General features: G+C 39.6%; 1 protein-coding gene across 1 annotated transcript; it reads right to left on the reverse strand.

Annotated features, from left to right (window-relative positions):
* Positions 1 to 20258: 20258 nt before the first annotated feature.
* On the reverse strand, positions 20259 to 92196 carry TSHZ3 (teashirt zinc finger homeobox 3). The gene is made up of 3 exons (XM_075282071.1): positions 90577 to 92196; positions 88131 to 88308; positions 20259 to 25256 (listed from the first exon to the last, which is right to left on the reverse strand). The coding sequence occupies exons 2-3, from the start codon at positions 88168 to 88170 to the stop codon at positions 22066 to 22068; spliced, it is 3231 nt and encodes a 1076-aa protein (XP_075138172.1). The 5' UTR covers positions 88171 to 88308; positions 90577 to 92196; the 3' UTR covers positions 20259 to 22065.
* Positions 92197 to 144179: the final 51983 nt, after the last annotated feature.

Raw genomic sequence — 144179 nt, forward strand, 5'->3', positions numbered from 1 at the left:
GGTCTAAATTTTGCCCCTATGAGTAACTTCAATTTACTAGAGACAATTATGGATGTGAATAAATTTGTACGGACTATTACAATTAAGAAATATTTTTTTGATGAAGCTGATACCAGTGTTAGGGATAGAGGTTTGGGAAATAATATTATTGTAGATAATATGAATTCTATGCCTCTCAGTAGCACAGTCAGGAAACATACAGTTACTAATGACTTAATTGAGAGGGATTATGAGAAAAAACACGCACGTAAAAACTGAGGATATGATACCTGTTAAAAGAATGAATCCCAAATTCTATCCCCTCAAGTCTAGGGCTAATAATTTCTTGCTATTTCAAAATAAAATGGAGGAGGATCTGAAAAAATTAGAAAAAGAAATAAAAAATGTGATAAAAGAACCTATAACATGTCCCATCGTGAAACACTAGCATTGAGAGAACTTAAAAACAATAAAGAATTAATTATTAAAAAATCAGATAAGGGTGGTAAGACGGTAGTGTTAAAAAGAAGTGATTATGAAGACAGCTGTTATCAAATTTTGAGGAATACTAAAACTTATAAAAAACTCAGTTATAAACTCACATCTGAGTACAGTACCATCTTAAAATCTCTCATTGAAGAGAGCGTTGCATTAGGGGTATTTGGCAAATTGGAAGGAGATTATTTATTGAATTTAACACAAATGGTCCCCATATTCTATGGGCTCCCGAAACTACATAAAAATATACTAACCTTACCTCTCCGCCCCAATTATATCTAGCAACAACTCGCTGAATGAGAGATTAGGGGTATGGTTGGATGGAGTCCTTCAACCATTAGTACCTAGGACTGCAGGATATATCAAGGACAGTAGATAAATTCTCAGGTGTTTTGATGATTTTTCCTGGGATAAGAACTACAGCTGGCTATCTTGTGATGTGTGCGCGTTGTACCCAAGCATCCCACATTCTGATGCGTTGGATGCGCTAGCATTTCATCTTTATAAGTATAGCACCTTAATAGCGCCAGTCTGTGAATATGTCATCCCAGTTACCTCTTACCTTCTCCGACATAATTTTTTTCTTATTTTGTGATTCAGCCAGAGTATCCTCCGTGTGAAGGGGCCCTAAGCATCCAAGAACACATGAGAGATAGTGGAAAAAGCGAGTCAGAACATATGTCGGGTGCCTCAAGCCATTTTTCTAACATATATGGAGGAAGCATTCACACCATGCATTTTTTTGGAATAGAAAGAGTGCAGCAATCAATTCGGGGAGGTGACCAGAGAGAAAAATTCTTAAAGAGGGAAGCCTTCTATATTCTAAACTTTAATTGTAGAATGCCGCAAGGTCTAAATGTCAGAACGGACCTAACTTATATTTATTAGGAGTATAGTCGGTAAGGGGTAAATGGTTAGGATTTCCTCTTTTGTTCAATACTTACAATATTATTATTGTCATCTTATTCAAGATTGATACAATATAGTACGATGTATTGTTACATGCACTCTGATTTAGTTGCCATCCAGTATAACTTGTTTGAATGACATGAACATCTTGACGCTGTGGTTATAATTCTGCAGTAACTGAAGACTATATATATGTGGTGAGTTAGATCTCTGTTTAGCATTCTGATTGCTCACGATGGATCATGTGACCCAGCCTTCAGCCCTGAATGAGGTTTCGGAATATGCAGGTTGTAAATGGCGGAAGTTGTATAGTAAACAAATAGGTGAATTATGTATAAGTCCTTAGAAATATATAACATCATTGCACTTTCCTCAGGTGATATGAACTATAATATTCTGGTTATATGATTGTTGGCAATTTATATGTTTAAGGAATAAAAAAAATAGTCATCGCGCACGTGAGAACACAGGTGTTCTAATTACTGAAGATGTATATTAGGAAGCAGATCTCAATCCTAAAACATGCCATGACTAAGAGGTAACGCAACCTCGAAACGCGTCAGCGTTTTTTTAACCACTATGTGCATTTATTGTCTTTCCTAACTTTCCACTTTTGATGGTTATATTGTATTATTTGTTTTGGAATCTGGGAACTTTTTAATGAGCCATTAAAAGTTTAATTTTATTGAGCCTGGAGGACTGCGGATCAACTTTATTTCTACATATACTTCTGCTCAGAAAAATGCCTCTATAAGTCTGGAGGAAGAAGGGTCGTGCACCCTTTCAGGACTCATGCGTTTATGGTGAGTTACAGTGTTATTCAGTTATATTGATTGATGTCAGTAAGGGGTTAAAGAACATGTTTCCTTAAAATTAAAAAGTGCTTGAGTAAATATTCTATTGAGCTGCTGTTTCTTTTTTTCTGGGAATGCTTGGAAATAACCATATTAACCCACTAGATTATTTCATTGAAAATGAGCTTTGGCATAAACATGTAGAAATATTTAGAGTCCACAAACCTTGGCAGTGATAGTATCCATGTGGCTGCCACCCAGCTTTCCCAAAGTAGATATGGCTAAAAAAAATTCTATATAATAATTGACAGTGTTTAAATGTACTGGGAATTTTCAGAATCGGTAAATTGCTTTTCCACCATTAAACCTTTCCTATCAGCATTATATATTCTCATCCCCTAATCCCCTGCTCCATTCTTCCGCTCTGTCACCTTTTGACCTCCAAACACAAAACTTGGTGTCGAATTGCAGCAAACCAAATTTTTAATCCAGTTATTCAAAGTCAAGGGTGAAGAGGAAAAAAAAAAAGGGCCATAAGGAATTTGTAGTTGAATTATGAAACCTACTTCATTCAGCAACCCTGGTGGCAAATGCATCTCAGGATTTCAGCTGAAACGCTTTGTAAATTGTGTTATTCTGTGCTGATAATAAATCATTATAGCCTTAAACACTTCTCCAGTGCGGAGCCTCAGTCACAAATTATCTTGTCATTCTGACCAAAACATTCTCCAAAAAGGCTTGACAAGTGCTAAAGCCCAGACCATGAAACCATGTGTTGTTGTAAAAGCAAGATTCAGAAATGTCAATTAATTAGATTAAGAGGATACTTTTAGTTTTATTTTTTTGTTGCCAAATAACCCTTAAAATATTCAGAGAGGGGAAAGTCTGGGAGATGTGGTCGCTGGCCTGTGCACAATAACAGCAGTAGCAGAAGTGCCAGTGTCTATATATACCGCAGGTGGTGTGTGGTTATCCCGCATAACATCACTACTGCCCCACATCTCCTGTCCATTTAATACTAGAGCAGTTTGCGATCTTGTACATCTTGCCATCAAAATTCTTCCATCATCTTCTAATAGGGACGAATGTAAAGTGTACCTAGCAAAATAGATTAGAATTGTTTCAATAGGAATAACCTAATATTATAATATCAGATCCCCCATCAGTCCTGCCAAGATGAGGTATGGCAGGGAATCTCCAACTCACAACCAGTGGCTTGTTAATCTGTCAGTAGGCACTGCAACCAGTACTCTGTAATAGACTACATGGTGTAGCCTGCTAATGGAGTCACATGGAAATTTGCATTTTATTATTGAAACATTGTTCTTGCTATGGGGGCATGTGCTAACATTATGGGGCATATTTGTCACTACTGTCACTACTGTCTAAAACCACAAATGGAGTATGTAGTTTAAGCCTGCATTCATACGATCAAGTTTCAGTCCGCGTGTTGGCCGAATTTACAGTATAGTTATATACTAATATAGCATTGTTAGGAATCCTCCAAATGACTACAATCGGTATGGTATATACCGAGAAGAGAAAAAACCAAACACGGCGTCAAGCGCTAATAGCATAATGCTTTGGTTGAAATGGTGAACAGTCAAAGACAAAGGTAAAAGGCTCACCTTATTTGTTTGTGACAATTAGTTCACAACCACTAAGTAGACATGTAACAGAATAAAATTCTGTAAATGGGTGGACCTTGGTGGCCAGCAGCCGGCTTCAGGAACGCTTCAAACCTTGGTTGGTTGCCTGGAACATCCAATGTATAGAAAAAGGAGGCAATGGGCGCGGTGGTCCAAACGAATAATCTTTTTTCAACACACGACGCGTTTCAGGAATACAAGTCTCTTTGTCAACTGCGTCTCAAGGTACACACCAGGGACCAGCGCGCCCATTGCCTCCTGTTTCTATACTTTGGATATAATTGGTACGGGACAGTGTGTCGCTGAGAGGCAGGGACACCCATCTATATATATCAACTGCTTTTACAATATTGTGTAGGTATGTACAGAGAGGTGTCCTATCTAAATATGCTTCTGAAAGGTTACATCCTGTACACCCTCAAGTCCCTAATTGGTATTTTATACCTAAATTTCATAAATCTCTGAATTTACCACCAATTCTGGCTTTGATTGGCTCTGTTACGGAGCCTCTCTCTCAATACCTCAACTGGCTTCTACAATTGTTTTTGGTAAATATCCTCTTGTATGTTAAAGACATTGATGTCTTTTTAGCTATAATTTGGGAAACTACCTGGCAGTAGGACTTTCAGTTGGTATCTATTGACATATACAAACTTTGTATGCAAGGGTTTGCACTTTATACTGAAGCATAATGCTTTTATGTTAGGGATAAGTGGCATGGCCAAAGGTTGGTACCGCAATATTTATGCTGTACCCTGGCCAACATCTATGTAGCCATGTTTGAAGCCACCTTAGGTAATGTGTACATCAAGTACATCCATACATTTTCACAATATGTGGATGATGTCTTAATTATATGGAAGGGTTTGCAATCTTTGTTTAATGATTTTGTTGATTATCTCAATATTTTCAACAATATGAATGTTCATTTTATATTTCAGGAATTTTTAGATGTTCTGGTAAAGGTAGAAGAGAGTAATTTAGTTACTACTGTAAAATGCATTTTAATAGCTTCCACCCTTTCCATGTTAGACGGGCAGTCCTTTATGGACAATTAGAAGGATTAATAGTGATATATCTAAGTTTCTGACACAGGCCTGGGAGCTCGCACTATGTGTTTAGCAGAGAGGTTATCCAGGCCCCCTACTTGATATGAAGCATTAGAAAAAGTTCAATCTATGTCTCAGGCAGATTGGCTGAAAGAGTCAAGAAATAAGAATTTTTTCCTTCTCATTACATTTGGCCCCCATATTCCAGCTATAAGATCAGCCATTTTTAACAACTGGCATTTAATTATGAATGAACCAGATTTAAAGAACATTATTCCGCAGCGCCCCATAATTACCTTCAGACGAAGTGGCACTATAAGAAATCAGTTGGTGCATAGTAGGTTTCTAAGACAAGTTCAACTTCGTTGGACAAATATTCCCATCCTGGCAATTTCAGAAGGTCAATGTGGTTTTTGAATGCAGAACAACATCCGATCTAGCAGTCTGTATTTAGGGGGAATAAAACAAATAGTTTGTGATCTGCAAAACTTCTTATCTTGTTTATGCATTAGTAGGCCCTTATGGCGTCAGAAAGTGGTTACGGTAAGGCCGCACCTTGCAAAATTTCAGTTTTACATCTGCAATAACACTCAGCAGTGTTTTTCACTGCAAAATTACCAAAGCAGAAACCATCCAAAATTGAAAGTTTTTTGTTATGCTTTTGACTCACTGATAGACTTCTCTGCAGTCTCCCTACAGCTTTCAACCTTAGCATTTCTTTTACCTGATGTGCCTCTCGCCTTATGGCTAGGACCCCACATAGCAGAAAAGAGGCTTCTTTTGTTGTAGAATTTCCTGCGGTATTTTGAGCCAAAGACTGGAGTGGATTGAACAGAACGGGGAAGTATAAGTGTTTCCTTTATATTTCCCATTCCTTCTCAGGCCTCTTGACTCTGGCTTAATAAACTGCAGCAAAATAAGCAACAAAAAGAAGCAGCATGGCATGAAACACAGCATTTTATAGTCACTGTAATGTGGATGGGATTCTCACAAATCCCATTCACACCTTGCAGAAAAACGTGCAGTTTTGGAAATCGCAGCATGTCAATTATACCTACGACAATGTTGGAGGTTTCCCTAAAGGTATAATGGAAGCAGAAAGTCCATAGAGGAAACCTCTGTAGACTTTCTGTGAAAAGTGCTGCGGGAAAAACCTCGATGCGTTGCCAGCCAGTCTTTTTCCCGCAACACTTTTTGGCTGTGGCCTGCTACATGGGGCCTTGGCCTAAAATGGTTTTCTCCTTTCAGAAACAGATTGATGTGGCTTTACATTCTGATCAGTGGGATTCTTACTGATCCTGGAGCTAAATCAGAAGTGAGCAGCCATATATTAGGACGTAATGGCATGTTATTGGTAGCCCTACTGCACGGACAGTTTCTGATCATGAGAGCTGGTTTCTATGTCCTGGATTCTCTATACCTCAGCACATGAGTAGTAGAGAAAAAGATAATTTTCCATTATTATCTATGAGAGATACAGAAAAACCTTCCCTGTGCTAATGTTATGGTATTTCTTATTTTTGTAGCCAATATAACATCATTGCTAAAATTCAGTGTAATGTATTATATCCTCCCACTCTGTGTTGCGGAGTCTCCTTTATAGACATAGCTCCAGTAAACCAATGAATTATACCCTTCCAGATCTTCAGTGTTTTTGTAAATGTGTTTCAGGGACAAAGTTGAACCTAATAAATGTTTTCCTTGTCCAACCAAACAGATTTACAGTTCTCATCGAGCATTTTCTACTCCACTGGCAAAACCACAACAGCTGTGCAGCGGCTTCCAGGTGTTTTCCATATGCTCACCATTACAAGGTTAAAAGGCACGTTAGGTCTTCTAATATCGCTCATTGGAAAGCTGTCTTGGGAAAGGTGCGAGATATCTCATGGCAGGCAGAGTGTGCAAGGCCAAGTCTAACTGGGGTAGGGCTGCTTTTTAATGTATTCAGGGAGACAGGAAGTATACCCGGCTCGCCAATCAATAGTAGCAAACCAATAATGACTTTATTAAAATGTCACTTTGTTTCAGCTAAGCAGAGAATAACCAGATATGCCAGCACCCTGGAGACTTCAGCCACTTCCAGCACCTCACAATTACCTGTTTCCTGCATTCTCCTGTTTGCAGAGTCTATTGTAAAATGTGAACTTTACATGGAGTTTCAGATAAAACATGAGCATTTATGAGAGCAGATACAGTGTCCAACCTTCTGTAGGTTTTTATAATGTGTGGGATATTTTGCATTGCGCTTACTTCCTTACTCCACGTATCATTTGACCTCCTCTATTATTTCAGTTATATCTCAGCATAGGTATACAGTCATATTGCATCCTGCTTATATGTTTCAGATGTCTCAGATGATATTCTGGCAGATGTGTTGCGGAGATTTCTGCAACTGTGTCATTTATCTGAATTTGGACACAAAGTCGGACATGCAGGACTTTGTGTCCAGTTAAAAAAAACCTGGTTTCGCGGACAGGTACAAAATGCTCAAGGGAGCTCACTTAAGTGAATGGGTTTGAAAACTGACTGCCAGGTTTCCGTCCCCTGTCCAGTTTCTCGGGGCTGAATTGACTAAAGTACGCACGGGCACAGATATGAACCTGCCCTAACATGCTGTACCAACAGAACCATTCAGAAGTAAGAGACAGATTTTTAGTTTATAAATACCTGCACCAAATCCTCCACATGTAAACATACTGTTATACCCTCATGTTCAGAACTCTTCCAACTCTTCCATCTTCCACCACATCGTAGCCCCACCTGCTGCAGTATCCCTATTACCTAATACCAAGTGCTATGTCCCCTTCACGGTCTACACAAGCAGATCATCTAGTCTGTAAAAGCAGCTACAGTGGCTGTGGTTGGCAGTGCGTCCTAAGGATAGGCTAGCAATGTTAAATTCCAGGAGAACCGGAATTTTTGGGTTCTTACTTCCGTCTTATATTCTCACCATGTAAGTCTAACCACATTTATTGTTTGACAGGTTACATTTTTATTCTCGATAGGAATGAAGTAAGAAGACTGTATAAATGCCGGCCTGGTGTTCAGTCATTGTACATGACACAAGATGATATAAGTATAGGAAAGGTCACCCTGTTTTCGTTTTTTTGTGCAGATGATATCTGCTCCAGTATTCCCAGTCAACTACCTGAACTGTCAGGAACAAGTCATGGTCTGTTATTTTAAAAGCTACATTAAGAAAATTTACTGATCTGATCTTCTATACGATGGCAAAAAATGCAATGTACATTTTTTGTCGTTCCCAGCATGGCCATTGTTTTCACTCACATCATCCCTTCCTTCTCTTCTGTGTCACTGCTTATAAATTCACGTGTCTGACCAAGTCTCTAAAATGTTCCATAAAGACACAGCATTAACTCTACCAGCTCTGATGATCGTTAGTGGTGATTAGAGCTGTCCCAGCACATCTGGCACTGGCAGAGTTAACAGCGCTGTCAAAACAAGCCTTCAGACCCATTTGATTGGGATGGGGACTTATCACACTGTCACCAACTCACTTTTCATTAGGCTGTTGCTCTCTGTTAGACTAGCCATGCAGAAGGACTCAAACACATGCACAAATTAAATCGACATCCAAATTCAACCAATATACAAAGCAATTTAAATGATATTCATTAGAGCGATGACAAGTCCTGATGAGGCTTTCAGGAGCCGAGTCCTTCAGCTTTATCCGACTTTGGCTCATGGTCACTGAGGCAGAACTACAGCGACTGTACCTCTGGTTTTAAAGATTTCAAGTGTCCATGACTGTGACTTCTCTCAGTCAATAGCCAACATGCAGTCAAGAAAAAGAACCTCAAAAATCCTGGGGCATCTAGAGGGTTAACCATTCTCATGTTCCCCAGTTTCCGAAGCCTAAAGGAAAACCCCTCTTCTTTCTTACATTTTACTAATCCAGCAATTAAGCAGAATTTCATTTTCAAGTGATTTTCTCTCTCTTGGCTAAAAAGGTCACTAATTTACTGTTATGGTTGCTATAAATGTGTCCCCAGTTTCCTGCAGCATAAAATGGATCTGCCATATTACAAGGTAAGTGAAATTACAGATTTTACTAGACTAATTTTAATGGTGGAAAAAATATCCCCTTAAAAGAAAAAAAAAAAAAAAAAGAATATTCTCCATTCCGGCTCATGCCATTATTCTCTTCAAGTATTTCTGCATCTGTTACTTACAAATTCTTCTTGCCGCTCTTGGCCATCCAGCCATTATGTCACGCAGACATCCAGTTTTTGTGAACTCTGCTTATTTTTGAACAGTTTTGGCAGAAGCCTCATTCATACAAACATTTGAGATTTAGCTGTTTTACAATTGTTTCTTAACTTTTAAAAAGTGACAAAAAAGTGAGTGGGGTTTGACAGAGGCGGAATCCCCCAAGGACTGAGATTCACTATTATTTACTCCAGAACATGGTGTAAAGTGTAGCTCAAATCTACACCAGCTCCTAGCTGACATACTTTGTGACCCATGGTCTGCCGAAAGATGTCTTCAAATTCCTTAAGATGCATGCACTTTATACTCCAGCACGTTAGGTAAAGACTGACATATAAAACACGAGTTTAATCAACATATTTAGTGTCCGGTACGTGGAAAGGTGAGCGCACTAACTTTTGAAAATGAATAACTTGTTTTGCGCTTTGAATTAAACCACTGGCAGTCCATATAGGTCTGAAACCAGATATTAAGGGGATTAGGGTCAGGAACAGAGACTTCAAAATTTGACTCTTCATGATCACGGTCAGATATCTGGCTACAAGGTTAGTCCTTCTAAGACAAAGGACCTTCCTCTGAATATTCCTCAGGCAACCAATCAGCTGCTACACTGTAACTTTGACTTCCAATGGTGGGAACAGTCTCTTAAATATCTTGCGATACATCTACCCCCTTCCTACCAAACATTCTAATCTGTAAATTATCATATACTGTGCTGTGACCTTAAGATACTGTTAGATAAGTGGCGCCCCTTATGTATTTTCCTCTTAGGCCGGATCTCCAAGGGAAAAATGACCCTTCTCCTTAAGCATTAAATTTCTTTGAGACTTTCCCAGTAGTTGTCCCTCGCTCAGACCTATGTAGGGACATATTTCAGTTTATTTGGGATGCCAAGCGATACCGAATCCCTAGATTCATGATGATGGTGAGAAGGGGGGGAATCTGCTGGAATCCCATACCTTTTTACCGCAGCAATTTGATCTATATGTAATAAGCTGTTCCTCCATGATTTCCTTCCTCTATAAGCCACTCCTCCTGGAGGGACTGTCGGCTTCCATGGTTCAGAGCTGGCCTGTTTAACCTGGACTTCTTTTCATCAACTGTCTGAGTGGACCATAATATTTGTGTGAGCACTTTGTTCCCTTCATTATTTACACTGCATGCTACCTGTTTTACAAAGTGCTCACTCCTATAGGACAAGGTTATAATTACACCAAATGGTCATTATAAAACAGCTGGTGTGCAATGTAAATAGTGAAGGGGTCACAGTGGCCATACAAGTGTTGTATTCTCTTCAAACAGCTGATCAACAGGGGACCCAGGTGTTAGATTCCCACTGATCTCTTGTTCAAGACCATAACCTGGATATAGGTTGTCAATAGCAAAGAATTGACATACCCTTTAAGGCTAAAGCCCCATTTTGCGGAAATGCAGGGGTTTTTTTGTTGCAGATTTTGTTGCGTTTTTTGAGCCAAAGGCAAGAACGTCTACAAAAGGAATGGGAAATGTATAAGAAGTTCTTATACTTCTTCCCAATCCACTCCTGGCTTTGGCTCAAAAAAACACAACAAAAACTGCAACAAAAAAAGCTGCGTTTCTACAACATGGGGCTTTAGTCTGAAGGGGTTATTCAATGAGGGGTCCTCAATCCAGTTTGGTGACAGTGATTCAGGAAAGTCTGGAAAGATAATACATGACTGGCAACAGACAATGGCACTACTCTCGCCTATAAAGTTCAGTACAGTGCTGATCTCTGTTCTTGGTCATGTATTGTCTTTACAAGGGGGACATTGGTCAGGGATTCCTCAGCTGTTTTCATGATACTGTCCTCTCCAGCTGGCTGGGGACCCCTGCACTTGTGGGCCTGGTAGTGGTCACAATTTCTGCTCTTTATGAATGCATTGATTGGGAAGGGATGGAAAATAACAGCAAATACACTATTGTATTTTGGGTTTTGTTTAACTCTGTACGATATTTGCCATACATATATGGAGGATTTAAGAACTTTTAAAATGTTGCCCACTCAAGAGCTATGGGGTTTAATAGCCATATCAGAGTCCTCTTTATTCGTGGATAGTAACCCTTCATAAACCTTGACAATTGCGACTGATGCATCTGAAAACCAACACCAATCCATGCCGTGAGCTTATTGACCCCAGTCATATTAAAATTGCAGAAACCCTCCTGAAAATGTCACTTTTTTATTGAAGATTTTGAATTTATGGCTCAAATAAATATTACTGACACACAACTCTTTTGTGTTTACATTTTATTCCTCTCTGTATTCCCACTGTTCAACTTTTTATATTTCATATCAGTGTAGCTTTACAAGACCATGTACTTAGTGGGTAGAAAACACCTTCTGATCAGTTTTTGTTACTTTTTGTTTTTGAGAGGTGAGATGAATGAAAACATTAATTGTGGCATCTGAATTTTAAGGTTTCTGGTGTTTTATTATGTAAAATAGTTAATGAACTAATTTTACATTAGGGTTTGTTATGGCTATGATAATACCAATTGTGTTTTTGGTGGGGGGTTTTATTAAAAAGGGGGAACATCTGTTTTTACTTTTTCCTGTAAAACAACTTGACTGCAGCAAACAAGGGTTAAACGGCAATATGCGTTCTGATTGATAATGTAGGGTGATATCATGAACAAAAGCCCATGACCCTCTCTTGGGGTCATCTGAAGAAACCGGAACAGGAAAATAGTCAAATAAGCTGCACCAGTTCTCCTGCACACTGGTTAACGTGAAAGTGCCAGTATAGGAACCTTCACTTTACCCAGTGATATCTCTAAATCTATGATCATATATGATATTGGTCTTATGCTAAAACCAAGTTCATGGCTCTAGCCCCAGAGAGTTAAGAGTCATTTGAAGTGACAGTGTCCTTGGACGTATCCTACTCGAGATAAACTGTAAGAAATTCTTACTCTAGCAGCCACTAGAGGGTCTAAATATAAAAGTACCAAAAAAATTAAACATTTTTTTAAAAAATAAAAATATTTTAAATCATTCCTTCCCTAGATGGCATTTAAGAATAAACAAAAACAAACCTAGCTACATTAGGTATCTCAGTATCAAAAAATGAGTTATGGGCCATAAGTGGCCATAATATAGGAGACCCAGGAACGCATGACTATAAATACATGGAAGTTTGACACTAGAAAAGAGCAATCTCTAAGCGTAGTAAGGAAAGCTGGTAGCTGTCTGTGAATAATATCCCATCTGTATTCACACAAGCATCTAGAACAGCGGTTCTCAACCTGTGGGTCGTGACCCCAGCGGGGGGTCGAATGACCAAAACACAGGGGTCGCCTAAAGCATACCTCCCAACCGTCCCAGTCGGTGGGAGGTATGTCCTGGTTTCAACTTATCGGCGCCCTCTGCGCGCGCCACATATTTTGTCCTTCTTTCTAATCTTCAAAAGTTGGGAGGTCTGCCTAAAGCTATCAGAAAATACATATTTCTGATGGCTTTGGCCACTCAGAAGCCACGCTACTGTCTGCAGCAATGCTATTCAGCTGGAATGCACGCCATTATGGACGCACATTCCAAACTGAATTGGGTCACCGCAACATGAGGAATTGTATTGTCACGGCATTAGAAAGGTTGAGAACCACTGATCTAGAAGTATATAAGTACATAAGCAGTCTTTTCTTAGATTGTAAACTGTGATACGTGCAGTCCTTGATACAGAGCAAGAGTTTACAGATGTGTGTGCAGATTATGAGGAGAATCAACCCCTCCCCTCTCCATTCGCTGAAATTGTTTAGCCAGATTGCAAGTTTTTCTACTTGTTTGCTGCATTCATTTTATTTTTCTGTTAACAAAGTTTTATGTCAGGAGTTTTTTGTGGGGAGACTTGTAGTTTTCATTAGTATCTTTCTGGGATCTATATGAATTATTAGATCACTTTTCATTACTTGTTTGTAAAGCAGAATAAACAAAAAAAATGTTGGCCTTTTTTTTAACTAAGTAATCTAAGTAATTAAAATACTAGGTTATTTATCTCCCAGAATTGTAGAGAAAAAAAACTAAATGTGGACCAACTTAGTAGCATCTTTCCTAGATTGCGAGTATCTTCTATGGTAAGGAAATTGTTATTTTAGTAGTTACCTGTATTTACAGTATTTACAAATGAAGTTTATCCTAGCTCTTGACTTAATATCCCCATGGCTGTCCACTACTGTATACATTTGGAGTAGGTGTCAGTCATGATTAGATCCTCCCGAACCTACAAGCAATTATTTTTGCAGAAATAACAAAACATTGCATGTAAGGTGCCTTAAATCTACACATTCTGCCGATCACAATGCCGGAGATGTCTGCGCTATGATTGCTACTAATTGAAAAACTGGCTATGCCCTCCCTGGCGTTTAAATGCTAGCATTGGTTTATCTACGTTTCTAAGCTTCGGCCTATTGATTTCTTTTCATTTAAGATTTTCATCTTGCCTGTAGCCCAGAGCGGATCACCAAGTTGTAAATTAGTTAAACTGCACATTTATCAAAACGTTATTCTGAGATACCCAATAAGTATGAATGCTGCGTAGTGTATAAGACATCGGTGTATGAGGGTCTTCACTCTGCCGTATACTCATAATTTGCTGTTTCCCCCTGTGCATTGTTCATTTAGGTTACTGTAAGCTAAAACCGGATAGAAAGAAGATGCAAATCTTTGAGCATTAAAAAATGGGGGGAGTGTCAATTTTAAGTTTGCAAACTCCATACTTTCTCTTCTGGTAGTGCTGGTTTAGCTTTGCAGCACTTTTCCATTTGAGATCCACACACCCACAAGATCTACTTGGAAATTGTCAAGTGATGATCATCCACTAGTTACATCATAATGTACAAGGCTGTCACTGCCATGTTTCTATACTGTCATTACCTATTAGAAGTATTATCTTGTTTACAGTCCTTACTTATCAAAACTAAGAAGAAATGTCTTGTTATCTATTGCAACCACCCACACTATAGTTTACATTTTTTACATAACAGGATTTTCTAGACAGGCCATCAATAATAGATTGCTGTGGGCCCAACTCTGTGCATACTCCTGACCGCAATGCTTGCACAAGTGAAGTGAAGGGAGAAATTGTAATACCATTGACAACCACTACAGACCCTGATGCCATTTTGCCAGTATGAGCGCTGAAGCAGCCATTTCTGACCATTGGAGGTTCAGAGAGTTGTACCCCCCTGATTTTAAAGAGGACTTTTCACCACCTCCACCATCTCTAACTCATTGCATCTGTAATAGCCGCCACTACACCGATTCTGTTCGTGGGCTGGTGTACAAAGTTAGGGACCGCCTACCTGACAATGGATATCTTAAGCGTGCTGAAAGTAACTGAATTGGTAGGGAATAGTGGGGGCTAGGTGAAAAATTCCAACTGCACCAGAATCAGAGGAAAAGCACCCATTGAAAGATACAAAACGTTGGACTTGGTGGAGGGAATCACAGGTCCTTTTTAATTTTGATGACTTATCCTTAGAATAAGCTGTGAATATTTTCTGGCTAGAAAATATGAAAGCTGAGTTCTGGTGTATAAGTCCATTTTTTCTGTTAAGCTGATAGCCTGTATATCCATATGAAAATGTGCATTGAATTCTGGATATGTTACATGGAGATTTCTTTGTGGATTTAGTAGTGGTTTTACCCAGAGATTTCACTCTTTGTATAGAAAGCAATGAAATTGATAGTAAAAATCTATGGCATTTCCAAAGCAGAAAGGGCATGCTGTGAATGAAATCTTCAGCACAGTTAGGTGTAGCTCCTGGGCCCTATTGCAAGATCTGTAATGGGCCCCCACTTACCAAGTACTATGTATTAAGCTATAATACTGGTGTCTTTTTAATATTGTAGAGAGGCCTTTGAGTTCTTCTCTGCTCTAGGGCCTGGTAGCGCCTGGCACCTCTGTACACCTTATAGCTACACCCCCTTACCTAGAATCTGCTGTATTTTTTTAGCACTGTGAGTGAATGTTTTTTCGGCAACCAAACTGACTGACTATATACTGTATTGTACATTGTTTCTGAATTTTGTTCCTGTGCTTTGCTGTATGGTGTTTCTGTGGAGCACTGTATTCTTTCCAACAGACAATGGGGCTGATTTATTATGCCTTGGATGACAGTTTTCTGAAAAGACACTTTTTTATGTTGCACCTGCATAGGTTTATGCCCAAAAATTGAGACTTTTTATTCCCACCTCTCCAGTTTTCATAAAAGCTGTCAATATGTGGCAGGGATCTAGGTGGACTGGGGACATCATGGCCCCTCATATTTACAGCAATATAACTCATGCTAAAAACTTTGTTTGAGTTACATACCAGTCCCTAACTGGTGTAGACTTCAATTATTCTACATGGGACATTCCCATGGTGCTGCAAAATATTAGGAGGCCAGAACCTTCTAATAACTCTAGCTCATCTTGCACAATGCACAAATGAAGTAAGACCAGTACACAAACTGTCCATCTTCAAAAATCGTCCCCAGTCTTTGCAACGTATAATGGGGAATGCTACGTTTTGTTTCCCTAGCGTAAAATGGAAAGTACAATATGGACCTATATGCATGAAGTATTATTAAGGGCTCATGTCATATTATAGATTTCTTGCTTGTATCTGTAACCCAGCGCCCATGGTTTACTATAGCTTTATACAGCACTTTAATTATTATAGTAACGAGCATAGTATGTTTTTTTTCTGATTTGAACAGAAACAAAAATTCATGCTATGATCAAATTCATATTTTTAGGGGTGAAAATAGCCTTACGGGGTAGCATATGAATTGCCTGATCTTCAGTACAGACCTATATGGGTTGTATCCTGCTCCACAGAGACCATGAATGTGGCAGCGCCTTGGGATTGGACCCACTTACAATGTATTACTACATGATAAACCAACCAAAATATTTCTGACTTGCTCAGTTTCCAGGGTTCTTAGACAACTGACCCATCTGAAGATTGGGAAGAATGGAAGTCAATCAATTACATTATAACTATAGCAATTGTTTCTTGTCTTGGTGGGTGACATTGTACATGCAGCGACTGTCTATATCTTTCATCGCATTATCACAAAGCTTAATCTATTCTCTGACAATTTCTGCATACATTATTACATCTGCTCTCACTTCCCAATTACATATATTACTCCAGTGACTCTGCATGTATAAACCTGTGCCTTTTCATATGGATGTGTCCTTTTGTATACACGTAGTGTGGTACGGATCATGTTTCACATAATGAACAATAGATTGTAATAATTTCTTCTGCAGTTATTTGGATCTTTTGCAGCAGATACTGGCACTAGAGCTAAGAGTTGGACAAAAAAATAAAAGTTATAATTATTGGTCATTACTGGTATAAGGAATTGAAAAATACCAGACATAAGACGAGTAGGTGACACAACTGGGAGTTGGCTTTGGCAGCCATTATAAAATATGTAATATTAAATATAGCGATTTTGTGCGATTTTGTTTCATAACCGCAGGTTGTATGAGCAATCTGTCCACATTAACTTTCCATGATATGTTGGTCCATCCCCTGCTGTGCTCCCAGTATAAATCTATACTGACGAGGATCGAAACTTTAACGTCAGTGTCAGATTTACAACATATTGTGTAGATGGATGATGAAAGATTTCTACAATGTAATACAGTGCCCAGTGCATACCCTGATCAATAGACCACACGTGGCCAGATTAAAGTGCAACTTTCATCATATTTTTCATCATGTTTTTCGAACCTAAATTATGTGATGGTTAAGGTTAGAAAGGGGATGGCGGTCTATTTTCTGATCCTAATACTCCAGTTTACACATGCAGTGTTAACCCCTTCCTGTCTGGATTATATAGTTCCCAGGAAGCACCATACTCTTAAAGCACAGTGAACAGGATTTGTGTCTGAGTGATCACCTGTAGGTGCCAGCTTTATTATATTACTGACTAGAGTCGAATAAAACTCTGATCCTGTTTGTGTAATTCTATGGTCACTCCAGCATCTGAATGGTTAGACAAAGCAAAGCCCACCTGTCAAAGAAGTTGCACATTGCTGATGTTTTTTTTTTTTATGGCAGCCAGAATCCTATCAATGACCTCCAGGCCTGTCTATGTATATGTTCCTCCAGGGGTGTAGCTATAGAGGGTGCAGCAATAGCCATTCTATTTGATACAAAGTAGGTAGGGTCCATTACAAAGTCTATATTGGGGCCCAGGAGTTTCAAGTATGCCAATGTAAGGAAGGCCTGGCCTCACATGGTGTAGTGTGGTGCAGTAAAACCAACTTGTAGTTTTGATGCTGTTTTTTGGTACAGTTTCTTAATCTTAGGGACCCTTCACACGGAGTAAACACTCGCTCACTCTGAACGTAAAACTCGTTCAGAGTGAGTGGCGTTAAAACAGATCCCATTGATTTCTATGGGTGCCGGCACACGCGCGTATCACATTGAAAGCAATAGATAAAAAAGCCTCCCATTGATTTTAATGGGGAGGGCGCGTATGCCGGCACCCATAGAAATCAATGGGATCTGTTTTAACGCCGCTCACTCTGAATGAGTTTTACGTTCAGAATGAGCGGAGCGTTTACTCCGTGTGAAGGCTCTCTTACAGGCAAAATATATTAAACAAATGTGTTTCACCTGTAAGATTAAGGAACTTAAGAAAACTTAAGAAAATTAAGAAACCTCACCAAAACTGTAGTAGTTTTAACTGCATCCAACTGCACTGTGAGAATTCACCCTAAAAGGCTGCCGTCAAGATTACAATGATGGACATAATACCCTGTAATACAGAAGTATTACGCTAAGACCTCATGTAGCATAATAAAAGCGCTGTGAGTAAAACCGCAGTGGCAACGCAACACATTTTTTCCCACAGCGCTTTTTATAGAAACTTCTGCGGACTTTCTTCTGTAGCCATTTTTGTAATAGTCATCACATATCCGTTGTTAAAACATATATAGATTTCAATGGGGCTATCCATGTCTGTTCTTTTGATGGTCATTTTTAATGGACTGTCAGAATATAAGCCTAGTTCTATTTTTGTCTGTTTTCACTGTTTTATCAATAGACTCACCTCTATGAGGCATCTGTGAAGACGGATGTAAAATGCATTTATCTGTAAGGGTTTTTTTTTATACAACGTTTGTGTGCATAAGATCTAAATCTGTTGTGGGTATGCCCCAAATTTTCTGTTGCAAAATTGTGAGCGAAAAACCCACTGCATGTTACAGTATTATAGTATACAGTATTATAGCAAATGAATGAGAATTTACTAAATCTCATCTGCATAGTGCAAACATTCTGCACCACAAACTGACTTGCGATACAAATTTTAAATTCTCAATATGTCAATACATGTATTGAGATTTCATCACAGATTTCATCCCTTCCATAGCAGAGTGGCGTCTGCAACATTTCCACAACAGAATAAAAAAAAGAAGCATATTGTGTGTGTTTTGTGCTGTGTATTTCTAGCAGATATATATTAACTCTCATATATATGGCTTTCATGCCTAAAAGTATTCTCTTAATCTATACCATTAATGTGGTATTCAGACAATCCTACCTCATATAAAGTTATACAGAATCTTTGCAATCAGTAGACCCACATTCAATAAACTTGAAAAATTTGCCCTTTTTGTCACTGCAGAATTATACAGCATTATATTTGAGTGATAGGAAGCAATGGTCCTTGAACGCTGTACCAGAAAAAAATAGAAGTTTTCTCACTATATAGATATTTTAAGAGATATGCACGTAATTGTTTAACGAAAAAACAGCAAAGGCACCTTTATAATTGCATTCTCGTGGATTAGTGAGTCAAGTTGCCAAGTACTGGTAAGGCCTCATGCGCATAACTTCATTGAAAATGCCCACATTTTATTAGGGTTATGCATAGTACATGGAAAACTCCACTTTGTATGGTACTTGGTACTGAACGGCCAAAATGAACATTTTTAATTTGGCTACTGATCTTTAATATGTAGTATATGACTGGGTCTAATGCTGCATTTGTATGACTACGTAAATCAGGGTGTGTTCCGTGTACATTTATGATTTTTTTGCACATCAGCAGAAAGAAAATCCTACAGCAAGTGGGAACCCATTTTTATTACCAATGTACCGTTGTCTTCAAGCTGGTTGTCTCCATTTGGTCTGCCACTTCCAATCACGATTCTGTATTATCGGACACTTTTTTGGTGACTTTACAATGTAAACTATCACTATGTAATGTATATTTTTTTAGTGAAAGGAACAAATGTGAGGCAGGGAGTGTGAGGATCAGGCTTCTTATTTTGAAGTTATATTTTATTATAATTTTTAAATGAAAGTTTTTACAAAAAAATACAAAATAAAAAAAAATCTTCATGTCATAGTGGTGAATGTATGCACCTGACTGAGATTTCTCAGCGTCCAGTTGAAGTGTATCCTTTTTAAAATCCTAAAATAACAACTAAATTTTTTTGGAACTTGTTCATATATTATTATATTATGTGATATCAATTTTAACTTAAAAAAAAAAAGCTATATATAAGTCTGTAAGTTGGAAGATGGAAATCTCAGATCATACGAGCAATAGACTGGTCTGTTCTTAACACGATAAATGGAAAAACATAAATCCAAAAAGGTGAACCCTCCTAAATAACAAGTTTACAATTTTTTTCTTACTTTTGTGGAAATTCATGAATGTTTTGCCTCAGTGGCCAGGTTTTGTTGCCAATAAAAAGTGTAAAAAAACCTGTTTTTTTTCTAATATCTTCTTGTTTCCCTTAAATTTTTGTATTCCCATGAAAGGCTTTTCATACAATATTTATCTTGCTTTTATAGACACTTTTGTAATTTTTGGATATTTCTTCATGTATTAAAGCACATAATGTAATATATGCATATGCTTAAATTTTTGGGATTTCGTTAGGCTCGAGCACATGATTTATACCCATTTTTTCTTTTTCATATAATGTGTTTTTTTAATAATTAACATCACATATCACCTTTACTTTGTTCTCCATTGATACTCTTTTAACCTCTTTTTCACCGTGATCTCCCCTTCTTTAGGTATCAATCCGCTTTGCACTTAGAACCATAGAATGTGATTATAATACCCTCATTACCGGAGAAAATCGCAGACATAATTGTGGACGTGAGTCAAGATTATATAGCAAAGGAAAAAAAAGACAATTTTTTTTTAATGCTGTTGTAGAAAAAAAGGTTATATGAAGAAGAATCATATAATGATATTTCATTGTCAACAACAGAAAAAAGGACACAGAGTGCATTACAGTGTCTGTGCTGTTTACATGCCAATATTGTATACACATTTTCCTTGTATGGTGTCAGCTGTCAGTTATTTCTGCAAATTAACTGCCAAAAATGGAGAAGAACAGAATCACTTAGTGAGTTGGTAACCACGGGTTACCTTTCATATGCTTTAAGATAAAGCGGCAGAATGGGATCTTGGGAAGATAATTAGACAAAACAAAACAGAAAAAAAACTTACAAAAATGAAATAAAAAGGCATTCTACAATCCGGGCTTACAACCCAGGGTGCTTATAAATAAGTAAAAGAGGTTATATTACAGAATGCCTCTTCATGTTGTAAGCAAAGTTTTCTAGTACAAACAGTTTTTATTTTATTTTTTTTCCATTTTAAAGCATTAGCAATTCTCAGGAAATACAGTACACTTTTTTTTGTTTTTTAAATTATCCAAATACTTTTTTTTTTTAACCCTTTGAGCACTGAGAATGATTTAGAATATATTTGTTTCACATTAATAAATATTTAGAAAAAAAATTTGTGCAAAAAAAAAAAACAAAAAAAAACAAAAAACAAATAGCAGTGCCGGTTACGTATTCCTGTGGTTGGTGAATTCAATTATTGGCAACAAATGATATTACATTAGTAATAAATACGTATAATTTAAACATGAACTTTTAACAATATAGATGTATAGTAAAACAATCATAATTTTTTGTTTTAGAATAATAGTTTTTTGAATATTTTATAAAGACTATTTGTTGTATGCTTTGAATAATTTACACCATTTGGGTGAAAAATGTAAGAAAGCAAACCTCTTTCAGTGCCAGAAACAGCAATTATTTTCTGCTGGCATTTGAACGGTTAATTAAAAAGTAATTTACACTATACATAGGCACAGCTTATGTTTAAGGGCGTACTGCATTTGCTACTTAAAAACACTAGTCAGAATTGCAGGGTGTTGCGGGGTGTTCCGGGGTAGGGATTTGGGCAAGTTTGGGGCTTTTGCTGATAACATCGATCACAATCTCCAAAATGCACTGTACACTATATACAGGTTTTTTTAAAACCCTTTCCAAGCATAAGGGGTCAGTTGCGCATTGCACCGCGATGCGTTCGAGATCCCAAGGAATATTCATTTGAGAATGATAAGAAAAATAGACTGCAGTTGTCGAATTGAATCATGAAGTGGATCTGAGCCAGTAGTTTTTATTTAGAAAAGAAATAAATAATAATAAAAAAGAAGGCCTCCTTCCCCAAATAACATAAAATAGTGCTCCAAAGTACTCAGAGGGCTAATGGTCATATGCTGAAAAATACTAGCACACAGGTCAAATGAAAAATAGTGTACCAGATTTAGATATAAATGCTTAATGAAACTGTCCTGTTTATTCATGCAGTCCGGCGCACAGCTATCCCAATTTATACAAGTCCCAAACACTTACCATGGCATTATAACCTTCATGTGTTACCTGTAACAACAGCCGATTATGCACCTCTATTAAACACTGTACAGTTTTACAAAAACAGTTCATACCCCCAGAGAGAGAGAGAGAAAGAAAGAGATAGACACTCTCTGGAGACAAAATAGGAACGTGTGCCAAGTATTGTAGCTTTAAGGCTTTTTCCTGACAGTTTTCCTCAAAGCAAATAAAGTCATTTCAACATACAATAAAAAGAAAAAAAAAAAAAAAGCAAATACTACTGTTTTTCTAGTTCTGACACATACAGAAGGTGATCTTCTGGAGACTTCCCATGTGTTTTACTCAAATGAAGTTTCACCGCGTGCTTGCTTGCAAATGTCCGATTGCAAAGCTTACACTGATAGGAAGTTCCAGTGTCGTCTTCTGGGGATGATGGCACCATCTTGTCAGATGGGGATTTTGTTTGTGCTATCTGATTGTGTATCTGTTCACTAGAAAGTTTAGACAAGTCCCTTATTCTAAAACCTAGATGTGATTCGAGGTGACTGATATACGTTGAGGGTGTCCTGATTTGCGAGGCGCAGTCATTACAAAAGAACACTGGATGCCCAGTGTCCAAGTTCTTGAGGAACTTTGTCCCACCTGTCCTTCGTAGCTGGTATTTCACATTAGCTAGCCAGTGACTAATTGTAGTCATTGAGAGTCCTGTAAACCTGGAAATGTGCATTCTTTCTTGAGGGCTCAAGTCTGACATGACATATTTTCCTTCAGACGTTTGTCGCAAACTAGCTGCAAACTGGGCTTGTAGGATAAGCAAATGTTGAGGGTTCCAGTTGGACTGACGCCCTTTCCTCTTTTGAGCTGGTGTGTTTTCTTCTGGTTCCTCTATTGTGGTACCGTCAATGTCAGATTTTTCAGATATACTGGTAGGTGTAGAAGATTTTGATGTGTGGCTTTCTGTCAGGTTCTTCAGCATATCAGATATATCTGACAAGGCATTCTCGCGCAGCGGTGAGTTTGACATGAATGACACGACTGCAGATGTCTTTGCTGTTGTCACTGTAGATGAAGAAGATGCAGAAGATGTCGATGTGGGTGACAAAAGCGTTGAAGCCAAAGAGCAGTTTTTGTCACTCTTTCCTTTCGTCAAATCTATGGGCTGGTCATTGTTGACATGATAAAAATAACGGTCTGTTAAGTGGTCTGTTTTTTTGGCTTGGATAGGTGGGGTCGCAACTGCAGCTTTTTCAGCCAAGCTGTTACTCATTTTAAATAACATGCTCATGGGATCCAGAGCTGGGAGAGAGGGCTTAGCTGCCTTGCCAAGGTGAATGTTCATAACAGACTGCAATGCACTTAATGGATTAACAAATGGTTGTTCTGGAGGGTGATCTGTTATTATAGCAGTGCTGCTACTTAAGCTGCCTATTATTGACTTGACATGGTCCTTGCCATTTTCTACTGGCTCTAGAGTCGAGCTTTCCTTGCAGTTGTCTTTTTGTGAAACTGGACTGTTTTGCTGGCTTTTAAAAACAACTTCATTCAGAACATCTGTTTTCAGAGGTTCACTAATCTCACTGCCACTTGGAGACGGTGTTGCCCTTTTGACTGGTGAAAAATTTCCCTCTGGCTCCTTCATTTTCTCTTCCACTTTAGCTACTTTTTCTGTTACTTTCTTGACTAATTCTTCCATGGCGTGGAAGTTGGCTTTTGGCACAGGGGAGGTCTGACTGCTTGGCGGTGACACCAGTGGCTGATTTTTGGTAGGTGACATGACATCACTGTTACCATACATTGGTTTTAATGGAGTACTTTTCCCTGAGGAGCCTAGTGATAACTTCATCATATTGGGGAGCTGGTAGGCAGCATGAATGCTTGGATAGCCGCCCCAACTTGGAGTGCCATTCTGAGCTTTATTAATGGCAGATGTTACAGTATTTTCTAAGGACTTGAGGATATCTAACCCACCTTTGGGGCTTTCTTCTAAATCATTTTCAGTTAGGTAATGGTATTTGGAAGAGACGTCAAACTTTTCTTCATCTTCACTTGACTTCTCCTTGTCTTTAATTTTATCATCTGGGATTACTTTATCTTTGTCAATCTCTTTTTTGATTTCAACAGCAAGTTTCGGTGAAAGAGAAGAATTATTATTAGCGGGAGGTGTAAATGTGGTGGCAGCTAATGGTACAGACTGTACTTTTTCATCAAGTAAAGAGGTTGGTGTAGCAGGGGCTTCCATGACAGGTTTTCCTTTCTTAAGTGCTGAATTGGTAACTTTTATAAAATGTCCTGTAACCATCATGTGGGCAGTGAGTTCTTGTAATGTGTCATGTGAGCTGCCACATTCCATACACTTAAGTATCTGAGATTTCCTAGCTTCAAAATGCCAAGCATAACTAGCCCCATTCTGGTGCCCATACCGGTTATTTGGTGTAATATATGGGTTTGAATTCTTTTGCAAAGCTTCATTTGCATCTGATATAGTTGGTTTTGGTGTCCCTCCTGTCGAATCAGGAGAACTTGGAAGATCAAGTTCAAGAGAGAGCTTTTTCCTAGAAGCAGGGACAATTTTTGCTGCTACAGGGGTAACAGGTTCTTTAAGAGGCACTTTTTGGTAGTGTTTTGTTTTAATCATGTGAACACTTAGGTCCTGAAGAGATTCAAATGAATGACCACAGTACATGCATTTTAACACTTTCTGGGCATCTTCTTTTCCTTCCATTTCAAGTAATGAACGTTTACGTGGCTTTGACCAGCGTTTTGGGTTATTGTTATCGGTTTCGTGGTTATCATCTCTGTAATGTCCTGTTTCATTCATGTGAACGGTCAGTTCTACAAGTGTATCATAGGCTGCACTACAGTCTTTGCAACGGAACTTACTGGCACCTGTGAAAATGGAACCATAAAGTTTGCTGCTTTGTCTGTACAACTGAACAGTGCTGAAAAGGCTTGGCTCAGGTAGGACTCGGCTCTGAGATACTTGCTGTAACGTTTTAGCCATGGCTGTCTGGTGCCAGTCAAAACTTCCACAACTGCTACTGCTGCTACTGCTGCTGCTACTACTGGCATTGTTCTTTTCTGAAGTTGACTGGTGAAGATTTAAGCTGAGGTTGGACCAGTAAGAATTTGAAAGGAAATTATTGTAGACAGCTTTCATCTGCTCTAAGCTGTCTGACACATTGGAGTCCTCCAAAGGAGCCAACATCTCTTTGCTCTCCTCTTCGTTTTTGATGGAGCTACTTTCAAAGTCAGCCATGCGGTCACTGGTCTCACTGACATGAGATTCGCTGTCCATCTCATGACTGGAGAATTCTCCAGCAGGAGAATGTTGGTAGCTCGGAGAGTTGTTTGTGAATTCTTTTTCAGGGCAGACATATTTTGCAGATGGCTCGCCTTCACCGCCAGCGTCCTCAGCGTCAGCATCATCTTCAACAAGGGCGGCCGCCTTCAACTCATCTGAGACATATGCTGCAGAAATGTTAGAAAAAACAGATATTAGAGAAGGCCGTGACCTCATAAAATATCAATAACTTCCTAGCCAATTTACATAAAAAAATAAAGCGAGTGCATTTACGTCTAATAATAAATAGTTAAACTGTGGTGTTTCTTCTCAGAGAAAAATAGCTAAAGGAAAAAAAATCTCTTCAAACATAATTTGCCACCTTATTCTTCTCAAGGGGCAACAGCTTGAAATTAAAACTAAATTTGAAATTAATGAAGCACATTCTAGAGGTGGCATTCATTTCTAAAGTAATAAATTACTTGTATCAACCTTAGAGACAGCAGTTCCTGTCTGTCAATTAATATGTCTTATGCTTTTTCTACCCCTAATGCATTTCTTGACAGACAGTTTCACAATTTAAATTAAGCACACATTTTTTTACCCACAACGTTTCTGATCCTCAACCTTTAATAAACATAAAGTAGAGAACTATCAATATGATTCCGACAATGAAAGAAATTTACATCAATTACAATAAATTAAAAAATGATTTAGATTTTGTATGTGTCTTCCGTGTATAAAGAAAATGGCTTAAAAGCTTATAATCACTTTTAAGTAATGTAGGTGCAGATCCTGTACCACTAATTCATTTCCATTAACCCCTTGCTATCCAAATAGCCTGTCTTGCTGTGAATTGTGGGTGATTTTTTTTTATTATCCTTTGCTGTAATTAGTCTAATCATGAATATATTTCCCCACGATCACCGAGGATAGTTTGACAAGTATTTCAAGATCTGACTGTTCCCATTTAGCCCACAAACCAGAAAATAATGAGAAACGTAACTGAAAACACCTAAACTTTATTTTCTTATTTCCCCTTGGGGTAGAGTTTCTAGTTAATGTGGATTTTTATGTTAAATATTAGATTTTGAAACAAAGTTGTTATAATCCAGTCTTCTGGCTCTATACCCCCCTCCTTCCTCTATTCCCAACCTTCAGTGACATTTGATGGCATATGCCCGGTATGAGAACCACAGTGTTGTTCTATATGGCCTTTTGGCTGCCAGGTCTAAAACCTTTCATTTGTGTCACTTAGGCCTACATGTCACAGCGGGAAGTCAAGTTCATGTACTACAGAGGATATATTGTAATTTCATAGTAATGCAGTCGACATGAGGTCGGAGGAACCACACACATACACACACACACATATATATATGTCTCTATTCTATGAGAATGTAGCAGTAACAATGATAAAAGTATAAAGTTGTATTCTGTATACAGTTAATATCTGAATTACGTCACTATTTGTAATAAGGATAGCAGCACAGTTTGTCTCTGGCCCACTGTATTCATTGAACACTGGTCATTAGGTATGTAATAAGACATCAGTAATGCATTGTTAACAGCACTAGGTTCCTTAAAGACGCAAAATAACTGGTAGGATCTTTGCTGCCTTCTGAGGCTACAAATGGGTTAAATCATCAACCAACAAATGTTAAATTCCTGGGGAGTGGGAGCGATGGGAAGAGATAGATCAGACATGTAACCTCTCCGCGGGGATGGTCTAGTACTTCCTGGGTGATTTTCCTTTGTGATTAAAGATGAGACCTGTCTTCCTCTGTGTGTCATGACACCTTCACTATGGCCTATTACAGCACAAATTGATTCCCACCCACAAGAATCCGTCTCTTCTTGTTACAAAGGCTACTGACACCTTCATGCATTTTTTCCCTTTTGTACAATAATCTGTATGTAGTGTCAAATGGAATATATGGGGTTGAATAACGACAAATTGCTGGATATGCTTACATTTTATATATTATTTTATTTGTCTTTGTAGAGGGTGAGGATACCAGTTATAAAGGTCAGGTATGTAGTACAACTATGAACAATGATATAAACTACTCAAGTGATGCCATCTTTCTGTCTATGATCATCCTGAAGCTAACCATCAGCTCTTCGATTGCCAGGGTCAGGGTCAGATTACCATCAATACTAAAAACTAAACTGGCCAGTCAGGGAACGTGCCAAACAGTGAATTCGGCAGATGATCAGCCAAAATCTGCCGATCGTGTCTGACACCAATAGTCAAAAATATCTAACACAGTTGTTCTTCATTTTGCAGACTGAAGTCTCCTGTGAAGAATTAATGGTGTGTCTTTTAATCCAATCATAGGCCGACCAATTTACCCTACAAAAAATGAATGTGTATGGCCAGCCTCAGACTACAAGTGTGACCTAATGCGTTATAGTCAATATGGTTGTTAGTTGTGCATAAGTAAAAACACACATCTATTAGAAAATGTTTAATTTAGACTTTAAAAAAATCTATAGACCCGTAGAGTAGCAATGTTCTGATGTAGATACCTCTTACATAGAAGAAGTTAGATGTGTGTAGCAAAGTTCCCTTTATCCAAACTCGGAAGCTTCTCAGGAAGGAGACAGTTGTCAGGAGATTTTTCCTTACAGGACCCTCACCGTGACTTGTGTTAATGAAGTTAATTGAATTTACGATCAATAATGGTTAATTATTGCAATTTGACATTCAAAGATAAATGGCTGCAGGACAGAGAAATGTCTTGGTATGTGGGTCCTCAAACACATTAGACTGTGAGAGGGATCACACGGCCGTCCATTGATCCAGGTACAAGACGATCGACCTGATAGCTCTGATGAATGCACACGTTCCTCAGCTACAAGTACATGTTCTACTAAACTGGTCTAACCCTTGTCACCAGCCAGATCTATATCAGCTATACCCTACAAATCTATGGAGATAGATTAGAGAACTGATGCAGAAAAAAGAGATGCTTCAATAAAGGTGAACTTTTATTATACAGGGTATTAATGTAACACTGCGCAATGAGACATCATGAATCAATCTGGATTAAGCAAAATCTGTCACAGCCAGCAACTACATTAAAAAATAAAGTACTCCCTTCTGAGCTTGTTCCCAGCATAGGGTATGGACATATGGGACTCAGGACCTTAACTTGTGCAACAGGCAAAATAAATAAAAACACTGAGGCCAGGGGCCACATGGGATGGAAACACTGCGATTTGCTTTCTGTTTAAAGTGCTGCGGGAACAACCACGATGCGTTCCAGTCGCGTTTTTTCCCGCAGCGCTTTATTGCTACGCAACGTTCCGTGGAGCCTAAGCCTTAGGTCAATTTTGTAAGGTGTTGACTATTTGCTTTTACTGTTCACTTGAATGAGTTTCTGGATAACAAATGTCATATAAGAATACTATAAGGCTGAGGTGCCATGTTGCAGTAAAACTGCTTTTTTTTTGTAGATTTGTTTTTTGCTGATGTTGCTGTTTTTTTCCAGGTGTGAATTGAACAGAAGGGAGAAGTATAAGTATTCACTTTGTATTTCTTATAGCGACTCCTGGGCTCAAAAAAAAAAAGCTGAAAAATCTGCAACAAAAAAGGCTGCTTTTCTGCAAGAAGGGGCTTTAGCCTAAGACAGGTCTCTGTATGCTGGCCACTTTATTACTAGCGTGTACTGTATATAGTAATAGAACTTCTCCAGGACCTGGGGAACCAGACTGAAATGACTCAAGCATTGCTCAGAATGTTTTACTTATTCATCTTTCTATTTCACCATCTGTAATCATTGTTAATAGTCAGCTGGGCATTCAGATCTCTGGGGATTGTGCGATGAGTACAATGTTATAAATAAGAAGTTTGGGGGCTTATGTCTTGGGATCACTTCTGAGTGATATACACTCATCTGGAAAATCACTTGGAACTGCTTTACAAATTTGATCTAAGATGAGTTCCTTCATTGCAGTTATTACATAGAAATAAGTGAGCGTGTCATGACTAATAGAGTCCCTGTTCTAAAAGACAAGAATTAGGAGTCCTATAACGGTATAACAAAGCTCAATTGTAAATATGGCCGCTCCCAGCAACTTTATTTCATTGTATCCTCTTGAGTTCCACAATTCTGCAGCAAGACAGAGCAAACTAGGTTTATGCAAGGTCTTTCGGCTGAACTAAAGCCACAGGATTTTATTAGTGTCATTCTAAATTTCCTCAGCTGTCATTACTTTATAAAGTAGATTTTTGCCCAGAAAAACAACGAGCAGCCATATTTATACATAACATGATGGATAATTAAAAAGGGTGCTAAGTGTCATTTTTATGGTGGTGTTTTCAGACCATGATTCACTGCTTTTTTTTGGCTGGTCCCAAGTCCCAACCTAACTAAAAGAGAAGTATACCTGACAAGTCAATAACAGATGGGGAGCGTCAAATTTAGCAACAAATTGTGAGATTGCAGTGACCTTGTGTTGTTGCCTTTTCTGGTAGGGTCACATGGATATGAGTTGTTAAATAAATTAGCATAGGCATTGCTGGTAACGTTACAGAATTCTGGACCCTGTAGTTCTATAACTAGAACATGAACACAACTAATCTGCTGTCATACACTTTACTAGCCATTGGGGTGCAATTTAAAGGGACCAGTAACATGGAAAATGAAATTCAATCTGTAGACAACAGGTTATGGAGCTCACCAGATTGATATATAGGTTTATGGGAAAAGTTTCAGTATAACTTATGGTTTACCCATCAATATCTCAGTTTTTTTCTATGCTAAAAAGTTAAGTGGGCGGTGCTATCAGTGACTAACACCTATCTCTTCATGCACACAGGCTGTCAATCACTGATAGCTCCACCTCCTGATAGGTCCACCATACAAAAACCAGACATTTCAATGGATAAGTGAGACCTTTTTCCTGAATCAAACTGCTTGACTCCTCCTGTTCGCTCACATGATGCCGGCAGACCGCATTACATTTTTATGTGACAGGTTTCCTTTAAGTTGGAATCCCTTGCAGCTGGATCCACCAAGCCTAATGAGTTAATCCCACAGCGGATGCAGAAAGCAAAGTTTTCTGTAAAACGACAATGTTTTTCCAATAATCCTTTCATTCTGCTCGGTGCATACCAAACATGTTAAATGACCACTTAGGAGATTTATAATGACAAACTAAATGTTGTCAAAGAAAAAAAAATGTTGCTGATTGCAGCGCTCTGACAATATAAAGGCACCGCGGAGCTCTGTCAGAATGTAAGATTATGCAAAAACACCATCCAGAACGCTGCTAATCATCTGCTCTTGTCAATTACAGGAGGGGTATGTGACAGCATATTTACATTAAACACGTTCCGTCAGCTGAAACCTTTAATGTTAGATAGCAATAAATTCCAGAACCAAGTCCAACTCCTTCCAAGTTACAGCAGGACAAAACAGCAATCTCTGCCTGTCCTGCTGCGTCCAGGGATCATGTACATAATGTCATATAATCTATCCGTCTATTGTATTTATGGTATCAGCACACAACTATACAGGCATTGCTGCAAGGGGTGAACTTACATACTGTGTAGAATGCTGCAGTACACGCTGACACATCCATATTCTCGGATTCTATGTACCATATGTCATTGTGCAGTAGAAGATAAAGCATAATACACTGTAGGTAGGTAAGAGGGTACTGTCTGCTGTAGTCATGTATCACACTGGACACTAAGAAGAATTGCAACATAGTATCTCATTATATCAAAGACAGTCATATATGGAGATGGTAGAGATGTAAAGCATCCTGTGCCTAGGTATATTAATCCATACCAGGGATGTGAAGTCGGTCGGCCAAACTACTGATTCTGACTCCTCTATTTTTCTACAGTCTGACTCCAACTCTGACTCCTTCATAAATGGCTGACAGCTAGTGATAGTGATTCCTATGACATTAAAGAGGACCTTTCACCACTATTGGGCACATGCAGTGTTATATACTGCTGGAAAGCTGACAGTGCGCTGAATTCAGCGCACTGTCGGCTTTCCCGATCTGTGCCCGGTGTAAAGAGCTTACGGTGCCGGTACCGTAGTGCTCTATGGTCAGAAGGGCGTTTCTGACCATTAGCCAGACACGTCCTTCTGCCTCGCGGCGCCAATCGCACTGTGCTGTGGAGTGGGGAGGAACACCCCCTCCCTCTCCTGATAATGCTCGTCTATGGACGAGCTGTGTGAGCAGAGGGAGGGGGCGTTCCTCCCCGCTCCACAGCACAGCGCGATAGGCGCCGCGAGGCAGAAGGACGTGTCTGGCTAATGGTCAGAAACGCCCTTCTGACCATAGAGCACTACGGTACCGGCACCGTAAGCTCTTTACACCGGGCACAGATCGGGAAAGCCGACAGTGCGCTGAATTCAGCGCACTGTCAGCTTTCCAGCAGTATATAACACTGCATGTGCCCAAAAGTGGTGAAAGGTCCTCTTTAAGTACGTAACTAATTATGCATCTAATTAACTATCCAATATTAATATTTGTATAATGCATTTAAAAATAATCATGCTATTTTGAAGTTGGAAACATAGGTTATGCTATAATAGTGTAATGACCGAGGGAGAGGAAAACCTGAATTCTGTCTTTGGTGATCCGTAGGGTAAGTTCACATGGCAGATACCTTTTCCGCCGTGTGGCTTTTTCACGTGGCCAGCCGCGACGGGATGCCGATGCAGTTCTAGCAATTGGTGGAGTTTCTAGCTGTGGAGGCCCCAGTGATCAGACATTGTCATCTCTCCTTTAGAAAGTTGATACATGTTTCTGGTTGGATAATACCTTTTAATTGGTCATGCCCTGCCCTACTCCAGCCACACACTAGGCATAAGACATTGCAACCAGTCCCTCATTTTGCCCACAACTCTCTGGTTACAGTTCTGATAGACAAAACCTACTATCCCCTGCACTGATTCGGCTTTATTACTAATATACACCCTGAAGCACTGATGTCACCTGTGCAGGGGAGCTGCCGAAATCGGAACTCTCATTCATCTGACGCCCCTGCTGGTATTCAGATTTTGGATCACATGACTGACTTTACTTAAGGGCTCTGTGGCCCAAGCATAGAAGAGTAGGTGACGTCATTGAGACTTCAAGAAAGACAGAAGAATAAGAGCACCAGCCTCCCCAGCTGCCCTTCAACAAAGGGGATCTGGAGGCTGGGGTGTATATTACTAATATAGATTAACTGTAATAAAGCTTAACCAGTTCAGGGAATGCACTGCTAAGCTTTATTACTCCCTGGCTAACCCCTTTAAGTCTCACGACAAACAATATCTTTAATACAGAGATTGTCAGATTAACAATGTACAGAAAGAGGAAAACTGAGAATTTTTCATTTGGCCCTAAAAGTTATCAGGCAATTTCTCCACCCCCTTAGCAAATAAAACACAGGGACTTCCCAAGTCATATTGTAGTTTCAGCAAAACAGATTAGCATGGGGTTGACCTCTAAGCAACCGACATATGCAAGGCAGGGATATTTGTTTTAGTAAACCTTCAAAAGACCTCTGCTCAAATATTTTCTTAGTGCTTAGATAAATATCTTAGATGATCTATTCTGATTGACAGCGGGGAGTCGGAGTAATATACTGTTCCCTGTGCCTAGGACACAATTCACCTAAATACATCTGCAGCTGCTAACCAGACTATGCTTACCAGAGACATGTGTATGTATACTGTGTACTTACAGTATGTCTGTGTGGATATGGTATGTATGTATATGTGTGTGTGGATGTGGCATGTATGTATAGGTGTGCATGGATGTGGCATGTATGTATATGTGTGCATGGATGTGGCATGTAAGTATATGTCTGTGTGGATATGGTATGTATGTATATGTCTGTGGGGATATGGTATGTATGTATATGTGAGCATGGATGTGATGAGAATGTCTGGGGAAATAATGGGGCAAATTTACTAAGACTATCTAATAGTTAGATATAAATATTAGATGTAAAGTTTGACTAGACGGTCCTAAAGTATGCCAGATTTATCATAATGGATGATGCTGGATCATATATCTGGTGCATCTTTAAATTGTGTTGTCTTGGTTTATACTACCTATTTTGGCACACTTTTTGCTAAATGGTGCTGTATTTAAAGCCATGCCCCATTCTAGATAAGACATGCCCCTTAAGACCCTTGTTGTACATCCCTCAACAACTGTCTAAATTGCACCTTGACCTGTCCGCCATGATTCCATCTAAATCCCAGGAAAAACTGCTTGGGGACGCTTGCTAGTGGTCATTCTTTTCAATGGGTTTTTAAAGCAAACTGCTGGTGTCCATATGCAGCCTCTCCGCGGTGAAACCGTGTTATTTTTGCACTGACACAAAGTCCGACATGCAGGACTTTGTGTCCGTGCAAAAAAATGGTTTAATGGTGGAGAGGCTGCATATGGACACCAGAGGTAAGCTTTAAAAACCCACTGAAAAGAATGGGCTTTCAAATTGACTGCCGACAATCTGTCCCCAAGCAGTTTTTCCCGTGATTTTTCAGGGTAGACAGGTCAGGGAGCCAGTGTGAACGCTGCACTAAAATGCTTTAAAAAATAGAAGTGTTCAAAGTTTTTCAATTAACAAAATGAAGTGGATGAACAAAAGACAAATCTAAATCGCATCAACATCTAGGGTGCCCATCCTTTGGAGGAGGAGTCCTGGACGTGATGATATGGCCCCCAGACATCCCTGAACTGAACATTGTGTCTGTCTGGGATTTCATGAAGAGACAAAAGGATTTTGAGCCTACATTCATAGAAAATCTTTGGTTTGTTTTCCAAGATGTCTGGAACAAAGTCCCTCAAGTATTGTGTGTAAGACTGAGGCCCCACATTGCGGAAAAGCTACTTTTTAGCAGATTTTACAGCATTTTTTTTAGCCAAAGTTAGGAGTGGCTACAAAAGGAACAGGAAATATATTGGAATCTCTTATATGTATACTTTATCCATTCAGTCCACTTCTGGCTTTGGCAAAATTCGCAACAAAAAGTAGCTTTTCCACAATGTGTGGCATCAGCTTAAGTTTACCTAAAAGAACTTATCCTGTTTTTCCACACATGCCCAAAACTTTTGCTCAGTACAAGCATATGTGTGTTTATATCGATGCCTGAGGATAGAATATGCAAATAAGTTTTCATTGATTAAAAAAAAGAAGAAGAAAACTCTCTGTAGCAGCACCTTTTGGAAGGTAGAGTGGTACCCAAAGTTTTTGACAGTGTAACCCAACTTTGGACGTAATTTTGTTCTGTAACCCCCATTACCATACTTAGCCCCATTTGAAAAATAAAAGTTCTCGTAAAACTGAAAACAACAATGGCATTTGCATGTATTCTGCTTTTCACTAGAATCTGATTTTGGCTGTCCTGCAGAGACCTATGACACTATTACTGCTATGATCTCTGGGAAATGTAGTTCAGTTTAATGGAGACTCCATTATTAAGGAACAATGCCTGGACTACATTTGCCAGATGGCCCGGTGGAGGGAGACATTTATGTGACCTTCACCCCCAGTTGATCACAACCCACAATTTTGGAGCCAGTGCTATAGAAAAATACCTAATTTTCCAAAAACCTAGTGACATAATCAAATCAAATATCTCTTCCAAAAGGAAGAGGAAACCATCTGCAGACATCTGTTTTGAAGGTAAATACGGAACTGGAGTTTTCCCTTTTTCCATCAATGCAAACTTATTTTCATACACTTTCCCCTGAATTCTTATCCAAATCTCAAATCACATCACTAGTTTTCATGAAAAACAGGCATTGTTCTATAGGGTGTTATCCTCCAAAAGGTGGTGCTACAGCAAGTTTGCCTTTCTCCATTAAGGAGAACTTATTTGTGTATTCTTTAGCCTGAATTCTTAGTACAGTATGTATGGTTTGTAAGACTTGGCACACCGAAAGGTGTCTTGTTAAGGAAACTTAGTACCCCTGTTAATCTATGTCTATGTAAATGATGTGTATATGTATATTATATACAGTACATCTGTGCATAGGAGGTGTAAGTGAATACGACATATATGTGCACATGGGGCATATATAGATAAATATAACCTCTAGATTTCATCTGCTTTGCTTGTTTCCTTTCTAACTGTATTTGTCACGAATAAAGTTTTGGAAGCCTCCATTGTCATGGGTCATGTACTATTGTACTGTAGAACAGACATGAGACTCCAGGTTTACAGTCAAGCACTGCCCTTAGAGGATACAATCAAGAATAATCTTACTTTCAGGAAAACACAGACTTCTTGCAGTCTCTGCTTATAAACTGGATTATACATAAGGCATCATTTCAAGACTGCTACATTAGAACAAAAAGAAAAAAACAAGAATTATAGACTTTTTTTAACCAAAACTACTGCAAAACAACTTGCATTGATCAGTTTCCCCCAGGAATTCTCTCTCGGCCCTAGCTTTACTTCTCACAAAACACATTCATTCTAATCCGCTTAAATAGCAATTCCATATCATGTTGTCATCCGTTTGGTTTATCTAGATCCTTCCATCCTTCCTACATATTTGTCAGCAGACTACGAAGTGTTTTATGGCTAGCTAATAGATACTTACTGAAACTATAGATGAATATGAGCTGTGAAAAGATAGATAGATAGATAATTATTTCACTCGAAATTGCCAGTTGAGCAAGTTCATAGTAAGTCCGAAAACTAGTTTTAAAAGTTGACCCCCCTTGTACTAGTCAAGAATATTGCACTGTACTTCAATGACTGCACAGGGGGGAGCAAATCTCAGTTTCTGGAGGGAAGGGGCTGATGTTTTAGGAAGTGTGCGGTTTGTGGTGAAATCATGTACGTTCTGTAATTGAATGGTGCTATTCGGCAGAGCTCCAACTCCTGCCGGTGAGGCATTAAACTCTTAATGGTGTTTGTTTTTACAGATGAAAATGTGTGTTTGCATTAAAAATGTAAAATAAATGTTGGAGTAAAGGGTCTTTTTGTAAGAAAATATACACAGTTTAGCACCAGTCTGCCCGATCAGATGGTGTCACAACCATACCACGTCAGAGGATTAAACTGCATCAGTAATGAAACTACTTTGTGGGTGTAAAAATTAGAATCTACATAGAAAATCGGAACTTGATTATGGAACAAGTGACAGTCGGGGATTTTTCTTTTACTGTATTCCTCAGAACAGAATCACTGCCTTCATCTGGGCTCTGTGCAATGAAATCTTTTACAAACTGACCTGTCAATCATCCCTCCAGCTCATGCAATGATCGACAGCTCTGCTTCATAAGAGGTCATGTCAGCTCTATAAAACAATACTGTGTTGGCACTTGCAGCAGATCAGGGATGCTGAGAGGGTCGGACAGATGGGAATGATGAAAAAAAGCTATTTGTGATGGGTAATTTTCTGTTGCGAAGAGTGGTGTTGTATGGTTGCACAGGAGGTAGCAGATTCTGGAGAGATCTGCACCCTGGTCCCCGGTAAGCTGTCCATAGAGGCAAATACTGTCAACAGACCGGAATTCCAATATTTCATATTTTCACAAAAATATCAGTACAAATGACTGCATGTATTGTCATGATGGTGGTTAAATGATACAATAGTAGCAGGAATTTTTGTAACTTTGAGCATCTCTTCTGCTACTTCATACTCACACATCTCACTGGGAGGTGTCTTTATTTCTTGAAAAGGGTCCAATTTTGTGTTACGGTTATATGTATATGTTCACATGTTCACATGCATTTGCCATATGCTATTTTATACAAAATAGCAGATGTGCCAATTTGACTACCGTATATAACATACTAGCATAGCATTATACAGAGGACTGGCACAATGATATTCCTTGTGCTTCCATCACATGGAATGGGGACATTTCTTCCAGATCACTGGTATCTGGAAGACACCTATGGTCGCCTTTAGTCTTATCTCAGTGCAAGAAGTTGATAGATATATGCACACAATAGCTGAACACATAACACATTTAGAGCGGAACATCAGTAAAGACAACAAAGGGGCTACAGAAAATGGCTGCTGCGGCAATAAATCAGCCCAGTCGGGGAAACAAAAGTCAGCAATAAGCCAAACAGTAAAAAAGTGCAATTAAATTTATCATAATAAATTAGCTTTTAGCACCAGGATCAGAATTTACAATACAATTTTCCAATCTCTATGTAGAGGTTTAAATATTTTATCGCGTATGTGAGCTGGAAAGAAGAGACGACAAAAAGGTTTAAATATCACAGATCTGTGCTGAGACATTGACGGGGGGCTGCGCCGATGCACAACTGTATCCAAGGTAGTTTGTAAAAATTATTTATTTCCACACCAGTTAATTATGATGAGAGTCTTTGTTGAATGCACAAGCATATAAAAAGTGCTGATATTTTATGCATCTTTAACAATACCGTGCCTCCCTGCAGTGCATTGGTAGATCCTTGACATTTACCATCCACGCACAGCAACTATAATAACGGGGTTGATTGCCTCTTTTGCAGATGCAGTAATTTAATAACTGTGATCAGTTGCATAAATTTACTATACAACATCTTAAGTTAGCCACATTAAAATTAAGCAAAATTGTAATCTGTTGATAGATTGGTCGTAGTGCACAGTTCTAAGTGAAAGCGATTCACTGCTACTCGGAGAATTAAAATTACAGCAAATGATGGCGGGAGGATATTGATTTTTGGTGCCAAACCCACCCCCTCCCTTTAGCACAGGGTATATGTAAAACCAAAAGAAACTCACTAGTGGCATGGAAGGTGTTAAAGGCAATGTTCACTCAATTATATCATCTTATATCATCCAAATGAGTAGAAGGTGAGTCAAGATACAATCACAATTTCCACCAGGTTGGGTGGTGGTGACAACTCTAAGCAGCATTTTATTGTGTGTGGAGCTGTTTTCATATTACTTAAAGGGGAGATGTTAGAAAAGAACTGGATGATGGGGAGAACCAATTCAAGGTACATTGAAAATAGCATATAGGGGTGATAACTAGAGATGAGCGAGTACTGTTCGGATCAGCCGATCCGAACAGCACGCACACATTGAAATGAATGGAAGCACCTGGTACTTCCGCTTTGACGCCGGCCGCTTAACCTCCCGCGTGCCGGCTACGTCCATTCATTTTAATGCGTGCGTGCTGTTCGGATCGGCTGATCCGAACAGTACTCGCTCATCTCTAGTGATAACCACTACATCAGTAGAACCTCTACTGATAACATGAAAGGGGGTACTGTTTGCCCCATTTTAGTCAAGCAGTGGTTTGACACATGGTCCCCCAATTCTGGTAAGTGCTGGAAGGTCCAAATATTGTACCCTATCAATCTAGTGGTTATCACATATCTAATACAAGTATTTTTGTTATAACCAGAGTATCCCTTTAAGACTTAAAACAACACAAGTAATTTTTAATGGAGTTTTTTTAAACAAAGAAGTGTATTAAAAACTAATAGGAAATATAAAGAAAAAGCTTTTTTGGCAGGTTTGTGTATCAGTCTAGATGTCAGTGTAAGGTCTTAGTCTCATTTGTGCACACTCACACAGCAAGAATCAGGGTCAGGGTTTCCAACCCTAATTCAAATTCATTCAGTCATTCATACTGATGACCTATCGACCGATCATATGTTCTAGCAGTACATGCACCAGTATGGGCAGTACATGCAGCACCCCTACTATTCAAGTAACAGGTGCAGTGCAACAGCCCTGGCCACCGCGTAGCGGTGGTTTCAGTGAACTGCAGTGCCACAACTATTACTTGAATAGGAGCGGCACTGCACAATCCGCCAGTCTACTAACAGCTTACGGAACCAGGAGGCTACTAGAAAAGATGATCTGTATGGGGTCCTGGTGCTGATAATGGCCCATTCTATGGCCTTAGCCTTTATGAGGTAGATTTGTTCTTTAGACTTGAACTACTTACTGTTCACTTCAAGAGAGGTGGGCTCCATTATAAATGAGGCACATTCTCCGCAGTGCTAAAGCTATGAAGAACAGTGTTACATTTTACCTATCTGAAAGAACAAACATATCACAGGCAGGAATATCTAGTGGTGGAATACCTCTTTACTACTACAGCAGAAAAAGCCTACTTCGTTGTTCTAATACAAAAATTCGGCTCTCCCAAGAAGTACATGCTGCATCAGAAAGATTCCTTAGATATCACCTATAAATTCTGAGAATAACATATATCACAGTCAAGAATAACATATATCACAGTCAAGTACATCGGAACCATCAGGAAATAACAAGCCGACTTGTAAAGTCCAATATATTGTCCAGTGGTGGAAGATAGAAAAACTAAAACCAACATTTGCTGGCATTTGTCCGCGATAGGACAAAGGACCTCCACATCCCTTTCACTACCCAGATCATATAGAGAATAGTAAAGATCTGCCCAGGCCAGGAGATTTGTCAGCTCTATGGGAAGTCCAGGTGGTCCACCCTTATTTCAGGAGTGTCTTGATCATTCCCCAAAAGTTGGCAAGTGTGACTAAAACCAGATCTTCTCTATATTGTTGTGCAGATGAATTTATTTTATTATTTCCTGTTGTCAGCCATTTTAGACTAGGAGAAGGCTGACTATAGCTTTTCTTAAACAAATAAGGTATAGAAACCTTCCTGCATCCCCCTTCCTCATGATCTCTACTCCTCATCAGAAAATACCTCGACTACTGAGGCCCTTTCCTCCATGTAAGTGACTGATATGAGTCGCTCCTCTTATATCCCTGCTGCATTTTAGAAGCTGACCGGTTTAGGCTTACTGCTCCAGGATATGGTGATGTGAGAAGTAGATGTCTATACTATTTACATGAGCAAACATTGTTGCAGGTTATTAATAATAATACAAGTGTAGTGAATAATCTGCATTACATGGAGAACATCAATATTAGCTGGGCCAGCCTAGTGTGGGACAGGATACAGTCAGACGGTTCCAGTTCTGTCATTTTGCTAGACTTTTATACATAATGTAGACAGAGGTTCTCAGGGAAACTGAAGAGTGCCGGCTACTAATTGGTGCAGTCATATTTTTGTGGTTAGAGAGGGAGCTGGAGGTGCTCCTGCCTGACCCACCCCTAACAATCATCTGTGCTCCAGTTCACTTAAGGTGAAAATTAACCAGTAAATCTTCTCACAATCATCAATTATTGCAATTATCCACATGAGCCTGTCCAAAGCTGACATTACCCAGTGCCTGGCTACAGCCACAATGCACTTGTGTGAATAGAAAACCAAGAGTAATAAACACAAGTGTCTGCACACACTACAGGAACATTATGAGCCCTATGGAAATACATATTCTACTGTATTGTGCATAGGGATAAGGACTTCATCTTTTAAATGTTATGTTATGTAAGTAGTACATGTGGACTGGATACATATGCAAACAAAACTAGAACTAATTGTATATATAATGATGTGCACTGCACCTTTGTATCTGTATATATAGACGCAGGTATGAATACTGTAGAGCCCCTTTAAATCCTGCTATTTATAAAGTTACCTTTATTATGGAGGCCGACTTTACTCTAGTCAGCCTGCCCCCATAGCACAGGTAAGAACGGGCACTGGTTCTGATTAGAGATGAGCGAGTAGTATTCATAGTTATTGGTGTACTCGGTTGAATACCATGTGATAAACGCAGTAAAAATTCAATTCCCCTCCCACCTTCCCTGGCGCTTTTTTTACACCAATACCTATGCAGGGGAGGTATTCGATCAAATACTACTCGCTCATCTCTAGTTCTGATCATGTCACCTGGAACAAACACATCCAGGTAAATTAATTTAAATTCCTTGGATAAACCCTATATGAACCCTAGTGGTCCCGCTAGTGCCTACACTGCATTTCAGACATTGGGTTCAAGGAGCCAACCATAAAGATTTTGAACCCGAACGTTCACCGTACAGGTGGCAGCTGCAGACATATTTTCCACAGGACTGGCTGGTCATGTCTGCTTTCCCCAGTCCTATATTTCTGATGTCATCCAGTTCCTCCAGACTTCTGTATACATATCCTATACATAAGTAGATTCTGCGCATTATGTGAATCTGTTTATATTTTCCGGCATAAAAGATCAGTTTCATTATAGAGGAACAATATTTTAATGATTGATCTTTTTATCCATTTACACAAAGCAATAAGTATTCCAAATATTCATAACCCTTACTTTGTGAATGATACCGCCCCAGTATTGATATAGATGTTTCTGGCAGCAAAAAAACGGACACGTAATATTAATAGTGGCCACGTGTAACCTCCCACATCTGATCAAGAGACTCGAATCTAATCTGTAGAGGCTCCACATAGGCAAGAACCCATGAAAACACACAAAAGCTTCTGCACCGACTTCTGTACCAAAAATAAAGAGCGTTGTCAGTTCTGTATGCTTCTCCCTCTAGTCTTATCACTTCCACTATTCCCCTCCAATTATTGTAGAAAATGGTATTAAAACAAGCTCATTCACACAGGGCTGACTGTACATAAATATACCTTACAACTCATTTGTTTTTTGCAGATTTTGGCTTGGGTTGCATAGTGTCACAGCAGGCACCTCCTATGTGAATGTGTGTGTGCGCCCTATGCAAACAAACCCCTAACAGAAATGTTACTGGGGGAATAATAGCCATTTCCAATGATAATACACAATTTTAGCACTGTCGCTTAGCTGATTTAGGTGGTTGGCCAGTGTGTCAGGCAGACTGCCTTAGTTAGGTAAGCTTCTAATGGGTAACTGGCAGATTGCGGCAGTCCTATTTCTGCTGTAGATTTGGTTTGTCACCGAGTATCCATTACCTGCCATTCATGTTTGATCTCTTTGGACAGGTCTGATCAAAAGATGTCATTTGACCTACTCCACTTGGCAGTCACTTGCCTGGCTCTCATAAAAGGGGTATCCGGGCTATAAATAAAATGACATTATTATTTTTCTGACCTATCATGTAGTAGAGACAATTATGATAATGCAGTGTCTGTCACAGGGAGCCCCGGCAAATTGCTGGATCTCACGCCACTGTTTAGTTTCCTTATTTGTTTTTTTTTTCGGCTGCTTTCTCCATTTCAACTTAGAAATAAAGCAGAATTGAAACCGCTAATGCTCTTCCTTGCACGGTGACAGATTCAGGGCTCTCTCCGTATGTTACTGACATGCAGATGTGACCATCACGCTGTGTTTGTCAGTAGTGGGCGGCTGTTAGGAGTTTCTCTTGGAATCGTGTGATAGATACAAGCTCGCCCCAACAAACACCCCTCCCCCTTTATCAAGTGACTTACAAAAAAAAAAAAAAAAAATTAATACAGCGAAATTACACAACATGTATGACAGATGCGCAGCAATGAGGACAAGCAAACTTGCAGGGACACTGGCTGATTTGACAACTAAGAAAAAAAAAATTGACAAGAGAGAATCCTTGGATGTCATGTGTTCTACTAGGGAAAGTTTGCTTTGTCTTCAATATAATGAAAATAATCATATAGGATGTTCAATACATTAAAGTTGGGCCAAAACTCTGCAACTTTCTCCAGGACATGTCGCAATAAGCCTGCTCCAACTATTCTGCTGCAGTTTTCGGAAAATATGGTTGCAAATTATAGAAGCTAAAAATACAAACCACGTTGTCAATAGATATGACAATGATTTTTTTTAAATCTTTTTTTATTTCTTAAATATTATTACGGTCAGTCATGAAGCGAAGAACAAATCCTTTGTACTTTATTTTCTGGATTTAAATACCCATTTCTTGCTACGTTACTAGTGACCTCCGTCAACAGGGTGAACATAACTTTAACAGTAGGGGAATGGCTCTTATGAATATGAAAAATAACATTTAAATGAGATAAGAAAGCAAAAAAAATTATATGGCCATAATCAGAGTCGTTTTTTTTTTTTTTAAGAATACGGCTTTCACTAAAGCAGAAAACAGCAGCGCTTCGAGGCAATTTAAGACTGCAAAACACAAACCATTAAGTTTCTGCATTATCTTTTAATTTAATCTTGAATGATTTATAATCCATCACAGAGGCTTCAACCATATCCAATTATTCTCTGCTCCTTGATTGACAAGAAAGGTGATTTATTAAGCTAATAAAAAGTGATGTGAGCTGAGCTCATATAAAATATAACCAGCCGGACAAAGACGTTAAAGATACACTGTCCCCCTTTCTATATTTTTTGTTCGTTCTTGTTCTCAGCCGGGGGTGGGAGGACTGACACAATTCTGTAATTCTCCAGTAATCAAGTGACACCCAAAGCCAGTGTGGCCAGGCCATAGTAATTACCGCTCCCTGGATGGAGATGACCCTGTTTAATAGGGAGGTATGCACCCATGCAAATGAGCCCAGTTTTGTTTTTGCAGCCTGATATCATGGGGAAGAAGAGATTGCGCTTCCTGAAATTTTATTCTGTTGCAGACACAAAATATTAATATCACATAGCTCTGCTTCCCAGTTACTCCGCAGATCCCCCCCCCCCATCCCCAGCACTAAAAATGCCTTCTCTCTCTCTTTCCCGTCTGTGAAAATGAGGCTGGAATCCCAGTATGTCTGTTTGCAAATCTCCATTATACATCAAGCAGTGGTAACGGCAGAATGCGTGTATGCATGAATTAAGTAGAAGGCAGAATAGTACTAAAGTCATCTTGTGTAATTGTTTACCTAATGCAGCACGAATACTCTTGGGGTGGGAGGGGGGGAAGCAGGTTTGTAAGATGAAGTGCAGGACTATAAGTCCTTTCCTCATAAACAACAGGATACCAGTTTAATGTCCAAGATGCTCGCCTGTCTCGGTGAGCACAGCACTTCAAAACTAATGGTGCAATCAAAGTCTCTTGCAATCACACAGCCTGTGCCTTTAGAAATAGTGCGATTTGCAGCAGTCATGTAGCGCTGCTACACAGTGCCAGAACACCGTCCAAATAGCACAACGCTACGGCGCAGTACAATTACAGAAGCAGTCACTGCCACACGATGTATCGTCAGAGGAGTTTCATGCAGTCAGGCCTAGTTGTAATAAAAATAAAAAAAACACACTATAATATATGGTTTTGAAGGATACATGTATTTTTTTTATGTCTAATTTTACGTTGGTCATGAGAATAACAGCAATTATTTAAAGGGTGAGAGGTGTCGGGGGGTTCAGAAAAGATTACTTAGAGCAGACACTTCCAGAATGCCCAGGGTCAGCAGCCGATTTGCTTCTCGTGGAATGGTTAGAGAGCACTTGAGCATTAACATACGCTACTATTACATCCCGAGGGGTAATGAAATCAAAGAAAGGTTTTTGAAGGATGGTCTAATGATGCTAAATGCACTTATATTTTTATGTCTGAGGCATTGATTTTTTTTTTCTTCCTACTCCCTGGCAATTCTCCTCCTCCTCCTCTACGTTTTCTTGTGTTGTAGACATTAGGGCTTCAGGTAAAAGGGTGCCGGTGATTACAGGAGGACAGTAAGCTACACACTAGAATTAAAGACAAAAGGATGTAAACAGGATGCGTAATTAAGACACCACCGAGCCAGACATTATGACTGCTGTATGACATAAGACAGAGCAGGGCTGCAGCTTACAGGCTTGTCTGTTCAGGGCCTGCACACAAATATAGAACACGTAGAACCACACAGCTAAAGAGCCCCACTGCATATCTATCCAACTAGACCTGGGAACGTCTTCTGATGAGAAGCCCATTATGGGGCCACAAGGGCCCCAAGACCTCAATGCATTACTATCATAATCCATACGTATACAGCAGTGACGCTCAGCATGTCAGCATGAACTGTTGCATAAACAGATTTCATAAAAATAAAGCCAAAAAAAAAGGAGCCCATAGTAAACAATCCAAATCTCAGGAGATATTATATGTATTAGCTTGTTGGCCAATCAGAATCAAAACACATATCCTTTTATCCAAAGGATATAGATTCCGATGCTGGTATATATGGGATGAACAGATCTACTTGAATGGACATAATACATATATTTACTTCCCATAAAGTATATAAGACCATCAGTAAGCTTGGAATAGAAGACAAGCAGAGAATACATACTCCATGCAGATTCTGTCTGAATACAGATTCCCAAATATTGCAAGTGCAACCCTATATAATATGTTCATATATACACGATCACTATATTTTACATCCTGGCTCCCCATAATAAGGCTCCAAACCAGTAGTCAGTTTATAATCCAGGGGAAAGTGAGGTGCACGTAGCAAAACCTATGAAAACATATTGTGAGTAAGTAGGGCTCATTGTTTCCGATCAATAGTCTATAGATGATTTTTTTTTTTTAATCTTTTGTGAAACAAAAAAACTCCAAAAGGAAATTAAACAATTTATCGAAATAGAAAAAGTAAAAGAAATGTAAAAGGAAGTAGGCTCTATTAGAAGCTGAACGATGAACGTACATTTAAGAGATCCATAAACACATATTTGTCTGCAGAATGTTCTTACATAAAGCAGTTATTGAAGGGGGCTCCGTTTTATCTTGGTGTTATTGTAATTTTATTGAATTGCTTATTCTGTCTTTGATATTGTGTTTTAATGGTGACATAAATCTGCTTTATGTCTGATAGAAACTTCATTCTGAGCTGGTAGAACAGATAATTTGACAATTCTCCATTAAAAAATAAAAAACACAAAAATAAAAATAAAATTCCCAAATAAAAGACATTGTGCGGATGCTACTGTAGAGGTTGGTGTTTTGTGTTACTGTTACTTTATATCTGCTTCTTGCCATCTGTTAGGTGTAAAATGTCTGTTCTGTATATATTTTCTTCAGGAGTCAAATCGGGTAATTTTCTTTTTTTACATGTATGACACACAGCACGGGGAGACAATTTTGTCCCAAAGAACGGTTTTGCATTTTAATGCTAAAACAGAAGTTTCCTCAAATAAAGTTATTGTCAGTATAATGCTGGATTTAGACTGAGGAATTGTTATTTTACCTCCTGACAACTCTAGTATCATGGGATCCTTAATGCAGCTAATAAGAATGATCCTACATTACATTAGGCCAGGGGTTAGCAACTTTCAACTTGCTCGGCTGTTCTTGGAAGTACTATCATAGAAGTAAATGATGCATGCCAAGAGTTGTAGTTTCCCAACAGCTTGAGTTCCAAAGTTGTTGACCTCTGCGTTGTCATTGCTAGTTAAGTAGGTCACTGGTCTGCAGTGCTAAATGCAACGTCTATGAGGGCTCAAAATCCACAATTTGCACCACATTTTAAATTCCAAATATATAATGTGTCGCTAGAAAATGGCCTATTTTAGCCTAATTTTGTAATGTTAAAAAATATTTTTAAAGAATTTTTTGTGAGGTTTTTGAAAATTTTCCATGTTCTATATTTAAAAAAAAAATCCTAAAAATCCTACAGTTCTGACTCAGACCACTAGGGCAGTTAATATACTGAGTAGAGATGAGCGAACACTAAAATGTTCGGGGTTCGAAATCCGATTCGAACAGCTGCACACTGTTCGACTGTTCGAACGGGTTTCGAACCCCATTATAGTCTATGGGGGGAAATGCTCGTTTCAGGGGTAGGCAACATTCGATCAAATTCTACTTACCAAGTCCATGAGTGAGGGTCGGGCTGGAGTCTTCTCCCTACGCAGTGTCCCCGCGTCCTCTTCCAGCCTTGAATTCACTATGCTAGGCATCGGGCCTGGGCAGAGCCGACTGCGCATGCCCGCACTACAAGCGGACATGCGCAGTCGGCTCTGCCCAGGCCCGATGCCTGTCAGAGTGAATTCAGAGCCGGAAGAGGACGCGGGGACACTGCGCAGGGAGAAGACTTCTAAAGGTAATAGAAGAACCAGCGTTGATTGGCAATGTATAGCATTCTGCCAATCAACGCTGGTTCTGCATCGAATCTTAACTTTGAACAGCTAGTAGTATTCGATCGAGTATGAGTATTTCGAATACCGTAGTATTCGATCGAACACCTACTCGATCGAGTACTACTCGCTCATCTCTAATACTGAGACCTCCTTAATTCCTATAGGAGAATTCTTTGCAGCAGTCTCCTCACCTATCAGGACATTAATGATCACAGCTATCATGTATATGAAGATAAGACACAAAATCCACCAGTCATAATAAGTAATTTTACATCTTACTTACAAACCCCTCTATGCAATGACCTCTGCGCAGGTCTCACAGCATGCTATGAAATCTCAATAGGCATGCGTTTCAATAGGTCCGCTCCAGACCATTGTGTCTATGGCCTATAGTCCGTTTACAGGAAACAGGAGGTCACAAACTATTTTAGGCTTAGTGGTAAGAGTTGGAATTGCAATATTTTTAGAATGTTAAATATAGATAACAACATGGAATATTAAAAACATCACCAAAAATTCTTAAAAATATGATTTAAATAATAAGTTATTTCTTGGTGACACATTCCCTTTTAGGGCAATTATGTAAAAGTGGAGACAGCAGCATATGAAGAAACCAGGAGGGGCTCCTCAATATAACTGTTCCCATGTGATCCTTTAACTTTTCATGTATTATTATTAGCACTGACTTCTTTGGGGCTTGACTTCTGTGAAAACAAATATTGAGCTAAAGCGACATAAACTTCAACTTACGCGAGAAACCAGGACACAGAAGAGCTCGTCTCGAAGTTTATAGGGACGGTTAATTAGTTTGAGAGGTATAATTCGTTTAATTACCACTGTGTCTGCTGTGTCATTCTTTCATCTCCCTCTCGTACAACTCAGCCTGCTCCCTGACCTGTAATTCTAACAGTTTCACAGATATCAACATGGGAAACGTGGATCCAATCCCAGTGCCCTGACACACTGCACTGAGAGGAAGACGTTCCTGCAAACCTAATGAACCCTGTTTTATTTGGGCTCTCTGCCCACATGAGCCTCTGCCAGGAATACTTGCAATTTCCAGACTTATCTGGTGAAGCTGGGACAGCAAATAAAAGGTTGTAGGAAGAGACCCAGCACATTTCGAGGATCTCAGATGGAACACATTCTCTTCTAGAATATTTAGCAGGCACCACATTTAATACATGTGACTAGATACTGCGTGTCCATTAAACCGATGGCCTAGGAAGCCTACAGGCAGGCAGAAATAACTTGCCATATTTGCACCAACCCCTTTCATCTGCAAGTTTGGGGTGGCTACTGCTTTGTTAGTGCATCTTATAGACAGATTCCCAATTCTGCCAGTTGGCACACCACATGCTATACTCCTAAATGAGCCTATACTAAGTGAGCTTTTGCTATTGTGGTCATAGAGACGGCAATAAGGAGGCTTGTGGCTTATCACACAATGCACACAACAGTTTGATATTTTGTCTTTGGAAGATGCTGTTTGACTGTAAAGGGAACATGTTTGTTTTGCTGGCCTCACAGTAGGACAGACTGTGTTGCAATCCTACATCTTCTGCCGTGCCAGATTTTCAAAGATGAATCTCACAATACATATGGTTTTAAAGAGCAAATAATTAGAAGCAAAAATTATTAACCATTAGTGGGCTGTTTTTTTGGGCCAGTGTTCCTCTATGTAATCTGGAGACAAAACTAGTGCACTGGGCAAATAAAACATTATACTGATCTACTATATGGACAAAAGTATTCAGATACAGATACCTTACCATAACACCTACAGGCGCTGTTATGATATCCTATTGTAAACCTATAGGCATTAATACGGAGTTGGCCCCCCTGCAGATAAAATAGCGTTCACTCTTCGGGGAAGGTTTCCCACATGATTTTGGAGTGTGTTCATCAAGTACGGTATTTCTGAGGTCAGACATTGATGTTGGATCTGGCTCACAATCTCCCTATTATATTCACAGAGTATATATGAATGTTTTGGAACCACTGAGATTTTTTCACTTTATATTTACTTTAAATTGAACAAGTATCTTTAGTAGGGTTGAGCCGATCTGGAGATTTCAGGATCGATTTCAAAATCCGATTTCCAATCATTTTCCAGCTGATCCTGATCGTGAAATCTTTTCGATCCCGATCCTCAACCCTAGTCAATGCTTCTCTATGGGAAAAGTCACTTGAGGGTTGAGCTGATCTTGAAACAATCTCCGACCTCGATCTCGCTGGAAAAGATTGGGTCGGAATTCCGATCGCGATCGTGAAATTACTCGATCGCCGATCGGAATCCGATCTTTTCCGTTCCCAATCGCTCAACCCTAATTTTTAGTGAAAAAAAATCAAGTGACCCTATAAGATAAGGCCAGTCAAGTTTCTTCTGTGTGCACTGGGCCATAATCGTGCTGAAACAGAAGAAGACCTTCTCCAAATTGTCCCCACAAAGTTATAAGAATACAAGTGTCCAAAATATCTTGGTATAATAAAGTCTTAAAGAGGTTATCAGCTTTGTAATATTGATGGTCTATCCAAAGGATATTACATTTGCAAGTGTCTGACAGTCGGGACCTGTGCAGGGTAACTGGATACAGTGCAGTTCCCTACAATTTTTAAATGCTGGGCACTTTCCTTACTCATATTACAAAGTGTAGCAATATATTTAGGTTCTGCAGTGCTGCCCCACTGAGATCTTTGGAACAGTGTTGCAGTGCCTGAAGCAGCCACTACAGTTTGAATAGTAACTGAGCAGTGAAGCCCCCGCACATAAACCTTACTGCGAGGCACGCTATCCCGAAACAGCCAAATGGACCCTCACAGATCTAATACTGATAGCCTACTCCTGAAGATGTCAGGCAGGTGCCTACAAGTATGCATTATATTGTGGCGATAATAAGAAAGAATCGGCAACTTGTATTCCAATGTAAGAGCAGTGCACAAATCTGTGTACATGTCACAGCTGAGCACATAGTCCCCTTCTGGACATATACTGTATGCACAAGCTTCTTGGGACCTATTCAAAGAAACACATAGAACACACCTTTTAGGGTGTGTTCACACGGAGTAACGTGCCGCGTGATGTGGCACGTATACAGCGTGTGAGACTTTGCGCGCCGTATACGCTCCCATTGATTTCAATGGGAGTTAGATCGTATACGCCGCGTTATTTTGCGGCCGTGCTTTTTGCAAAATAACGCGGCGTATACAATCCAGGCTCCCATTGAAATCAATGGGAGCGTATACGGCGCGCAAAGTCTCACACGCCGTATACGTGCCACATCACGCGGCACGTTACATCGCGTGAACTCCCCCTTAAAGGGGATTTCCAGGATCATGTTGATGGCCTGCCTCCCACCAAACGGATATTGATAGCCTAGCCTAAAAATAGTCCTGGAAAACCCGGCATATTTTTTTTATCTGTAAAGGGATTGTCTAAGAGCAGACCCATCCAGCATACAAGTGATGCTGACCGAGAAGTTTATTCTTCCATGACATAGGCCTGTTTCTGTTCCAGCATGATTGTGCCCTATGGCATAAAGCAAAGTCCATGGTTGGAGTTTGGTCACTGCATTATATAGGGTCACTTGATTTTCTTCACTAAAGATACATGTTAATTTTAAAGTGAGTCCATAATGTGCATATATACTCTTTGTATATAATAGGGCAAATATATCTACTGTATATATTCTATAGGCCGCTCTTGTGAACTTATAGAAACATAGCAAGGCAACAGCAATACTGTATCTGTACATTACAAAAATATTTATCTCCTGATCATCAAAATCAAAACTGCATATCCAAAGGCAATAAAATGGCGCCACAAGGAGATACTGAGCTACAGGGGAGCTGATGATCTTGGCAGCCATATTTAGTACTAAATTCTAGCTGTCCTCATCAAATTTCTGGGAAGTGAACAGTGAATTAATTCTACGTGTCTGACTTCACCTCCTTGCAGAGATCTACTCTAAAACACTATGCCTTAAAGAACACATCTTGGGCTGAGTTCGGTTAATCTAAGGACAATTAGTTCTTGCCCTGCAGACAGCACAATCTATTCTAGTCCCCGGCACAGGGGCCATGGAGTAAATTTCATGATTATCTCTTTCCAGTTACTGTTCTGATGCCCAAAGCACATTCACTGAGCACCAATATACCAACCAAATACAGAACAGGTTGCTTCTTACTCTTTATATGTCAGGGTTCATTCCAAAATGGTCATTGCTAACTAAGGTTCAGAAATACTTAAAGGGAACCTGTCATACAGAAAATGTAGTGCAATGTAAAGGCAGCCTGTAATAGAGCAGGAATAGCTGAGCAGGTTGATAGTTTTGTTTTGTTACAATATAACTTGTCATTTTCTCAATTATATCTCTGCCGATTCTAGTCTTAGGAGTCCAGTGGGTGGTCCTACTGAGTAAATGTGATGGCTATTTCTGTATAGTCACTGCTATAGGCAAGGCTGTCATGCATGGAGTAGGACTGCCGACTGGACTCCTAAAACCAATGACCACGATCTTAAATGGTAATAATTCAAGTTATAATGGAGTTTGTCTAAAAAAAAAAAAGTATATTTATATATTATATCAATCTGTTCAATCACTCCTACTCTATAGCATACTGCCTGCAGATTAGAATGCATTTTGAATGTGACAGGTTCTCTTAAAGTGAAGATATAGAGACTCCTGGGCTAGATAATATGACATGGGGCTATATCAGCACTGGGAAGCTGTGTCTATTTATACAAGTTCATCCATATAACTGCTTACAGTATAGATATATATTAGCATATGCACTGTGACCTATGTGAAATGCTAAATGAGGCAGTATGGACATAGCAGTGCAAACAAATGCGCCCTTCACCTGTAACTACAATACTTATTATTAGTCCACACTTCGTAAATAGGTTTCTTACCATAATATTGTGTCCTATCAATAGGATATGTTATAAAATATTGGTTGGTGGGGTTTTTCAGCTCTAGTTTTAATCCTGTTTAGGTAATCACGTGTGATAAAACACATTAACAAAATCTGTGTATTAGAGCAAATATCTTTTTCTTCCACACCTCTTTCCAATAAGCTTGCTAGTACCTCTGTAGACATTCATGAGAAAAACGCTGTGGAAAAAAATGCAATATGTTTCTGCTGCGGTCTTTTCCGCAGCATATTTTTGCAGCAATCTGCCTTAAAGAGTTATTTCCATCTCATCCTTCCATGGTGAACTTGGACAAGCCCTGTCTGTTTTTTTGCGGTGGCTGAGACTAACACAGGGTATTTTGGTCAGGATTCTGAGGCCGTATCCACCTCAAAATCCTGACCAAAAAGTCAGCTCCCATTGAAATTAATGGAAGCTGATCAGTTTTTTTTTCCAGGAGCCGTTTGTTCCAGCTCCCGGAAAAAAGAACGGACATGCTTATTCTTCAGGCGGAGTCACCTCGCGATTCCATCTGAAAACTCTCACTCCTCCAGACTAGGCCCATTCATTTGGGCCTAATCCGCAGCGGAGTTCGCGACTGGAAGCTGGTGCACTGCGCCAGCATCCAGTCGCAGCTACCTGTATTTTGGACCGGAAATTGAGGCGGCCTTCACCTCAGGTTCCGGACCCAGATACCTCGTATGAACCTGGCCTTATACAGAGAGCTGCTGGTGGCTGTTCTATGGAGATAGTGTTACGCAGAGAGCTATGTTGTTTCCACAACTCCCTAAATGATAGAAACAGGGTAGCCGCTGTACTGCATGGTTTGTAAAAGTCCTATTTACCTCTATGCGAGTTAAAGAAAAAATGGAGTTCAGTTGTGTTCTTCTGTTCCCATAACTCTTGACCCTTCGGTCTGGAGAATGAGCTGCATATTTCCATTTGGCAGAGATGGGAATACCCCTTTATGGCAGATCCATAGTCAGTCTTAGGTTACCCAGTGCCTGTATAAGATCCTATATACTAAGGGCATCCAAAAATACATATATTCTGTTTTGTTACATGTATACGTAAAAATAACATCCCAGAAGGTTCTTTCACCTATGTATGTGTTATGAGTGATAATGGATGCCACATTTGTATTACCGGACTCTGAATAATATATGATGTTACCACCACTACATTAATCTACGATATGGATATGTGTGGATGAAATTGCTTACTCTCCCAGCAATGTGTTAATGAGCCTCTCGGGCCGTCCATGATGGGAGCACGCCGCTCGGCTAAGGTAGTGTGCAATGTAACTTAATACAAACTGAGAGCCTGTATGGCTCATCTCTTCCTGAATGAAAATATCATTTTAATCAGATGTCTCTTCCAGAAAAGTACTTCAGCATTTCTTTGTTAAATCTTTTGGCAAGGTTCCGACAAAATGATATTAGTTTTCAAATGTGAATGTCTTATCATAAACACCTACCCTAAGACAGAAATAAAATGTGCAGAGGTTTTTATCATTAAATTATGCGTACATTTTTAGGTTTTTTTTTTCTTTACCAGAGAATATTCTGTGCTGTGAAAATGAATGTATTGAGGTGAATGATAAGTCAGGACTGGCAAACTAGAAAATTGTGAATGGCGTAATAGGAGGAGGACGGAGAAGGTTCTCAATCTCTGCCAGGCCAATTACTCCTTGGTGACGTCACACAATAAGGGAGCGCATTATCATTTTAAGAACTTGCCATTGAATGTATCTGCAGCAGTTTTTCTGTTTGTTTTTTTTATGTAGATTGTGAGCCCCATATAGTGATAACAATGTACATTTTTTTATCTATCAGTATGTGTTTTTAGAAAGGGAGGAAATCCACACAAACACGGGGAGAACATACAAACTCCTTGCAGATGGCGGGATTCGAGCCCAGGACTCCAGCGCTGCAAGGCTGCAGTTCTAGCCACTGAGCCACCATTTTGCCCCCAGCAGTTTGTGTTAGTGTGAACATGGCGTCCGGCACTGTAATAAATTGTGAATTTAGTAACGCTGCACAATGCACTGGTCTCTGCAATCTATGAAGAGCTACTGGCAAACTACATGAGAAATCTCTCTGCTTTACTTCATTGAATGGTGCATTTCATCAGGTATAAAAAAAATAGTGATTTATGAAAATAACTGCTAAGTGGGAATAAGACCATAGTGTGAAAGTGTGAATCGGGCCATTATATGACCCTAACCTAATATATCATTCCTATTGTAGTTATTCACTAAGGTTTTCTTCAGACCCCAAATGGGTTTAGGAGGCCTTGTTCTGGTAAGACACCATGATGAATCTTCATACTGGAGAGATAAGCGCATGGTGGCGCATGTTGAGGATGGTTTGTCATTTTTCAGAACATAACCACTAATATCTAGTACCGAAGCAATCAAATATTTTGAGGTGGAGGGGATGAGCTTGGACCAACGGGAGAGACCTCATTTCCCTGGGGGATGGTTTTCATTAATGTATCGAGCGTTCCTGACTTACAGGTAAATATAGTAAAATGCATTATTTTTGTAATATAAAGTTGTATTTGTTCATAAAAAAACGGTGCTAATATTTTTTTTTCATCTTACTTTGAAACCCATTAACACATTTTTGTCTGTAACCCACTTTAAGCAATCATCTTCTAGATTTTATAATAAATGCAATAAACCTGCACTATTCTTAAGAACAAAACTTGCCGTCCTTTCTCCGCTCGCCGCTTTCATTTGCCTAAACGTAAATAAATCTTAAGAAATACTAGATTAGGGATTGTCCTAGTTACGGAATTTAATCAAAAAGTTTAGTTTCTAGCATGCCTTTGATGGCGCAACAACTGTGAAATTCTATTTCAAAGGCCTGGCAAAGACTACAAGTACTTTGTAGAGGCTGCAAAAGCAATTGTGCTCTTGACGTATTGTACATAACCAGCAAAACACAATAAAGAAGGCAAAGTGAAGAAAATGTTTTTAAGAATATTCACAATGTAACCTGCTCTTTGTTGGTCATATCAGAGCCCTCCTTTAATCATAAAGCAGTGTCAAGCTAAAACACGAAACAGACTATATCAGATGTTAACCTAGCCTGACTGCACACAGTCTTGTACTAGTAAAGCAGCACTTGGATAAACCCTTTTATGTGCTGCGCTTGCCAACTAGGTCATTCACACCTGCAATGTGCCTAATGAGAGGACACAAGCGAAACCCAAGCAAACGCAAACCAATAAGAATCACATAACAACCGCGACAAAGGTGCAGTGCTGCCCATAACAACTGAGTCTCCAGTCAACATCTTCCGAGAAACTATTATCAAGTATGAATTTCTGAGGCAAATATTCCAGATTATTTAGTGGCTGTAAATGTTGAATAAATCAAAGCTAAGACCTTAAAATAACAAATATAATGGTGACAAACGATAATATTCTGGTACAGACATACTGATCTAGTACAATCTACATATGATGCCTTTGGACATTAACTAGGCCACATCCGTAGTATCGCCTCCTGATGACAATGTCCACTGTTCATCCAAGGAGCTGGGGACATTGTCATTTGGAATATTCAGAATATTTGTAATAATATCTGCTCACCTTGATTTGTACCAAGATTAAAAAGAATGCATGACTTAAAGGGGTGGTGCCAAGATTACATGGGTGGGAGTCTGACGACTGGGAATCTCTCTAATGACAAGAGGGGATTCCCTTGTACAATCATTTCAATGGAGAATAAGTTACATTGCCACTTCAACTATAGGGGACTGCTACATCGAGGACTTTGGGACAGCTAGTCAAGCACTGTACTCTGTTTCTCTACAGCAGTCTGATAGAGACAAATGAATTGGCAGCAACCCCTAATGATCAGACCCCTATCCAATTCACTTGATTAGGACAAAATTGTAGTACCCTTCACCACCACCAATATTCATACAGGGTTTATTCCTTGCTTGAGTTTGCAGGAGTGCCATGGCTCCTTCTTCAAACAACAGATTGACAGTGGAGCGTAGAGTTGGAGTTTTCCTCTGCGGACTTTCTGCCCCTATTATACCTATACAGAAAACGCCACTAATTCTGTAGGTATAATTAACATGCTGTGATTCTCAAAAACATGGGCGATGTTGAAAACGCAGAATCTTTTTTTGCATTGTTTAGGTGGGATTAGCCAGAATCTCATCCACTTTGCAGGTACTGTAAAACACTGTGTATTTGCAACATGGGGTTCCGGCCTTAAAAATACAGTAGCATTGAGAAGATTGATTTTGGAAACTGTCACAAATTCATGTTATTAAAACTGTACATTGGTGGCAGGTTCTTTATAATATTAATCTCAATAGAGAATTAAAAGAAACCTATCAATAATAACAGATATTTCAGATCATAATGATCGCCACTGGAATATAAGAAAAAGGCTAAGTAAACAATCAGTCTTTTGTCCATATTTTGCCAGTGTTGCACTGCAGCCCTTGGGTTACTGGAGTAGCAGAGCGACACTGTGGTACTGTAACATCGTCATGTGAGCCTGTGCTGAGAATGTGTCTCAAACGGGCAAAGCCTTAAATACAGCAAATCTCTTTTATGAAGATTCCCTCAGGAGGAGACACATATTTCCTTTCAAAACGAATGCTTTTCACAGACATTACAGCCACAGAAAGAGCGGCTTTGATCCTTTTATTAGCAGAATGTTTCTCTATGATGTGCACAGAGATCCACTTCACCTCTTTTCCTGTACACAAAGTAATCCCTTGTCTTAAAAACCAGCAATTCTGACACAGAAACACAAACACGTCTTAAAAAACAGAAAGAAAGAAAGACAAAAAGCCGGGTAGTGGGGAGACTTCTGGTCCCCAGGGACATGTGGCTTGGAAATCTTCCAATGGATATTTGTATTATTTGGGGTTAAGTTTAGCAAACACATTAGTCTTCAGTGTGGTAAACCCTGGACATGCAGCAAGTACTGAGGGACAAGCCTTTACCTCTTCAGCTGGGGAGGCGACTGCTTTCATGCACACAGTATGATGACCATGGGCCCACCAACACTGATAATACATATATATCCATGCTAGATATGATAGATGATGGTTGTTAGTGATGCGCTTACAAATACATTCCTCATTCCTCTGTGCAGTAATGTATGACAACTGCTAATATTAGATTGGGTAATGAATAAGATGACATGAAGGTTCGGCATGTACACTGTATATATATGGGAGTCCATAGTGAGGGTTAGATTTCTACAGGCAGTTTGGGAGATGCACCCGTGCTCTTCAGAACAGCTGAGCTCTACTGGCGATGGGCCTGAACTATAAGTCTCTAACACAACACTGTGACATTTATTTAGATTTTTATGAGCAGCGCTGAAGGGGTGGTTTGGAAGTGATCCACTGACATCCACCGTGAGATGTTCTGAAATGTTTGATGACTTTTAGGACTAATTTCCTTTAAGGATCTATATTCCTATGTTGGATATTATCCTCTTTTGCTTGATCATTGCCTCTGGCCTGCTTTAATGAATCATTACATTATTATGGGAATATATCGCATAAATGTTTCGGAGTATAAAACCTACTAACCTCTGCCATCACAAAGAATCCCCATATATTACACAGATGGACATATAGTACCGATGCTCTAAAGATCTCCGCAGTGCTGATCTGGTAACTTTGGCCAACAGTATTAGAGGATTTTGGTCAACATATACTACAATAGTGTTAATCTATGTGTATTTCCATAGGTTTTCCATGTTAGAAAGTCCACAATGATCTGCCAGCATCCTCATACAATGTAAAGCAAGCCTGTCACACACAGCTGTTGGTCACTGACCGGTCACTCATTGCCTACAAGCCTCTGTGTCTGTATTGCTCCGTCTCCTCTGGAATGTAGCATGCACTAACTCTGCAGTTTCTATTGATTTCTGCAAATGTCTTTGTATTTATTGTGCCATTTTGCTACATGATTGCATTGTTTCAGTTTTAATTCCTTAAAATGCTACTTTACAGTCATAACTCTACATAAAAATTACTGTAGTTCATTCACATTACACGCAGATAACTGCAGCGGAATTAAATATTTTCTAAGTAATTTAATCTCGGATGAAATATTTGCTTCAAACTGTGCAATATTTACTTGGAAATGAAAATACTGCCGCTCCTGTCAGGTGTCTCCTCTTGGTCTATCTGGTGGGAATAAGAAGGATGTGACTTTTAACTGTATAGTTGAAGAATTTACAGGAGTCCTTTAAGAAGCACCTAATCTAGCACCATTTTGTAAGGTGATCCACTATTAACGCCCCCCTGTCAATTCACCCACTGACATTACCATAGTGACCTCGACAAGAATGGGCTCCTTTTCCTGTGGCTCAGATAAGATAACTGCGTTGTTGGGGTTTTCCCCCAAAAGTTAGACATTTTTGCAAATATAAGTAATTTAAAATTTTCTTTAAAAATTTTCTTTAAAAATGTTAGTGTTGACAGTTTTTGGTCTGGATTAGTTGGCAATGGATACGATACATAAATCGTTGGTTTGGTACTTGAAGCACATTCATGATTTCCTTATTGTGGACAAGTTATCAGGCAGGGACACTACATGTGTGAGAAGATATCCTGGCCACAATAAGGAAATTATGGCCGACTTGCTAACAAATGACAGACTTTAGAAATACCTTTCTGCATTCATGGTCGTATCCACTGGTAACCGCTCAAGATAAAAGACTGTCATCACTAAGATAATTTGAGAAAATGTTTAAAACTTTGTAAAATTGGTAATATCTTATATTGGCAAAAATAACTGTAACTTGTAATGGCCTACAAATCTGAACATGGCAAGGGCCCACAGATTCAGGCCAGAAGAGATGAAGTTTTTGCTGCACTTCGGCCACAGAGGCAGAACAGTTTCAGATGTTCAGTTTCACGTACAATAATAAAAAGATAAAATAAAAATGAGTGTTATATACTAAGACTGACCGTTGCCGATGTCTGATTAAAATGCAAATGCAGGATCTGAAGCTTATTTAAGTTATTATCAGAATGTGTGTGTATGTAAAATCAATTATAATAGCCCTGCTATTTATTTCATTAAAAATGCAACCGGCAGAGTTCATAGTGTTACTTCTGTCTGTGGATGTTCTTCCACTCAGAAATGGAGAGTATTAGGATTAGCATGACCAAATCTGTGATATGAGGATGCCCATGCAATTTTGCCTTATTCACTGCCAAAAAAACAAAAACAAAAGAAAAACATGCTTAGATGGCAATATGTGAACAAACCCTTAGGGTAAGTTCAGACAGGGTTTTTTGAACTAGAACCTGAGGCGGAGGCCACCTCAGGTTCCTGTCCAAAAGCCGGGTGGCCGTGACTGAAAGCCAGTGCACTGTACCAGCGGCATACTCTGCTCAGGATTAGGCCCAATGGGCCTAGTCCGGAGTAGGGTTTGTCTTCAGACCGAATCACAAGGCGAAACGGACTGAAGAATGAGCATCTCGCTTCTTTTTCGGTTTGTTTCGGCTACCGGAAAAAATTCCTGAGTGGCTCCCATTGATTTCAATGGGAGTTGTCTTTTTGGTCAGGATTTTGAGGCGGATACGGCCTCAAAATCCTGACCAAAAAGTTCCGTGTGAACTTACCCTTACTCATCAAGTTTCATCTCTGATGCCAAGGCTGACAGTCTTCTATTACCATTACCAATCTATTACCATTTCTATAGGCAGAGCTGTAGCTAGGTTTTCCTTCACCCTGGGTGAAGTCCACCACTCTTACTCTATACCTAAATACATAAAAGTAGGTATTGGCCCCATGCCTAAATTGCCCTCCACCCAGGTATGCCCCTACTATAGCAACGTATGTGTACTAGAGCTTTGTGACACTAGGTTCTCACTAGCATCATGTTGTCTTGCTTCGTCAGAGGACCAATACAACAGACTAACAGACCATTAAAACACTTACAGAGCCCAATGAACCCCACTGTCTATAATGGGATCTTTCAAGTGTCCGATTTTTATTTTTTTTTCCTAACTGAAACCGCTAGGGGGAAAAAAGTTGTGAATGCAGGACTTTTTAGCTGTCAATCTTGGTGAATACTGCGATAAAGACTCTGAGAAGATGTGACCGTAGCCTTACCAAACCAGAGCTATATCCGAAACTGCACACATCGGACCAATAAATCCGATTATAATGTTCATGTTGATGATATGTGACCACTGGTGACCATCTCCAGTCCAGTCTAACAATGCAATATCCTTACCAATTACTAATGGAGAAATGATCTCCGCATCTGTTTTCTAATATTACAAGACAGAAAAAGTTATGAAAGCTTTGAGATCAGGATATCATCTGATTGTCCTTCTTGCCACCATGTCCCAAAGATGATAAGTACAGCACTCAGGATTTAGGAGATGGAACAGACTGCAGGGAGATCTATACAAGAGAAGTCACCGGCTGCTCTATACAGTGATCAGAATGACAGCAGCACATCTGCATAGTCAGCAATGGTGGGTGACAAGGAGCGCTGTGTGACAACAGCAACATGCTCAGCCTGGATATATCTGCCATTTCACGGCAAATACCAAAGTATTAACGTATGCAATTTCTTTTTCCATTTTAGATCAGGGGTGACCCAACAGGCTCAGGGAACAAAACCAGGCAATATGCTGCCAGTGGACAATTCCTAAGAGTAGATTATATACTATTCCATTTCTATTCTGTAATACTATTGGTGAAGAAATACAACAGAACTGTCCTTATGATCTATTTAACAAGTAGCTTACAACTCCTTTATGAAGACAGCAGCAGGTGACCTGTAGTTCCTGAGCCATGGTGTAAACTCCATACAAGGTAGGATTACTATAAGAGGCTAGTGGGGGGAAGGGGGCTTCAGAAAACAGGGTCTTATTAAAACCTCATCCATTCCCCCTATAGCTATTCTTCTGTTCATAAGTACATACAACATGCAATTAAAAGAAAATAAAAATACGCACAGCATGCATATTCTCGGGATACCATGTCCAGTAATTTTGTTTTGCTTTAGTTTTCAGTAAGCCATGTAACTTCATATTCCTTTTAGAAGGCTGAGCTATTTTTTTTTTCCAATGGAGGAAAAAAAAATTATGTCGTTTTGGTGCAAAAAGACATTTAGATGCAAATGACACAATATGCCTTCAGAATAGTAGCTCTGTGGTTCCTTAGGGGACAATTCTCAAAACAGCATTCAAGATTCACAGATATCGGGCTTGCATTAGTGTTATGCAGAACTAGAGGGGAAACTTGTAGCTGCCGTTTAGAAACAGTCTCATTCAGAAAGTTTCTTATGTTCCAACAAGACACTACATATTGCTCCATCTGCTGTGTCACAGGCTGCTCGCATATTAGTAACATCAACCATGTCCATGTCATTAAGGCTGGGGCCCCACATGGTGTAAATGCCGCAGGAAAAATCACGGCATTTTACAGTCAGGGCAACTTTGCGGTAAGAACCACATAGCGGACACGCCACAATTTCCAAAACAAACGCAGTTTTGGAAATCGCAGCATGTCAATTATACCTACGGAAACACTGACTGTTTCCCCATAGGTGTAATTGAAACAGTCTGCAGATGAAACCTCTACGAACTTTCTGTCTAAAGCGCTACAGGAAGAACCGTGATGCGTTGCCACCGCAGTTTTTCCTGCAGCGCTTTCCTGCTGCGGGATGCCCCGTGGGGCCTTCGCCTAAAAGGGGTTTTCTGTGACTTTGATACTGATGATCCATCCTATCAACCCCTCTGCCACGTCAGTTATAGAAAGAAACACATTTTTACCGTGTGGAGGATGGCACTAAAATGGCACTACCATATGGGGGGCTGTTTTACGGTGTAAGGCACTGTTACAATGTAGGTACTAAAGAGTCATGGTTATTGTTTGGTTGTGTGTTGGCTAGTATTTGCATCAGTCAAAAAAAAAGGTCCAAAACATAAAAGAGTTGCAAATCTTTCTATTCTACTTTTTTTCTCTGTAGGCTCCAAACCTGGTCTTAGTCTGAAAATACTGAAGCAAAATACCGCCATGGGAAAGTGGCCTTTATCCGCATGTGATCAGTATTTATAGTATGGTAATACTTTGCAGATGGACAGAGTGGTATCTGACCAGAATCAGAGACGTAGTTCCTGGGTCCCAGTGTAAAACCCTACCTTTATAACAGAGGTATATTTTATGCTGGAAAAAGGCACCATTTTAGCACAAAATAGTGCACATTAGGCCATCCTGCATTCCCTATGACGCCTTCCCCTTCTGCTAGACTTTCCCTTCTCCATCCCTTTGTGTACAGGTCATAAAAGTGTCTAAAAAACATCTAAAATACTTAGATGTGGCACAAGGCATGTTAGACAGTTTTTGGCACAAGTTACACCAGTATTCTGACATATTTTGCTTGATAATTCTCCCCCTCTATTTATTGTTGGGTTTTGTTTGTTTCTTAAATGTAGATTGTGGGCCCCATGTAGGTATCATAATGTACATTTTTTCTTCCTATCAGTATGTCTTTATAGTATGGGAGGGAATCCACGCAAACACGGGGAGAACATACAAACTCCTTGCAGATGTTGTTCCTGGCGGAATTTGAACCCAGGAGTCCAGTGCTGCAAGGCTACAGTGCTAACCACTGAGCCACCGTGTTGCCCCTATTGTTGGGGTTTGAGCCCACGACTCGAGCTATACACAGTCCACACTACTGATCATCAGGACTGGAGCGTACACTTGCAGCAATGCTATCGTACCACCGATAACAAAGACACTTTGTGATAATTTTTATTTCTTACCTTCTTTATTTACACTGACCAATAATCATTCTAAATGCTCAGAAACAAGCAAATCCTGGCAATAATAAGTGAGTGTGAGTGAGACTTTAGTGGGGGTGTATCCAGGTTTAGTACCTTGGCGCTGCTGATAGGTCATCCGATGTGCCTTGTTGACAGACTAACCTGTCAATATGGATTTATCAGTATCTAACATGCATGAAGCAGACACTGATAAGTGCTACGGAAGAAAGCTACCTTCGTGCCCAGCCAGCAGGCACTGTGAGGCCTTTGTGATCACTATACTGTACATGTATCTTTCAGCCCTGGACCGCAGCTTGGAAATGGAACAAGCCAAGCAGTTTCATATTCACTTCCACAGACATGCAGTGACTGTACTGTGCTGGGGAGAGGCCAGGTTTGTGCAGCCAGACAATTCATGTCTTGTTCCCAATAAAATGCATGTGTAACACAGTCAAAAGCCTTTAAACGCACGTTCACACAGAGTCAAGATTGATATGGGACTGTCTACCTAATAAACAGGCATCAGTCACCTATTGCAGACGGAGGAATCGCTGCACACAAACTAAGGTATGAAAGATGAACTACAAAACCAAGAATGCGTTTCCAATCACAGTCAGGCCTTAAAAAAGCTCAACAAAAAGTAGAAAGCAAAATGTATCCGTCTGCATTTAACCCTCAAAGTAGAATTCATCATATATAGTGCACAACATGTCATGGTATTACAGAACAAGCAATTCTTTAATATATTCTCACTATATGGATATTAAAACTTATCACAAGTCACTGTATACCATACCTAAAGCTATGCAATGCAGCAATGTTCCTCGGGCAGGCCATAAGCCCGCTAAAGTCCATTAGGTTAAAGGGAGCTGTAACATGTAGGAATGGTACAAATTTACAAGGCGCAGGGAATCGTCCATATTTAAATCAATCAATGGTTTCCCCTCTCTGGGACGCTTACATCAAATCCTCACTGCTCCAAGTGAAAATGTTTGTGATTATCGCTCTTTCTTGTCTGTCACAGCTGCCAGAAATGTGTTTTACAGACCCAGGAATACGGCACGCATTATTGGACCTTAGTAAATGCATTTTCCCCGCAGCGTACGTCATACTTGGTAAGATTTGTGTGCAGGGAGCCGGCTAACACCACGCTTATTGTGGCCACCTGCAACATTTTGATCCTCAATTTATTTTGATACATAGATTTTTCTCGCCGCCTCCGGTCTCCTGAAGCCACTGCAGGACGTGATGGAAGGAAAAACGTGAGTTTGATGGGGATAAGGACTTTGGGAACAATGAAGGAAATAGCATATACATCACCATAAAAGATTGACCGGCAAAGAAGTGACCTACTGAGCTTCCAGAGCGTGATTTGGGCTCTTCCCCCATTGTGGTCAGACAGTAAATTTGTCATTATGAAAATATAATTGGCTGGCGTGTTTTCCTGCTGTGCTCTGAGCTCTTTACCTATTTACGACCATCAGACAGGGGAATTTCAGCCATGGCATGAAGGAAAAGTTTCCTTTCGTTGTTTACAGTCTCAGAAATTGAGAACAATTGCGGTGGAAGATGTTGACACTACGCCAGGTTTATGCAAGTCTATGGAGACATTGTGATCCCTGCGTTTCCTCAATGCCTACCGATTAATCAGACCAGACTTGCTGTATGGTACTAAAATAGTGCAGCCACATTAACCTCTGCAATGCCGGAGAATGGACACATACATAACATATAACAACCATAGGGATATGCAGGGTCATTTGACACCAGTCAGAAAACTCTTAGAAAAAAAATAAAAGCACAAAGTGTACAATGGATTTCAACTAGGTAAATCATATAATATTTTTTTAAAAAGTACCGTAATAATTAATAGAATTTGTTTTCTATATAGCCAACATATTCCATAGCACTTTACAGTATAATAAGTAGAATTCCAGTTAAAGGCTATATTCACATAAATTTATATTTAAGAGTCGGGTCCTTAAAAATGGAGCAATGTTTTATTGGGTGCAAAAACTGAGCTTTAATTATTTCACCGATCGTGGCACTTATGTGAACAGAGTCAAAACATGAAATTTAAGGCATTGTCCATGTCCATTAGCCTACCTGCACAAATATTCTGTGCAACTATGGGTCTGTTGGAAAAAGGCACGAATGGTACATGGATGATATCTTTGTGCTGTCTGTGCCTACCACAACCCCATTATTTCCTGCAGGGAGACTGGGTCGAAAACAGGAATAGGACCTATCCTGAGTCTTGTTCCAGGTTCAGAGCCCTCTACACAAACCTGTGATAATGTGTGTGTATGGGGCCATACAAAATAATGGGTCAGTGAGCCAGATGTGAAAAAACGCAGCTAGCATACTGACAGAGCGCACATTCATGTGCATTGAGCATTAAGGGTATGTTATTTTCTTCAGTTCTCTCTACAGTTTAGCGGAGGTCGCTCACACTATTTGTCTCTTCAGGCTTTGGTTGCTACTCAATGAGATTTTCATGCTTTACACTGCAGCTCTGCTTCTTTAAAATTGGCTGAAGTACAAGCAAACATTTTGTAGAAAATCGGTGTATGCTGACATACTTTCCCTAAAACAGAATGATAACAGCAGCAAGAAATGACAATACAAAATAACTACCATATATACTGTATACTGAGCAGGAGCTGGTCTGGAATTTTGCTTTGATTTTGCATCCAGTGATCCATAAATCCTACTAATCTTGCATGTAACAAAAGTAACGTCATGCCAGATTATCAGGAAATAATCTGACAGTCCAGCACTGAGATGTATGGCAGACCAGCTCTGCTGAATTTGGCTTTTCTAGTGAATTCATGGGCTGAATACTGTTTGAGGTCATCAAATGTTTCTATTACTTGGAAAACAATCATCATTCACTTTGTGGAAAGAGATTTTACAGCTACAGGAGGGTACAGGAAATAAACCACAGTCCAGTCAAGAAACAAAATCTAAAAAAATGGTTATGTTAAAATATTCTGCATGGAATCTGAACAGGTCAGATGAGTAACAACCAAAATAAAGTCAAATAAGGCCCCTCCGATCTATCATTACACTGCGCAAATGTCTCCACTGTTTACTCTTGTGCTTAATACGTTTTCTAATATCAGGCATGGCACTGAATCTGGCTGGATTAAGCAGAAAGAAACTTGGGCAACAGCCTAGGGCACTAAAATGTGTGGGGAGCTTCTAAAACAAACTCACTGAGACTAATGTGACTGAGGTGCAGAAACACAAAGGACACAAGTGCAAAGACAAATGCTCTATGAGACAAACAGTGAAATGTCTTATGGAAATCCCAGCACAGAGGAATGTACAAGGTGGACAAGTAAGAACCTCTAGAAAGTATATATAAAAGTAGTATACAAAATGCAACACAAATAAATAAAATAAAACTGAGAAACAATCTAATAATTCAGCAATCTGGAGACGCACTCCCATGACTATTGTACAACTCATACAATAAACTGCCACTGGTCTGGGGTCTCTGGGACAGGGCAGTTTCAGTTTATAAAGCCTCCACTCTCCTCTGACCCACCATATATATATATATATATATATATATATATATATATATATATATATATATATCTCCCATGATGTCTGATGAACAACGATTATCTATGTCCTTCTGACACATCTGAAGTTTTGATCAGTGAGTGTCTAGGTGTAGAGACACCCCCCGGTCATTTAAGGGCAGAATGGTCGAATTAGTTGCTCTAGCAAATAGTACATCAGGCCCTACTTTTTTGTAAGTGCTAAGACCTCCACCAATTGCCAAGTCAAAGGGGCAGCGGTGCTCGGCTCAACTCCCCTTGGAGAGAATACATGCGCTCAGCTCTCCAAGGAGACCCAAAGGGTCATAGCACCCAGCTAGCCACTTCAGCACATGGTCATATACTGAACCAGACTTTTGACATGTCACTATGACATAGTTACAGTACACATGAAAAAGAATATATATATGTTCATAAATTTCAGCCAAGGGATGGAAGAAGTACATGGAAGGGAATGGATGAACGAGCCATGAACTGCATGCACCGATGTTGTTTTTCTCTATAGAGGCCTTTATTAAAAATCCATAATTTTATTAGTAAACCACAGAAGGGCACAAACATAAAAGGATGCACACTCCACTGGGCCTTGCGCCTGGAGGGATATATATACCAGCTCGTAGCTGATGTAGACTTCCAGCATCATTTATGTCAGTAAATGATAGTAAATCTGTTGGGGGCCGATGGTTCCACCCCCTGTATGACCCTGTTATGCCCCTTTTTTAGGTAAAGTAGCAAAGATGGTGGTGCAAAAAAGAAAATGTCGCAAAACTTTTGTGAAGACGTGTAAAAGGCATAATAAGTCCCAAAGACTCTACGCAGTTCACTTCTAGGGACTACTGGTTTACATATTTCATATCTACTGGTCTTGAATCATAACAAAAATAAGTTATGACTATAGACCAGTAGGTCTGAACCACACAAGCTGTCGCTCCCCAGGGATGCACAGTATACATGGATTTTAATGGTTTACTAATAAAATGATGGACTTTTAACAAGCTGTGTTTGGACCACAGAGTCACAGTCCTTACAATGTAGAAGCTTTGTCGCAACTGGAGATGAAAACTTTATCCAGATGTTGAGAGTACCCCGTGTCTTTTCAGAGAATTTTCCCCATATTTCTGTACATACTTTTATACAAATTAAATCATGTCCTCCTTAGAATTTTCTTCTGAAGACTAAATAACTCTTTTGTGGCTCTCCTTTGTACTGTTCTTGACTCTAGGACATCCTTTCTATGAACTGGTGCCAGAATTGAACTGCATATTCTAGATGTGGCCGCACCAATAGTTTGAGAGAAGTCCTGTACTATCAGAATTATATTGTAAGCTGTTCTACAGGGCAATGTCTGCTCTATATCTACTGTTGTCATATTCATGACAACAACCCCTGGCCTCTGTCACCTGACAATGTAACCTTATTGAAAAAAATATTTGGGTCCATATCAAATAATGGCATTCACATCAGAAGGTAGACGAATGATACGAATGGGGATTCAGATCCTTACAGTGTCCATATAACAACGAGCTGCCAAGCCATAGTACAATACGTGTTGTCATGGTGACCCAGGAGCAGGTTCTAGAGGTTTTCCTTAAATGGTGTAATGTGTCTACTACAATGAGGTTTCAATAATTAAAATCTGTCAATTGGTTTTATGATAGAAGAAATAGATAAGATGAAACCAGATCATTATAAGACTCCTTTCCTTTAGTTCTGGAGTGGTGTCTCTAAAAATTTGACCTCCAAAAAATACCATATTGTGCTATACCTATGATCATAAGTCAATAACAATAGACACTAAACAAAGCAAAATAATATTACCATCACCAAATGTTCTCATCATATACCTTGGATACACACCCACCCTAATCCTGAGTTATAAGGTGATGCAGCAAGTCGTGGTGCAGGAATTTCAGAGATTTACTTTTCCTAGTCATTGGCTGTAGACTATCAGACTTCTAGATTTCTTCTTTGTATTCTAAGTCTTTTTCTATATTAATATATGGATTCATTGACTCATTCCGAAAACTAAGCAAAAAACGTGACTCCTATTTTACCCGTACCTGTGGGAAATCTCCACCATGGGATTGTGTGTCATCAGTGCTTTTCTGGTATCTGTCTTGTCTTAGAGCCCACAGTCACAACTGCCGAGTATTACAAGAATCTGCACTCGCTCAGTTCTGGCTGGATATTATTTGTCGCTGGGTTCAGATAACAAATGCAGCCCACTGAGAAGTTTCATATTATTTTTTTGTGAAACACGTTAGCAATTACTCACACAACCCACACACACAATGTGAAGATTAATGATGTGGCCCTGTACTAACCCTGTCAATCTAAGCTTTGCACAACAGTTTTCTGGAGGAGTCACTACCATTAGTCAGTTTTTATGTTTTTCGTCCCTATCCTAATTCTTGGGAGGGCACACAAATTATTGTCCCCTTATATGTGGTACATAGTGTCACTGTGACATCAGCAAAGTAACAGTAAGAGCACAGAAGTCTTGTGCTCAAGGCTGAAAGTCCAGTCTGTAACTATATATCTACCCTGATTCTGACCCTACATTATGGTCCCTATGGCAGCATCTTGAAATCTCCAAACTAAAAGGCAAGGGGCTACTACACACCAAGACATTTTCTTGTTCAATAGATCAATGAGGATCTCAATTCTTGGATCCACATTCATGCAGTCTTCTAAGATGTCCCTATGACATAGCATCAGGGCCAAACTTTACAAAGTCCACTGCAATCAGTGTACAATCGGGGAGATTTACCAAGCATTACTAAATATGACAGATTTCTTGCATAATTTGTGTTTAAAATTTCTAGAATATACTTTTGCCAAATGTAAAGTGTTTTATACACTTTTTAGACACATTTATGACTTGTACCTAAAAACAGACATGGTTTCTTGCGAAGTGGACGTGCCCCAAGTTATGACACTGTGTATTAACAAAGTCTCAAAAGTTGAGCTTTTTAAATGCCCTAATATAAGCCAACCAGGATTTTTTTAAGTTTTTGTAACAATTTGGACAAATTTGTCCCATCTTAGGCTTGGGCACATCCAATCTGAAAGAGGGCATTTCCCAACATGGTTAGGGGCAGTCCTGTTGGCAATGAAAAGCAAATATGTATGTATAAGCCACAGAAAACATAAAAGAATATCTAAATCAATAGTTTAAAAAATCAGTTGTTTTTTTTTTAGCTGAACCAAAGACAGTAAAAGATGTGGTGAAGTCACTGAGGCATAAGGTACAAAGTACAAGTTTGTTAAAGAATTCCTAAAATAATTTCTAGAAGGTTCCATGCTATACGTTTGATAGCAAATTCTGGAAATCTGTTCTCTATAGTACAAGCATCAGAGGGAGGAGGAATGGCAAATACCTCTTTGCGTTAGTTTACAATATTTTAACATCCTGCATTATGGATTGCTCTGTGTACAATGTCTACATGTGTTGCTGGAGAGTGTAAGCGGAGCTGTGTGTCAGATCAATGACCCTGAACATTTAAGTGGAAATGTATGCATATCCTAACACATTCATGTCAGCACTAAACACACTATAAGACTCCATTAACTGTTTAGCAACTGAGATTCCTGGGAAAGTACTGACAGGCAAAGGAAAAAAATGTGCATCGGTTCTTTCGAGTGTTTTACTGAATTTTGAGGTATTTGCCCATGTACAATGGAGCCATACATGTTTAGGCTGAAGAGTTGTCCAATGGAATTACTGATTGTCTCCTGGCTCAGTGATGTCATCAGCATGAGACTCACATACAGGTTTGCAACTGTACAATAAAAAAAAAAGAGTGGTTTATTGCATCATCCTGCAGCATGGTACGGAATACCGGAATATTTGCCAATACCGCAAATATAGGTACCAGGTATAAATGTTTGGCTTTCTAGAACTTTCTTTTTTACAGAGAACTTGTCAAATTGAAACTACGGCCAGCAGCATGTTATAGAGCAGGAGGAGTTCAAGAGACTGACATATAAAGTTTAATATAAAAAGATTCTGTATAACCTGTCATTGATCTAAATCTCTACCCCTTTTGAGCCTTAGTAGGGTGGTCCTGCTAAGGCCTTTTGGACACAACTATAGTGGATTTACTGGCTGCAAATACTGATTCACAATCAGAAAAAAAAAAATCACATCTGTATTGTATCAGTATGTCATCACGGTACATTCCCTACATTGGTATGTGCCGCAAATGAGGCCAAAAATAGGACATGCATCATAATTTACAGACCTTGAATATGGCTACAAAAATTGCGGTCATGCGTCTGGGCCCATAGCAATGAAAAGGACCCTACTTTTATCTACAATTTTGGATCCTCAATTGCGGATAAAAACTACAGTAGTGTGTATGAGGCCTAAGTGATTGACAGCCTTCTGTGTATGAGTTTATATACAGAGGCAGCTGTCAATCACTGAGTAAGACCACCCACATGAATACTAAGCTTAGAAGGAGCAAAAATTTAGATTAAACAAATACATGTTATGCCCGGTTCACATTAGCGTTTGTCCTCCGTCCGCAAAGAGTCCGCATGAAGACCCCCCCCGAACGGAATACCAACTCTAATGCTAGCGATGTGCATTTAAGCACACAGAGCCCATAGACTATAATGGGCTCCGTGTGCTTGCCGCGCACTGCCCGCACAATTCATTCGTGCGGGCAGTGCGCGGCAAGCACACGGAGCCCATTATAGTCTATGGGCTCCATGTGCTTTGCAAGCACATCGCTTGCAATTGCGATTGCATTCAGTCCGGGGGAGTCTCCATGCGGCCTCCTTGCGGACGGAATACAAGCGCTAGTGTGAACCAACCCTTACACTGAATTTTATCCTACAAAACTATTTATCTATTAGGTCAACTCCTGCTCTACAAAATGCAGATCAAACTGAATTTTCTAAAGGACATGTTCCTTTTAAAATAAATTAAACTGGGTTCACACAGAGAAAGTAAAGCTCTAGATGGAACACCAACTACCTAGAATTTAAAACCACGTAGGCTACCCATAGATATTGCTTTATTCAAGCACTGTTCAAACCAGCTCAAAAACAACTGTCTATCGATGTCATGAGAAAATCCAATAACCTAAGTTAAATAGGAACCATAGGGTTGGTTACTTTTTCTAGTTACTAAATTCTTACTATATAAACCTGGTGAGTACCCATCTCCATAAAAAGACAAGTCCAATAAAACTAAAATCACACGGTGGCTGAAATGTCCAACTGGTAGCTAATATCTATGGCTGACTTGAGAGAGCACAGACACAGAGGACTCAAATAGGCCACCAAGTAAAATCACGGAAGACATGATGTTAAAAAAAGAAAAAAAAAATCCAAAAATCGCTGGAGGATCCTCCACCTGTTCTCCATTAACCCACAGACAACAATCTGGAACAGGAGTATGGGGACTTTAAAAATGACTTCCCTCTAGACAGTAAGTCACGTACTCGGAAGACATTGCCACTTTAAATATGTGAAAACGAGCACTCGCTACAAAAAGGTTGAATCAAAGTTCTTTCAACTTTTTATTTAATGGAATTCCAGAGTGGAGATAGAAACGCTGGGGGCGACTTATTGCAAAGTATGCAGGAGATTTGTGACAGGACGTTAAAACTTCATGTCAAGCCTTTCATGCAAACAATAAATATTACTTCTGCTCATAATCAGACTTTTTCTCCAGCTTCGTCTTTGAATGTTGAACCTTTTTCAATTAATTAAAAACTATGCACTGCAGAGTGCATATTTTATCAGCTCTCAGCTGCTTAAGTGCCTAGAACAGACCAGGCAGTTTTTCTTTTTCTATTTTTTTCTAGGCAACCCAGAGTAAGTACTTGCAAGGGTCATATCTTTTTAATTATCTTTTCTCTCTTTGATTAATTATTCCGTCTGACAATAGCGGGTTTCTAATGCTATTCACCTGCCTCTGATGATTGACAACTTTTCTGTCTGATTCAAAGCAAACAGCTGCTGCCACGAGTGCCTAGCAACGGGGCTGTGATGGATGAGCCCCCAAGATGGATTGATGTAATAAATCATGTCTACGGCTATAAAACTGGGGGGATAAGAATACAAGAGGACAAAAACAAAACAAGGTTTCTTCCCATGAGTCCACCCAGCACCCTCCCAATTACACCTGAAATGGACTTTTTTTTCCCTCTTGAATGACAAACTTCCTTAAAGGGGAAATGACTAAAAGCTATTAGTGACACTAGAACTTTTCGCAGGTAAAAGAGGGGGGGATTTTACACTCTCTGACACCTAGGGACAGATCCTTAGTTATAAATGTAGCTCGGTATTATAAGTCCTATTTCTTTTACACATGCATTAAATCTCATGGAACATTGGTATATTACCAACCACTATAAATGATGTTATCCAAAGCTATATAGCACAATAAACAGGTGCCACATTGCTTAAAGGGAACTTCTCAATAAACTGTAACCCCCAAACCACCATCAGTACCTTATAGTGTGTCTCATATGCCCCCTGTGTCTTTATAACGTCATTAAGCTTATACCATCCACCAAAAAATAACTTTTATCCTACATGGATAAGGGATGGAGAGCTAATGGAAGAATCAAACTCTCCACACCCCAATCCAAGCCCTCCACAGAGACTACCATTAGTAAGCCCTAATCCTGCAGTTGTGGTGGCGTTGGTATTTGTCACATACTGCAATCATTGGGATTATCAGATATCATTTTTATACAATCAGTTTCGTGGCCGATCAGACATTTCAATCAGGTCTATTGGACATATACACACACCAATATTGGTTGATTGTACAGAACTTGGTCAAATATCTATACAACATCGTAACTTGAGGAGGTGCAGAGGATGCAGCGACACCCAGGGCCATAATCGTAACTATAGGGGTCACAGCCAGGAAAACTCACAAGTCACCCCTCATCACATTTAGGCTGACTAAACCTTCTTGAGCTCCTTTCTGATTTCCTTTGATGTTTTCCAGTCTGTGCATTGTAAATTTATCACCCCTGGTATCTGGTGCACCTGAGTTAGACAGGGAAAGAAGATCGGCTGACTGATGTGAAGAGAAATTGTACCGGGTTGCTATAGCGGAACTTTTTGCACCATGGTTCATGAGCCTTTAGTTGCACCTCTGTATTAATACATGTAAAGGCCCCCTTATGCTCCAACTATAACACTTACAGAGGGAAGACAGTAGACCTGAAAATCCTAAATTGAAGTATCGGTGTCATGACTATATATATTGTAGTTTTCCTACTTAGACCACCTCCCCAAATATCTTAGCAGTGAGATTTAATTGTGGGCTTATTACTCTACTAAAGAGGCAACTTACAAGAGTGGATTTTATGGCATGACTCACAAACCATCCATCAGACCATTTAAAAACAGCTGCTGGAAAAAGTCAAAGACGAGTTATTTTTCTGAGATATGCAGCTGATTTTACTGGTGTGCAAAGTGCCAGAAGATGTAATAATGTCTATTGTTATGTAATTATTTCACAGACACAGCGGAGACAGACAAGTAATGAAGTATGCGTTCTGTAGACAATATGTAAAAACAATGTTCTTTTTTTATGCTGAAAAAAAAAAATAAGACTGATAGCTCCAACACATGTAAACGGAAGCCGATCACCAATCATTACAAAAAAATCTCATGGGTTGGATGAGACATGCGCCACGTAACAAATATGCATTTTATTTCTTGTTTTTGAATACACAAACATAATAATAAATCTTGAGGAAAACTGAAGCATAAAGGGAGTCTCTCACCAGAACCCAGAATATCAACCCGGCCCTGCAGATAGAGCAAAAAGAAGAGAGACACCGAGTGCACTAAGTGTAGTAGTATACTAAAAAACATTTGGAGTAAATCGGAGGGAAAATGAAGAACGACCGATTGGCCTCTCACCTGGTGGGGTTGTGAAAGGATCAAAACACCCTGATTCACAATTGTGTAATCGGTGGTCCTGGTGAGAGTGGCAGCGGTTCCATCGGCATACACCGGAAAACCAGGAAGAAGATCAAGACAAGGGAACGGAGAAGAGGATCCGCACTCTAGGTCGTGTGGATATACTAAGAATCCAGTTGTAGATAGGACAAACTTTAATAAAATTCACACAGTACAGAACTCTGTGAGTGCCTATCTTCAACTGGTTTCTTGGTATATACACACGACCTAGAGCGTGGATCCTCTTCTACGTTCCCTTGTCCTACAGATAGATAGGTTAGCATCACCAGAACCAGCATACCAACCCAGCCCTGCAGATAGAACGATTAGCATCACCAGAACCCAGCATATCAACCCAGCTCTGCAGATAGATAGGTTAGCATCACCAGAACCCAGCATATCAACCCAGCCCTGCAGATAGATAGGTTAGCATCACCAGAACCCAGCATATCAACCCAGCCCTGCAGATAGATAGGTTAGCATCACCAGAACCCAGCATATCAACCCAGCCCTGCAGATAGATAGGATAGCATCACCAGAACCCAGCATATCAACCCAGTCCTGCAGATAGATAGTTTAGAGTCACCAGAACCCAGCATATCAACCCAGCCCTGCAGATAGATAGGTTAGCATCACCAGAAGCCAGCATATCAACCCAGCCCTGCAGAAAGATAGGTTACTGTAACCAGAACCAGCATATCAACCAAGCCCTGCGGATAGATAGGTTAGGGTCACCAGAACCCATCATATCAACCAAGCCCTGCAGATAGATAGGCTAGTGTCACCAGAAACCAGCATACCAACCCAGCCCTGTAGATAGATAGGTTAGAGTCATCTGAGTTGTACAGCGTTTTTTCCCCCTTGCGATTTTATGCCTGTGTTGCCCAGCTATCGCTGTTTGGGGAAATATGCAAATTAGATATTTGGAGCAATGAAAGTGTTTACTGGGTGGTTGTTCCAAAGAGCTAATTTACATATTTACAAGAACATTATTTCTCAGCAAGAGAGGCACTGATTCACAAGAGGGAGAACACTGCTTGGTTCAGGTGACCCTAAGCTATCAGCAGGGTTGGTACGTTGGGTTCTGGTGACAGACTTAAAGGCTGAGTTACCACATTGCGGAAAAGCTTCATTTTTGTCGCTGATCTTGCTGCGTTTTTTGGGGTTTTTTAGGGAAAGCCAGTGGGTTTAGCAGAAGGAAAGGAGTACAAGTGCTTCCTTTTATATGTTGAATTTCTTTCAAGTTTGGCTAAAAAAAACAAAAACGCAGCAAAATCTGCAACAAAAAAGAAGCTTTTCCCAATGTGGAGCCTCAGACTAAAAGACAAAAGCACAGACAGTTTTGTAATAGTTAAACACTGTTTCGTGTGTTCTGGTTGTCACATAATGACAATCTATCAAAGAAATAAAAGCAAATACCTAGTTTATGAACACATTAAGGGAGACCAGAATCCCATGATATGCCAAATATTTTGAAAAAGCTATAAAAAAAAACCTCATGAACTGATGCCTACATATAAAAACTGAATGTGTTCCAAGAATAAAGAAAAAACGATTCACTAGCAAAGATACCATTTTTGCCTGTAAGAACCCCGCTACTTAGGGCTATGGGGTCGATAGACTAAACTACCGATTCCGACTCCTCTATTTCTCTACAGCCAGATTCCGACTTCAACTCCTGCTCTGACTCCGACTTCATAAATGGCTGACAGCTATGGCCAGAAAGAAGCTGCATGTAAAAGATAGTGATTGACATCATATGAATGTAACTATGCAACAAGCTATACAGCTAAATATGCAATACTAATAATTGTATAAAATGATCAAAATTAATTCATCATTTTATTTTGAAGTTGAGATTGGTAACTGTTTTCAACTTCACCCAAAGCTGGCCACCAACTTCACAGCCCTGGCACCAGCTAGAATGAAATGAATATTAAAACATGAAATCCATTTAAAATTCACTACGCATACTAGTATATAAGAATATCTATGTACCTCTGCAAAAGAAAAGCTTGGCATACTATGGGTGTGAAAGGGGGACAGGGACCCTGGATTTGTTGGGTAGACGCCTGATGTACACTTCCATCGTCTAATAGAGGAGATATGAATGTGTCTTAATGGGGTTTTCTGGGAGTAAAACACTGATGTCCTAGGTTTGAATAAAGAGATATGAATGTGTCTTAATGGGGTTTTCTGGGAGTAAAACACTGATGTCCTAGGTTTGAATAAAGTGGCTGCAGCACAGGCACAGTAGCTCATCCACATGCTTTACACTGCAGCTCTGACCACAGTGAGAGGATATGCAATGTCCCGGGGGTGACGGAACACCAAGGATCAAATATTGATAGAATACCAGGCCATCAATGTTATATACCTGGATAACCCCTATAATATACAAGCGGTTCTACCATTCATAATAAATACACACTACAACAACCATCATTCTCCTTTCATCTAGCCTAGGCCAAGCTGCACTTTATCATGTCTGGATCTTCTTACTACAGGTCAATATACAAGTTATTCATTAACAGAAAGACACAATCTGAGTTTTTAGTAATGACAGACTTCATTGTTTCTTAGAAAACAGACCAGGTAAAGACATCCTTCGGTTACTCAAGGTTTTGGTTTACAACACTCAAACCGAGACACGCCAGATTATATAGACTAAAGACGCGCAATTTTATTTGGATTTTCCGATTTCCTTTTAATGTTGTGCTAAGTTCCAAAAAACTGCAATGACGCCACTTTGCGAAGGGCTAAAGTTCTCTGCTAATGACTCCATACAAACAATAAAGGAATAGCAAGTCATCCATCAAAATCTAGAAAGATCGAGGCCTTCACTCAACCCCTGCTCGTCCACCTCTCAAGTTACTGATGTACACAGCGAGTCTAAATAATATTCAAAATGATAAATGGCACCGCGAGCCTGATATCCGTCATCAATCTTTCTCAAAACACATCCATCTTCCGCAATGTTTGATTCCTGAGAAACCCGGAGTTCACAGATTCATTTAAACACCCCCCACCCCCATAAGCAGATGCCAGCTGAGTGATATGTGTCAAACAGATTTGCTTTCCCACAAGTACTTAAAACTTAAACAAAAAAAAAGAAAAAGTTTGGAAGAAATGTGAAAAAGATTGGATGTATCCGATGATCAAGAACAACACAGCCTCTTCCATCACAAGTCTGAACAGTGCCACCCCCTTCAACTGTACATACACACTCCTTCCTCCTCACAATCTGCAGAGCGGCTTCACTGTTCTAAAGGGGAACAGACAGGAGAACACGCAACGTCGCTCTCTTTTTCCCTTGTTGTCTGGCAGGGCCCATTTGATAAATGACACGTGTCATTCTGTCAAGAGGAAAGGGTGGGTCAGTGATATATGGCTTAGCTGAAACGGAAATCGACTCTTTGGCATTGGTGAAGCTATTCTCCACCAGGATTCAGTCGGAAAATTAAATCTACAACATTTCAAAAGCTCAGTTAGGGCAACAGGACAACTTGTCCTTTATCCTTTTCTTTGCCCTTCACGTTACGAGATTAAAAGGGAAAACACACACTTATATATGTGGGTCATAGGCAGCGTGTAGGAGGGCTCCACCTTATGGACTGGGGGGACAATGAAAGATTTTATTTCTTACTACGTTACAAGATATCACTGCTTGAGCTGAATAATGCAAGCAGGGATGATGAAACTATATTACACGATGGGGGGATTTTTTATTTGTGAGCATACTACAAATAATTCAGGTAATGGTTTCTAACTATTTAGAGTAATACAATATTTGGAAGAGAATAACTTCTGGAAGAGAACGTAAATATTGTGTATATATATATATATATATATATATATATATATATATATATGCACACACTGAGAAATATATAAAAATTAACATGTTTGAAGTAATCGTCCTGCAGCTTGACATCTGCATAGTAAATTTTAAAAGAAAAAAAATTGTGTAAGACAGGCTGGAGCGTCTCCCTCCCCCTCTCTTTCATTAGCTCACTGGCAGGGTGGCACTTGTGAACCTCATTACCGAAAGAGGATTTATGAAGCTGAACCCAATGGCAGAGGAAAGGCATCTGTCAATAATTGTAGAGAGCTGTAGTCACAGCTTTGAAATCTCATTAAGTATGCACTTATCAGACATAAAGATCAAAAACATTACTCAACTCAGACAGAATCTTATGGAGGAACATTAATTAGCTACAGGCCTACAGTACAAAAAAAATAAAAATGAGAGACTTCCTCTCACACCTGCCCAACCCACAAACCCAAATCAACCAACGCTCGCCCTCCCCCCTCCCTCCCCGTAGACACAAAAAATAATTCTCAGCATCTGAGACTGATCAAGTACATGAAACAAGAGAGAGAGAGGGAAAAAAAACCCAGTTCAGACAGTCTTGGCGGTGAAAAGAGAAAAGGAAGGAGCTGTCACAATTGAGAAGGATGTCAGTACTGGCCCTGATTACAAGGGTCTATACAGTTCCCAGGCCTTTTTATCATCCCTGCCATCAAAAACAGACTCTGTGTCACAGATGGATGACTGATGGATGCCAGTCTTAAGCAGCGTCCGCCAGTCTTCCAGGGCGACCCTGCTGTGATCCTGCCCTCCAGCAACAGCCCTGACCCAGCAGGAAAGGAACTTTCTGGGCATTGAGCCCAGACCCAAAAAAGATACTAGATATAATAACGTACCACCATCTTGTTCCTGTAGCAAAAAAAAAAAAAAAAAAAAATGATAATAGGTTACTCTGGGATAATCTGTTCAGCTGCAGGAAGAACAGGATGTTTTCATAGACCAAACTGAAACATATGCATAAGGCTGAGCAGGATAAACCTTCTATACATGTCCCTGACAAGTCCATTCAAGGTGCCTGCCTGGAACTACACAATAGATTGTCAGCTCTTTTGAACAGTGAGCTCACCTTCTTTATCTTTGCAGTTGCCTTCGAGTCTTGTGTATACTGCTTATAGTATCTGTGGCACTACTTCTGCCTCCGGCTGCATAACATGCTCTGCATATAGAATAATTAATCTATTAAATATGTAGTTATTAGTATTTACTGAGCACTCTACACATGGGGAAGCAAATGACTTCTGGAAGGACGAGGAGTCATAGCCCTGCAGTCTGTTACTGTATAGAAAAAACATCTGAGCAGTGACAATGCAGAGAAATCTGTGGGGCTTTTCTGCAGAAAGTCCGAAGATGAAATTGCACTAATCCAGGGAAATTCGGAGACTCACACAAGGGTCCGATAGCTTACAAAGGGTAAAACAAAATAGTTTGCGTGAATTTTTTTTTTTTATCAAACATTGTTTCTATGATGCCAACATAGACTATATCTTTGTACAGACTAAAGGCACACTGAGACACCCTCATTGGCACTGATGGCACTACCAACCATGCCATTGGCTACCAGTTTCTTGTAGGCATCTGGTTTAATACGTAAAGTTCACAAACATAGTTGGATTCCTCTGACAACCATCCTGTTAGACTTCTGTACTTATTTTAGGATAATAAGATTGAAAGCTCTGCAGACAAGGGACCCGATATGCGTCCTTGCAAGAATTCTGTGGCGTATGCTGATGCTACAGTATATACACAAAACATGATGAAATCCACAAAAACTAAAAAAGCCTGTTCTAGTCCAAACTTGTGGTATAAACTTTAATGTGAAAAGAAAAAACACAAAAGGCTAAGAAAATGGCGTCAATTTCTTAGAGTTATGTCTGCGCCTATACAGTATACGCTTCTTTATGCAAATATAGTCTGGAACATAAGGACTGCAAATATGTTTTTTTCATGCGCCCATACGTATATCTCTAAAACAAAGCAACAGCCAATGCAGAAAGTGTCATGGACATCTGCTTCGATAGCAGGCTCCCAAATAAAGCAGCAAGTTAGGAAATAAAGGCAGCTGAGCAGCATTCTGTTGGCTGAAATGGTTAACAGCGCTGCTACTCTCAGCCTTGGAAGAGCCAATGAAGGCCTGATCTTATACAGGGCTAAAACCTGCAACTTCTGGTTATCTAGGTGATGTATTTAGACCTCCTTCTCTAGCCTTGTCTGCATATTTCTTAGTAATGGAAAACGCACGGCTAGAAAAGACTGGGGTGTATATAAAAGTGAAGACATCTCATAGCCCACCCACCATTGTGTAATGTCTAGAGTCTGTTTTTGGATAATATTTATCAGTAAAAATAAAGGTATATTCACACATGGGAGATTTGTTGCAGAAATTATTGTGACTGCTCCAATTTTCTGATTTGGGTCCTAAATAGGAAACACCAGGTGTATGGGGCAGATTTTCAGCCACAGAAATTTTGGCATCAAATCTGCGAGTGGGAACATAGACCACTCAAGGAGACCCTAAACTTGTAGTCTTATGCTCTCTCTTTTTATGTGAAGTTGAATCTAGTGTTCGCTGTTATCAGTCATTTCAGACTGGATGGAAGGCTGGAATATCATATATATGTTACTCTGTGTATATACATATATATATATATATATATATATATATATATATATATATATATGGACTCATGACTGATAAAGTACTTTTATCTGCAGTTCTAAAGTACTGAATGGCCATAAGTATACTTTACATTACAAACTTAACAGTTGAACTTTCTGTATATCAATCTAGATAGACGGAAAGTGGGTCCAATGAGCTGAGCCAAAATGTCACACGCTTGTACTCTTACAGCACTAATATTTTATGACCATAGATAGATAGATTAGATATACACAGTGCTTCATATCTATCTATCTATCTATCTATCTATCTGTCTGTCTGTCTGTCTGTCTGTCTGTCTGTCTGTCTGTCTGCCTGTCTGTCTGTTTTGGTAAACAGGAGTGTTGGGTCCATATATGCCAAATGATGTAGACCAGCTATCCCTGCATGGGTAAAAGCAACCCCAGCAAACTCCTTAACCATCTGCACTAAAATGGAAAAGGAAAGGAAAATCATCATTGGTTTTGCTAGCAGCCATAAAAGTTTCATGCCTCCTATTCAGGGTTGACAGATTCTTCCACGGAGTCATCTTTATAAGTAACATAGGTTTCCTTGGGCGCCTTCAAAATGCCAATCATCGGAGGCAGAACACAAATGTTACTGGCTCCAAAAAAATAACTAACGGCCCATTTTGCAATTCAAACCACATAGAAAATGCTTATTTGGAGAATTACAAGTGGGTGGTTTGCAGTATATTTTTCCATATGCTTTACAGCGCTATCTGTGCCGCGTGTAACGTTTATGTGATTAAAGCAATTACATCTTGGTGAATTAATTATAAAATATCTCCTCGTTCTGTAGATTCCTCAGCCATTACCAGAGACCAGGAACAAACAAATAAAATACAACTTTATCGACTGTTTTAATGGCAGACAACCGAGTGGAAGAAACCTCAAAAATTTGTAAAAATGTCACCTCTGCCATCACGGACAAAAACGAGATCCATAAAAGGACGTATTACCTGCCACATAGACACCCTCGACCGTTAACTGCTGTCATGCCTGTATAATTAATTAGGCCTGTCTCATTAAAAGAAATGGAAAAATGGGGGGAAAAATCGTATAAAAAATAAATATGTTCTTAAATAATGACCACGCTTTATTAATGACCATAGTTAATGGAGGGAAGAGTTATACATCTTTACTTATGCAAAATAAATTCATCCTGCTTCATTAATATTCATCTATATTCAAATACCATTTAAAATGGAATCGAGCATTTTGATAAGCCAACAGCTAATTGTATTCATATTGTAATTTACAAAGGAGAATACAAGTGTTAAGAGGCTGGTGCTAGATTACGTTGGTATTACCGGCGACCTGGACTACACAAATTCCAGGAGAGCTTTTTACATTTGATTCCCTTCTTGCCTTTTCAGGCGTAAAAGTATTATTATATATGCTTATTGGCATGTACTATTGACCTCGGGATCTTGATACAAACTCAAAAATGTGTCATTACCACGTCAAAAAGAGATATTCAAATGATGCTAATGATGTGTTATTTAAAAGCTTTGTGAAATGGCATCTGCAAAAGCAAATCCACGTATCGTCTTAATGTTCTGTTTTCAATAGAACGCTGGAAATTTCCAAACGTGTTGTGATTCGCAGGGACTTTTTTTTTTTTTTATTTCAGAATATCCACCAAATACAGTTCAACCTGTTCCCCTCTATTCCCAAACAGCTGCTGTAGGTGAAAAAAACCCCAGTCATAATTAATAACATGTGTCCTGACAGTATGAATTAATAATTTATAATTAAAGCACAAACAAGGAAACTTACATCATTCTTCAAGGCTTACACTTTGAGATATCTAGGCGATAGGACTGCAGGGTGTTATAGCAGCTTGTTTGGCCTGTTCACCGTGCATGGCAATATTAAACCGTGTATTAATTGTTTACTTAACAACATTGACTAATTCACTAATTATCTATTAAAAATCCTCTAAATGGGGATAGTTAAGCATCATTTACACAGCCAATTTACCATGCCTCCACGTGCTGTAAAAAACTAAAAAAAGTCACATTCATAACACGTGTTTCAAAAACAATAATGATCTTATCCGCACGTACAACGTTCCATTTGGCATTGCTGATTCCTGTAAATAAAGTCTTTGATATGGAAGATAGCTAAAACCCTTTAGTCTATATGCCAGTGAATTGTCTTATCCCTTATGCTGATAACAATAGGAAATGAATGGGACGTATGTGGCATTGCTACTAGTTAAGGAGATGTCACACAAAAAGTAAAGCAAAAAATGACCATTCTTTAGCGGTTCAATCTGATGATGAACAGACAAAAAAATGGGAAGTAGAATAAATGTATCAGATTATTTTTTGATGCATGCATCATGGGAGTTTATTCAGCTGCCACCACCACCATATCTCACGATGGGTCTTTATACTACAATGAGAGCTGCCTATATGGGTGCAGAGAAGATGGCCATTACTAGACAGAAGCCTAAAGGTCTCAGAAGGAGGACATCCTAGAACAATACCATGTATATACTCATCAGGAGCATAATAGTAATGTTATTATCAATCTGGGAGCAGTTTTATAAAATTGCAATAAGGAAGAGCATGCATTCAAGCAGATTGGTTGGGACGCTTCATCTGGAGTCTCCTTTTGGTATTCCAAGCCCTCATTCCGCAATGCAAGACTTCCATATTAATTACGACAACGATAAATTGCAACCTTTTGCAGCAGACCCTGTGTAGAAAAAGACGAAGCGCTACACCTTGGGAATTTTTAACAGCTCAAACTAGTGAAGAGGTATGGCCCAGGGTCAGGCAAAACTACAGCATCTATGCGCAGGTTAATTGTTGCAATGTCTATGGCATTTTAGTGAAACGTAGGCCGGGTGTTTGAGTCTACTTTCCCCTGTTTAATGCAAAAAGGTTAACAGTAAGCTAATTATGGGTGGCACTTTCCCGTAAAGCCAGCGAGGTCCTACTAACATAGCCTTTTGTGAAATAAAATAACACTAATATCACAGCTGAGATGGAACAAGCTATTCAAAATCTAGAAGGCGCCCACATCTGGGAAGTCGTCTGCCTGCAGTTACTTTTTATTCGGATTCCGAAAAAAAAACCAACAGCTCTATGGCCCACTGTAATCATGATGCCTATACTACCCAAGCCCTGGCTGAAGTGTATTTCTCATAATCGTATTGCAGTCACAATTCATTCTAATCACTGTACAAAACAATCTTTAGGAGAAAAAAAAAAGAGAATGCAGAGACTTGTGAGCCAATTTACAAAATAACTGCTGATACATCAGCTATTGACTCTTTCAGTCCTGCTCATGATAACGCTGTAGGCAAAACACAGAACAAATGACAACATCAACGACAGGCAATAAACTGAACTGGGAGCGAACACTGAAGTACTAATTGACAGCTGTCAAGCTAATGGGAGAGATGGCAGCTGATTCTCAAAACGTCTCTTTTTTTTTTTTTTCTATTCTGTCTCTGGATATCACTGGAATCTTCCAGTCAAGCTCACAATTTGCCCCCCTCCATTCTTTTTTTTCCCCTAAATTCCCTCTCTTTTTGTATTGTTCCTTTTTTCTTTGCAATGGACAGCCATAGCTAATCATTTTGTCAGCTTGCTACTAAAGAAGAATCTCTGTCCCAATGAACAAATGTATGGCAGATAATATGCTGCAGGGGGGGTAACTGTAACTGAATTTATACCAGGAAATATTTAGCGATTTCAATGCAAGGCCTGTGAAAGAGTAGATTACAAAATGGCCATCAGGGCACGACCATGCACCATTCTGAGCCTTGGTTTTATGGTGACTAAATCTTGGAAAACCATAAATAGACGTGCCGAAATATGCTGTGTGAATGTGAAGTGGTAAAAGTATTAACTAGTAGATGTCTATAATTGTAAGACTTAAGGTGTGAAATGAATTGATACGAGTCTTAATCGATAGATAGGTGAATTATAAGAATAATGGAATATTGGGAATGTACCAAAATCACAGCAGGTGTGGCCTGTGGTGCCTGCTATTAGAAAATATTGCTAGGGGAGTAAAAGAGAGAGAAACCAGGCTATGATGGCTATATATAGGGTAAAGGAAAGTAACTGATGCTCCAGGGAGGCCCGCTTCATCTGTAGGAATTACATACAGAGACCACGGACTTACTGCTTAAACTGCATCTATACATGGATACACACATATATAGCGCTGAATCCTCTACTGTATGCACAATTGGACGATATTATTAAGTATTGAACAGGATCCTCTGGTACATCTTGGGTTAAGAGTATGAACTCTACAGCTATCAGTTCAGGTCTGCCAGGTTGGGGCTACTCGCAGCTCCTGGTGCTGTTCTCCTCCCCGCAGACCATTAAAAAGGCCTAATCCCTATGAAATGATTATCCAGGTACCAAAATCCATTTGTCACCTGCAGCAGCAAATTGAGTTAATGCACAAGTAAAGGCAAGCAGGACTGTGTAATATCAACTTGATTACATCAAACTAGCTGCAAACCTAATTCTCCTCGATGACACTGCGTGGAGCTTGTCATTTCCAATCATTAAAGCTGTCAGGAATCCATCAGGTTTACAGCTAATTAGGTGAACACTAATGAAGCTGGCAAAACAACTTTTCTTTTTTTACGGCTGAGCGGACCTTTCAGTTTGGGAAAAGAAGAACAAGAAGAAAAAAAAATCTTTTTTCTTCAAGTATTCTCAAGGTTGCTGGGTGAATGGGTTGAAGAGTTACCAACCAGGGTTGTCCAGTTCTCAGTGCAAAAGCAATTTGTCATCACTCTCTGCAAGACACAAAAGGACCCATGGACCTTCTAGCGTGGCCATGGAGAAAGCGGAGATACTCTGCATGATGAAGAACTTCCACATTATCATTGTTACTACTATGAGCCATCAGGTCTGTATCGACTCTTGGCAACCATCTGCGTTTCTGCAGAATGCCCTCGTCTTCTGCTCGGATCTCTGATATGCACATAAGTCTAAACCTATTTCCTATCATATTCCAATCAACAGTATAGTTCACTCCCCCCTCCCCTTTTTATTTCCTGCTTAAATAAGCAACAATCTGGCCATTCCCAGCCACGTCCATTAAACAGAGACACTACCAGTCTATGAGATCCGTACAGCACTCCCTGGCAGCCTGTGATTGACCATTAGGCTATTGATGAATGTGCTTGTCAGAAGAGAGACAATTAAATCAAATATGAAACAAAGTCGTTTTGACGGGTCATTTTGATAGAGTAAAACCATTCTCCCGTCTCTTATTAATTGTGCAGTGGAGGTTTTATTTTTTATTCCTCTTAACTAACCTGCTATTTAATTGAATAAAAAAATGTAAATTTTATTTTTAGTGATAAATCTGTGTATAGCGTCACCCATGCAAAAGTAAACTCATAGCAGGGTGACCAGGGCACTACTTCTAGCCAAATATAACACAGTATTATAATTGCAGCAGTATAACAGACCAACGCTGCCAAGACAACGTCACCAATCCCATCATGCCGTACACATTTCTGTTACCCTAATGCTATATACAAAGTAAAGATACAATTTCTCAGTAATTAATAGATCTTGTAATATTAGAAGTGCATTTACGGACAACATTATGGACACCATATTACAGCAAACTCCTCCTTCGTATAAAACTGCCATACGCTGAAGTATAATGACCAATCAATTGGTTTCTGTACCGACCGCAGAAGATAATATCCCTCTCATGCCCTGAGACAAGACGCTGGGCTCAGAAGTTATTTATCGCTGCCTGAAACAGGGGTTCAATGAAAATAACTTTATTATCCCATAAAAAGTACGGTATTTCTACAATCGCCAAATAATTAGCAATTTCTCACATGCACACAGTTATACTTATATCTAGTTTTATACCTGCAGATATATACGAATATGCACATTAATTCCACTACATTTGCGTGACGTCTGTGCATGTGTATGCAAATAGTTAATTTGCATATGTAGATAAATACGGTAGCATTCAACCCTTAGGGCAGCAGAATATATTTCGTTATCACCAAAAAGTTTGGTGCCATCTGTGTTCTATCTATCATCTATCTATCTATCTATCTATCTATCTATCTATCTATCTATCTATCTCCTATCTATCTTCATGTATATGTGTGAATATAAATAGATATAGAGGTACACACAAACACATATATGTATATTGTTTATGCACGTTATATTATGCATGGGCATTTTACATTCAGCATCACGGCAGCTGCCATGAAATCTTTCTATAACCCCTGATCTAACACTACAATACAGTAGAATAGAATAAATACAGCAATCTCCATTTACACTATAAGGATAAAAATCATAACATGAGATAATCTGACAGAGAGCAAGGCCCAGGCTAAATGAGAGACAGTTGGTGCAATCTGCAACCCAGTCAGTATTACAGTGAAGTCTACACAATGCCACAGATGTGGAAGGTCACCGTCTGTAACCACATGGATCCTGTAACAAGCTCACGGTGCGGAACCTGGCAGGAAGTTGACATGGCACCAGTGACGTCACAGTGCCTGGTGTTACCATGGCAAGTGATTTATTGAAGTTTATTGGCAATGAATAGATCAAAGGCGAGCCAGATGACAGGCAATCAATCAGTCGTCACATGAAGGATGGCAAGAGTCCATAAAATGAAATCCTTTCCTACTACTCCACATGTCCTAACTGAACATTATTGCAAAATAATGTTTGGCTCTGTTCCCCCCTCATACCTTATCCACCCCTCCTTCACCTCACCCCCTATAGCCTCAGACAGAGATTGCTAAATCCTAATAAGATTTGACATAGGCAACAAGGGCTCGACGTTAATAACAGACATCTCTGGAGTGCCAAGTCAGGGGGGCAATACCTTTCAGGCTGGGTCAAAGCCGGACCTTTCTTTTGGGTCTTTAGTTCAGTTTGAAAAACACAAAAGCGAACATAGTCCATAGAGCACGATATGTACCATCATAAATCATTCTATTTGCCCCGTGTAGCCAGGAGAACAATGTCGCACCCCTCCTACAACCTCGGGTGAACTTTCCCTGCCCCCTTGTTACCCCACTAACCTTAAATCCTTCCCATCGCAAGCACCTCCTCTAAACAAACATGCCCTGACCCCTAGGAAACAATTTCCTTTCCAGAGACTGATTCACAAAATGAATCAAATGAGTGATAAAAGTGAAAAGGGAGAAAGACTGATACTCTGTACAATCTCCAGGAGGGGGGTGGGTGGGAAAAAGGGGAGTGGGTACAAAGTAACCCCTTGTTCCCTTAACTTTCACAGTTACAGCATGTAACGCAGACTCCCCCGGAAGACCCTAATAGTTAGAAAGCCTTCTTTCATGTTACAATGGTGGCAGAGGAAGAAAATAAATAAATAAACAGGACATGCGTCAGTCATTCCATGCAGGATCAGTGTAGGGTGGTGGCGGTGGGGTACAGAGGGTTAATGGTGGGTAATTAGAAACAATGTAGCAATGTGCATACAATAAAAGACTTACCTGCAGCTCTCCTGGGCGCTTGCTGCTTTCTCCTCGGCATGCTGCTGACTAGGGCGCCTGCCTGGGCTCTGTTGGCTCTGGGGAGGAGGCAGGAAGAGTTCTTGGGGCCCCACAAATCCTCCTGTGATGGGATCCACTTCTTGAAGGTTGCATGCACCGACACCACAGCCCCGGCTGCCTGTACAGCGCAAGTTTGCAAGAAAACAACAGAGAAAATAGATATAAAAATAGAATCTGTGCAGGGACTGTGGCCCCCAGGCTGCAGCGGAGTAAGGGTGGGGGGCACATTCAGGGCATGGGGGGCACTGGAGGCTTCCAGTCTGATCCTCAGTCCGTGGCTCCAGTCTCTGCAACAGGCACAGGCTGATAGAGGGAGAGCTGAGCGCGTCACTCAAACTAGTGTGAGAGGGGAAAGCTCCTCTCTGAGAGACATCAGCACCCACAGGGGCTGTCACTTTAACTCCTTCCTGGGGGGAGCAGCGCTGCTGTCACATACACACAGTATGCAGTGAATGGCATTTAACCATGTGTGTGCAGAAACACACACTGTCTAGAGTGTTACAGGGAGTGTGCAGCTAATAGGAGGCTGTCACTTAACTCTTGCTGACACTGCTGTCCCTCCACACAATGATTATACACAGTGCTCATGCACTGCCATACAACGTGCATGCTCGGACAAGCTTTCTGAGATATTGGGAGCCTGTTGTTATGGGATTTACAGAGAGGGACATATATAATGTCATTTTGAGTACATTTGTATTACTTGATATTTAACCATGTGTCCACCTAACAGTGTGCAGGTATTGAGTGTTACAAGCAGAAAGCGGTTATATTGGGATTGTTACTAAGATCATTGCGCAAAGAAAATGACTATACAATGATATAAATATATAGAGAGAAAAATTCACATACATTGCAACCCAGACAGGAAGTTAACCATATGTACAACACATGCATGGGCATATAGGGCGGACAGTACTTTCTGGGTTGCATGCAGTTATCGGGCAGCTGCGACTTTATCTCCAGATGCATGCACATGGCCTTTATTGAAAGTGCATGCTCTTCTGACAAGATACCTTGTATTCAGGTGGAAGCACTCTACATGTATCTACGGTCACACAGACAGCATGATTCCATTTAACTATGTGTGTACCGAAAAGCATGTCTGCTACCTATTTAATAGAAGGCTGTCACTTTAACCGAGTCACCAAGACAACTGTCCATTTACACAATAACTGGAGCTGTACAGCCTGCCAGTCAGAGTGCACGCTCTCCTGACAAGAATGTCTCACATGCACAGTGTAGCTGTCAGATTAACTGTTTCTACCCCATATTGTAAACAGCCGATCCCGCATAGACAGATGAACTGGTTGCTGTCACCTTAACTGTTATCTGTTCTGTTACAAAGAGGCAGTGTCTGACAAAGTATATACACACACACACATCCGGCTCTGTCTCATTAACTCCTTAGATGCCAGCGTGACACAGAAACATGCTTTATGCAAGCAAGCATACAAGCTATAGACTGACAAAACTCTTCTTATTCCTCTCCAGAGCCCTGCTGACATGCATGTCCAAAGCCTGCAGATAAGACACTTCCTAACAGTTCTGTGCTGCCCCCTTTAATCATGGGAAAAGCTAGAGCCAGACCTCAGTATTGTACAGACACCAAGACAAGGGTCACAGGAAAGTCACTTATTAACAGATTATGGGTACACTAATAGACAAACTGCCCACCTATACTGGCAAGAATCTGGGTGACGCATTCTCTCAGTATACAGGTAGTGTTCCCCTTTATAGTCCTAGTAAATAGAGCTAAACTCTCACTAGATAGCAGTTCTCATTCTGCATGGAGCAACAACAGCAGAAGGTCCAATTTATTCAATGATATATAAATAGGTTCTGGGTTTTTCTATGTCACAGCTCCCAGCACCCTCCCCTGTACTCTGCCTGACTCCAAGCAGTGTAAAGTCACAACATCCTATGAGAGTTGCAGCAGTTTCCCATAACAGACACGCCTTACCTTCTTTCCCCATTTTTTTTTTTTTACATGGAGTTAAGTTCAGGCCACTTGCAGAACACAGCACGTTGCTAAAGGCCTTGTCCTAAACTATGTGTGATTGCCAAGACCCCAGACCACATGCAGACTCTTCATCCCCCTGCTATACTACATCACACTGACCCCTGAATACCCTCACTTTGTGGGTCTGCACATTCCAGCAGGCATAAAGCATGCATCAGCTATCAGCGGAGATTTACAAAGACAGTAAAATAAAGAGCTAATAGGACACCTTGTATGTAAGGACGGTAACACTGCATCTAGCAAACTTTTTCTTTGTAAGGTCCTAACAATAACAGGAAGAATGCGGGTCTCCTGGTGCTACAATTTTTAATGTGGAAAAATAAGAAGACAAAACAATGTGGGGGGGGAAATGAATGTACTTACAAAAAATGTGCTATTGTTCTCAGGCCAAGCGACCGGTGAGGTTTCTCCACGTACACAGATCAACGCATGATTGACAGCAAGCACCTTCCTGTTTCCCAGTGCAATCCCAAAATGGCTCAATGAGAGGGATTTGGAGTTTCAAGGGAAGCCCTACAAGTTTCTTTCTGGTGTGCATCAAGAATGTTCAGCAAGAAACAAGCTTATATTCTCTGTTCTTTTTTTGTTTTGTTTTTATGTCTTTTCTATTATAGTGTGTGTCTGGTATTACTTGTAATCACAGACAGCCTTGTCCAGCATCTGGAACATCAGATCACTTTTGTTTATGAGCCGAATCTTGCAACGCCCTTTCTTTTCTCAGAGCGGATTACTTTGATGTCCAGAATGAGATGACACTCTTATGTGGGAGCTGTGGATTACTTGAATCCAAGTTCACGAGAAGGGAACCCCAGGCAGAAGTACAGACGATCGATGCGCAGTGAGCTCGATTACGCATTCCTGGCTGGAATCCTGTTAACATCAGAGAGGGATGGACTCTTTCCTAACACTGTCTCAATGTTTTTCTGAGCTTGGATTGCAAGCTATTGCCAAACACCTTCTTGGCTGCCAATTGCAATTTTTTCCCCCCTTTGTGTGGCTAATAGATATTTCATGACAGCAACAGCAAATCACAGGCTTCACTCCAAGTCCCATGCGCCTTGTGCACTCTCTCCAGATCTCCAGCAGATACCAGTAGCTCTGTGCCCTTTACTTTCAGTTTACAGGGAAGAGAGACGAGGGAAGAAAAAAAAAGAGAGAGGATGAGCTTACAAGATCAAAAAATCTCCTACTGCCCCCATCCTTCAGGACCTGGGATATTTCCAAATGCCTCCTCTCTCTGCAGATGTTTCTTCTTCACATGCTGCATTCACAAGCAGAACAAGAAGACTGGTTTCCCCTCCAACTTGCAGAAATGCTGCTGTTCTCAGGACTTTGAAGTTCTTCTTTTTTTTTTCAGATATTCTCTTGATCTTCTTTACAGATGCCAAAAATAATATTGCAGTTTTTTTTTCCTGAAATGCACTGGAAAATGGGGGATTTGAAAGCAAAAACAAAAAAATAGCAGTCACACAAGAGGATGGTGAGTTGGTAAGATGATGCTGCTGAATGCCAAGGGTCTGGGGTGCTGGTATTGAGGGGTGATCAGAGGAGCCAGGGTGTGATCTGCAGAGAGGTAAATGCTTTCCACATCCAGTGTGTTGTCTGTCAGGATTAGGTGATTTTCAAGGAATCGGGATTTTTGCAGCCTAACCTCCTTCTTGCCTCCCTCCCTCTCTCTCTCTCTGTTCTATCTGCTGGTTTGGCATTGCATAGTCTTAGATCCGCCCTAACATCTGTCCGTCTAACCATTGGCTCATCCATCAGTGTCACACTGCTGCACTCTGAAAGCACAACACATCACACACACACAGGCTGCCATTCAATGTGGGACCCTGCACAGCCACACAGCTCAGCCAAGGGGGCTCTCTCTGCCTGCACACTGCTGCTGCTGCCTCTGCTTGCATGCTGCCAGCTAACCTGGATTTACTCCTATTAACTTCCTATTCCCCGATACAGACAGGATATATCTAACCCTACACTCCCACCCCCATAATCCAAAGAAAAGCAATTGCTACATTTCATGGTAGAATCACTACATTTTATTTTCCTGTGAAACACAATGCCCAGTCTTGCAAAAGCATTAGATTGTATGGATAAAGCTGCCTATGTATATGTATTATTAGTGCATTTAGGAATTGGACGTAATTATTCTGTTATAAGTCGCCATTTCATCGCCCCTTTGTCTCAGTTTTTAGTATAAAGACAAGCAGACGTCTATGGATTTTTAGAATAATCAATGACGTCAGAATAGTTTAGAATAAAAGTAATAATACTAAGAAAGTAAGAGCAGGAGCAGCCAAATCCATTGACAATCAGGTTTCCAGCTTGTAGCGTTATAGCATATTCAGCTTCTCCTTTACACCTGAACATTAGGAGAGAGCACGTCTTAAAGTTTTACAACTTATTTTAAGCCTGTTATTTTTCTCTATTGTGTAAAACCCTTTATAATCCACCTATGCGTGTTCATATTGATATACTTGCTATATTACTTTCTATATATTTTACATATCACCTGTAATTTTATTTTTCTCCCATATCGTATTATATCATTGACTTTTCAATATGTACCACACATATAGGTCCTATAAAGCCCTATCTTCTTATAGACCATAGCGACTATAGCTTAAGTAAATAAATAGCGTTTTATGATGATGATGATGATAATAAGGAACATATGTGCATGTAGTGGAGGGGGTGGGAAGGGTGGCTAGTATTGATTGGATTAATAATCATCCATTTTTTTGGATGATCTTTTTTATTTTAGAGGTGGGAAGGTCAGCACCTGCATTAGACACACAGGACCCTTTACTGCTGTAGAATGTTACATTACCCTAAGTATTGTAAAGGAAAATCAATAAGCATCCACTTCTGCTTTAATCTGCTGCCTAATCTACAAGAACCTGGACACCCCCCTGATTTACAGGGATCTCACAAGCCTCTAACCTGCGTGCCCTCATTCAGGCTTTAAAGCCTAATATGTCAAGAGTTGGGTGGTAAGAGTCATTGAAGATAATTATTCTCTATAAAAAAGTACATTTATTTCATTATGTCTCATTTTTTACTAGCTAAATATTTTGCTGATGAATAGAAACATGTCATATCCGCTTTATTTTATTTTTTTGTATTCGGCCAACAGAATCCTTCTTTCCAGGGTTATGTGTATGGTTACATTCCTATATTCCCAATATTATACAAGGAAAGCTCTGTCCCATCTCGATTCTCTCTTAATCTGTTGGAGAACATGCATGTTGCGAACATCTTAAGTTGCATGGATAAAACTTGTGCTGCTTTAGACAGACAGCACCAAATCATTTGTGTATTGTAGTGTTTAATGTAATATGTAATGTAAATGGAAGAATTGGCAAGATGTTATATTTATTTTATTTTCTAGATGGGTAGAAAGATAAATATGTAATAGAAAGAGAGAGACAGACACATTACAATGTCTAGCTGAGATCTTATTAAAAAAAAAAAAAAAAGTTATGAAATTAAATAGAATTTCTTCCTCAAGTGCAAACAATACCAAATAAATAGTTCATTGTTTCAGTCTGGCGACATTATAGATAAAAAACATTCCTTATAAATCAACTAATTTTTATGAGAGTAGAATCGAAACGCAAGACAATACTGCAGCTTGATATATATACATACAAATATACACAAGCATAAATATATATATGTGTGTATTTGTGTGTATACATATTAACACGTACATTACATATATATAATATAGCTATTAGCCACGACTACGCACGACAAATTTCAATATATTAAATAGTGGATAGTAAATTTCACTCCAAGTCCTGCAGAGAGTGGCTCACCAAATAATTAGGAAGATGACGTGGACCGGGACAGTGGCAGAATGTTTGATGGGGCAGGGAGGAAATAACTGTAGAAAGATAACTAGTAACTCACACACTGGAGACATTACTGTTACAGGACCTTACTGGGTGCTTGTGCACTCGCTCACCTTGTCTGGGTATCACTTGCTTTACATTAAAGGGAATCCATGGACTCTTTCTTTTCTTGCAGATACTAAATATAATTGTTGCAGGTGTTGTAGAATATGATGACAATATAGAATCAGTATTATCATTAATATTACTCATCCTTCCTTGCCTTTGCTCTTATATAAATGACTGATCTTGGTAAACACCTCCCCACCTTTAAATATCACTGTGCGAATAATACCAAGAAGAATAAGAGTCTATAAGATCAGAACATGCAGATAATTTCTAGCTTTTCACGTGTTCTGCATTGTGCTCAGTCCAGTGATATGGGGAGAAGTAGAACTTCTTCACCACTCTTTTCTATCAGCTAAAAGCACTGTCTGTAGGTAGTTCAAATATGATATTATCTCTGTCGTACTAAGGCACATATAATATTTCATAAACGCTCTTATATGCAATAATAATGTAGCCAAACTAGATCAACTATAGGAAGAGGTCTTCAGCCAGGAATTTAATCAGCGTAGAATATAGAAAGAGTAGGGGCGGAAGTTCTTATTAATGTCTCTCTGAGCAAAGTTTCCATCACTATTAGAAAAAAAAACCTGAAAAAATAAATAAATGAGGATCTGCTGTTATTCCTCACTGCAGAGCCTCAGCTTCATAGCTATAGAATATATCACTTCCCTTCCCCTATATTCCCCCTGATGCTAGAAATCAAACACAGAATAAGATTGATATACCCCATATATATGCATGGTAAAGAGTAAGGAATGTTGTGTATGTGGATGAACACACAATAGATATGATAGGTAGATAGATAGATAGATGATAGATAGATAGATAGATAGATAGATAGATAGATAGATAGATAGATAGATAGGTGAATAAACATGAGATTGATAGAGAGAATAGATAGATGATAGATAGATAGATAGATAGATAGATAGATAGATAGATAGATAGATAGATAAATATATAGATAGATAGATACCTGTAGATAGATAGATAGATAGATAGATAAATATATAGATAGATAGATACCTGTAGATAGATAGATAGATAGATAGATAGATAGATAGATAGATATTGCCTTATGACAATACACAGATAAATATATTAAGTGGTAGATTGAGATACAATATAGGAATATCAACATAATATGACATATCTGAGCAATGCTACCCACCCTGCTCTTATTTGAAGTTGCTGACAATACCGAAAACGTATATTCAGAGATGTAAATTTACATTTTTTACCCAGTACAGTAGTTGCATTGACCTCTTCCGTAGTGCTGTATACAGAATAAATGTGTCTATTTTGTGTTGCTTGCATATTCCATAGCACTGTATACAGATTGTAGTCTTGGACATTGCCTTTGCATATATATGAGTTAAATAAGCTGCACTGTAATGCCATGTAAATGTAACACTCAAGACTAAACCGTGCCAGGAGAAGCAGCAGAAAACAACATCCGGTCATTAGTGGCCTCTTTATTGAGCCTCCTGTAATTGTAATTTGGCTATATTGAGACGCAGCCCATGTTAAGAGTCTACAAACTTCCCTCTGCCTGATTTATAGATACCTTGACACTGAGTAGGAGGAACATGCTATATAGAAGGTCTTCATATAAAAGCCTATGTGGCCTGTCATTCATGCAGAAATTATTTCTGATAAAAGATCCTTAACCGACCTGATTGACCTCACAATGATCAATTATTATAGCAAAATGCTCCTGACACCTAGAAATAATTTAAAATAATTTTTGGCACATGTCAAGGACACATGCAAAAACGTCATCCTCAATATTCCGAGGCATGTGTAGAACCCCTTTAGCATGAGATTACATAAATAAAATATAACCCCCAACCACCACAAATATAAGGCCACAGTCCAACTTGTTACAAGTGTTACAAGTAAAAGGTCATCAACCCGAATGTTAATGAGCAGATTCATTAGCAAGGGGTTCTGACTCCGCCTCCTTTTAAAGTTCTACGCTCTCGCATCACATGGGGAGGAATTTGCCGAGTGCTGTTTGCGTTATTATGTGACTTATAGAATGTGAAGCAGATTTAGGGGAGTTCTGTGACTATGTTCTGCCTTTTTATATGTTTTAATCACTTGCATGGGTTTAGTAGTTATATGGGTTTTTTTTTTAATTTATTTTGAGAATTGATTTGTTGGCATGTTTCCTGTACAAATGACAATATGGCAGGTAGAAGAGTGGTGGTGATTTGGGTTGCCAATTGGAAACCTGCACGTTTTAAACTGGCCTAACCCATATAATAAGAATATATATGTATAAAAGGAGTAGAAGGATTATAGAAATGTCTGCACGTGAAAATCTGCTCCTTACACCTCCAATTAATACAACCAATACTCAGAAGGCAAAATTGAGCCAGTCTGGAGGTAATACATGTATCAGATAGGAGTCAAAATTCTTTGTCAGTCAGTAGTTTATGTGTAGTGATCTTTATAAAGTCACTGGCCCAGAATGCTCCATGATCTAACACACACACACATACCATTATGATACTGCTTGGATTGCTAATATTTCCTAAAATTGTGCTTGTATGTTGTTTAGACATGAATTCTTCAAAAGCTTGTCTGTGTGTCTGTGCTCAGATTGCATTGTAGAATGAGATCTATGTATCTGTGCTTGTATGTGATTCTTGTCTAGACAGGGAAAGTGGAGGATTTTATCCATTAACATAAAATTATTGGACATTTCAGACCACAGGTCCAGGGTAATGTTTTTGTCCACATACTGGTCAATATATGGCAATAAGACAATGCATAGAAAAAAAAATCAGATCCATCATTCTCTATATATATTTTATTTGCTTACCTACAATATTTTTATCTTCTTATCTGTGGCCAGTTATTTTCAGCAAGGTATACTGAGGCATTAATGTATTTTGCCAACATTTTCTAGGATATTTAATACTGATATAGTCTCAATTCACAACAAACATAGAATATTGTGATTTTTATTCTCTCTCTAAATAAAGGATATCTATACGTAATTGAAACTTTGTGATATAATATTCATAACATGTTTACACTGGAAAATGCCTGAACTGTCACTTTTATATCTATGGGTGTACCTTGCAAGTTTTCTTACTTTCAATTGTACAAACACCAGCCTATGTGTGTAAATATGCGTGCACACATACACATATATATAGATTTTTTTTTATAGAAACATTCTTGCACACGTGTGTGCATGCCGATGCAACAATGATTCGTGCTGCTAAATATAAAAATAATAATAAAAAAGAAAAACAAATTAAAAGGAGCAGCGCAGTTTTCTTCTAAGTGTCTCCCTCCAGCCTCTTAACTTCATATTATACAAAGGGTTTAAGTCCTGGCTAAGTCTCGCATGAATGTAAATTGTTTTGCTAAGTAAAAATTTGCACAGCAGCAAAGTTTGTTTAGTTAATTCGCTCTGGATTTTTTTCCTCCTCTTCATTTTGTAACAATCCAGATGCAGTCTGTAAATTCTCCAGTTTCGACATATTGTGAACCCTGAACAGTGTGAATGGGCTTCAGAGTCAATCCTGGCTTCAAAAACTTCTTGTAAAGTTTATCACCTAAGCACTATCGGGGCAGGAGACAGCACCTTCTCTGACGCAGTCACCGTGAGTGACAGCACCTTGTCTGACGCAGTCACCGTGAGTGACAGCACCCTTAGCAGTCTGCAGGCACTTGTAGAACTACAAGTGCCAGCTTCCTGGTACTGGTATAGTCACAAAAGCAAGAAGGCCACAATATAAACAACCCCGCAGCAATATCTATTGGTGTTATTTTAACCATTTTCTGGCCATGCTTTTTTTCTAGTGGGTTCAGTAACAGAATTTTTTTCCAGTACGCAACAATAGGTGAGTGTCAAAGCTACTTTCAGACCCTGTTCCCTCATTGGGATTTTTTTTTCTTTCTCGGCCACAGGTACTTGTAGCGAGAATTACAGCAGAAAAATTGCATCACTCTTTATATTATATTTTGTATTAAAAACAACCCAAAAGACCTCAGCTGATTTAATATGGTAACATATGTCAGATTTTACCGAAATCTTCACATCTTTGGCCAGCTATATTTAGTGCATTTTTTTTTACTCTCAAGGTCACTCAAGATCAAAGCTTCCTCAAGATGAGTAACATGTCATAAGAAATGCATTGCAGAGCTTTAAGAAGAAAATAAGAAATTCTGCTAAGTAAATAAGAATATTGTACAGTTGTAACTATTGTACTTATATGATCCCCTTACTGTAGCCTAGACCTAATGTAACATGTACACCCTTGTAGGGTTTGTAGGACTTTATAGATCACTGGATAGAGATGGAGGCTTATTATATAGATATAATGTTAATTCACTAGTGATAACTGGTTTGGGGTAGAGTTTAGCACCTTGTCATAAGCTTCTGCCCACTAAGCCAAGGTATAATACAACTCGGATACCAATGTCTGCGGCCGAATTGACAATTCTGTGCTTCTGTATAGATTTTTATATATTGGTGGTGAATTCAGCAGTGCATAAGCCTATACAACCAGAAGGGTTAATGCTTTTATCAATCGTCAATGACTGGTCATTTTCCATTCAATAGACCTCAATGTAAAAGTGAAAGATTTAGATGCAATTAATACCCAGTAAGACTACAATGGCGTTATGAGTGCAGCAATCTGGGTGTTTGATGTCCATCCTCTCAAATTATCGTCCAAATGTGAGGGGGGTGGGGGAGTCAGACACCAAGCTATCTCAGTACTGATGATGCAGAACACAGAGGCATAATTAAACGGCTTAATTGGCAGCTTTACTTTTGTGTAAACTTAGCAACTAGTCTGTAATACGCTAATGATATCGATTGCTGATCGCTAATGGAAGCATTATATCGCAAGAAAGCATTGCTTAATTACCTGACTGTACTGTGAATCTTCCCAATGGGTCCCTAGCACAATGGCTGGGGAAAACCGACTGCACTAAACAGTGTAAGAAGAAGAAAAAAATAAAAAAAAGGACATTATAACACTCACCTGCCCTGCGCTAAGAACATTCCTTCACACTATAGTGACTATGGATAGCCAGCTGCAGTAGAAATACAAGCTCCAGCATTGCTTACTGGCTCCCAGAGGTATGCTGGAGCTTGTAGTTTTAATGTGGCTGGAGAGCCATAGGCTGAATAATAAAGTGGACTCCTTAAGCTTCCATTTTCCAATTATTTGCTAATTAATTTTATTACGTTATTATAATGTTAACATGTGTTTTATCTGCAGTCAGCAAAATAGGAAAATTAAATAAATATATATAGAAAAAAAAAAAAAATAGGCCGGGATATTGTTTAGAATTTAATGTTGAAGGCGAAATAATCATCATTCAGTGTTAAAATAAAAGCAAATCCACATGGAATCTGCAGATTATTATGCAGATAAAAGATAAATGTTTTTTAAGCGTGATTTAATTGCAGGAGGATCCACCTGACTTATGTGCTTTTTCTATTAAGAATTAATCATATTTGTTGTCTCTAATAAAATATTTAAATGATATAATTACAATCAAGCAATGCATATTGCGCCCCCCTCCCTGAAATAATAAATTGTCTATGATGTGAGATGGGTCCTCCAAGGCAGGTGTCTCAACAAACCCATAACAGCTATTTCACATATAGTCAGAAGCCAATGAGGACATGCCGTGTACATAATAAATTGCAATAAATTATTCATCCTGTGTCTTCATTTAAATAAGGTAGTGGCAGACAAGAACACATTATTCTTTATTGGTCACCTGCTACATAAGTATCTATTCCCGACACTGTGGGAACGAACAGCAAAAAAAAAAAAAATAAAAAAAATCACATTGAGCTGAGCTACAAAAATACAAGGTACGTTATTGTACATCGCAGCCTTCGCTGTATAAGGGGTTCTTGTTTTTTTTTTATAATTACCCATTTCTCAGCTAATTTGTCTCCTTTTTGGCCTCCTATTAATTCCCATCTTATTTCTATATATACACTGCATCACCATATTGAAGCGGCAATAATCTGGAATTATCAAGATGCACTTAACAGGAAAATAATATCTATATATTTATTTTTTATTTGATTGTTTGAAGCGTATTTATCTAATTTCCTCCATTTAACCATAAAATTGTAATGGCTGCTGGAAAAAAAGTCATGTAAAAATCAGATAAAACTGAATGATTGCCCTGCAAGTAACTGGAAGAGGGACCTCTGCAGGGTTATATATTAGCTGGGAGTCGTCATTTAATGCTTCTATATTTTAGTCCTTGCTATGTATTAAAGTGTATTCAGCTTATTGATCTCTTGCATAGATGTGGAAGCATGTACAGTACAGCCATTTGCTTTGGAGTGGAACCTATCGCATCACACCTAGTAGAATATAAAAAAGATATATATGTGTGTGTGTGTGTATGTATATATATATATATATATATATATATATATATATATATATATATATATAGCCCGCTCATTATATAATGTGTGATATAGATTTATTTCAATAGTCATAGCAAATGAATAAAATAAATAAAACATAGCAAATATTAAATGTATATAATAAATATAATGGTATTATCTATTGGGAAACATGCTAAAATGTAAGATTTATATTAATAACCATTAGCTATTAATAAACAATTACAAAAAGAAAAAGGGGTAAAAAAGGCCTTTTGATGAAGTCTACTGCTTAATTGCAATGGGCATGCAACACTGGCTGGGCCCCTTCTCTATAGATGTTATGTTAATTACCATGGCCTTTAATAAGTACACAAAGGGGCGGCAATGCTCATTTAACAAGGCTTTTGAGCAGCACCCTTCTATGGCTAACCTTGTTATCCTGGCTCCTGTTTATGCATTTAAATTACAATAAATTTCTATAATGGCCATACTGGGGTATCAGGGTTACTGTGCGTCTCTACATTGCCATTCATCATGAAATTTTTAACATTTCTGCAATTGAAAATGGCATTTTGTGACCACCTTTAAGATGTGTTATAGAGTGGAAGACATATAAAGCTTGCAATTGTGGAAATGGCGCACACACATGCACCTTATTTTAGAGAAAAGTTTGAAGCTGCTGGTGACCAGATGTATATTCCCTTTAATCTTAGCATACCTTCAGACAGCTCTCACTGTGTCAGATGTATGTATGCAAAAACTTGCAGATGTAGCATGTCATTTATTTTCTGATATTTGTCTCCAATTTGCATAAAATTGTGCATATATCTGGAAATGTTAGCGCCATTTTAATGTCTCTCTTGTTCAGACATTAATCTGACATATTTTCATTATCCAAACATTCAATCTGAAGAACATGGATGTAGCAGAGCTGAATATGTCCTTTAACAGTTTCTTGTGTGCGATAAGTCCCGGGAATCCAGACACTTTTTGTTGTATTTCTTTATCCCAGTTGTGTAAATGCCTGCAAAGTACATATCGACCAACAAGTATATTTGGGCCCCATTCACACAGCAGTATTCTAGTCAGAATTTTTCATCAATATATCGGGAGTGGAACCGAAACAGAGAGAGAGTATAAGATCGTTAATATTTGCATCTCTACCATGTTGAGGATTCACTTCTGATTTTGACACCATGGCTAGGCCTCTGTGTCCGAAACGCGTTAATGATTTCCTGTACAATTTGAATGGATCAATAGAGACACTGTTTCCATTTGGACTACAGTTAAGGGCTCGTTCACATCTGCGTTCATGTGTCCTTATTGCAGGTTTCCGTTTCCTGCATAAAACAGATGCAGGAGCCGGAAGCCTGCAGGAGACTTTCTCACCCATTCATTTGAATGGGTGAGAAAGCTGTCCGGCCGTGCGCGGCAGTGAGCGTTTTGCACTCTCCGCCGCGAAACCGGGTTTTATAATCCGGACACAGAGTCGGACATGCAGTACTCTGTGTCCGGATAAAAAAAATCCGGTTTCGTGGCGGAGAGCATAAAACGCTCACCGCCGCGCACGGCCGGACCCGGTCTATGGTTTCCGTCTTCTGCCATGCAGAAGACGGAAACCATAGAACGGAGACATGAACGCAGGTGTGAACCCAGCGTAACTTACAAATACTGATGGAGAATACTGACCAGAGTCTTGGCTAAAACCAGCTTCCAAAAGGCAGTCAGTATTTGGCCAGCATTATGGGATGATCAGCGCCTCTTCCTTGTTCTGGAGCCACTTCTGATTTTGGCAAATATTGATGTGAAACACGGACCAAATACTGACTATGTGAAAGTGACCTAAGTGATGAAACGCTTTCTTTTTTTTAGCTGTGTAAAAATATACATCATATAAACAATAGAGCGTATTTCCCATTGAAATGAATGGAATGCTGTTTCCAGCATATTTTGGTGTATACTCTGAAATATGCTTTAAAATTGCTGTGTGAACATATCCCTAGGGTAGATTTAGACAAGCTTCTTGCACCATGATTTAACTGTTTCTATTGCACACCCAATACCCATCCCCCCCTTCCCAGAGTGTTATACTGAATAAAATGTGGGTTGGCATGGTACATGTGTTATGTCCAGAACACGGACAATAAAATAAATATTTCTGAAACTGCATAGAAGATAATTGAAAAGGTTTTTCTGCAGCCTATGGAATTCAAAGCAAACAAGATATGAGGATATCTTTGTAAACTGTGCACGATGACAAACTCAGCACTACTACATCTGCACCTCAGCATACATGTCTGTACAATCTGGACTGGGTGTATCTCTGAATGGGCATTTTGGGGGCAGTTGTTATAGAAGATATCACTGCAAACAAAATAAAATCTGAATAATAACAGATGTCTAATATATGTTATAAAGGATTTATTATATCTGAGCAGGATTGACACAAATTATTGATCACATTGCTGCATTTTTATCCTGAATAATTGTGAAGGTGGAAAACCTGAAAGGGAAAGCTCCTTCCTAAACCATGTGCTGTTCTCGCTGTGGCCACTAGTGGAAGACCTGCTGTAGAGACAAGGCTGGAAGCAAATTGCATCCGCTCAGGAGAACAATTTTCTCTCATTTGCAGGACCCTGTGAAGCTTTGAAATCCATCTTTCCTAGCCAAAAATCCAGAGACTAAGCACATGGTCTGCTATTGTGAACTGAATGCACGTTGTATGTGCTGCAGGGAGATCTTACGTTTGTTACATAGCCTGATGTGATACAAAAGCCAGCATGTATTAGACCTCTTGTAGAACTAGAGGTCCCAGCAAACCACTAGGCAACCAGAATACTTGACAATACAAATGGCAGAAATACAGTATTTAGCTGACATTTGCTGACTTTCAGTAAGACAGGCTAAGGCCCCAAAGTTGCAGAAATGCAGAAAAAAAACCCCCAAAACAATGTTTTTTACAGTACCAGAAAAGTCAGTGAGATTTTGAATAATCGCATTCACACATTACGCAAAAAAAGAGCCGCAGAAAAGCTGTTCATTTAGCTGCATTTCTCCTATAGATATAATAAGGGAAGAAAAGAAAAGAGAAAAATGCAGCAAAAATTCTATGAAAAATGCTGCAGAAAACAAATGCACAAATAGGTCAGATAACCATTGAGGCTAAGGCCTCACCGGACGATCGTCAGTGCTAAAGCGCTGCGGGAAAAACCATGGCGGGAACACATCGCAGTTCTTACCGCAGTGCTTTAAACAGAAAGTTTGCAGAGTTTTCCTCCGTGGACTTTCTGTTACCATTATATCTACGGGAAAGCCACAAGCGTCTCCGTAGATATAATTGACATGTTGCGATTTCCAAAACCGTGCGGGTTTTGGAAATCCCAGCCTGTCTGCGCTGTTGTTTTTACTGCAGTGTGGGCATGGGATTCGCATGAATCCCATCCACTTTTCATTTACTGTAAAATCGCGGCGTTTCTGGCCCGTGGAGCCCTGGCCTGACAATAGAACACAGAATACTGATGTCAGAAAAAGTCCTAGTCTGCCCAAACAAAGCATCAAAATATAGGTCATTTTCTATTTTTGTCCATTTTTTACAGATCCTTCCAAACACTCACAAGTATGGGGGATCCGTGAAAATGGCTGCCGCTTAGGTAAAAGTTCATGTAAAATGAACACCTCAGTGCACCTCAGTCGTATGACTGTAGCCTTGTGTGACTACATTGGATCGTATACGCGGTGCTATTTTGCGGCCGTGATTTTGCGGCCGCAAAATCACGGCTGCAAAATAGCGCCGCGTATACGATCCACGCTCCCATTGAAATCAATGGGAGCGTATACGGCCCGCAAAAGCTCCCGCGGCGTCTACATGCCACATTATGTGCCAAAAGATATTGTGTGAATGCACCCTAAGGAGCTAAGTACTTGGGTTTTCAGTTATCTTCAGCCTTGGACACCGCATCAGGTTGCATGTTACAGCTCATACCTGCTGATGACAACAACTTCTAAAGCAGTGCCATCACCATGCCATACATGTACTGCATGGTGCATTAAGTATATAGGAATAGGATTAACAAATAATAAGTTTTATTTTTCATGCTATGGAAAATAATGGAACTTATTAAAATTCTGTATCCTATTAAAGGGAGTCTGCCACCAGAACCCAACATATATTTTCTGTTGATGTAGTTGTTTGAAGACTTTCTTGAGAAAGATTTAAAAAAAGTAAAATCCAATTTTATGGCATAATATTTAGAAATGTTGCACTGTTTTCTATATCCATAATTAACATGTTACTTAATTCTACTGGTCAATACGATTAGAGAATATCCAATATGCATCGTTTTGTAAAAATGCAGCAATTTGGCCATGGCAAGAACACCGCAGCAAAAAATACAGTGTTTTACAGTACCTGCAAAGTGGATGGGATTTTGGCTAATCACATTGACACATTGCAGGAAAATATCTACAGTAGAAAAGCTGTTGTGTTTTTGTAAATCACAGCATGTCAATTATAACTACGGACACGCTAGTGCTTTCGGTATTGTTATAATATGGACAGAAAGTCCACAGAGAAAAAATCTGCAGACTTTCTGAGAAAAGAGCTGCGAAAAAGTGCTGCAAAAAAACCTTCCTCCTCAATCTTTGTATCACATCATGTAAATTGTACCTATGGAGACGTGAACGTTTTCCCTATAGGTATAATAAGAGAAGGAAGTGCACTGAGAAAATGGCAGCATTTCTGCAGTTTTTTTCCACAGCATTTTTTTTTAGCTACATAGGGCCTCAGCTTAAAAGAATCATTATATACAACAAAACTCCCCACAAAAAAAAAATAATAATAATTTTATAAAAGCCATCACTTTTTTCTTTTCTTTTACAATGACAGGACTAGCTAAGCAATGGAGAGATCAAAATGTAACAGGAGGACCATGCTGCCAGTCACAAACACAGACAATTATGGATTTATTTGGACGACTCATTTTGGGAAACTGCTATTCCCTTCATCAGGTCATTTACGAGAAGCAAGATACACTTTTGGGTTATGAGCCGAAGAATAATCTTCCAGTTACGTTTTGGTTTCCTAATTCCTGTTCACCGGTCTGCCCTAGCCTTTTGGATACCGGTTACTTGAAGACACTTCAGCTGATCTATACTGTATATCTCTTACCCCTAGCCTTTAGTAGTGTAGTGTTGTGCAGTACAGCAAGCTCAGGTGAGCTTTTTTGGCCTGTATTTAGTTCTATTCATCATTACTACTCCATGGTGCATGACATTTAGGCTGAGACCCCACAGATTCTTCGCGCAGTGCTTTGAACAGAAAGTTTGCGGAATTTTCCTCCGCTGACTTTTTGTTACAATTATATCTATGGGAAAGTCTTTTCCATAGATATAATTGACATGCTGCGATTTCCAAAACCGCGCCGATTTTGGAAATCGCAGCGTGTACACTGCAGTTGTAACCACAAAGTGGGCATGGGATTCGCATGAATCCCATCCATTTTGCCTATACTGTATAACGCTGCAAATCTTTTTTTTTTTTTTTTTTTTTTAATCAGGATCAGCTAGGAATGAATCTGTGAGAAATGGATGAAACACAGACAGCACATGGATGGCACCTGTGTGATGTTTTTTTCACAGAGCCCCTAATCTTACATGACCGAAACAAGTAGCGAAAAGAGAAAAAACTAAAAGAGTGCATGCTAAGTATCTCTCCATTCATGAAAAAAATGGACGTGAGAGTGGCATCATTCACTATAATAGGCTGGTGTTCTGTTCAATTTTTCTTTTTCTTCACAGACAGCAGACAGAAAAAAAAAAATTGTTAGTGTGAAAAGGCCCTTAAATTTGTATGTTAATGCTCAGTGACTTTTTTCATATTTTCCCTCATTATCTTCCAAAGTTCATAACTTTTTTATATTTCTGTCAACATAGCTATTTCAGGGCATATTCTTTGCGTAGCAAGTTGTACTTTCATTTGCCACCACTTGGGGTGCATATATTTTGATTGGCTTTTATTTACTTTTTGGGATCCATGTAATTCTATCTATCACAATTCTATAATAATTTTTTGCATTTTGTATTTATAACATTCACTCGGCAATAAAAATGACATGGTAGCTTTGTCTGGCAGGTCATTACGATCATGACAATGCCATATTTAGATTGGTTTTTATTATGTTTTACCACTTTTACAAATAAAACGTCACTTTTTGAAAATGAATGATTTTCCAGGGGTCACCGTATTCTGACCCCCTATAACTTTTTAACTGTACCTTCTTTTGATACCAATGTTTGGCATGTATGGTTTTATCACTTTTAATTCTTACTTTTTGGGCAAAGCAAAGTAAATACTTAATTAAAACTTAATTTGTGCATGGCAGTATATTTTTTGTTTTTACAGCATACACAGTGCGGGATAAATAATGTTATTTTTGGATAGTGGGGACTTACGTGAGAATACCTAACATGTTTATTTTTTTTTTTACATTATATATATTTTTTAACTATAAAGGTGTTTTTTTTTTTACTTTTTATTATTTGTTTCTGTGTTTTAATATGTGTTTGGGTGCGTTCACACGATGTAATGTTGCGCGTGATCTGGAACGTATACATGTGCCGGCAGATGACGCGCTCAAAATTTTCCCATTCATTTCAATGGGAGTTAGGTGAGTATACGCCGCGTTATTTTGCGCCTGTGATTTTGCGGCTGCAAAAAATCTGCAGGCATTTTTCAAACCCATTAATTTGAATGGGTTTGAAAAGTGTCCAGCCGTGAGCGCCTGTGCGAAACCGTTTTTTTTTTTTTTTTTGTTAATGTAGAACGTTACTAGTACGGTGCTGAGCATTAACTACTGTATATGCTCTGTGCAATGTAATAGTATTGTTCAGAGCAGGAACGAGTTAAAGGGGTTGGCCACTTTCAGACCAATATTGATAGACCGATGTTATTGTTTGTAAAATAAAATGTTGCACAATTTTGCAATATACTTTTTGTATCAATTCATCATGGATTTTTAGATCTCAGCACCTGTGTATCCATCACATGACCATGTACCGAATATCAAATGACCATGGACTGATTTTTATCTACTGGAAGTAAGCAGAATGAATGACTACAAGCAGAGATCTAGAGAGCACTGAAGAAATGATACAGAAACTACCGTATTTTCCGGCGTATAAGATGACTTTTTAACCCCTGAAAATTTTCTCCAAAGTCGGGGGTCGTCTTATACGCTGGGTCTAGTCAGAGCGCATCTCTCTGGCTCTTGTATTCTATTACTGAAGGCATCCTGAAAGCCTGGGGGATGGCAAAAGGAGAGCAGCGCTGTCCCGAGAAAAACACACCTCCTTCAACTGTCTGGCCTGCCCCTGCTTCCCTCCTGTGTCGCTTCATTGCAAGATCTGAGAGGCAGGGAAGGAGGGGCGGGCCAGACGGGTGAAGAAGGCGTGGTTTCAAGCTTGCCGTGAAAACCACGCCTCCTTCTCCCATCTGGCCCACCCCTCCTTCACTTCCTCTCAGAGGTCACTCCTGCAATGAAGCCACACAGGCAGGGAAGGAGGGGCGGGCCAGACGGGTGAAGGAGGTGTGTTTTCAAGTTTGCTTATAAAACCACGCCTCTTTCACCTGTCTGGTTCGCCCCTTTTTCTCTTCTTGCATAGCTTCACTGCAGGAGTGAGATCTGAAATTAGATTTGATCCTATTTCTTTCTATAGTATTTCTTCTGACATCCATCACATTAGTTTAGACCCTGAATGCCTCCTAACATCAGAATGAAAAATACAGCATTTTGTGGGTGTCTCTTTCCATCGATGGATGTCAAACCTGTGCACAAAGTGCATGAAACAATTTTAATTAAAACAACAGGGCATGAGAAGTCCAGTTTTACAGTGGTATTAGCATGTACAGCTGATGGCACCAAACTGAGACCAATGATTATTTTCTTATACGGAAAGTATATCCCAAAGTCTATATTTTAACTGGAAAAGTCAGGGGTCGTCTTATACGCCCAGTCGTCTTATACGCCGGAAAATACGGTATATTGAAAAATTATATAAATTTTTTATTATACGAACAATAACATCTTTCAATATTGGTCTGAAAGTGGACAATGCCTTTAATTTTATTGCAGAGCTAGTCGCCGACATATTTTTTGCGCGGCAAACTATACTTTTTTTTAGGACCATTCTGCAGTATGTCCAACTTTTACGTATTCCACTTTCTTGAAGGTGAGGTGACTAAAAAACAACATTTCTGGTGTTTTAGTGTGTAGGATAAATATTGCATTCGTTTTATAGTATGGGTCATTACAGATGCAGCCAGGGGGGATGACGCTGGGAATTAAACTCAGAAAAAACACATAGATGCTGCTAGTTGTCAGAACTGGGTATTAGACAAACTAAAAGTGAGGCCTACAATCCTGTTATATTGTAACAACACAGACTCATTGATAAAATAGAGAACATAAATAAATAGCAATCATACAGTACAAACAGTCATCTGCAGGGTGCCACTTGTTACACACAGCTGGGATCGATAGATCATCAATATCAGATGGGTGGGGGTCTGACTTTCAATGCCCCCACCGATTAGCTGTTCTCAGCAGCTGCCAGAACATACACAGATGATGGAGCAGACGGCTCTGTTCTCTATGCAATGGCAGGACAGGGTTACTACAAATCAGCTCTCATGTGAATGTGCTCTTTGACCATACAGAGAACAGAGCGATTTGCTTCCATGTAAGACCCCTACCAATCTGATATTGATGGCCTATTCTAAGTTGACTTTCTGTCTAAAGCGCTGCGGGAAGAACCACGATGCGTTGCCACCACGGTTTTTCCCGCAGTGCTTTTTTGGTCATGTTATGTTTTTGTCCATTTTCATGGAGTTCTCAGTACACTTAAATGTATAAAAGGGTCTGTGCAATAGGTACAATTTGGTGCATCAATTATGAGCTAAAATGTTTCTTGCTACCCATGTGGGCGTGGTCTCTCAGGAAAAAGGGAGTGGTTTCAACTGCACCAAAACTGAGAACCATGGTGGGGAGATGACCAAACTCAACTGACCTGATCATCCTGAAAGGCATTATTTATGACTACTGGATAGCTAACAACTGGGCTACTTACACCAGGTAAGCTGATGCAAAAACTCTCTCTCAAGAGCCTTAAATCAGAGTCTTGGAATAAGCAAAAGAATCTCTTTATGTCTGAAAATAATCACATAGCAAAAAGTAAGAGAGACATGTAACAGGTATGGATTCTATAAATGGGCACTCTGTGTTCGAGTATACAACTTTAGAATATTTTATTAATAGCACTATAAGCATAGATTAACTCTAAAAGTCCAGTCATGTGTCACATGGCAGATCAAATGATGGCAGCACCACACCAAGCAGCAAGTAAAGTGTTAATGTTGTCGACGGCCAGTTCAGACGCTCTCATCTCCTGCTCATTAATACCAGTTAGTTATGTGCAACATTTTACCTCTGGCATCATATTTATCATGCAAAATCTCCGGAAAAGTTTACAAAGCGGCTGGTTTTTATGCAATTACCATAGCTAATTTGATCAGCATAAAATATCTCTGAGATACCAGAGAACACACAGATCTGAGAGCAACGGGTTTTACCCTTCTACCTCCCTACTAATTGCCCTAAGCTGCCAAGAACCTTGGCTCTTAAATGAAAAAAAATTATAAATAATATTAATATTTTTTTATATAATTAGCTTCACCATTTACTTCGACCTCTAAGACCAGTTACTATTAGAAACATACGGGAGAAGATTTATCAAAAGTTTTAATGGTCCGTGTTGCCCCTATCAACCAATCTCAGCGAAACTATAATTTTTCCAAAGAAGTTATAGAATAGAATGTTCTATTGTCATTGGTTGCTATGGACAACAAAAATAGTTTTAATGATAATTCAGTCCCATAGTGTTTCATACGGGCGTCTCAGTGGTTGAGTGGATACCATCATTGCCTTGTAACACTGGGGCAAGGTTTGGATCCAGTCCCCATTGCAGTTTTGCAGGTTTCCTCCCATGCACATAGGTTTTAACTGTTTTTTAAGAAACAAAAAGTTCTACAACTCTCTAGTATAATTTTTGTTTAAATTCCTCATATTTTTCAGGATATGAGTCTGCTGTCAGTGGATGGAAACATTGAGAATCTAAAACTCTGTCCATATGTAGCCTTGTTCTCAGCTGAAAAGTGGATGCGATTGTACCTAGTCATGGCAATGCTCTGAGACCACCGCACCAGCGGCAGCTGTACACATATCTATACAGTATTAAATTGATATGTGTTTTAACTTTTATAATTTTTTTTTTTTTTATATATTGTGACACTTAAACTTGTAACTTTTTATTGTTTAATTAAAAGACACTGTGAGGGCTTATTTTCTTGTAGTTTATATTTTGTAACAAAGTTAGACTTGAGCTTTTAATAACTACTGAAAAAATCCATATTGCGGTAGGGGTTCAGCACGGTCTTACCCCTCGTTCACATCTGCGTTTGGAAATCCGTTCGGGGAGTCTGCATGGGGACCAAGCGGTGTGCAGTGAAAGCACACGGACCCCATAGACTATAATGGGGTCCGTGCGCTATCTGCGAAGTGTCCGCACGGAACATGCGGACAGAAAAGTACTTTGTGATTTACTTTCATGTCTGCATGAGACGTGCGGGCAGCACGCGGAAAGCACACGGACTCCATTATAGTCTATGGGGTCTGTGTGCTTTCACTACACACTGCTTGCCAGTGCGTTCGGTAGTCCGTTAAGGAGGGACACCATACGTACTCCCTGAACGGATTACCAAACGCAGATGTGAACGAGGGGTTAGACAGTCTAAGACTAACTGTTTAGATGCTATTGACCATAACATCTCATAGGCTAAATTGCCATGATCAGTTATATCTCCCATAGAAGTAATTTCTGCAAAATGCCAGAAGTATTATACACAGATGGTATCCACAGTATATGGAGTACAGTGAGCTCTATACATTTTCTGCACACACCTACTGTGAATATGTGATAGGTGGCACTACAAGGGACACAAGAATCTTTCATTCTTCCTTACTACTTTTCAGCATTTGTAAGTGGACAGAGCTCCTTTCCCACTCCATGCACACCCTGTGAACATCTCCTGTAAATATATGGCAGGTGGCGCTAAGGGGTTAAGATCAGGATTTCCTGACATATAGAATTTTCAATTCTTCCTTAGCACTTTTCAACATTTCTGAGTAAATCCAAGCATATAGGAAGACTTTGCAGTGAACCAAACGATAATGTTTTTTTCTCAGGGATAAAAAGCTCCTTTAAGTCGCTCAGGTAGAGGAGGACTGGGAGTGAATGAGTGTTCTGTAGTGAATCACAAGTCTCTCATTTGTAACTGGATATATTTTGAATGAACTCTACTCCCCACTTGACAAACACTTAAATCAATGAACAACACTATGTAATTGCCAAGTTGGCTGATTACAAAGGCTGAGGCTTGCGCTCCGCAGCCCCTGGTAGAGTTACTAGGCTTGTTTCGTGAAAGAGAGATCTGTTCTCTACTTTGGGTTTCTTTTTTTTCCAGTTTCAAATAGCAACAAGCTTCTCAGTTTCATTACAAGTGAAGTTGTAGAGGGGTAACAACAAAGAACTTCAATTGTTTCAACCTATGACTATATGTTTTTCTCTAAAACGCTTTTACCTTATCAAGTACAATAAAAGAAATTATGTATTGTTTCCTGTTATGTAAATACAATAAACCACTTTCACTTCCTTTACATTGATCTATTGTTGTGACTGATTTTTTTGGGGGGGTTGGGAGAAATCAATTCTATCAAAATTACTTTCTACATTGTAAAACATTTACAGGATTCGCATACACAACAACACATACATACAGGACAAGCAAATAAGCAAATAAGTTCTGCTTGATGAAAAAAAGAAATTCACTCTAGTGCCACCATTTAGAAGGTATTTCCCTACAGATCAATGACTGATTTTCTATCTCCTCCTAAAGGAAGAGATCTGCAGACAGTGCGAAGCAGGGTACTTGTTTGGCTGTGTGAGAAGTCATTGACATAGACTTTGCATGCTGCATTATGGTGGGTAAAGTCTAAGGGTGCATTCACACTGAGTAAATGCTAACTTATTCTGAACGTAAAACACGTTCAGAATAAGCGGCGTCTAAAGCAGCTCCATTCATTTCTATGGGGAGGGCTCGTATCCCCGCTCCCATAGAAATGAATGGAGCTGCTTTAGACGCCGCTTATTGTGAACGTGTTTTACGTTCAGAATAAGCTAGCGTTTACTCAGTGTGAATGCACCCTAACAGACCATGCATACTCAACTTGGAATTCTGGGAAAGAAATATGCAAATAAGTTCTCCTTGGTACTAAAAAGAATACTCATTCTAGGAACATCTTTGCGAAGTTAGCTTCCTATAGGTCAGTGTCTGTTTTTTTATGGAACCTAGCGATAGTGGCCCAGATTTAATAATAGGTAGACAGTGTAAACTTAGGCAGTCTGAAAATATGCCACATTTATTACAGTGACTGATCTTAAGACTGTTGTCTAGTCTACATTTATACTACCTTTTAGTTGGCTTGAACCAGAATTTTTGACACTATTTTGGAGCATCTTGAAGCATTTAATTCGTGCCCCCTTTCCTGAGAATCCACACACATGTGGCACCTCAAGAAACTTTAGCTCAAACTAGATGCACCACTAGAGATGAGCAAGTAGTATTCGATCGAGTAGGTATTCAATAGAATACTACGATATTCGAAATATTCATACTTGACGAATACTACTAGCTATTCGTAGTAAATATTCGATTCAGAGCCAGCGTTGATTGGCCAAATGCTATACAGTGTATAGCATTTGGCCAATCAATGCTGGTTCTGCAGCAGGCTCATCCTTGCTAGTCAGGAGAGCTGGCAGCTTGCTGTTACAAGGGAGCTTACTTTTTCTCATAGGAATGCATTGACCAGCGTTGATTGGCCAGTGTACAGCATTTGGCCAATCAACGCTGGTTCTCCTGGAGGCTCGTCTGTGAGGAGGCGGAGTCTAAGATCGGACCACAGCAGTCTCCATTGTGGTCCGATTTTAGACTCCGCCTCCTCACAGACGAGCCTACGGCAGGACCAGCATTGATTGGCCGAATGCTGTACACTGGCCAATCAACGCTGGTCTATTCATTCCTATGAGAAAAAGTAAGCTCGCTCATAACAGCAAGCTGCCAGCTCTCCCTACTAGCAAGGACGAGCCTGCGGCAAATCAACACTGGTTCTGCAGCAGGCTCGTCCTTGCTAGTCAGGAGAGCTTGCAGCTTGCTGTTACGAGGGAGCTGACTTTTTATCAGCGCAACTGCAAGCGCTGTGCAGTTAAAGCGCACGGTCCCCATAGACTATAATGGGGTCCGTGCGCTTTAACTGCACAGCGCTCCTCCTAAACATTCTCCTCATGCTATTCGTGGACTTGGTGACTCTCCTTTAGTCGAATAGTGGTTTCCCCTGAAACAAGCATTATTCCTATAGACTACAATGGGATTCGATATTCGATCAAGCAGGCGAATATTGAGGCTCTACTCGAAACGAATATCGAATTTCGAATATTTCACTGCTCGCTCATCTCTATGCACCATGTTTTGCCAAATATGCATCATGTTTATGCCAGTGTCTGTGACAGTAAACCTGGGTCATTGTCTAGAAGTAAAGTCAAATCAGAACATTCCTTCCAAGAGGAAGAGAAAACCAGCTGCAAAAGAAAGCAAATATAGGTGCACTAATAGGGGTTTGTGATCTAAGACTACAATGGTTCCCAGAACAAAGAACCAGAAGTGTCCTGATCATTTGGGGTTTGGGGAACCTCTATAATGTATAAATAAAATAATATTGGACCATTAAAGGAAAACTTCAGCAAAAGCCATCATGTTCCAGTCTTCAAACCCCAATATATCCTGCCACTGTCACATATGATGTAAGATTTTAGCCAATCAATTCCCTCTACCTTGTTATGCAGTGGACAGCAGACTACTGATAATATGCTGAATGCCGCAGCACATTGCGCAGTCTGTAGCCTCTCTTGTAAACCTGAATCTCTGTTGCCTTCCAGCTTCATTTTCACAATATAAGGGTCCATTCACATGGAGGAAAATGGTGAGGAATTTGGTGTGGAATTTCAGCACTGTAAAAAAAGCCTTCCATTGACTTCAATGGGTTCCTTTTGCAGAAAAAGAAACACATTGAAGTCAATGGGAGGCTTTTTTTTTTTCAGCGCTGAATTTCCACACCAAATTCCTCACCATTTTCTTCCGTGTGAAAAGACGCTAAAGTGATCTGCATTACCATAGCATTTGATAGATGAGATAGGGCCATACCTATTTCTGGATACAAATTTACCAGAACTGTTGCCAGAAGTCAGTGGTTCTCTCAGTCAAGGTGACATAAAAATATTCTTTTTTTTTTTTTTTTTTTTTTTTTTTAGTAAGAACACTATTCTAATGTGAGTGAGGTTAGAGGCTAATGAGAATTTTCTCGTGTAACTGTTAGAATTTCTCTTATCTTAAACTAGCTTCTGATCTCAGTAAATTTAGACAAACCTGCAGTCATACAACAACAGAATCCCAGCTAATACGTGTAATCAGGTTAAAAGCACAATATGACCTATTCTGTAAATTGAGTTTTTATATTCAACATATTTCAGAATATAATCTTTGTATAGATACCATAGGATTCCCAATTTTCTATAACTGACGATCACAGATTACCTCCTGTCCTTTCATTGCACAATAACCTTTGGACAGGTCACTGAAGACAAGTTGCCCTGTACTTTAAGATCATTGTTAGAAGTGCATTAAGATGTTTTTGTCGTCTCCGGACTAAAGGTTCCTATGGTTCAAGTGGCTACCATAAAGCAAGTCTCTGCTGTTAATAGCAGCTCAAGTAACATGGCTGACTTCATGTATGGAAAATGAATAAATATCCAGAAAATGAAGACGGATTAGGATAAAAAAAAAATATTTATCAATGCTTATTTTCAATGTGGCATTGTGGTGGTCCCATCCACTTCCCACCATGGCCACAAAAACTTTGGGAAAAGCAATGAGTCCAGTGCAAAATTAACACTCGTGACTGTTTTAGTTCCAGCTGTCATTATATTATTGCAAATCTCCAATTGGTGTAAGAACACTGGTGTAAGAACAATAATGAATTCCCACAATGAGTTCACAAACTCTCCTTGTGATACCTTTAAAGGCTATAATGCTTACAATGAAGGAGGTGTTCCTACCGCTCTCTTTCATCTTAGCATACGTTCAAGACCTCTGGATCCTTTTCATGTTGTTGCTACAAATTCATTCACTGTTAAGAGGCTGTCCCTTGGTGTGCCCTATTTTTATACCTTGACTTTTCGCCATATTAGGATGTTTACAATGTCCATTACTATTCCCCACTTGGCAGATATCCAATGCTTGTAAACCTTTTATACTGATGTAACAATGTTGTCAATGTACACAATGTAGTTAACCTTGAAGTAGCATATCACTTATAGGAACAGTTACTAGAAAACCTCAGGTATGTAACCTTGCATTTTAGTATAAAGGAGACAATAACCGTGCTGAGTGATTCAAGGGTGTAATAAGGGCCAGTGGCTACTTCTTAGTAAAAATTTGCCAAATTCATTCAATCTACAATAAGTAACCATCCACTGATGTTAAAAGCTTACTGTTATAGAAAAAAAACATGCAATGTAGTTCAGCGCTCCTTCAGAAATATCTTTAGATCTAATAGAACCTTTGTACATGCAGCTATAGATTATATGGTTCTCTGGTGGTTGCAGTCTGATATATCACTAGTGCATAGAATAATCGCAGCTAGGCCTTGTTACACTCAGCTGACTTATAAACACACTATCACACCTTCACCAGATCTCTGGCATTTTTAAGAGCACTTACCCAACTTGTCCTGGCTGTATACGGTGCATAACCTTTCAATAAATGATTAAAGGGTACCTGAGTTTTCATGGAAGGTTGAAATATCTGTATGGTCTTGCTGAGCAATTGAGGTTATGAGCATGTGTAATAAGGAGCAGTCTTCCCCCTCCCCTATCTATTAGTGATACTATTGGTTTCTCTACATGTAATTCTGTAAAATAGAAAACAAATAACTGAGAATTACCCAAGTGACCATAACATAGAAGAAACAGGAACACTGAATTGCAAATAGAGGGTAGATGCATGTAGACATGCAGCTAAAAAAAAAATCTATGAGCACAAACTGCTTGCTGTCTATGAATAATATGACATCTGTAATCACACAGATGTGTTAGAAGAATGTTCAATCCAGTGTACAGAGAAATCAGTTTGCAGATGTTCTGCAAAAAACAGCCTCCTCCCATTTGCATTTATTGTGTAAAGAGACTAGATCCTTTCTCTCTGCTGAATGTGAAGATGTCTTGCTAATAGTATCTATGGACGGATCTTCCCCAGCAACAGGGAGTGCACTGCAGAGTAGATAGAAGGGAGACACCCAAAGGCAGAACCCTCAGAGAGGTTTCTTAAGCAGAAAGCAGCCACAAGATGCATTCAATTTTGGTTTAGAATCACATAGTCTACGAAATTACACTATGTTGTCTGAAAAGTTAGTGACCACCTAGAAAGCTAAAACATCAAAAAATGACTTTATATATTGTTTACAAGAGAAAGATACCAACTCTGAAAATTACATAATGATAAAAATATAAGATGGAGCACAGTGAACTTGAGATTAGCAACAATGAACTTATTTTAATTCTTTTGCTGTATGTAAATCAGAAATGTGGTTCCCAACACTGTAATGAAACACTGGATGTGACAACTGTGTTCATACAGGGCCATGAACAGGCAGATAACCTTGCATTTGCACTGAAAGTTGATTCCTTTCCTTTAATTATAGCAGACATATTTGGGCTCCCCATTAACAGATCACATATCATTTAATGTTGCCTCTTCTCAGCAATATTTCATTAAGCTCTAAAAGAAAGGCAATTTGTAGATTTTTTTTAAAGTATTAACTTACTTTCACACATTTTCTAACCTTTTGTCTTTTTGTGCTGGATGAAAAGGTCATCGTATGGTGAAAGGATACATCAGATCCATAATTGTCTCTGTAAGATGATGCACCAACCTGGGTCCGCCATGGGTACTCATAGTATTGTTGTGATTACCAAGAAGCATCTGTAACACTTGCTATGGTTTTAATAAGCACATAACAGATGGACTTGTCTTCTTTCTGTGGAAATAATGGAAAATACATCAGGTGCGCAGAGATTATATACTTAGGTATAATAAATGCTATGCAGAATTATTGATATCTTGCATACAGCCTGGCAATTATATTTGTGTAGGGATAAAGCATCAATCATATAAACCAGCTATAGGAAAACAGGCAGAAGACCGATAGCATTTACTACATTATGTCCCAATCGGACCACAGGAGAGATGGCGGTACAGTTTACAGCGCCACTCACATTAAAAGGCTTTTTATTTCCATTATTCCTCCATCACAGCTTTCTTACTAAAATACAACTAAAAAACCCCAGATAAATCTAGAATGAATATCAGGGCTATTCTTATGATCCTACTAAGAATTCTAAATCTTTTAGGGATGGGCTCAGAACAATTTCACTGTTTATTAGACTAGACTAGGCTTTATTAGACAACCTATTGATCTACAGATTGGAGTAGTTTATACTATATACTCCCAGGAAAGTGACATGGAATCTATCCAAACCTCATGTTCTGCTTTCAGGACCACGTCCGAACTAAAGGGGCTTTATCATTGTGAAAATGCATTTTTAACTAAACATATACTTGCATAGCCTTTAGAAAGGCTATTCCACACGTACCTCTTGTATGTTAATCCCCTCAGTGGTTTTTTAATGAGCCCGCTTTTATTCATATGCTAATTAGCCAGCAGCGAGCACCTGGAAGTTTCAGTAAGCTCTCTCTGCTTTTTGTGAGAACAGGGAGGCTGCTGCTACTGATGATGACTCACACACAGCAGAGAGTGCTCACTGACTGGCTAATTAGCATATGAACAAAAGTGGGCTCATTCAAAAACTACTGAGGGGATTAACATACAAAAGGTATGTGTGGAATAGCCTTTCTAAAGGCTATGCAAGTATATGTTTAGTTAAAAATGAGTTTTCCCAATGATAGAGCCCCTTAAGTAGATTTTGCTTCCTAAATGGTGGCACATTCATGCCTTTACTTCTGGAGAAATACATAAGAAAATAAATCACAGTCTACTCCTCACCAAGAAATCCTATGTCTTAATGACTTTATGTTCTTCATTCAGCCCTGCATATTCATAGCATCCTTCATTTAATGTATATTTGATTGGCAATATTCTGAAAAGAACAGGTAAGCACAGAAAATATAGTTCATTAAACAGACATATACCTCTATAAGATGACCACCCAAAATTGCATTAAAAAACGTGGTGTTTTACAGTCACAGCAAAGTGGATGGAAAAATTTGCACAGTAGAAACACTGCAATTTCCAAAACCATTGCGGCGGTTTATATATAGGTATAATAGAAGCAGAAAGTCCACAGAGGAAACCTCTGCAGACTTTCTGTGAAAAGCAATGCAAGAAAAACCGTAATGTGTTGCCATCATGGTTCCTGCAGCGTTTTTTGCTGTGGCACACTACGTGGAGCTATAGCCTAAAAGTGGTCTTTTAAGGGGGGGGGTCTTCTCAAAGATGTTTAATATGGAAAACTGAAAATCCATCACAGAAAATGTGGTCTGGGTAAGGGAGAGATCTTCTCAAAGAGGTGGTTATTTGGACAGGTTTCACTGTATATATAATGAGATATTAATTTATTTCTCAATATGAAAATGAGCAGTCTGGAGCACCGAGGGCACTTCCATTGCTCAAAACTGCTATGCTTCCCTAATACACCAAAGTGAATGTGCGAACACAGGGCCAGGCAAGATTTCAGCTTAGCTCCATGGTTCTGTCACTCAAAGAAAAGAGGAAGGAAGAAGAGTTTTTAGAACCATGTGGGGCTTAGCAGTTTGGAGCAACTGGAGACACACATTTTCACAGGAAAAAAAGGTGTTGCATTCAGGTGAGCCTTACCTATCTAACTGTGTTGATGGTTTAATATGCTTCACCTTGGCGACAAACTCCCTTTAAGGGTAAGGCCTCCGCCTCAGGTTCCGGACCAAAAGCCGGGTAGCCGCAACTGAAAACTGGTGCACTGCACTGGCATCCAGCCGCACACTCCACTCCGGATTAGGCCCAATGAATGGACCTAGTCTGGAGGAGGGTGTGTCTTCAGGCTGAATCACGAGGCGAAACGGCCTGAAGAAACGGCTCCCGGTAAAAAGACCTGAGTGGCTCCCATTGAAATCAATGATACAGCCTCAAAATCCTGACCAAAAAAACTCTGTGTGAACTTAGCCTAAGAGTACAAGAAACTTAATAGAGTAGATTAGTCTTGCACATTTTTAACTGCTCTAAGTATAGCAGTCCTTTAAGAGATACTTAATAATCTAATAAACTCTTTTTCGGAGTCTGAGCCAAACGGTTCAGAGTTGACTACGCCCTTCACTGAAACCTGTTTTGGGCAAGGATGTGGCAACTCATGTAATAAGATCGGCTCAGAAGGCGAAGTGATTTAACACAACACCATTTGTTCGGGTGCAGCTGAGCCAAATATGCTTTTTGTAACGTGTTGAAAATGGAAAATCCTCATGGTATAATCTAGACAGATCCAATGGCTGACCCACAAGAAATAAAGACATGGGCAGCCCAGCAGAAGTGTGAACATTTCCATCTGTGATCATGATGTAAAAATAAACACTATTAATATTTTTTTTTATATTTGGCTTTCGATGTCTTGATAGCAATATGGGTAAGGGGTGGGGGAAAATTGACCTAGCACTTATTTTTATATGAGTAAAATCTGGAAAAAGCAATGATAGATATTTCATGTTATAGTACATTCCATAGCTATACTACAGCAGAATAGCAAAAATCTATATAGAAATGCATTACTATAGGCAATACAGTGGTACTGTGCAGACTATACAGCTACTCAAGGGATATTGCAGGAACCCATAAAGTACAGTGGATTTTGCACATCGGACAACAACATTAAGGTTACAACTATGAGAAATATATTCAATACAATTATTTTTGTGTGATACGCAATATTGAAATTTCACATCCTAGATTAACTATGAATGGCATTAGTGCTATTTAAAAAGTCAGAGACATAATATATAACATTTTTCACAAGGTAGGATACAGGATAACTTGTAGATCGGTAATTCAAAATTATTCATCTTATTTACAAAACAAACAAATGGAGAACTAAAATGGCCACCGCATGTTACTGTCTTCAGTTCCCAGAGTATAGTAAGTGGAGACCCAGGGGAGGTGACAAAAAGAAAAAAAAGTCATAGTCACCTTCCGTCATCTCTTTTGGGCCTCCTTATGGCACCTGACATTCTTCTGTGACATCATATGATCATTGTCAGCACTGAGGCATATGATTGATCCACCAGTAGTCACATGGGCCTGTCAAGTGTCATGACGTCATGGTGCTCGGTGTGCCCATGTCACAGGTGAACAATGAGCAATGGGAGACCCAAGAAGCTTAGGAGCAGCAGTGGACTGGTCAGGTAATAGTTACTTCTATAGTTAAGAACTGTAAGATGTGTATAAAAATTGTATGTAGTTGGACAACCCCTTTCACAGGCCCACGTTACAATTCTCTTTTAATAATCAATTAAAGGCAATGTAAAGGGGATGGATCTCACATACAGCTCCAATTGACAGGTCCTATCCTGTCAGAGGTACAAAACTCTATATCTGATATTGTATGTCAGCAATGTATTACTGAGGTGGGAGCCTCAATAATGAAGCGTTACCAAGATACGTGATCCAGCTTATTTGCACTGATGTTTTTTTGTGGACAGTTATTTTCTAGACAGAAAAAGGCAAAATGGTGTAAAAATCAGAGCTGCCATGACCTTTAGTAAACTTGTAAGAGTCTGTTTAGAATATGTGTTTCTTAAAATAATGATCCGTTTCTGAGTGAAACTTGTTTTTCCAGTAAACAGATGGAGTTTGTAAGTGGAATGACAGAGAATTGGCCAGCCAGGAACGCTCTCTTACACAGACTTAATATTATGTCTACAATACACAAGGTTTAATCGCTGCCCCAGATTACAATTGCTGTGTATCCTCCGGGGAAGCCGGACTGAACACTGAGGGCAACGTTATATGTCATGTGATAACCCAAAGGTTCCCAGGGGATGTTGGGCCTGAACCCATTTTGTAGCAAAGTTCAAGTTGATCATATTGAGGTTTCTACAACTAGATTGAAAAAATTAAAAATAAGATAAAAAAATTGTGACTTTATTCCCTTACTAGAAAAGATACAAGGAATCTATCCAAATCTCAAATATGATATGATAAAATATGTCACATGCCAATAGCTAACAAAAAGGCATTAAGTAACTTTATGTACTGTGCTTAGACTTTTAGTACCATTTTAGGTGAAAGATGTGTATCTTAGGTAGGGTTCACACTACAGTTACTGTCCGTTATATGTCAGTTGTACATAGACCTCAATGTTAAAAAAAAAACAAAAAAACATGACACTTACTGTCCGTTTTTTCAAACAGACAGAAAAGTCCTGCATGTAGGATTTTTTTGTCCGTTTGAAAAAACAGACAGACACAGATACTAAAGGACACAAGATAAAATCCCATTACAATGAATGGAAATTGCAAACGGACCAGCTAGTGTCTGTTGCTAAAATTTTGTACAGACATAGCCATGGACATTGCTGAGAGGACACCAACGGTAGTGTGAACGCCCCCTAAGGGTGCATGCACACGGTGTAATGCGGCACTGATTCTTGCACGATAACTCGGGTAAGGATCAGCGCTGCAAAACAGAATCCCACTGACTTCAATGGTTCCATTTAGCGTGCGCAACACATTGAAGTCAATGGGATTCTGTTTTGCAGCGCTGACGCTAGGTTCACACCTGCGTTCAGCTGTCCGTTATGTGGTTTCCGTCTTCTGCATGCCAGAAGACGGAAACCACAGAATGGGTCCGGCCGTGAGTGGCGGTGAGCGTTTTATGTTCTCCATCGCGAAACCGTTTTTTTTAATCCGGACACAGAGTACTGCATGTCCGACTCTGTGTCCGGATTATAAAACCCGGTTTTGCGGCGGAGAGCATAAAACGCTCACCACTGCTCACGGCCGGACAGCTTTCTCGCCCATTCAAATGAATGGGTGAGAAAGACTCCTGCAGGTTTCCTTATCCTGCTCTGTTTTATGCAGGAAACGGAAACCTGCAGAACGGGCACAGATGTGAACGAGCCCTGATCCTTACACGAGATATCGTGCAAGAATGAGTGTCACGTTACATCATGTGAATGCACCCTAAGTCTCTCATGTGTAATACTGTCTGCTGAGCCAGGGTGTAGCTAGCCTTATGCTGCGTGATGCTGTCCCAAAGAACCACACAGCACTAAACTCTCTATGGTATCAAGTTCCTGCATTTTGTTGAAATATCAGATAAAAATAATAAGTATTAATTACATTTTCTCTGAAATACATTTTTTTTCACAACTGTTCAGAACACTGTACAAATCTCTCTCTCTTAATCTTTAGCTCCATATTTTATTGGCATTTGATACTAAAATACATCAGTTCTGAAAAATGAGCAAAGGAAGAGAAAAACATAATTGATGCAATCAGAGGAAGGGAATATTGGAAGAGTGTAAATTGGACATCTCCTAAAATATTGCAGAATAAGCAGAAAAACCTGATGTATAGTACAGCTTTTGTGTAATGCAAGGGCAGGCCAATCGTGTCCCATACCCCCTGTGTTCCAGAGATGTACAACTCACTGGGGAGGGAATCATTTAAGACTGCACTTGATATACCCAATACATCAATGTCTCCTGTTCGGGGTTTAAAATTAAAGTCCCATGTAAAAATTCCGACAAAAATGAGGCTGAAATTGGCAGGGGTTGAAGAGGGTCAAAGTACTGCAAACATAAAGGTGTACTCTGCCTCCTTTTTGATTTATGATTTGTGAACTCTGCAAAAAAATAAAAGAAATTAAAGAACGCAATTGTCGGTTTTCTATAGATATAATGAATCATAATCTGTTGTATTTGGCCCAGTCATCGGCTCTTGGAGCATCTGGCTTCTCTTCTCTACAAACAATTACTTTAACCCATCAGTTCTTATTATTTTTTTGTTTTCTTCAAACATCAGCTCTCGGAGGAGACACGGAAATAACTGATTGCGTGTGTGGTTTTCTCAGACGTGAATATACAAATCTGTTGGTGTGTCTGTAGACAGCGGCTTTTATTGTTTCAAAATATTTTTCAGGCAGATTCCAGCAGCATCTTTTTTGCAGACAGGGATGGCTGCAGACTGTTTTCATTCTGAGAAAGGAAACAAAGCTGTTTTATGCCATTCTGTAGTTTCGTTCACAATAGGAGCGATGCCAAGAGCTGAGAATGTATCTTAAAACTGGCTTGCAGAAATGTGAAGACTAGACACTGAGCGGCTCCTTGCTTCATTTTTTTCAAATCCTAATTCAAATATTTCATCTTGCAGTTTCCCCTCAAGTGTTTTTGCATGTCTATAGCTGATAGGACACAGAATCTGTGCCAGGACATTTTTCTCATCATTTACACTGGTTCCTTTGCTTTTAGAAATGTGCAGAATATTTAAAACTTCTTCAACACCTTAGGATGTTAGTACCTAACAGTTCAGACTGTACTTAGTGTACCCCAACTTGTGGCTTAGAAGTTATGTATGGCTGCTGGGCCCTAGTGTGAAAGTCAGGGCTGGTTCACATCTGCAACCGGTCTCCGCTTTCAGGTTTCTGTTTTCTGCAGACAGGAGATGGAAACCCGGCAGAGAGTGTCGGCCTGTGAGCGTTTTGTGGTCTCCGCAACGAAACAGTTTTTTATAACCAGACACAAAGTCCTGCATGTCTGACTTTGTGTCCGGTTAAAAAAAAAGACCACAAAATGCTCACGGGAGGACACTTTGCAAAACATTCAAAGGAATGGGTTTTGAAAAGTGACTGCCAGTTTCCATCTCCTGTCCAGTTTCTTGGGCAAAAGAATGAAACCTGAAAGCGGAGATCGGGCGCAAGTGTGAACCCGCCCTTTTTCTGCTAGGAGAAAAAGGAACCCATTGAAGTCAATGGTAAGCTTTTTTTCAGTGCTGAATCTGACGCAGATTCCACACCAAATTCAGCGCAATTTCCCTCCCTGTGAATGCACACTAGGGGGGCCCAAAGACTTCTCTATAACATAATTAGACACATTAAACAGTATTATAGCTAGAACATGTTACTGAAGATCTTAGTACAAGTAAATTAAAAACCCAGTTAAAAATATTGGATTTCTGCAAAACTCTGCATGCAGTTATACCTCAAGCAGATACGTAAATGGTTACAGGTGAGATCTGATTAGATACTGGGTCTGGCCACAATAGGGCATTAAAGTGCATCCCTCGCTGCTCTATAAAAAGATTCTCAGAGTCAACTTTTGGATAGTGTACCTCTTGATGAGAGATGGTTGACTGTTAGACACGCCTCTACAATGCGCTCAAACACATTTTGCTCATTTGACAGACTCTGAATGGGAGCACATTATTGGAATGAGAGAAGCCCCATAAGGCCCAGGCAGAGCACCAGTATAGAGGATTGCATGATTTGACAGCAAGCACAAGAAGCTTCCACAATTATCTTGTCCAGCACTCAGACACAGGTGGCAACTTCGTTACAATAGTCTCTTCCCTGACTATTTCCACCCACTTGGCAGCAGAAAGTTTGGTGATATGGCAACCATTATGTGTCCTGCATTTGACAGCCAACCACCAATACCTTCATTTACAGTGATGTCATAAATAGAAAACCTATTAACCTATGATCTGTTTGGGATCAGACAACTATCAAGTTCCAGTATGGAGGACGTTTTGAGTACACTGCAATCCTGCTCCTGCTATTAAGCAACACATTGCGAGCAACCACTGATGTGATGATATGAGGAGCCATCACATATATCATTCATTCATCCCTAGTATAGTAGTGATATGAGGGAGACTAGAATCTCAGCAAAATGTGATATCTTACGGTCACAAGTGTTGCCTCTCATGGCATGGATTCCAACTGGCATTTTTCAGCAGGATGATTTCCCAAACACTACAAGGGTTTCCCAGGAGAGTGGTCAAGTGTGCCCAGCCAACTGGTGGCACGTCATCTGCCACTACTACTCCCATTCTCTGGCTCACTCCATCTGGGATGTGGCATGTCTATGCAACAAAGCATGCTACAAAATTATTTATTGAGTAGAGTAGAAGGCAAACCTGTCTGCAGTGGACATTGATAACAGGATGTCCTTATCAATTATAGTAAAATGTGTGATTTAGAAAACCCATTTTCTTACTTATTATCATTGTAACCTGAGTTATTAGGACGGAGACATCCTGGAGTCTACAAACATTCTAGTTTCTGCATTCTGCCTTTATTATCTCCTCCCTAGACTATTTCAACATCCTCCTTTACTGCCTCCCAGCAAACTATCTTCCAATCCATCCTTAACTATGATGTTCAGTTAATCCACTTTTACTCTCGTTTATCAGACCCTCTCCTCTGCTAATCCCTTCACTGCCTACACATCAACCAGTGAATTCAATTCAAGATATTAGTTATTTCATGCAAAGCTGTCCATAACCTGTCCCTGCTATACACCTATGATCTACCTCCCCAAACAGAATCTCCAACTCTCACAGGACGTCCTCCTTGGAATTTTTCAGATTTGAACTTCGCAAAACTGCCTCCAAGACTTTTACCATGTATCCCCCATTCTCTGGAACTCAGTCCTCCATGGAAAAATGCCAGAACTTTGTTTATCCCCCCCCCCCCCAAAAAAAAAAAAAAAAAAATTAAATAAAAATAAAAAAAATTGCAAAATGTTGCATGTAAAACACAATGGTACCTATGAAAACTTCAGTTTATTCCACAAAAACAAATAAACCCTCAAATAGCTCAATCAACAGAAAAAATGTGGCTTTCAGAATATAGTAGGGGAAAAACATGAAATATAAAAAAATACTTAATATTGAAATTGCTGTAATCATGTAAATCTACAAAATAAAGTAAGGGAGCCTTCACATGGAGTTTACGTCCGCTCATTCTGAACATAAACTCGTTCAGAATGAGCAGCATTAAAACAGATCCCATTGATTTCTACGGGTACCGGCATACACGCGCTACCCATTGAAATCAATGGGAGGCTTTTTTTACCTATTGCTTTCAATGTGATACGTGCGTATGCCGGCACCCATAGAAATCAATGGGATCTGTTTTAATGCCGCTCATTCTGAACGAGTTTACGTTCAGAATGAGCGGAGCGTAAACTCCGTGTGAAGGCTCCCTTAAGGGGAAACTGTCAGGTGTGTCTCCACCCTAAACTGACCACAGCATATGCAGTATCAAGTAATGACTTTTCCTGTATATACCATCATTAAGCTTTCTTTTGCTGAAAAGACAAGTTATAAGATTATAAAACTTTAAGGTGCCAGGAGCAAGGAGCATTGTACCAAATCACATCGGGTGATGCCAGCAGATACCTACACATACAATATTAGAATTCACGACAAGCATCTCTCACCTACTTCTTTAAAGAACTTATTACACTAACTTTACTCTCAATTGAGGCAACAGGTTTTAAGATTTAATAGATAATTATTGGTCTGGGCTTCAGAAAGAACAGAAACGATTTTGTTGCCAAAGGCAAAATTTCCTTCTGTGGAACGGAAAGAGAATTCAAAGTGCTTTGCTGGAAAACGTACTTAGATGGGAAAGGTTTATGAACAGGTATTGAAACTATAGGATGTTTGTCATTTCCCAGCAAATAACAAAGAACTGTAATGGTGAGGGTGTTTAAGTAACACGTAGTAACAAGAACACAATATACAACTACTGCATGAGATCTTTAATAAGACACCAGGCCAGCGCTTTCAAGCACTGTATCAACTTGCACGTAGTCTGGTTTTAGCAAGCTATTTTTCTCTGAGCATCATTCAGGGACCTCAGTGTTTTAAAGATACTGCAGACACCTCGGTGAGACACTTTTGTGATGGTAATATATTCTTCGGATAGGCAGCATTGATTCCCATAAGCAAAGGGATTTGGATTTATATAGCATCTATACATCCCCATATCCCAGAGCTTTTTAAAATACTGAAAGGATAGAAAGACTAACAAAAGAAAAGAGAAAATCGAGGTACAACAAGAGAAGCAAACGGAACCAAGCAGTTCGAGAGCAGTGATACTGGATCTCTTTGACAGTAATAACATCTCAGATGGGGCTGTACAGGATTTCAAAAACATTGTTGCTTTATCTACAAACAGTCCTAATCCTATCGGTTAGGTCTGGAATTGCATCTCAGCTGTTAGGTTAAAGCATCACGTAGCGAAACGCAGTCAGAAACCACTACAGTAAAATATGAATGGGCCTAAACAGGAGCGTGTTTTAAGCCGTGGACACCGCAGCTGAAACAGCCGTGGAATCTGTGGCAAGATAGGGCATCTCAATTCTTTTTTCCGCTACTAGAAGTCAATGGGAGCTGTTTTTGCAAGCTGATTTTGAGGCGGATTTCGCGTCAAAATCTGGCACAAAAACTCCGTGTAAACTAGCCCTTAAAAGGTACGGTGTGTATTCAAACAGAAAGCATTATCTGTTAAAAATATATAAGTCCTTTAATATAGCTTATAGCATGTAAAGAAATGGCCTTCACTATTTGCATCTGAAAAGACAAAACTGGCCCTGAAAGACACAATTAAAGGGGTATTCACAACTCACTTGTTCCACCAACCTGTATGCTGTGTGCTCTATTCACTTCCTGGTTTTCTCGGTGAATTGGTGGGCGGGGTTTCACTTGCTGTCTTCCAGACAAAGCCAGCTCTACTCTCTGCTATAGTTTGCAGTCAGTAATGAGGGATGGTTGTAAATTAGCATAGTATCACTGGAAGATGCACAATATAAAGCTGATGTAGCAGAGCTGGATTTGATAGGTAATGAGAATCCCAAATTTACATGCTACAGGACCAAGAGTCAGCTTGCAATAAACTCCGTTTTAGGTCTGTGTTTAGATACAGAGGTACTGCCTGTCTCAGCCCTTATCAGTAAAATTTAATTAGCAGAGCTGATAACTGGGAGATAAAGAGCTCAGAAATACAAGTTGCTCCCAAGTCCCGAGCACTTAGCTCTAGGAAAGACTTTAGGGAAAGTCTTAAATTCACATAAGCTAGCAGTATAAATAGGATCCTTGAGATGTGACAACCCCTTTAAGCTGAGGACATATGCCATAACCTTTGCAGAAGGTTAACCAAACTCACCAGTGATGCACAGTGATGATTCAAAATGTAGCTTGAGGGCTCCTTCACACGGCGTAAGCGCTCGACTCATTCCGAGCCGTACACTCGAGCGCTTCTAAACATTTCCCATTCACTTCAATGGGAGCGCGCATAAATCCGACTTTACTAGTGCTCCCATTGAAGTGAATGGGAAGTGTTTAGAAGCGCTCGCGTGTACGGCTCGGAATGAGCGGAGCGCTTACGCCGTGTGAAGGGGCCCTTACACCTAAATGATAAATGAATGCAATGCAAATGTATCTAATTAGAAATAAAGGTTCAAGCAACAGTACTGTATATACTGTATATACACTTATCCTTTCCCACACACCTATCTATATACATATCCACATGCATGTGCTAATACAAACCTCTACATCCTCACATATACCCAATAATGAATATATACTGTAGGTTCATACTGTATGTATACTGTGAGTACTTACTGTATGTGCACACTGACTCATGAACTTTTCCTCTGTGGTGGACTTCTCAGGCAAACAGCCTTCTCAGACATGTCCTCACACTCCCCGAATCTCGGGAAAGTAGTGGATGGTGTGGACTAAAACACAAAGCAGTTAAAATAAAGCTACAGGCATGGATGTGGAGACAGAGGTCCTGAGTAGAGATGAGCAAACACCATTCGAAACGGCTGTTTCCAATAGCACGATAGGAATGAATGGAAGCGGGCGGCACAGACTTTGACGGCGGCCGGCTGCTTAACCCCCTGCGTGCCGGCTGCTTCCATTCATTCCTATGGGTGTGTGCTATTCAAAACGGGAGTTTCGAATAGTGTTCGCTCATCTCTAGTCCTGAGCAATTTGCTCTCCATAGACTGGAAACTCCATACTCTTCTCCTCCCCTTCCTCTTCTCACTTCCCCGACTGCTTTTTCATGTGATGAGTACACAGGTGCACAACTCCTTACAGTCACAGCACAGTAATCAGACATCTGCTTGGTAATGAGCTGTGCACCTGTGTGCTCATCACATGACCATGGACTGTATATCACATGACCATGGACTTTATATCACATGACCATGGACTTTATATCACATGACCATGGTCAGAATTTCATCCACTAGAAGTAACAGAATGAATGACAACAAGCAGAAATCTTGAAAACTGTGAGGAATTTATACAGAAAGTCTATTGGAAAACTGTAAAACTTTTTATTATACGAACAATAACATTTGTCTCCCAATATTAGTCTGAATGTGTTCAACCCCTTTAACAGAGAACTGCTTTTTGTGCTCCTCCTAGGTTCTCAAGAACTCTGGGACACATGCCCTGCCTGCTCCCATTGGCTACAGCCCTCCTTAGGGTATATACCCACAGGACTGAAATGCTGTAAGGAATTTCAGTCTGCAGCATTTTACAGAAGCATGGATTTTAAAAAATATTATCCACATGCTGAAAAAAAGAAAATGAGCGACTCTGTGAAAATTGACTTTGTGGATTTTAAAGAGGACCTTTCACCACCTCCACCAATTCAAGTTCTTACTGTCTGTTAATAGGCGCTGTTCCGTTGATTCCAGCACAGTTGGAATTTCCTCCCACCACTTCCAAGCTAAAATTGCAGGTAGTTTTCATGCCAGATGTGCTATTTCATTTGCGTAATGTCAGATGGGCGGTGTCAGTCAGGGGGGTGAAAGTCAGAGCTCCAATCACACACTTTGCCTGCACCTGCCTGACACTGTCCACCTGAAAGTACACAGCCTAAATAGTATATCAGGCACCAAAACTAACAGCATTGGTTGCTTGAGAATGGTGGGGCTACAAAAAAAATTTCAACTACGGTATGTTAGAATCAGTGGAGCAGCTCCTTTTAAATGATGTGAAGAGCTGGACTGTAGAGGTGGTGAAAGGTTCTCTTTAAGGGTGCCTTCACACGGAGTATACGCTCACTGATTCTGATCGTGTAACACCTTCCGAATCAGCGGCGTTAAAACAGATCCCATTTAGAGATGAGCGCGTACTGTTCGGATCAGCCGATCTGAACAGCACGCTCCATAGAAATGAATGGATGCACCTGGTACTTCCGCTTTGACGGCGGCTGGCCGCTTAACCCCACGCGTGCTGGCTACGTCCATTCATTTCTATGCGAGCGTGCTGTTCGGCTGATCCGAACAGTACTCGCTCATCTCTAATCCCATTGCTTTCTATGGGAGTCGGCATACGTGTGCTCCCCATAGAAATGAATGGGCTGCTTTTTTCCCCTATTGCTTTCAATGTGATACGCGCGTATGCCGGCTTCATAGATAGCGATGGGATCTGTTTTAACGCCGCTGATTTGGAACGTGTTACACGTTCAGAATCAGTGAGCGTATACTCCGTGTGAAGGCACCCTTAATCTGCAGCAGGTCAACTATCCACTATATAGCAGATTTCACTCTTCGTGTTGCAAAAGATAAAACTGGTGACAAATCTGTAGCATTTCCATAACAAAATCTGTAACAAAAAAAATCATTAGGTGTGTTTCTACACTTAAAATTTTTGTAAGAAAAATTAGGAAATGTAAAGCTTTTTTTTAATAGAAAAATAAATCTATGATTAAATTATAAAAGAATTTTTATAAACATTTTATATTTAAATAAAATAAATGTTAAGAGTCAGGTTAAAATGATTTCTTAGTGTGTTGGGGTTTTCTGTTCAGTTTTTTCCATAAACAATATTTTCGATATCTTGGCTGAAATGAATATGCAATGTTTTAATTAAAATACCTCCTATCAATGTAAAAGAAGTCAGTTACACTTCTAGAGATCAGACGAAACATCACAAGTGCGTGCAGTAATTTCATGTGCAACCTACCCTTTAATGAGTATAATAATATGCTGCAATATGCAGATACTCTGGGGACAGGGTGTGTTCTATTCTCATCGCAGCAATTACAAGAAGTAACAATTAATGGGTATTTAACACGTGTAAACAAGTGCTGTATGACAGATGTTGCATGTTTGGTAACCATCTGTGTACTATTAGAGGCCACTAAACTAACCTTAAAGAAGAAAAACTCGCACAATACCAGCTGATCTTACATAAAAAATGTAGTATTACTTAATGCAAATACAAAAATTGCACCAGTTGTATTAGTTGGACTGAAGCAAACCTGGCTGATAATTTATTACTATTTTTTTAAGCAGATAAATATTAAACACTAAATGGAACCAATGCGAGAACTTCATGAATAAGGCTGAGGAAAGCTAGGAGGAAGCCAAAGAGACAAGTGGCTAATAGAAGCACAAAGACCCTCATCAAGATTCTATATAACATAGCAGATTATAGATTTTTGTGTAAATATAGAATAAATTAGCCCCCAGATTTCCTCTTAGGCTAAGGTCCTAGCATAGGAGGGCACAGCCAAAAAGTGCTGCGGAAAAAAACACAGTAGAAGTGCATCATGGTTTTTCCTGCAGCGCTTTTTACAGAAAATCTGCAGAGTTTTCCTTTCTGCTTTTATTATACCTATATGGAAAACGCCACTGTTTCTGTAAGTATAATGGATATGTTGCATTTTTTAAATCACAGCATTTCAACTGCAATGTATGGATGGGATTAGTGAGGATCTCATCCACTTTGCAGATACTATAAAACTGCATTTTTTTGTCACAATGTTTCCGCCATGGCAAAATTGTGGTGTTTATACTAAGTGGGGCTGCAGCCTGCAACTGTATTCAAATGCACATGGCATGTAAAGTCTGTGCTGCAATCTTCATGGAAATACTCTACCCTGCTAATTTGCTGGTCTGTGCTTTATCCGTTTTTCACTTCTGTGAATAGTAGATCAACTTTTTTAAGGCTAAAACTCCATGTTGCAGAATTGAAGCTATGTTTCTGCAACATAGGTCCTTACCAGGGGCGTAACTTGAGGGAGTGCAGTTGCATCAGGATTTGCAAATCGCAGCGTGTCCGCGCTGCGTTTTTTTTCCGCAAAGTGGGCATGGGATTCGGATGAATCCCATCCCCTTTGCTTGCACTGCAAAATGCCGCGATTTTTCCTGCAGCGTCTCTGCTACGGGCAAATCGCAGGGTTTACGTCCCGTGGGGCCCAGGCCTAAGGCTGAGTAGACTCCTTGACACCTGTAACCATCACTATCAAGAATTTGCTGTAGGGATGAAGTAGGGGGCCCCAGACAAAAGATCGCACCGAGGCCCACAAGACATTAGTTACGGCACTGGTCCTTAGCCTAAAAATGTAATTTCTGGAACCTGGAAAGTCACACATGCACATTTTGCTCTTTTTTATGGGAAAAAAGGATTCTAACATGTTGTATTTCTCTCTTTTCCAAAATGTTTTTCTCGTTTAAACCCACTACAGGACCAGATTATCATTTCCATTGTAAAGCTGTACTGAAAAAAAAAATCTGACTTTGCCCGACTTACATGTCTGATTCTTACATGTATGTCTCACTAGGCCTAAATGCTGTGGTTTGGCCACAGCTGAAACGGCATGTTAAAAAATGAAGCATTTCACATACATTTTATACGTGCAGTGGTCATGCTGTGCTTTCTAAAAGCGTTGCATTTTTTGTCATTTATACCTATGGAAATGCTTTTTCACTGCGGTCCACTACGTGGCGATTTTGCTTAAAGTGGTTTTCCGGCTCCTAATACATGTTTTACTGATGACCTATCCATAGGAGTGGAGCCAGGGCCGGCTCCAGGTTTGTGTGGGCCCTTGGGCGACAGAGCCTCAGTGGGCCCCTTTTAGAGCAACCCATGCGGACTGCAGCGAAAAAACAACCAAAATAGTTTTTTGGTTTTGCTGAAGCGGACCTACTTGAGTAGCCTGTAATACAGTCCATTCAATACAAGTAGATACAACCTATTCAGACATCAAAAAGTAAAGAGGAATTATAGGCAGATATCTGCCCAGATACCTCTTTATTTTCTGCCCCCCGGCTCACAGTTGTGGACACAAACGGTATGGTACCATAGCCCTTTACAGTCAGAAGGGCATTCCTGACAGACTGTCAGGAATGTCCTTTTTCACAGCAGCGCCTATAGCGCTGTACAGTGCGAGCAGGGAGGAATGCCCCCTCCCTCTGCTCACAGTATGTGTCCATAGATGAGTATTATCCGGAGGGGAGGGGGCGTTCCTCCCCACGCTCACACTGTACAGCGCGATAGGCACTGCTGTGCAGAAGGACGTTCCTGACAGACTGTCAGGAACACCCTTCTGTCTGTAAAGAGCTACGGTACCGGTACCGATAACTCTTTACCTGGGGCACAGATCGGGAAAGCCGACCATGCGCTGAATTCAGCGCACTGTCGGCTTTCCAGCGGTATATAACACCACATGTGCCTAAAACCATGAAAGGTCTTCTTTAAAGACAATCTTTCATGTTCTCAGAGATGTGCGGTATTATATACTGCTAGAAAGCTGACTGAATTCAGCGCACTGTCAGCTTTGCCAGTATTCGCCATGATGGAGATATTGGTGCAGTTAGTTTCGGCACAATATCTCTCCACTGTTGGAAAGGTGAGCCTTCTAGCCTAGCGGCATCATTGGGCGATAGAAAACGCCCATATGACAGTGCAAGTTTCTGCTTCCATTATACCTATAGAGAGAACACCAGCATTTCGGTAGGTATAGTTGAGCGAATCGGTTTTGGAAATTTCACATATTTTTCCATAATGTGTGGATGGGATGCACTAGGCCATGTGGGGCCCCGACCTTAAAGTGTTTGTCCGTGTTGTGAAAAAAGTTCAAGAGTCACCTTTCCAATGCTGTTCTTTTGATGGTCCTCCAGGACACTACATGCAGATATGACCACTGAAGCCACAATGGGATGCCAGTACTAGGACATGCAAAGGCCTCAAGCTGACTGACGTGGAGAACCATCTGAGAGTCCGCACTGGATAGGTGGGTAACATTTTTCTGGTTATCATGTTGTTTAAAGCTGCTGTAATATCTTTTTTACTTACAGCCCCTTTAATATCAATTTTATCAGGTTTGGGAATCCCATCTAATGTGAAGAAACCGACAGTTACCTTCCAGATGTGAAATATAATTGATTTCAATTGGGCAGTCTTTATTTGATCAGAACTTCCATGGAAAATGTAGAGTAGGTAGGGGCAGTGAAATCTCTGCAGAGGAAACATATCTTCGCTTTCTGTCCATTTCCACATGCGCCTCTCAGAGTCCTGCTGTCTAAACATTCTGACGAAGTTTATAATTATATATAATGAAGACCTTGGGGAGATGTTATTTTGTAGACTGTGAGACCTTTTTAATTTCTCTTCAGCACCCAAGTAATTAGATTATTAATCAAAAGAAATCCTTAAAATAAACTCTTGTCACAAAATCTAATCAATACTGCAAAAGGGCCGAATGTTCAAAAACAAGGGCTCTTGCATGTTGTAAAGCGGCATCCTGCTATTGGTGCCATGTTGTTTTAAGTGCCTCTATTAGCTGGAAGGAACTTTAATGTAACTTAAAAACAAATGGTATGATAAGAAGCTCTTTATTCTTGATGTGCAACTCTAAAAGGGGTCGAATTGAAGGGGCGAAGTTATGTCCAATGAATCATCTTTTCAGGGGTACTGATGAATATAAAAGGAATGTCAACCTTGAATTTTTTTCTTTTTCTTTTTTGCTGCTGAATTCAAACTAGCAGAGAAAAATATATTCTGGATAGAGTTTTATAAAGTAATAGGGAACTGTGTATTGCTCACATTCGGTAGTCTGCAAACACTCTGAGGTAAATATAAAAAAGTGTGCCTAATCTTTAACCCATTCCTGCTGCAGCCATTTTAGTGATTTTTGTTTTTCACTTCCTATTTTCCAAATACAACGTTTTTTTATTTTTCAGTCCACAGAGCCATATGAGAGCTTTAATAGCACTCCAGGCAAAACACTGTACAGGTATTCATTCCATCCTTGGCAGAGGCTTCATGTATACTGCCCTCATATCCCTACAATCCAGCTCCTCCTCAGATTCCATCTTGACTTTTATATTTCTCTTTGCTATGCTATCAATCCCATGATACCTCAGCACAGTATCACATGGGCAGCTTGAGGATTGCTGATGGGGGACAGGGAAATTATCCTTTTCTTTACATATTCTCCCAATAATCAAAGAGACCAAAAATGTACAGTCAGGGAGGCTGCAGTGTGATCTCCTCCATTATAGGTGTGTGACACATGCTGTCTTACATCAGTAGCTATAGTGATGGCAGATTTTGACTCCCCCCATGGACAGCCTATGTGGTACAATCCATGCTGTTTGAATCATACTGGGACTGTTGTCTGAAATGGTGACCCCTTGAGAGAACAGAAAGCCATGTGATTGTCAGGGGGTCAACCTGAAATCACATGATCCAAATGGGGTGAAGACCCTGAATTTTCAAATAGAAAGGAATAGCAAAATAAGTAATACTAGTGGAGTTACGCTAGGTTCACACCTGCATTCAGCTGTCCGTTCTGTGGAAACCACAGACCGGGTCCGGCCGTGAGCGGCGGTGAGCGTTTTATGCTCTCCGCCGCGAAACCGTTTTTTTTTTATCCGGACACAGAGTACTGCATGTCCGACTCTGTGTCCGGATTATAAAACCCAGTTTCGCGGCGGAGAGCATAAAACGCTCACCGCCGCTCACGGCCGGACAGCATTCTCACCCATTCAAATGAATGGGTGAGAAAGACTCCTGCAGGTTTCCGTCTCCTGCTCTGTTTTATGCAGGAAACGGAAACCTGAAGTACGGAGTGCCGGCGCAGATGTGAACGAGCCCTTAGATGTATTGGGGGAATAAATACAGAATTTGATTTATATTTCCAACTACGGCTACTTTCCTAACTTTGCAAATGAGGTATTTTCAGACACGGAGATTCCTAATGTATATATGATGGACTTTATTTCTGTACCTTTATATCTATATAGGGAGTGGGTTAACCTTATTCCAGGCTGCCCATAGAGTATATATGTCCGGCTGATCCGTCTCTTGTTCTGCAAGGACATACCGGTACATCCTTACAGTTTTCAGCAGCTGCCAAAATCGTACTGCTGCTGAAACAGGTAGCCGACTGGAACTACAGCCAGAGTTCCCCCAGAAGAGGCAGTACCGGTTTATTACTGTCCCTGCCTTCTCGATCTCTGTGTGTACAGCGCAGCCATGATGAAGCTCCCCTCTAACCCAACGGTCACATGATGACAGTCTGTTATAGCCTCTGGGTCCTACAGGACCCTGGTCAGCTTTTTAGTTATGGGCAGGAGGCTGTATTCCGTGTATCGTCCCGTGGGGTCTTAGTCTAAAACAGTTTTTTAGTAGCACTTTGTACTATTAAAGAAAAATGAAAAGTGAAAATCAGACATGTTTTCCCTACTCTTTTGTTTATATTTTCCCGAACATAAAGAAAATTGAAAAACATACAATATAAAAACATGAAAATAAAGCTCTATGTGTCACTGAAAAAAGATACAGAAATTAGTTGAATAACGCAAATGATACAAATATTATAGCCCTCAAAACCACACATACAAAAAAAACAAAAATGTGTCCAGTACTGAAGTGGTTAAACAAACTTTGCATACATCAATAGTGCAGGGCGTGTTCGTGAAGAATAATACTATCTATGGCCTTCATATTACTTCTATTCTGTAATTTTTTAACACTTTTTCCCTGCAGAATCTATCTGTAATTTGTATTTCAATCTAAGGTAGTGGGAAGAGATTAGCTGCCTTAGACCGGTTGCACTGCAACAGATTCTCCAAATGGACACTACTACACAGATGTGAAAATATCCTTATATGACAATGTGGCTCTAAAAGTTTACAGAAGCATATTTGGAGCCTGCAGACACCCTTTAAGTAAAAGAAGCAATACCACTGATATTATAAGGCCCCATTCACACGGGGCAAAAGGGGGCGGATTTTGGCGCTGAATCCACGTCATAATCCGCCCCTCACAATAGAGGTCTATGTAGACCACTAGTGCTCTTTTTTCTGTGAGCGAGCTGCCCTTTCTTCAGGTGGATTCTGGACCAAAATCCACCATCTGCTCCCTGTGTGAACGGGGCCTAAAGTTACTGAACTCCTATAGGGTCAATTCACACGGAGGAAAATGGTGAGGAATTTGGTGTGGAGTTTCAGGTAGCAGAAAAAGAAACCCATTGAAGTCAATGGGAGGCTTTTTTTTTTTTCAGCGCTAAAATTCCACACCAAATTCCTCACCTTTTTCCTCGGGGTGAATGGACCAATAAAGTGAAGAAAAATTACACAGTAAAATGTAGATTTCTTTTGCTTCAACCTCGGCATGGGTTTAGGGGCAATGAAATTGTGTCCAATTTTGTTCCAATTTACAAGACTGGAACCCACACAAAACAACAGATTTATATAATTTCCTCTCCAAAACACAAACTTTGTGTTTCAGATTATAAAAAGGAGACATAGTTGAGCGCACAAGCATGCTGTACGGGGAACAAGAAGCTGGGTCTTTGGCTTCAGTTCATTTCCCACTATGTTAATATGCAACATATGTGAACCTTATAGTGAATTGTTTCCGTGCCATGGAATGTGTAAGATGGGAGCATACAGCTCATATCTATGTTACAAACTGTAACTATGGCTTTGTAAGAGATCCCTTTCGCTTCATTCTCTCCAGACAGCCTCTCAATAATTTTGGAATGAAAACTTACGATACCCTAGTGACCTGCAGCTTGCTCAGACAATAAAGCTCTCTCCATGCTTGCTTTTTGATGTGAAGTCATATGAACCTGTTTCTTTTTTTTTCTTTTCCTTTTCACAGTAAGGGATTTTTTGGAAATCAGGCACAATGCGTAAAACATTGCAATACTGGTTACGCTAGGTTCACAAACGCAGAGCCTCTTCATTGTTCTGGTCCGTTGGAGGATGATAACAAAGGAAGGGCAGACCTCTATAATAGCGGTAACACACAAAGTTCCACACACCCCATTGACTGTAATGGGGTCCTTTAGGTGTCCAATTTAAAAACGAAAACTCTTTTTAGGACTTTTTTCTCTGCTGATTTTCATGCTGACATTGTGATTCCAGAACATTTGTGAACATAGCCCTATTTCACAAGTATATAATTTATTTTAAAATAATAATCCCCTTTTGTCAAAAGGTTCCCGAAAACAAAGCTGAGTACAGGGTATATCTGAGCTCTAATCTACAGTGTGAAGATTTCCTGTAGTGCCAACATAGCTGTTTAACCCTATTCAATCTTCACAGATAAGACTGATCATGGCATGCTCCAGGGTCACCACTTGCAATCGTTTCTTTGGGTTCACTGGTGACATTATTGGGAATGGGAACCACTGTGCAGTATGCCTAGGGATCGTAGAAAAGACCTCAAGGCTCTTTACACATGTAGCCTATACTCAAACAACCGATGGTGTAAAAAGCCATTTTTTATGGTCAATTTACACTCAACAGGTGCCTGTTTTCATATATCTCTCATATGTTTGAGTGTATAGAGTAATCCATGAATACAGGCAGAAACAGGACAAGTTCTATTTTCTGGCAGTCCATAGCAACAGATAAAACTTTGGTCATGTGAATAGACCATCATGTGAATATAGGGTAAGAATAAATGCAAAGGACAGTGAAATCAAACAACCCTTAAAAACGAATGAAACTCAGTTTTTAATATCTACATCACTATGCCACTTATTTTTCATCTCGTTTCTGGCTATGTTTGTTTTTAACGTCTGTATTGAAACAGTTTTTAACTGAGGGTAAGTTCACACAGGGTTTTTTGGATTGGAACCTGAGGCAGAGGCCGCCTCAGGTTCCAATCCAAAAGCCGGGTAGCCACGACTGAAAGCTGGTGCACTGCCCTGGCATCCAGCCGTGCACTCTGCTCCGGATTAGGCCCAATGAATGAAGAATGAGCACCTCGCTTCTTTTTTCCGGGAGCCAGAAGAAACAGCTCCCGGAAAAAAGACCTGAGCGGCTCCCATTGATTTTGAGGCGGATATAGCCTCAAAACCCTTACCAAAAAAACTCAGTGTGAACTTACCCTCAGCATAAAAACTGGATGAACTTCATTGGTCTTTTATTTTGACCCAACCCCCTTATCCATTTTTTACCATCTAGTACATCACCCAAATATCAGGAGGAAAAATCTGCCCTCATAGACTTGTTTTGGTGTCCGTTAGGCCTGAAAAATGGACAAAGATAGAACATGTCCTATTTTTAAACTGAGAATATTTACTGTCAGGGCTCGTTCACATCTGCGCCCGGTCTCCGTACTTGAGGTTTCCGTTTCCTGCCTAAAACAGAGGCAGGAGACGGAAACCTGCAGGAGACTTTCTCACCCATTCATTTGAATGGGTGAGAAAGCTGTCCGGCCGTGCGCGGCGGTGAGCGTTTTGCACTCTCCGCCGCGAAACCGGGTTTTATAATCCGGACACAGAGTCGGACATGCAGTACTCTGTGTCCGGATAAAAAAATCCGGTTTCGCGGCGGAGAGCCTAAAACGCTCACCGCCGCTCACGGCCGGACCCGGTCTATGGTTTCCGTCTTCTGGCATGCAGAAGACGGAAACCATAGAACGGAGACCGTGAACGCAGGTGTGAACCTAGCGTCAGTTAAAAAAAACTGGCAAGTGTATGTACCCATAGTGGACTCATAGTGTTCTAAAAGTAGACAATTAATAAGTTACAAGTCGTTTTTTCACTGTTGTGTGCATCGGGCCTGATGCATCGTTCACATCTGGTTTTGGTATTCCACTCGGGGGAGTCCAGATTACCAAACACACTGGCAAGTGGTGAGCAGTGATAGCACACTGACCCCATAGACTATAATGGGGTCCGTGTGCTCTCCACGCAGTGTCTGGACAGAACATGAAGACAGAAAAGTACATGATCTACTTTCACGTCCACATAATTCGTGCAGGCAGCACGCGGAAAGCACACGGACCCCATTATAGTCTATGGGGTCTGCTTTCACTGCACAGCACTTGCCAGTGCGTTCAGTAGTCTGTTTGGGGGGTCCCCAAGCAGACTCACCGAACTGATTACCAAACGCAGATGTGAATGAGGCATTAGACTGCAATTAGGACAAAAAAAGCTTGTGTCATAGTGAGAATTATCATTGCAGCTACTAATATATTATGAGTTTCAAAAGTCTAAAACAGTCTGTTAATGGAATTTTTTTTTAAAAAAAAAAATAAAAAATAAAAAGGATTGCTGTAAAAAATGTACAAAAATACAATTATTTAGAATAAAATGCATTTTTTAGTGCACACACTAAATGATTTCAGTTTCTCCCACAGAAAACAAGGCCTCCTGAAGTCGTTGATTCCCGTACTTGGCTGTAGATGACACCACTAACTTTTCACAATGGTGCACTTAAGTTAATCAAGTCTCCAGATTTGAAGAGTGACTAAGCTGGTCTAAATGAAACCACCTAAGATATCTGAAAGTGTGGAGTCCATGGCTTAACAATCAATAATTCTTTACAACTACATCTGGAGCTAAAGAGGACTCTCCACTGAGAGTCCTCCTACTGTTGGCAATGCCCTCACCCCCTCTCCAAACCCCACTTACCAATACTAACATCCCCTTCTTCCTTCTCCTCTTCTTCCCCTCCTAACAGTGTCTTTCCATGTCCTGTTCATCCTTCACTTCACCCCTCAGTTTTCCCCCGATTCCTCCCACACTGATATTGATTACTATTGACTTTATGTATAAAATATGTTTATCGATTGCTGTACTATTTCTAACAATGCGCCAGTCACGTCATACTGTGTCTTTGCTACTGTTACTTTGTATGTATTCCTTTTTCAATAAAAGCAGAATTAAAAAAAAACAAACCACACAGCCTTTGTCAAGTGGAAAAAATCTAAAAGTTATGGCTGCAGATTGGCAAAAATAAAAGAAATGTAGCAGTTTAAGTCATAAAGGGGTTAAGAAAGGTACACTAGGGAATTGTTCTTTATGTAAGTCTTCTATATTTACACAAGCACATTATATAGTTTCACAATGTTATTCCGCAGTCGTATGTAGATATGACAAGCACAGGTCCTCTATTATATCTAAACATAATGCTATTAAATGGATTTTTAATGCAGGCCAGACTCTTATTAAGTTCAATGATGGTTACAATGGAATAAAATAAAACTCTGACCTCTAGGGTATGTCTGTGTTTCTATTGTGCGCACCATGCTACACAGAAAACTAAATTGTCTCCCACATTTACAACACTTTAATATTATTATTTACAACCTTAAGGGATTGTCAGGATGTGAATCATTTTCCAGCAAGGACCGGCTAGAATTTCAACACAAAATATTCTTATTAAAATAATTATCACTGCAAAAAAAAATTTGCTAAAATTATAATGGATTTAGGAAATTGATTATTTAATGTGCCATAAAATATCTAGCTCTAATGTGATTTCTAAATACCATTTTAAGAGTTAAAAGTTTAGCCTTGATTATAAACACGGAAACATTATTATGTGCATAAAACATGTAAAAGATTCTAAATTAAGGATGAGAGCGATCTACGTGGAGTAAATATTAGACAGTACTGAAGTTACTTTGTTCAGAAGAAATCTGCAAATAAGCCATCATAGGCTAAGGACCCACATAGTGAGACGCTGCTGAAAATGCTGCGGAAGAGACTGCCGGAAGAGAATTACATTTTTTCCACAGCGGTTTTTTTTCTCATTAAAGTTTTTATTAGGGTTTTCAACAATAACAGAAATAATAAAAGGAGAAACAGAATAAGGGCCCATTCACACTGAGTTTTTTGGTGCTGATTTTGATGCTGAATCTGTGTCAGAATCCACGTGGAAAAAAAATCCTCCCATTGACTTCAATGGGTTCATTTTTCCGCATTGTGGCCTACAAGTTTTAGAGAGATCTACCCCAGGTTCAATATTATGTCAGAACACCTCTAAGTTTTTTTTTGTAAACTGAGTCAATAGAATCGGAGAGATCTGGTGGCAGACCACCTCTAATTTAATCTAATAATCTACCTTTTGAGTAAATGAGACAAGGTAATACAAGTTTTAGCCTTCAGGTTTTAAAGTGAGGTCAATAACCTTTCAGACTACGCCACCTGAAAAATGTCATTTCCAATTGGTAACATCACTTACTAACGTGAAGCCTGGGACTTCAAAAACAAGGTAAATTGCTTCAGTGGTAAGGTATACAAAGACTGCAGGCACTATATCATTACATCTTTAAAAAGTTTTCCTTTGTGGTGTACAAGAAAAATAGACAATGCACGTCACAATGATGCATGTTTTTGTGGCTAAATAGCAAAGCCTTAGGTCACAATCCGGCAATCTCGCAGTCATTCAATTTGAGAGCACATCAACGTCTCACTAAATGGAAGCCGCCTTTTGCCGTGCACCTTATCATAATGTCACAAAAACTATAACATTACAAATCAGTTCTCGGGCAAAATACATGACAGCAAAATACTGGTACACAAAAGCTGCATTTAATATCCGTCACTGCTGCCTCCTCAAACTTACCTCTGTGCGAGAAAGTGCCGGCTGTAGTTCTCAGCTTGTGGTATTCTAAGATTCGTTTCAGAGTGGAATGAAATATAAATGACAGTTCATACAACACATGAACATAAGAAATGGTATGAAATATTTAGAATAAAAGACAGCTTAGAACAGAGGAAACCAACAGAGCTTTTCTCCAACCCAGCCCCTGGGACTTTAAGAGTCTGCAATTCATTGAAAATTTCATCTCTATTGTTATTTTTAGTGAAATATTTTGCATCGCTCAGGATTAGATATACCCATGTACTGTCCTTTCTCCTGACAGATAGACCCTCCTGAAGATTTTGTTTTTCCATCAAAGAGATTTCTCATCACTTGCGGAAAACAAATGAATAATAACTCAGCAGTAGGTGCAGAACCCTAAATTATTCTATAGGTTGCCCGGTAAAAGCTTGACAATTACCCAGCATTGAAATGGAGCACTCTCTAAAACCAATAAAGGTCAGAAGCACAATGTTTTGTATTGAATCTCAGCTCAAATGCTGAATATTCAATGTATTTTTTTTTAACATAAAGGGAAAGCTCCCGAAAAATATTTCAAAGATACCCATAAGCCCCTGTTTATCCAATGGAAGCCAATAGAGAACACTTTTGGCCTCTGTCACACTGGTATACATACACTGGTATAGCTTTTATTCAGCTGTATGGAACAGCACAGTCTGATGAACTAA

This window comes from Leptodactylus fuscus, chromosome 7 (assembly GCF_031893055.1).
Source record: "Leptodactylus fuscus isolate aLepFus1 chromosome 7, aLepFus1.hap2, whole genome shotgun sequence".
Classification (NCBI taxonomy): Eukaryota; Metazoa; Chordata; class Amphibia; order Anura; family Leptodactylidae; genus Leptodactylus; species Leptodactylus fuscus.

Coding starts and splice junctions, on each gene's coding strand:
- TSHZ3 (XM_075282071.1), bottom strand. CDS start 88,170: ATGCCGAGGAGAAAGCAGCAAGCGCCCAGGAGAGCTGCAG. Junction 25,257..88,130: donor AGCGCCCAGGAGAGCTGCAG/GTAAGTCTTTTA, acceptor ACATTTCTGCAG/CATATGTCTCAGATGAGTTG.